The sequence below is a fragment of the Cryptomeria japonica genome, chromosome 2 (assembly GCF_030272615.1).
Source record: "Cryptomeria japonica chromosome 2, Sugi_1.0, whole genome shotgun sequence".
In the NCBI taxonomy this organism is placed as follows: Eukaryota; Viridiplantae; Streptophyta; class Pinopsida; order Cupressales; family Cupressaceae; genus Cryptomeria; species Cryptomeria japonica.
This window is the reverse complement of record NC_081406.1, coordinates 447,438,039-447,582,217: the sequence shown is the minus strand read 5'-3', so window position 1 is coordinate 447,582,217 and position 144,179 is coordinate 447,438,039. Positions and strand designations below refer to the sequence as shown.

The 144,179-nt window shown below is 36.7% G+C and overlaps 1 protein-coding gene across 1 annotated transcript; it reads left to right on the top strand.

The window, feature by feature from the left end:
• The first annotated feature begins 75,224 nt into the window (after positions 1-75,224).
• LOC131031607 (DNA topoisomerase 1 alpha-like) lies at positions 75,225-137,014 on the top strand. The gene is made up of 16 exons (XM_057962765.2): positions 75,225-75,304; positions 75,838-75,970; positions 76,179-76,373; positions 132,682-132,762; positions 132,875-132,934; positions 133,088-133,182; positions 133,313-133,469; positions 133,594-133,719; positions 134,551-134,631; positions 134,762-134,866; positions 134,965-135,090; positions 135,742-135,807; positions 135,950-136,039; positions 136,459-136,562; positions 136,662-136,830; positions 136,946-137,014. The coding sequence occupies exons 1-16, from the start codon at positions 75,225-75,227 to the stop codon at positions 137,012-137,014; spliced, it is 1,737 nt and encodes a 578-aa protein (XP_057818748.2).
• Positions 137,015-144,179: the final 7,165 nt, after the last annotated feature.

The window sequence follows — 144,179 nt, the reverse complement described above, 5'->3', positions numbered from 1 at the left end:
ATCAAGGTGCCTGTTTACCAGGTTTTCACCAAGGCATTTTTCTTTTATATTTTGAATTTTTTTTCTTCCTTTCTTTTTCTCTTTTTGTTTTTAGAATTTCTTCAAGTATTTTTCTGATTTTTAGAATTTCTTTAGGACTTTTTCTGATTTTTAGAATTTCTTGAGGACTTTTTTGTTGTACAGAATGATAAGTGTAGAATTTATTCAATTGGATGGTGTTGATCAGTTCACGGAGCTTCTCTCCTTCCGATGTTGAGAGTTGATAAGCACGAAAGCTAAAGGCTAGTAACGATGTAGGGACCCAGCCAGTTGGGTCCAAACTTCCCCTTTTGTTCTCGAAACTGTTGATTTTTTAGGATTCTCTCTTAAAACAAGGTCACCAACCTGAAATTCTCTGTATCAAACTTTCTTGTTATAACCTCTAGAAATTCTATCCTGATAAGATCTCAGATGATCAAATGCAACTTGCCAATGTTCATCTAGCAATTCGAGTTCTTGCAATCTAGATATTCTATGATATTTATAAGTGACAAGACCTTGCAGAGAAACTCTCAGAGAAGGGATTTACACCTCTATAGGCAAGACTACTTCAACCCCATATACCAAAGCAAAAGGTGTAGCTCCTATAGGTGTTATGATGCTTGTTCGATAAGCCCATGTGCCAGATTAAGCTGCAGATGCCAATCCTTTCTATATTTGTTGACCATTCTATGTAAGATAGTCACCAAATTTTAATTAGATACTTCAACCCGACCATTATCTTAAGGGTAATATAGAAAAGACCAATGCTATTTGATTTTGAACTTTTCATAGAGCTGATCTAGATCCTTGTTTTTGAACAATCCTCCATTGTCAGTCACAATCAAAGAAGTTATTCCATACCTGCAAATGATATGGTTAAGAATAAACATAGGTATATTTTTATTGGTTGCTTTAATTAGAGGGACTTCTTCAACCCACTTGGTCAAGTATTCAATTGTAGTTATGATAAACTTGTGTCCATTATAGGATGCATGATATATTTGGCCAATGAGATCAAACGCCCATAGCTTAAAAGGAAAATGTGTGATAAAAGGTATTATCTCTCTTGCTGGAGCATGTATGAGATGCCCATGTAGCTGACATTTCTCACAAGTTTTAGCAAATTTTATGGCATCTTTTTCCATATCTGGCTAATAGTAGCCATCCTTTAGTAGTTTTCGAGCTAAAGTTAGACCGTTTGAGTGAGATCCACAAATGCCTTCATGGAATTCAGATAATGCATGTTGGGACTCTTTAGGTTCTAGACACCTAAGCAAAGTACTATCCAAACCTCACCTATACAAATCATTAGTAATGATGAAATACTGTGAAGCATTTCAGATCAGGTTTCTTTTCTCATTATGGGTAAGGTTATCAGGGATAATTTGGTCACATAAGAGTAGATATGACTATAGCGAGATGAGTTATGTCCAATGATAGAACAGACCATCTTGGATTCAGGAGAAACATAAGCAGGATAATGAAGCTTTTCCACTAGGAATTGGTAGCGATACTCAAATTCTTGTAGCCGTGGTATAGCTACCAATGTAGCCATAGCATCGACTGCTCTATTTGTTGATTTAGGAATCTGTTGAAATGATACAAAGGTAAAGTATTTCTTAAAGTCATCAACCATTCTTTTGTAGGGAATCAATTTTTCATGCTGAGTTTAATATATATCATTGATCTAGTTGATTATTAGCTGAAAGTCACCATAGATGTATAAATCAACCACTTTCCATTCAATAGCTAGCTTGATTCCATTTACCAAGGCTTCATATTCTACAATATTGTTTGTACAAGGAAAGAGGATCTTGTATACCTTTGGGATTGATTATCTTTGAGGAGTGATAAAAAGAATTCCAACATCAAAACCTTGTTGAGTAAAAGACCCATCAAAGAACAATTGTCAGGATCAGTGAGTAAGGTGCATTATGGATTCATCAGGAAATTCTATGTGCAAAGGTTGATTGTCTTGAAGCGGAGCATCAACAAGTTGATTTGCAATGACTTGTCCTTTGATAGATTTATGTTCTATATATTCAATGTCAAATTTTGTAAGAATTATAACCCACTTAGCCAATCTCCCTGTAAGCATTGCCTTGCTGAGAATATATTTGAGCTGATCTATGTTAACCATCAGTTTGATAGAATGCGCTAGAATGTAATGTCTTATTTTCTGTGATGTGAAGACCAATGTGAGACAAGCTTTCTCAATAATAGTATAGTTCATCTCATAGGGCACCAACATCCAGTTGATATAACATATAGCTCTTTCCTTTTTATTCTCATCCTGTTGAGCCAAAAGTGCCCCCAGTGATGTATCAGTAGCTGATATGTAGAGTATCAAGGGTTTATTTTGAATCGATGGCATTAAAATAAGTGCATTAGAAAGATATTCCTTGATTTACTTTAGATTTTGTTCATAGTCTTCATCCCAGTTGTAAGTAACTCCTTTTCATAAAGCTTTTGTCAATGGCTGAGCTTTATCTATGAGCTAAGAGAAGAAACGTCTTATGGGTTGGAGCTGCCCTTGTAAAGTCCCGATTTGACTGACATTCTTTGGAGGTGGCATGTCCATGATAGCTTTAACTTTCTCTGGGTCCACTTCAATTCCTTGTGCTAAAACAATATATCCTAGGAGCTTGCCAGATGTGACTCCAAATTCACATTTCTTGGGATTTAATTTGAGTTTAAATTTTTCCTTCTTGTCTAAGATTGGACCCAGTTCTAAGAGATGTGTTGATCTTTTCATATATTTGAGGAGAGTCTCATCGACATAGTCCTCCATATTTTTGTGCATTATATCATGAAAAATTGTTGTTACAACTCTTTGATAAGTGGTGCCTACATTCTTTAAGCCGAAAGATATTACATTCCTATAGAAAGTTCCCCATGCATAGGTGAAAGTTGTTTTCTCTTGATCCTCAGGTGCAATTTTGATCTGATTGTATCCCAAAAAAACCATCCATTAGAGAGTACATTTCATAACCAATAGTCATGTCCACTATCATGCCTATGTTGGGCAGTGGAAAATAATCTTTTAGACAGACTTTGTTTAAATCTCTTAAATCTGTGCAAACACGTATTGATTTGTCAGGTTTGGAAATAGGTACAATATTAGATATCCACTCGACATGATCAATTGCTTTGATGAATCCAACCTTTAGTAATTTTTCTAGCTCAGCCTTAACAAATAATGCCACATGAGGATGCATTTCTTAGAGTTTTTGCTTAACAGGTTTAACTCCGAGAGTGATAGAAAGATGATGCACGACGAGGTCAGGATCAAGACCCAACATATTAGCATATGTCCATGCAAGATTGATCTTTTTTTATATGAAGAAATCAACAAATTCTTTCAGTTCTTTTGCGGATACGGATTGAGCTAAATGTATGGTATGTTGAGATTCTTCTATACCAATGTTTACTGGTTGTGTAGGTTCAATCAACACTGATGATCATTCTTGAAAGTGATCAGGTAAAATATCAGGTATCTCACCTTCAGGTACCTCTGAGAGGTTTTCACCGTTAGGTACGTCTTTTTTTTTTTACTATTTTTTATTCTAACACTGCCACAGTGTATTTTTTGCCATTAGAACGCTTATTTTTTTATTTTTTTATTTTTGAGACTAAGATACTTGACATCTGTTGTTGTCATGTTCTCACTTTGTTCACTAGTGGAAGAGCCCATTTGTTTGATTACATTAAGATAATAGGCTAAAATATAGTCGATGGCAGAGGTAGGGATATTCAAGGGTTGATCTTTGAGAGTACAGTCAATAAGCTCAAGATGTACTAGGGATAAAGATTTAACAGGTTCAAGGGAATTCATGGTATTGTCATCACAACCTCAGGCTGACAAGTTGAGGTCTAGTAGACTACCTTGCGTAAGCATTTCGAGACTAGGAAGAGTTAGAACATGATTATCAAAGTTTACGTTAGCATTTAGAGAACCTAACCCAATAGACCTACCACTCTCACTATCCTCTACTTCGGACTGGACTACATATTATGGTTCAATAGTAACAGGATTTTCAGACAGAGTTTTGACATTCATGATGAAGTAGTCATAGTTTGGTGTTGAATAGGTAATTCCAAATAGATCTTATTTTAGAGTGATCAGAGTTAGAAGATGAAGCCTCTGAATCCTCTTCAAGTGGATTAGTGAAAGCATGTATAGTATCAATATCAACATCTTTGATGATGCATGTTTCTTCATGATTTGGTTCAATAATCACTTGTAGTTGACATACCTATTGACATAACCTTGATGACTCTGTTAGTCTCTATCATCTTTCCCACTCAACTTCCTTTGGGTTGATGATCGGTCCTACTTCTCTAACCTCTAGTTCTTCATTTGTAGTCCCATATCTAATTTTCTCTATCTCATTAGAGGGAGATATAGTAGGTGAATAAATTTCCTGTGGTTTTCCTTCTTTCAGCTATTGTTCATAATCTTCTTGTCTTTGCAGTCTGATTTCCTCTATTTCCTTGTGTAGCTTCAAGCGTATTGTTTCTTGCTTTGCATCGACAATATCTATTGGAGTTGAGGAAAAATCAACTCTACTGCTCCCAAAGATCACCTGCATGCAAACCTATCACAAAAGGAGAGAAGCAAAAAAGATATGGAGGCCAGAATTCAGAGATCTATAAAAGAGGAGTCATATTTATTGTGCAACAAGAATGCAATTTAATAATTACAATTGTTTTGAAAAATACAAAGAGAGAATCCCTATAAAAAGATACTCGAAATCCTAAAGGTGAAAACTCTAAAGAATTATAAGATTCCTAAGTTTAGCTTAAGCATAGAGTATAATAGACTAATAATTAAATAAATAATTATTAACTAATAAAAGATAACTCTAACACCCCCACTTAAGATGAACTTAGGGAGTAGCTAAAAAATAACTAAAGACTAAAAAAGCATGTAAAAAATGCATGAAAGCAACAATGGGTCCCAACAATTAGGCTTGATGAGGTACCCTGTTGGCATTTGCATGAAGATTGCATTAATGATATGTTATATTGTCATTGATGTCAATAAACTGGTAATGATATTGTTGTAATGTTGTTTTGTAACTGGTAGGAAGAGCTAGTGAAGGAAACTGTAACCAGTAGGTAAGTTTGTGGAGTGAACCGGTATTGCTAAGTATTGGAGAGTTTAACTGGTAAAAACTATGTTAGGATTCCCAAAGATACTGAGGGGGGGGGGGGGGGTGAATAAGTATCTAACCGGTTTATAAATTTACTTGACTTAAAACATGAAAAGCATATTAAAATTGTGTATCGGTAAACAAGAAACAATGCAGTAAATAAGAATAACAACAACCACATGAGAAGCACACCATAACACAGTATTTTAATGAGGAAACCCGGTGTCGAAAAAACCTTGGTGGGATTTGTGACCCACAATATTCTCTTACTGGCCACTAAGGGAATATTATTCTTACAATAGGGGCCTACACATGCAGGAAGGCGAAGTGCCTAGAGCTCACTACTCAATCACAAAAGAAGTCACACTGACTTACAAAAATGGATTATATTAATCCAATGTCTTGTACTACTTCAGATTAGCATCTGCTATGCCAGATCCAGTACCGGTTTAAGCTCTACTACATACATAAACCCTTAACCTATAATTCGCATAGTAGGTCTGCTTACCTCACATCCTATCACACTTATTTCCTATTACAAAATGATCTCATACATATATGAGTTATATTACAACTCGCCATGTCGGCTTTCATTGCCGGTGTTCTATGTGCCGGTGTAGAGTTTGTCATTGCCGGTGCCAGTATCCTGTCTTGCCTGTAATTTGATTTGGGTTAAGTTTTGATTGTGGTCGTATTTGCTTTATTTTGGTTTTGGGTCTTGTATTGTGGATAGACCAGTTGTTTGTTTCACACCTCCAATGGTTTAACCTTGGTAGAAGGTTTGTATAACCAAGTTGTTCTTCAATTTTGTATTTTGAACTCCACGTGTTAGTTGGATTTTGTATTTTTCCTTGAGGCTTTTTGGAGGTTATGTAGTGTCATAAGGAAGAGTGGCTTCTAAGTGGGGATCAGGGCCCAAAGTGGCTGCCAGGATAACCCCTTGGAAGTTGTGTAATAAGTGATAACTTAATTAATAAACTGGGGTTGGATTTCAAACATTAATCAAGATTAATTGTGCCCCGCTCATGGTTGAGTGCTAGTACAGACTTAGGATGCAATGGGAAGGCCTAGAATGGAAAACCAACTACCATGTCCTCATGAAAGGTTTGTTGGGTCCGCATGAGTCATGGATGGGAGCTGGGGGTTCGGGAGAAGCTACTAGGATAACCCAAGATGGGGGTCAGGGCCTATGGAGGCCTACCAGGATAACTCATACCAGCTATGCAATGAAACTCTTCCCTTATATTTATTAGTGTGTATTCATGTGTTGGCTTTACTTGGAGAAATATTGTGGAATCTTATTTGTATGCTTATGCCTTGTGTGAGTACCTAGTGTACATATTAGACCATGTGATGCTTTGTTGTGGCTTGCTTGAGGGCCTTATTACTATCTCCTAGCATAGAGGGGTGGTTCCTTTTTGGGCCACATGGTTAGGTGGTAGTGCCACTTTCTATTGGGAATTTTGTTCATTCTTTCTTGTGAGGGATTAGCTTCATAGGTGCTCCATATGTTTCTCTTGGATTCAATTCATTCCGTTGTACCAGTTAGATCCTTCTTATTCTTCTTGGATCATATTGTTATCTCTTGAACCCTTATGTGGTCGGATTGTATCATATGTTATATGTATGCCTTCGTGGAAGTTATAATTTGATGTAATCATTATGTATGTTTATGAGACTTGATGTATTAAGTGCAATTGTAATACTAAGTTTACTTGCAATGTAAAAGAAATGTACCATGATGTGAGTTATATGTTAGGAATTCTATCTTTAATTAAATCATTATTGTAATGTAATTGAATGTGTTATCATGAACAAAGTATAGTAATGTTATTGTTATCTCGATCAAAGTATAAACAATAATTGATTAGTGTAATTAAGATTCTAATGGATAAATATAATTCTGATGCAGGGACTTCACGAGGTCATAACTTTTGACTCGGTTGTCCGATTGGGCTGAAGTTTTATATGGATGTGCATCTTGAGGAGTTGATTGGATTGTTGATTGAACCTACATAGGGCCTCCAAAAATTCAAATTTGCAAAGTCGGATTCCTTCATCTAAGGCCTCAAAATTGTCTTTTACTTTCTTTTTTGGGTTTTTAGAAAGTTGGTTTTTTAGTTAATTTTGAACTCATAATCTTTATGGGGTTATAAAGTTGGCAATTTGTGTTGTAGGAATTTTTAAGATTTCCAGAAGATTTCGTGTGGGGCAGGAGAACCTCATGACTAAGATAATAAGATAAATAAAGGCTAAAGGACACATATGATAATGTGACCTGTCAATCTATGTAATAGGGTAGTCTTGTTTGTTTGATGTTTGATTTGTTTGTAATAAACCCCACCTTGTTACTCAATGACATGGATTTGGCAAATTCACAAGCCACCATGGGCATATGGGCCTAGGGGTATTTGGTTGAGTATTTTTCTAGGTTTTTATGTGTTGGATATGTCTTAGGAATGTTTAGGACATGTTGAAACACCTCTCAGTAGGCAAATTTAACAAATGTCAAAAGTTGCTCAAACTTGACAACTTTTAATCACAACTTTTGGTTGCAAATAGAAACTTCCTTCCAAAGACCACCTCAGTTCAAAAGGTGGTTGATAAACATTGAGGAAGGTATAAAATTTCATCCCCAATCATCATTGGGAGGAGAGAATGACTTTATAAACTTTTGGCATCATTGGAGTAATATATTTCTGAGAATTTCCTGCAATTTTGTTATTCTACACGGTGTACCATACTATATGATCATTTTGGAGTTAGGAAACCAATGGGATGTGTTAGAGTGACCAATCACCTTTCAGATGCATCAAGTTTGAGGTCCTAATTATCCAAGACAAGGAAGAAATCGACAAATTTCTGGAAGTGTTCTAGATTTGACAGCTTTGTCTAGGGTTTTGCAAAGAAATGGCCTTACCTTGCTGATCCTTCATTGGTGGTTCACGGATTTGGAGGGGATGAAAGTATGGACAATTTATTTTATGATTTTAAAGGCCTTTTGTAGGTTAGGACCAGTTGGAGTTGAGGGTTTGATGCATTAAGGTGGGCAACTCCATGTGGCCACCATGCAAGTCTAAGCAAATACGTCTCACATCAGGGGTTAAAGTTCTGATCATGTCATAAGACTTAGGAATTGGTGTAATTTAAATGGAATAAGAGTATTCCTTGATTTTTTTTAGTGATTTAAGGTCTATGTCTACACACTCCTTTGTAAAATAGGCCTAATTGGGCTATACCGATCTCCTAACCAAAGTAGGGTTTGGATTCTTATGTTCCCTACCAGTAAGAACCCTTAGGATATATTTTTTAACTCCAAAAAGGGTATCCAAATCCAATATTTTTTGTCTGGTCTTTTGGAGAAATAAAGAGTTAAGTGTGGAAAATCGGTTTGGCAGGGCTACTAGGTTTTGTAGGCCTTGTTGTAGCAATTACCCAAACCGGTAGAGGGAACTTGAATTCAAAAATTGAAGGAGGTATCCCTAACCTATGGGACTTCAAAAAAAACCTTAAATATCCATTTTTGTATTGGAGAAGGGACCAAACCATTGTTGACCATAGGGTCCTTGTACCGATCAATGAAAGAGACCTTGTACCAGTAGTCTTTTGTTTGAAAGAAAGGGATGTGGGACTTGTCAAACTAATATTCCTTAACCCCTAGGAGTGTTATGTGATTGATAGGGTCCTTGGTGTATTCTTTTATTAGGGGAACCTATCCTATACCTATACCGGAACTCTGCATCATCATGATTTTTGGGATAGATTTGAAAATTTCCATAAATGGCAAATTTTGGATTTTGTAAAAATCTACCCAAAAAGGAAATTTTTGGTTGTTTAAAAAAGGGAATTTTTCATTGTAATGGTAGAATGATTGGAGTTTGCAAGAAGAATAATGAATAACATTTGATTCAAACTTATGTTAATTTCTAATTATCCTTTGTTATATTGGTTAGGTTTTAACTGGCTACATCATCTGGTATCAGAGCAGGAAGATGGTTGGGAGAGGAAGAGGAAGAGGTTTTGCTCAGATGCATATAGACATGCAAAACATCCAAAGGAAGGTTGCAGAGCTCATGAATATAATGGAAAATCAGAGACCGAGGCAAAGGGGAGATAATTATGATGAAGGTTCAGATCAAGGAGATAGAAATCAATCTAAAGAGCTTGAAGTAGAACCAGTAAATTGTGGGAATTTTTAAGAGAGGATGCTTAGGGAATTAGAAGGTAAGAATGATGGAATTAAAGTTTAAGTTTCAGAATATGTAGGTAGTCTTTAACCATTGGAGTTGATTGATTGGCTAAGCAAGATGGAGAATTTTTTTGAATGGAAGTCTATGACAGAGGGAAAAAAGTTATGTTTGCATGCACTAAGTTAAAGGGTCATGCAATGATCTGGTGGGATCATCTACAAAAGGAGAGAATGAGGAAATGAAAAGAGAAGATCAAAACCTGGAGCAATATGGAGAATAAATTAAGATAAAAAAATTGCCCTTAGACTATGCACAAATTTTGTTTCACAGATTTCAAAATCTAAAGCAAAATTTATCTACTGTACAAGATTATACAGATGAATTTTACCATTTGTCCATTCAGGTTGAGCATCAAGAGTCTGGTGAACAAATGGCTGCTAGGTATGTAAATGGACTGAATTTTTCCATTCAGGATGAATTAATCATGCATCAGATCGACAGTATGGAAGAGGCCTATCAACTGGCTCTAAAAGCAGAAGAAAAGAAAACAAGACAGTATTTTCAAAGGAATAGAGGAGGAAGGAGGGGTACATCATCTCCTTCACATGGCAGTTCAAATTATGTTAGGGGAGATTCATCCCAAGGAGTAGAGAAGCAAGATGATACCTGTCCAGAGTCCTCCAATATACAACGAGGGCGAGGGTTTCAAAGAGGAAGAGGTTATGGTGGTGGTAGAGGATGGGAAAGTTAAAGAAGACCATTCACTTGTTTTAGGAATGGGGAAGAAGGCCACAGAGCTTTTGAGTGCTCAAATTTTAACATGCAAGATAGAAATCAAGGACGGCCATCTAGGGTGATTTCAGCTAAAGCTGAAAAATGATGGAGCAGAATTAGAAGTTCTCCTAGATGTAGGAGAAAACCTCATGATAAGGAGAACCATGATAATCCCAGAGAAGGAGAAAACACTTATTCAGAGCTTTGATGACTCATGGCTTCAAACCTATATTTTTCAAACCAGATGCACCTCAAAAGGAAAGGTATGTCAAGTTATTATTGACAATGGTAGTTGTGAGAATATGGTTTCCAGGGAGATGGTAGATAAGTTGAATTTATAGTGTGAGAAACATCCTCACCCTTACTATATTGCATGGTTTAAGAAGGGGAATGAAGTTACTATTGATAAGAGGTGCCTGATCAAGTTTTCTATAGGTAAAACTTACAAAGATGAGGTCTGGTGTGATGTCATCCCAATGGATGCATGTCATGTATTATTGGGGAGGCCTTGGCAATATGACAGAAATGTCATGAATGATTGGGAAAGGAATACATATACATTTTGGAAGGAGGGATCGAAAGTCATCTTATTACCCCTTAAGGATGCAGGGGAAGCTAAGAATATGTTGTCTAAAAGAGAGCTTGTTAAGAAGATGAAGGTGATAGGGTTTTGTTATGCATTAATAGTATAGAAGGAGGAAGGAGGAGGGATACCAATACTTGCTCAAGTAGAAAAGGGTACTAGCAGAGTATAGTGATGTTATACCAGATGAGCTACTTGATGGTCTTCCATTGAAGTGAGATATTCAACATCATATTGATTTATTTTTGGGAGAATCTTTACCTAATCAGGAAACATATAGGATGAGCCCTACACAACATGCAGAACTCAACAAGCAGGTGATGGAACTTATGAAGAAAGGTGTTGTGCGAAAGCATGAGTTCATGTGTTGTACCAGCATTATTAACACCAAAGAAAGATGGTACATGGAGGATGTGCATAGATAGCTGAGCAATCAATAGAATTACCATCAAATACTGACTCCCTATACCTTGCTTGGATGACATGATGGATGTTCTTGCATGGGCAAAGTATTTCAGTAAAATTGATTTGAGAAGTGGGTATCACCAAATTTGGATCTAAGAAGGGGATGAATGGAAGGCTGATTTCAAGACTAGAGATGGATTATATGAGTGGATGGTGATGCCATTCAGGTTGTCTAATGCACCCAGTACCTTCATGCAACTGATGAATGCAGTGCTTCGACCTTACATTGGTAAGTTGGTTGTAGTTTTTTTTAATGACATTTTAATTTTTAGTAAGAGAAAAGAGGAGCACTTGCAACATTTGAGGATCATATTGGATGTGTTGAGAAAAGAGAAAATTTATGCAAACCTGAAAAAATGTATTTTTATGCAAGAGAGTTTGGTATTTATGGGGTTTGTTATTTTTGCAGAAGGTATCAAGATGGATTCAGAGAAGGTTAGGGAAATTCTGGAATGGCCTAGTCCTAAGAGCATAACAGAGGTAAGAAGTTTTCATGGTCTGGCCACATTTTATCAAAAGTTTATTCAAAATTTTAGCACTATTGTTGCACCCATAATAGATTGTACCAAAGGACAGGAATTCATGTGGACCAATGAGGCTGAAGAAAGTTTCAAGTTTCTAAAGAAGAAGGTAACTGAAGCTCCCATTTTAGCATCACCAGACTTTGAAAAGGTGTTTGAAGTTGATTGTGATGCCTCACATGTAGGTATTGGAGTTGTTCTTAGCCAAGCAGGTAAGCCAATAGCCTTTTTAGTGAAAAGTTGAATGAGGTAAGGAAGAATTATTCCACATATGATCTAGATTTTTATGCACTTGTGCAAGCCTTGCGACATTGGAGGCATTATTTAGTGCCAAAAGAATCTGTCTTGTTCACATATCACATCGCATTAAAATATTTGAACACACAAAAGAAGTTGAGTAGTAGACATGCAAAATGGGTTTCCTTCTTACAAGGCTATACATTTGTTTTGAAACACAAATCAAGAAAGCAAAACCAAGTTGTAGATGCATTGAGAAGACGCGTTGTACTTCTAACAACAATGGAGAATGAGGTAGTTGTTTTTGACGCAATCAAAGATTTGTATGTCTAACAATGACTTCTGGCAGATTGTGGAATAGTTGAAGAACCCAATAGTTGGAAATATGTCTCATATTCAAGGTGAATACTTTATGCAAGATGGCTATCTTCTCAAAGGGAAACAATTATGCATTCTAGTCGGTTCTATGAGGGAGAATATCATCAAGGAATTTCATAGCAGTGGTTTGGCTGGACATTTTGGTAAGGATAAGACAATAGTGTTAGTCAAAGATAAATACTACTGGCCAAAGATGAAATGAGATGTAATCAAATATGTGGCAAGGTGTAGGATCTGTCAGGTTGCTAAAGGACACTCACATAATACAGGGTTGTACATGTCACTTCCCGTGCCTCTAGATGGACATATTTGAGCATGGACTTTGTTTTTGGATTGCCAAATACACAATGAGGTAATGATTCTATTTTTGTGGTTGTTGATGGATTCAGTAAAATGGTTTATTTTAATGCTTGTAAGAAAACTAGTGATGCAATACGGGTGACTAATTTTTTTTTTCAGAAGTTGTTAGGTTGCATGGTGTGCCAAAAACCATTGTCTCTGATAGAGATACAAAGTTCTTAAGTCATTTTTGGAGAACTTTATAGAAGAATATGGGGAATAAGTTGTAGTTTAGTAGTTCCTATCACCCTCAAACTGATGGGCAAATAGAGGTAGTCAACTGTAGTCTGGGAAGCCTGTTAAGGTGCATTGTTGGAGAGAAGACCAAGCAGTGGGATTTGGCATTGCCCCAAGCAGAATTTGCTTATAATAGCTCAGTGAATAGATCTACAAGTAAATCCCCATTTCAAATTGTTTATGGTAGGAATCCTAAGGGTGTTCTAGATTTGGTGTAGTTGCCCCTTGGAGAAAGAATCGGTGATGATGTAGTAGCATTTGTAGAACACCTTGACCAATTGCAGGAAGAGGTGAGACAAAAGTTGTAGGAAAGTAATGCGAAGTACAAATCTATAATAGATGTTGGTCGGTGACATCATCTTTAAGGAAGGTGATTTAGTGATTCTTTATCTATGGAAAGAGAGGTTTCCTATAGGCATATACCACAAGTTAAAATATAAGAAAGTTGGTCCTTGCAGGGTTCTCAAGAAGATCATTGACAATGCTTATCAGGTTGATTTACCATTTGATCTTGATATCTCTCTTGTATTTAATATTTATGATCTATATGCATTTCATGGTGACATTCATTATGATGGCGGTGAGGAGGAAGTAGATTGGTAGTGGACACTTCCCAGTAAGAAAAGCGAGAAGATTGCACACATTCTCGATAAGAAGATTGTTCGCACTCGGCAAGGAAAATACCATAGATACTTGGTATAGTGGGATGGATTAGCAAAAATGGAGAGAACATGGATTAGAGAGTGGGAATTGCAGTAGTTGGATTGAGGTCAGTGGCAACAATTTGAGGACAACCACTTGCAGGAGTTGTGTTCTTTTCAACCAAAGGAGAATGATGCAAGGACTTTGCGGGGTCATAAATTTTGACTCGGTTGTCCGATTGGGCTGAAATTTTACATGGATGTGTATCTTGATGAGTTGACTGGATTTTCATCCAAACCTAGTTCAATAGGGCCTCCAAAAATTCAACTTTTCAAGGCCGGATTCCTTCATCTAAGGCCTCAAAATTGGCCTTTACTTTCTTTTTCGGGATTTTAGAAAGTTGATTTTTTAGTTAATTTTGAACTCGTAATCTTAATGAGGTTAGAATGTTGGCAATTTGTGTCATAGGAATTCTTTTTAGATTTCCAGAATATTTCATGATTTTTGGGATAGATTTGAAAATTTCCATAAATGGCAAATTTTAGATTTTGTAAAAATCTGTCCAAAAAGGAAATTTCGGGTTGTTGTTTAAAATAGAGACTTTTTCATTGTAATGGCAGAATGGTTGGAGTTTTTAGGAAGAATAATGAAGAACATTTGATCCAGACTTGTGTTAATTTCCGATTATCCTTTGTTATATTGGTTAGGTTTTAACTGGCTACATCAAATTCTTAAGTGGTTAATTGATTTTAAGTAAAGATTAGTTTAATTAAGTAATTCACATTGGGAAACCCTTTAGGAGTTGAGTTAAGTCTTCTACATGTGCAACTTTTATTGCAATGTTTATCTTTTATGTTTAAGCGTTCTGTATTATTTTTAAAAAAAAATTGCAGTCTTTTCGAGTGTTTGTATTTTTATCCTTTAGGGTTTCCTGGTGGGGCATTACAATCCCTGTAATGGTGGAAACCCTAATTTTTCACATTAAAAATAGAGTATTATCTTTGTGTAATGGTTTGGCCGAAAAAGTAGGAGTAACTTGATTAATTCCTTTGTGTTGTCTTTTGTGCTCCCATTCCATGAATATGCCCACACATCAATTGCAATTTTAAGTATACTTTCTGGCAAGCTTTGTTCATCGATTATGATTGTCCAACAATAATATGAGTCATTAGACACAGATAAAGCTATCAACTCTTGACATGATATATTTCAATTCAAAAAGACTTGTACATCTCTTATTTTGGGCAACTATCTAGGACAATATTCTGCATGCACCAATAGTTGATTTAGGGTATGATTATTCCAAGTAATAATTTGGAAAAATATTGAAAAAGATAGTGAAATAAAAATGAGAACTTGGTTACCTTCAACAACAAGGTCTTGTGATATATGTCGTCTGTCTTAGAGACCCATAGAACAAAATTAGAAAAATGATTGGATGGGCAGATTAGGTAAGAAATTCTAGAAGGAAATTTATATCTTGTTAAATAGGTAAAATGAAAAATCATGTAAGAGACATTAGAGAGATTTCAAGCACTAATTTTTATTTTCAAAGTTTGAGTTGTATAATGATTACAAAATGGGTTAAGGATAAGATTTAGAAGGTCGTGAAAGTCATAAATATATATTGAAATCAATATTTTTATCAAATCATATAATTTGCAATCAATGCAAAATAATGTTAGACAATATAATTTATAAGTATTTAAGCTATAATATTCTCTCCTTGTAGTTGATTTCATCTTGGCCTAGAGAAAAATTTTGAAAAAAAAAGAATTTGTAAAACTAGAATTGATGCTCGTGAATACTTGGGAGGATTTAATAAATGTAGGGTAGAATTAGAAGAAAATGTAACTAATAATTTTAAAGGAAATTTAAAGATTTTATGACTTGTAAGTTTTTTCATGATTTATAATATTATAATTGGTTTTCATATTTTAAAACATTATAATATTATAATAGAATTTGAGTGAATTGAAATTATTTATTTACTACAAAACAATTTACTAATCTTTAATTATCCTTTGACATTTAGAGTGACATTCTATTATTGTTTTAAGACATTTTAATGCTATAAATCATATCAATTTTTTTGATCAAATTTATATATCCAACTTCAATTAAATTCATAAATATTTCTATAAAACCTTAATTGATGGATAAAACTAATAGAACTCATAAAGTACTGACATAAATCTATGAAATTTATTGAAACTAAATTATTGAAGTTGTACATATACTATTATTTAATTTCTTAAAGCTAAATTAAATATAAGCTATGTAATCCACCAAAATCGTTACAAATAAGCATTATATACAATGACAACAATACACAATTTATTTCCACTAAAAATTCCATAACAACTGCCCTCCAAAAATGTAAAATTTTAGGAAAAAAACTATTTAACTCAAATAAGTAGGTAGAATGCAAAATATAGTCTACTAAATTATTTCAAAATCTAATTACTCTTTTCTCTATAAATTTATCAAAAATAAATTAGCTATAAATTAAATGGATTGAAAAGAGGAGGATACTTATTAATGTTGTATCACATTGAGTTGGTTGCATTAAAATTTTAGCATAAAACTATATACAAATAGAAAGGGCTGCAATTTTATTAGGATAAATGTTTTTGATATTAGAAGCAACCAAAAAACAAGGGGGGTGACCCATAGGAACAACAAGGAGAATAGTGGCAGAACCACTGTCTGCATATAATCAATAGAGTTACATCCTTTTACCTCTATCAAAAACTATTATCATTCTACGTAAGTTTAATAGGAATAAAGCAGTAATAAACAGAGTTTTAGACATATTCCATGCAGGGCAATAGACATATAAATTCAAATAAAAACATAGGCTAACGCTATCTGCCTATAGGCTACTAAACATAAACAAAAAACTAGTTTTTCACCACATTCAGAGAAATTACTTCTTTTTCCCATGGCTCCTCTCGAGGAGGAGCTTTCTTGCCCATTCCTTGGTCAAGAATTTAAACAGAGCCTTGTAGTCCTCATCGTCCTTGCCTTTACCCTTGGACACAGTTTCTTGCATGAGGCACAGAGTGGTAGCTGAGCAGCGCATCACATTCAACGCAAATTTAGAAACATCATGCATTTTGGATTTCGTCGCCTCCAGTCTGCTAGTGATATCCTGCACATTATCAGATAGGGCCACCACTTTTTTCTCCAGCTCCGCCAAGTTTTTATTCTCCTCCTCTTTTATGCTACTCACCTCCTCCACAACCATCATTTTTTCCAGTCTGAAAATCAGGGTGGGGGAATTTGTAGGCTCAGACTCTTTGAAGAAGTGGGGCTTTCAGAATCCTAGCTGGAACTGATAGAGTGAGGGGTCGGGTTATGGTGGAGCAAAACCATATTATCAGTTGGGTTAGAATTTCCAGTGTCATGTGAAGAGGAGGGGTCTCTTTGACATTTTTTCGAGGGTTTAGAGGCAAGTCTGCTAGAGCGGCGAGGGGTATTAGCTTCATCGGTGATATCCATGTCAAAATCAATCTCTTGGATTCTGACTTTCTTGGGAGTTCTGACCTCTTCAGGGGAGTGTTTTTTATTTTTCTTGCTGCAAGAGCCAATTTTCGGGAGCCAAGGGGGGCTAGCATCATTATTAGTAGTAGGGTAGGTCAAAGGACTAGTATTAGCCACATTCTAGATGAAGATAGAATGGGGTGGACAGAGAGTGAGGTGGAAGTTGTACAGGTGAAGGATGAGGCCCTGGTGGAGCATAGGAAAATATTTACCCTTTTTCTTAGCCTTGGCAATATCTTTAACATTAGCATCCAGAGAATGCAGCAATAAAAATGGAATGGAAATATAGTCCTTGTTTCTCAAATGGTTAAGGAAAGGGAGATGGTAGTAATAGAAGATACCATACCTTCCCTCTAGCATGAAATAATTCATCGAAATGTAATAGAACTCATCCCACGGGGAAGGGAGCTCCTCCCAGTAATCTGCTTGCCCTCTTAATTGGGTTTTCGCCCTCGCAGAAGAACTGGTTCAGGCTGGTGGTATCCACAATACAGCTCTACTTTTTCCATTTCCTCCCCTCCATAGAAATACCCATCACCTAATCTATGACCTCTTCATTAATTTCAAATGAGATACCCCCATGGTAACTCTTTTGTCTTCCCAGGAATTCACAAATTGCTTGGAAAGTCTTTCATCATTCCCCTTCATACTTTCCATGAATTTATCAATGTCACCCTCCAAGCAGATGAACCACACCATTGGTTTATCTCTAAACTCATCAACTTTATCGGGTTCCAATCTGAGCCTGCCCCCCCTCATTTTCAAATCCTCCAGCTTAACAGAGTAAATGTGAGATCTTCTAGCAAAAACGTAGAGCTGAGGCAGGGCTAACGAAAAGTTTATATAAAATCTGCGTCGAACTTTAGATAAGAGAATGTAATAATCGGGGTAATTATTATCTCTTATGTTCGAGTAGATATCAAAATTAGGAAATCTACTAGGAATGTGCAGACCTTCAATCGAGCCAGTGTGATTTGACCTTTCCCTTCTATCACCTTTATCGCCACCAGTTGGCTCCATTTGAATAATAAATAGGGAATAATCATTCCTGATATATGTACTATCATCATAAATACATCCCTTGTGAGGGTGGTGACAAGGCCTGTTGTGGCTATGTGGTAGCCTAGGTTCATAATGGGCGGGATTCCCATCCCAACTTAAAATTTGAAAGTTGGTTTTCTTCATCTGAGGACGGATAAACAGATTCCACCTTCGACATAGGTTTTTCCCCTCTCCAAGATCACCTTGGTGGTTATCGGCAGTAGACTGAGGTCCCTCCAATATTGTAAGCCGTTCTACAGCCTTCCCACTGCTGCCATGGAGTCGACAACCTCATTCCCTTCTCTAAAGACATGTCGGATGGTTAATCCATCCAAATTGGCCAGGAGGATCCTAGCATCCTTGAAAATATACTCCACCTTCCAACCAGTTGTAGATCTTCCTTTCACTGTTTCCACAATAATCTGTGAGTCGACAGTATTGTTCTTTAGATTGTCTGCGTAGGCTTCCATAGTGTTCCCCAAGTGGTCACAGATGATTCCACCCCCCGCTTGGCAAGCATTTTGGGTGGAACCATCAAAGTTCAGTTTATACCAGTGTAATTTTGGGGTTGACCATTTAGTCAATCTCCTTTTTTTTTTGGCACTGTTGTTGAAGATTTCAAACTCTGGGGGGAGTTTCCAACTTTCAGCAATTCTTTTCTCTATCCAATTAGGAGGATTGGGGCAGGGGGGTTCCACTTTGTCATGGTTATGTTTTCAGATATCATCTTAAAGAAAATGTGAGAGACACAATCAAGAGGGGTTTCAGTATCTCTAAAGATTCTATTGTTTCTCTCTCTCCATAAAGTCCAACAGATGTGCGACAGTATTTGTCTCCATAATTGGATGATATTTAAAATTAAGATTATAATTGTAAACTTTGATTTTCTTTATATTACTTATTTTTAATTTAATTTTAATTTTTTATTATAATCTTATATACTACTAATTAATTAAACATCATAAATTTCTTCATTTTAATCTTAAAGGCTACTAAATATTTCTTATTGGACCCAAACTCATATAATAATAATGTGTAACCAATTCAATCTTAGAATTAGAACTATAGCCTTGATATTGTACTATATTTTACATGTAATATAAAGTCCCTTAAATATATTAGACCTAGAACAAATAGTGTGTAGTATGTGCATATAGCATGCAATGCTTTGGTGCGCCTTAAACATGAATCTTTGTGGCAAAAATTTCTACTTGGAATGCAGATGCAAATAAATTTGAAAGTGACAGATGAAATACCCATAATATGATTTCAAAGCAATACCAATAAGGAATAAACGTCAAATTCTTGTACTTGAAGAATCATACCCACAAGTTGTGCTCAAAATGCCTAAACTAGAATTTGAATGGGATATGAGGTAATGAAGACTCATATCTAACCACTAAAGCACAAAAACATATTTAAAATATAAATTAATTTCCATATACAATAGAGAGAAATGACCTTAATAAAGCACAACAGCTTTGATGATAATAGAGCAATGTAAAAATATGCAATTGTTCCTTGTACGAAAAAATGATTTGCCAACCTAAAAAATTTCCAAGCGTCAATTTTTTTTTTGAAATATGATAAAATGGTGAGCAGATGTTGAGTATTGAGATGTGTGCGAGAATGACAGGCTAGGCAAGCTCTCAACAAAAGATGAATATTGAGTTTTCAATGTTTCTAGTTAATTTTCATTGTTTTCTAATAATTTTTCCTCTCGTCAGTTTTAGGCAATGATTTTATAGATGACTTTTGGTTACAGATGCCTTCCATGATTAGAATTTAATGGTTTCATCTCAAAGGAGATATCAAGCCCTGGACATTAGATTGCCAAGCTACTCTTGAACTTTCACCCAATTTTTTTTGGTGATTTCTCGAACTAAATTTCCTGCATCAACATTTATGGCAAATTAAGGTAGTGGACAATAAGCAGGAAAACTGCTTGAGTTGTGTTAACAACTTTGCCTGAATGAAGGATAGGGGAATGATTTTCTAAGAGTTGTGTTGTTCTCAAATTTTGATTCCCCTCTATCCTCTCTGTAAGAAAATTTCATATCTTTGTTTGCATGTGAAGAGGACACCAAGAAAATAGAATTCCAGAATAACATATAACAAGGTTTCAACAAAACCTTCTACACTTTAAACTTATCCAAAGCTCAGGTGGGTATACCTTTTTGTGAATACTTTCACATTTTTAAATTGAGATCCATAGTAAACCAATGCTAAAAACCTATGGACTTCATTACCTTCAATAAAACTGAAACATTAAAGAAACTTATGCTAATTTTCAGTATTGATCCCAAGAAAATAGAAAGAATTCCATAACTTATATCTGTGCCTTCTCTAGGCTACGGAGTCACCTAAATCAAACAAGAGTTCCAAATCTGAACATCCTCATACATTTCATCACTTCGGCTTTCATTAACCCTATATATGCCTTACATATATATATATATAAGTTCTTTCCCTTTACACTAAAACCGTTTATCAAATTCAAAGAAGCAAACAAATTGATTTACTGACAGAAATATTTCACGCATATTTAATTCCTCTCCTGAAGAGAAAAGGTAGAAACATATCTATAAGATTGCCTTACAATCCATGTTCTATCGAATAACCCAAAATTATTCAAATGAAACCAGTAGACTAGTGAATGTACACCAGAAGACAACAAAGATTTAGGCCTGAAATGCTTTGATTTGTATATTGATATTCATTTTTGAAAAAATCTTACATAGCTCAAGGTAATTTCTGAAAGAACCAGAAAACCCTAGATAAATTTCAGCAGAGTATCTTTACAAAATTCTTGTGATCCCCTATCCTTAAGTCCTGGTATCCATTTAAAATAATATGGATGCAAAACACGCTTCGAACATTCCTAAGAATAGTTTCTTACAAATGCAATTTTCTTAAAAAAGAAGCTACAAGTCATTTTCACTCCTAGCGGCTTTTAAGTTTGTTATTCCGCTGCAACATCTTCTTGAACCTCTGCTTCTTGCACTATGTATTTACTTGTCCACTCTTGAAAAACATCATCGATAGGCTAGGAGAAGCTAACAATTTTCTCTTTCAACTTAGCTAACCTTTTCCAAGAGTTTCTAATTTTCTTAACCTCTGATTCCAAAAAACCATAATGTGACTTTATCTTCTCTATTTCTTCAATTGTCTTGATTGTTGGCATATGGACACTCCAATGAGACATTGTGTGTGATTGAATGTTTTGTCATTGATGGCAACCTTGCAATCCTATGGCACCGGCAAGACATTATACCGGTAAAACATTACACAGGCAACCTTGCAATCCTATGGCACCGGCAAGACATTATACTGGCAAAACATTATTCAAGCAAGATAGTGCACCGACATCAGCAAGATCACTCTACACCGGCACCGGCACAGAAGAGAACATGTATACCGGCACAGAGGCCGACGGGATTTTTGATATGTAATATTTTGTTTATTATTGTAAGCTGACTTGGCAAATTGAAAAATGACTCTTGTATATAAAAGAGATCATTGTAGACATTTAAAATGTATGGATAGGAAGTATAAAGATAATTATAAGGTAGACCTAATGTGTGAATTGTAGGTCAAGGGTATATGTAAAGAATAGAGCAAGAACCGGTACTGAATCTGGCATTGAAGATGCTATTGTAAAGCAGTACAGAATATTGGATTTGTGTAAATCCTCATTGTAAGTCAGTGTGACCTCTTATTGAGCAGTGTGCTCTAGGCAGTTGGCCTTCCTGCATGTGCAGGCCCCTATTGTAAGTAATATTCTCTCATTGGCTAGTAAGTGAATATTGTGGGTCACAAATCCCACCTAGGTTTTTCCCACACCGGGTTTCCTCGTTAAACATCTTGTGTTATGGTGTTCTTTTCATGTGGATGTTTTTGATTCTGTTATTTACATTAATTCTTGCATACCGGTATACTGTTACTTTATGTTCTGCATGTTCTATTTCAAGAAAATCTCATTACTGGTCAGATACTGATTCACCCCCCCCCCCCCTCTTAGTATCTGTGGGAACCCTAACAATTGGTATCAGAGCCTGGTCCTCTATTTTCAGAAGCCTAACAGCTTGAGGAAGATCTTGACACTAGTAAAGATGGAAAATCTGATGAAGCAACTTGAAGGAGCTCTTACTGACTATGATGTAGAGAAGTTGAAAAATATAAAATTAGAAGATGATTTAAAAGCAACTCAGGACATTATTCAGGCACTTCAAGAAAATCTTACTGTTACAAGAAATAATAGAAGAGAACTTTGTGAAAAATTGCAAAATGAGAATGATGAAAAGGAATCACTAAATGATATGATAAGCAAATTGAAACAAGAGATCATGACAACAAAAAATGAAATGTAGGATATGACTATGAGATTTTGCAAAGAGATTGAGGATAGAAAGAAGAATGAAGAAGAATTGACCAGAAGACTAAGTGATGCAGCAAATGAGAACACAAGACTTAGCTATGAAAATGACATGTTGAAGATAGATCTAATGCATACTCAGAATGACTCAAATGAACCAATGAGACAAAAAGAAATCTTGGAAAGGGAATTGGAAACTGCAAATCAACACAAAGAAAAATTCAAGAAAAGCTCAGAAGAACTTGGTACCTTATTGAAGAATCAAAAACCCAAAGGTGACACTTCTGGAATTGGATTTGAAGTTGGAGAAAGCTCTGGTACTGCAAATACCTAGGATCACAGCAAACCGGTAAGACCTTCTAATACTTACAAAAATGGAAAATGCTTTAACTGTAATAAATATGGTCATAGGGCAAATGAATGTAGATCTAGGAATTATCAGAACATCAATCCTCCCACCGGTCAATGCTCCAAATGCAACAAAATTGGTCATAACTCTGAAAATTGCAGAATGAATGTAAGATGTTATGTTTGTGGAAGATTTGGTCATTTATCAAATAAATGCAGAACACAAACCAATATAGGTTATGGGAAAGCTATTCAGAAAAATAATGTAACTTGTTATGCATGTAACAAGATTGCTCATATTGCTAAATTTTGTAGAAGTAAAAGTACACCGGTAGATAACAAAAGTACTAGTTTGAAAGGTAAAGAAAAGGTTGAAGAGGTTAAGAAAGAATTCTCAAAGCAATGGATTAGAAAAGGTGATCTAAATATTAGGGATACTCCTCCACCGGTAGAACCAACAAATGCTCCACTGATAGGACAATATGATACTCCACCGACAGGACAGAGCAATGCTCCACTAACAGGATGTTCTTCATCAAATTGAAGAAAATTATCTTGAGGGTTTGGCAATCTAATGACACATGTGCTATTATTCCCTCAGTTAGAGAAAAGAAGTTGAAAATCATTCATTACCGGAAAATAAAGTTAAGCTAATACATTACCGACAAGAAATTAATGTGGTAGGTAGCAGAAAAGACTATAAAATAAGGTTTTTGGCTCCATTTCATTTCACCATGAATTCAAACTTTCAAAGAGCGTGAAGATTTCCGAGCTAAGGCATTCCGAGCAAAGAGGCAAAGCACTTCAGCAATCAATCCATCCAAAGGCAGAAAAAGGTATTTATCATCATGGCATCCTCCTCAGCACCTGAATTCATAGCAAACCCTACAGTAGTCGAAGTTATAAAATGACCTAGGCCTGTGTTTCAGTGAGTTCCCGAGGTAGTTAAGAAAGATGACAACACAGGTGCTTTTTCAAAAATTCCAAAAGGTGTTGTTTATGCAGAAGACCCTAGAATGTATATTCACTGCAACATAGAGGAATTAGGTGATGAAGAAATTAAAAACATGTATAAGTCTATCATATGTGACAATTCTGGAAATGTGAAACCTGAGCATAAAATTGTTGAAACCCTAGGATTCATTGAAATCCTCTACATTCCTGAATTTCCCAAGGAAGTGGTTAGGATAGTTCTGAGCAAGGTACATGGTTCATTCTTTTGGCTTGACTCAATGCATAAAATTACAAAGGAAGCTGTGAAAGCAGTAACAGGGTTACCTTCCACCGGTAACAGACCTGATAAAACCAAGAAGGTCTCCAATGACTTAGTAACAAACTTAACTGGTGCAACATCCGACAAGAGATCATTGAGGGTCAAATTCAATCTAAGAAGAGAGTGAAAAAGGTTGAGGCATTTGTGAGAAAAGGAACTAGACAAGCAAAATCCATAAAGGAAGATGTATTAAAGAAAACCGGCATAACTGAAGATGAGTTGGCAGCCCAACAACCTGAAACTCATGTATCACCGGTATGTACTTCCTCAGAAGGAGATATGCCAGCAACTTTCAAAAGAGTTGTCAGGAAAAGAGACCCCTCACCGGTAACCACTCCTTCACCTAGAAGGACAAGACAAAAGCAACAAGCTGTAAGATCTCCAATCAGGAAAGTCACACCTAAGAAGAAGCTGACCCCCAAAAAGAAGAAGAAGACAAACACTGACTTGGCCCCTCTTGACATATTACTGAATGAGATCACAGAGGAAGGTAAATTGAAAAACATAGGGAAAATCTATGACACCCTATCAGATGATGAGAAAGGACAAGTTGAGGAGAGTGTTATATTACACATGGACATGTATAAAAAGTTTTTGTTGCAAGTCTTAAATGAAATTCCTAATGAACTATATAAAAGACTTGAGGCCAGAAGGCAAGGAATAATTGAATTGGATAAGAAAATTAAAATAGAAAAACTACTTGTAGTATACCCAGCTAACTCACCTAAGGAAATTGATGACCTGATAGCTCAGGCCAACCGGATAGTTTTTTCCACTGCACACCGGCAAATTTCACTAATGGCAGGTAGAGTTATAGAAGTTTCAGAGGAAATAGAAAATGGTTGGGATATATTCTTGGTTGAAAAAGAAAAACAAGAAGAATATAGGAATCCCAAGCCCATTCTGGTATATCAGAAGGACAAAGGGAAAGGTAAAGTTGGTGGACCACCAAGTATCAAGATTAGAGGCAACTTACCCCCACCTCCTTTAAATACTCCACTGGTAAAAACAACAACTACAGAAGATCAACCAGCAGCTGAGAGTATGGATACAGAGGATAATAATCCTAATCCTGAAGTCCTATATACTGTGAATGTTGATACTCAGAAGATCAACATAGTGGTAGATAAGGATACACCAGATAAATCAGGAAAGACAGAGCAATCGACAATAGATACAGAGAAAAAGATGGAATCTGGAACACAAACAGAGAAACCATCAGAGCTAAAGGCTTCAGAACAGATGCCACCGATAAGAAATGAAGTAGGAAAACCAATGCTTAAAGAGATGGAGACACAAATAGACCTACCAGAGGTCAATACTAGCATGGTCACTTCCACCGGCACTCAGTTTGTTGGGACACCATCAAATGTGACTGAGGTATTACTTGAATCTATCAAGAAAATAACTGATTATAGCTCACAAGCTTATAAAGCAATAGATGATTCAATTCCATTTTTGAAATCAATAGCTCCAAATTGTAATATAGACAGTAAAGATTCTTTAGGCTAGTTGGATACACTTTGTAAATATATTTCTGGAAATTTTGAGCAAACAAAGGTAGAATCTGTAAAGGAAATTGTAGAAAAAGAGAAACAAAAATTCTTTAAGGAATAAAGAAGTGTAACAGGGAATTTGACACACTTCTACCAGAACTATGCAATTTATTGAAAGAGTACAAAACTCTGTACAAAGACACCTATAAGATAAACCTTTTGACCATAGATGTAGACAAAAAGATGAGCAAGGTACAGGAAGAGATCAATAAACTTGCAGATAATTTTGTTAACTCACCCGATACATTATCAGTTTTTGAGGAAAAGATAACAAATTTTGAGGAAGAATTGCTCAAATTAGAAAGAGAGAAAGAGAAAATAATAAACAAGGCAAAATTCTTGAGATCCAAACCAAGTCCAAGATTGGACTATTTAGCATCTCTGTGGAAGGAACTCTCAGAGGCACTAACACAGGGAAGCAAAATACCGGCAGAGCACTTGTAGCATCTCATCGGTACAGTATACAGAACTGAGACAACAATAAAAGATAGTAAGAAGTTTATGGATGGTATAAACTTAATTTTGGGAGATATTCTTCAGATAATAACTACCCAACTACAAGGTTGAGGCTATGGATTGGTACAAAATCTACTAACCTTTGTCATTGATACCAAAGGGGGAGTAGTAGGATGAGAAAATTCAAAACACAGGGGTCACATGCTTAGGGGGAGCTCTCACATTTTTGGTAAACTTTTTGGTCTACACATTTTTTGGATATCTTTTGAAATTTCTCATGAGTGTTGCCATCAATGCCAAAGGGGGAGATTGTTGGCATATGGACACTCCAATGAGACATTGTGTGTGATTGAAGGTTTTGTCATTGATGGCAACCTTGCAATCCTATGGCACCGGCAAGACATTATACCGGTAAAACATTACACAGGCAACCTTGCAATCCTATGGCACCGACAAGACATTATACTGGCAAAACATTATTCAAGCAAGACAGTGCACCGGCATAAGCAAGATCACTCTACACCTGCACCGGCACAGAAGAGAACATGTATACCGGCACAGAGGCCGACAGGATTTTTGATATATAATATTTTGTTTATTATTGTAAGCCGACTTGGCAAATTGAATAATGACTCTTGTATATAAAAGAGATCATTGTAGACATTTAAAATGTATGGATAGGAAGTATAAAGATAATTATAAGACAGACCTAATGTGCGAACTGTAGGTCAAGGGTATATGTAAAGAACAGAGCAAGAACTGGTATTGAATTTGGCATTGAAGATGCTATTGTAAAGCAGTATAGAATATTGGATTTGTGTAAATCCTCATTGTAAGTCAGTGTGACTTCTTATTGAGCAGTGTGCTCTAGGCAGTTGGCCTTCCTGCATGTGCAGGCCCCTATTGTAAGTAATATTCTCTTATTGGCCAGTAAGTGAATATTGTGGGTCACAAATCCCACCGAGGTTTTTCCCACACCGGGTTTCCTCGTTAAACATCTTGTGTTATGGTGTTCTTTTCATGTGGATGTTTTTGATTCTGTTATTTACATTAATTATTGCATACCGGTATACTGTTACTTTATGTTCTGCATGTTCTATTTCAAGAAAATCTCATTATCGGTCAGATACTGATTCACCCCCCCCTCTCAGTATTTGTGGGAACCTTAACATTGATAAACAAAGATGGGTGATCTGTATTGATGACCTCATTTACCCTTTGGGACAAATTAGCTCCTAGCTCATCAAGCCGCACTTGTTTGTCCTTCAACTGATTTGGACTAACAAAACCCCCAGGAAATAGTCCAAACTTATGTTCAATATATTCCTTCCTGTATAGGTTGGCCTTCCTCTCTATACCATGTCTTCCTTCTGCTAGCCTAGTCATGCCTTTGACTAACCCACAAGTGGATTTGATATTGGCATCAAACCCTACCTCATCATAGGATGTACACATAAGTTCCAAATCCACCTCTCTAGGCATCCACTTATTCAAAATTGGCTCCAGAGTAGCCTTGTCTCCATTCAGCTCAATCAAAATATCCAAAATTCTTTTCATGTTAATATGCACAATGGAGGCTCCTAATGTGTTAGCAAAACTCAAAATTGTGGCCCTGACCTTCTCCTCATATTTGCTTGCAAACAGGGCTTGAGCCTGCTTCAGCTTTTCCAATTCATCTTGAATGGTCTTAGCTAGTTGAAAACCAGAGGTCATAGGAGAAGGGTCATTAGAGTAGAGGACCCACCCTGATGGTACTGCCCTACCAATTGACTCTTTAATTTGGCAATGATGGCATCCTTGTTGGATATCTCCCCTTTGGTCTCATTATAAGCCTTTAAAATTATCTCTAGTTTTACCTGAAGATTAGCCTTCTCCTTAGCTTCTTTCTTAGCTACTGCCACATTGAATTTTACAGTTTCTAGAACTATGTTGGCAGCTTCTACAACCCTCGTGTCTTGCACTCTCTTGACAATCATACCTCCAAGGTAGCTGGATTCTGAGGTGTCCTTTCTTCTTCTGCTCTCATACCTCTTTAAGGAACACATGACCAAAGAAGCATTCTCCTTGCTGAATGTCACTCCTTCCATGGGCTTAGTTTATTTCCTATCTTCTTCAAGCACTAAGGCATCTTCTATGTCCCATTCAGGAAGAATTAGCACACTAGCCTTTGATACCATTTCTCTCCACTTTTTAGGAGTAATGTTGTTGACCTCTGTCATCATTTCTTGATTCACCTCTTCCTCCACTATAGTTGCATCTTTGTGGGGTTGCTTACTCTTTTTCTTCTCACATCTTGCTTTAAATTGTTCAATGTTTTGTTTCCAAACAAATTGCATAAAGGACCCTATTGTAGAAAAATTATTATCAGCCAGGAACTCCTCACTGGCTTGTTTGATAGCAGGGTCTAGCTCCTTTGCTTTAAACTCATCTATAGTTAAGTTCATCTGAGCACTCGGTGGCTCTTCAGGCATCACTTCTTGTGTTTCTTGATATGTGTAGGCAATCTCCCCGAGACTCTAAACACAGTAGAGATAGGGTATAAATATATGTCACCCCAATTGTGAACAATCGTGATACCTTCAACAAATTCTTTAGGCCTAAGGAATTATAAGAGAGCCTTAGGGATTCTAGGGTTTTGTGGGCACAAGAGGATCCTAAGCCTAGATGCAAAACATCTATCAAATTTCAAGTAATTGGCATCCTCTCTGTCCCAAGACAAAACTGTGCTCCACAATTGCACAGGCATCTCTTCACCATCCTACTCCTTAACCAGGTCCATTTCCTTGGCAAAATAATCAGCACCTTTGAATAAAAACATGTGCATAAGAAGAGGGTACCACCCAAAAGGTCTGTCTACCTTACCATTTTTTATCCGTATCAGCCCTGCATGAATTGTATTAGTGAGATAAGGTTCAAAATAAAAAGTTACTACTAGAGAGGGGTTCAAAATTTGTGTTATCATTAGCATATAGTGAGTTGGCATGGTTGTTTCAGCATCTTCCCCAAAAATCTGACAAAGTGACCAATAAATCCCTTTAGCCCTCAAAGTAAACAAATTCAGAGAGAAGGGCTCCATAGTACTAGGGCCTACAACAATGAGTCCTCCTATTTTGACAAAAAATTCTTTCAAAGGGCCACTCCTGAGGTGATCACTCTTCACATTATAGACCTGTGCAAGTGTATCAAAATTTATAGGCTCTAAATAATTAGACACCTCACTGAGTTTAAACACCTTCCTAAACTCATCATCGTTGATCTAAATCAAGGCTCCCCCATTCACATTTCTCACACATTTAGCAACAAGGTCATAGTTATTTACAATTTGGGTTAACAAGTCCACATCCATGAACACCCCAGGGACTATGAGCTTTCCCACATCTAACTCCCAAATACTATTCATTAGAGCAGGGGAATGCCTCTGGCTAAATCCTACTTTGAAGAGTCCTAGACCTGATATCCCTATTTGTGCATCCCTCAACTAGTTCCCTTTGTCATACAAATCATCTCCAATTCTTAAACGAGGGGCCTTGGGCACTAATTCTTTTATTTTGGCAGTGACATTAGTAGACATGGTTAACTATTCTATAAAATCATCACATATAGCTCTCTCTTGGTAATTAACTTTCCCTGTGAAATCTCTTCGTGGTGCCATTTTAAAATTATAGCTATCTCAATTAAGATTTAAGCAAACCTCTGAGAATTTAAGCACCCAATGATATCAATTGGAACTGTAACTATTAAACAAAGTGCAGAACTTACTTGTCGCCTAAAGAAATTTTCTTTGAGCAATGGTTCCTCTACAAAACTCTTTGAAATGACACTAAAGTGTAGTTGATGTGAAGCTTAATATGGCAAGAAGAGCATTGAATTGAAACATTAATCCACATGCTTCGAGAATCAATTCGCAATTGAATTTGAAAAAAGGCTCCAACGGACCACAAAGAAATTCCCAGTATCCTAGCTTTTCGCTGTTTCGGGAAGGTTAAAAACCTCGCATATTTGCCATGTAAAACAACACCGTCCATCGGATCCCGAAGAACATGCACACTCTTTACCTTACCCGAGTCATCCTTCTTAAAAAATGGGCCCCACCTTCCTTTTGTTGTTTCACGAAACATAAACCTCAGCATCTTTACCATGAGAAACAACGTTGGCCATTAGATCTTCTACCATCCACTCAATCTTTACTATCCATGGTGACTGCTAGTCTTTTTAACTAACCACATGAAGTTGTCACCACTAATGGTTTTCGTTGTTTCGCAAAGGTTAAGAATCTTGCAACTTTGGGCTGCAAAACAATGCTCATCGTTGGATCACTTTCGAGATGAGTGACCTTTAATAGTCTTTACCCTTCCGAGTGGGCCCTCTATACGGAATCCAATTGCCCTATTGATTTTGGCAAATAAATCTTACATTGGAGTCATTCATCCATTCAAGAACTCCATCGGACCTCACATCTGAACTGCCACGTGTTTGACTTAACCATGAATTTCATCACCATCGTTGCTCAATTAGAGTGGGCCCTTCACAATCCTTTGGTGCCATGTGTCTGTCTGACAGGTTACCTTTCTCCCTAGCCTGGCACCCAGCTATTTTGCCACATCATCCACCACGTAGTCGCCAACTCATTTTTGCCACTTCTCGAAGAGTAAACTTTGTTTTACTTCAGGCTGCAAATCAACGCGGGCTGTCCGATCAACTCCAAGTTGATCGGTCTTTAAAACCGGGAACTATCTACCTATCGGGTCCACCATCCTTTCGCTACTTCACAAAGGATAAAACACATGCCAATTGGCCAAGTGAAATAACGCAGGCCGTTGGATCTACCTCAAGATGCACTCCCTTTACCTTATAAGAAATCCTTTCATTGGGCCCACTACCTTTTCGCCACTTTGTGAAAGTTAAACTTCAGACATCTTCGTCAAGCGAAACAACGCAGACCACCCGATCAACTTTGAGATGATCGGTCCTTAACCACAGGATCTACTTACCTTTGGGGCCTGCCACCTTTTCGCCACTTTGCGGAAGATAAATCTCTAGCAACTTTTCTTTGTGAATCAACACGGACCGTTGGATCTTGAGACACCTATTCAATTTTTAAACGAAGGGCTCACTTACCTTTTGGGGCCCGCCATCTTTTTGTTGTTTCGTGAACCATAAACCTCCGGTAGCTTTTCTTCGTGAATCAATGCAAACCGTTAGATCTCAAGGAAGATGCTCATCCTTTATCTTTCCTTGCGACCTCTTTACCCGGGCCCACCACCTTTTCGCCATTTTGTGAAAGGTAAGTCTCGCACATCTTTCCTTTGCGAGATCATGTGCACCATTAGATGTGTTGGAACTTGCACGATCTTTACAGATCCCGACAAGGAAATGAAAACTTAGGGGAAGGTGTAAAAAATAAAACATATTTAAGGACCCGCCTAAGGCAAATGTAAAAGGGGGGACCTCTTTTCACGATGGAGTGACCCTTCCACATAAGTGGAAAAAGTAACATGGAAAAAGAATGCATTGACTTCAAGATAAAAAGGGGTAAATTGTAGAACCTTAAACCCTTAGGCCAAAAACCCTCAGAGGCAGAAATGAAGAACTAAGCACAAATTTTTTTTTGCAGATCATAATGGAGTAAAGAACAAAATCACCTGATAGCCAAAATAGTGACAACAGTAGGCCTGATTGGGGATGGTTGATTGCAAGATCAACCCAAGAACACTGAAAACTCTGGAAAACAGACCAAAAACAAGCCCAAAAGCAACCAAAAAGAATAAACCTAATTATACACAGATTAAAAACCTACTGTGCATGGACTTAAGAGAGGTAATGCATCAGGAATTGTCTATGCACTAGGAATTCTTGTACCTCGCCATCCATTGTCTGAAAATATAAATCTTTTCCATTAAGATCACAAACAATAGAAGGGCCCACCCATAATGATTCAAATTTTTTGTGCTTTCCTTTTTCATGTCCTTTTGTGTTCCATTGAAGAACCAGGTCACCAATTTAAAACTTCCTCAATGTGGTTCTTTTGTCAAAGAGATACTTAGACTACAACTGAATTTTCAAATTTATTTTGTGAGCCAAAGTCCTAATTTCTTCCACTTCCACCAGTTGAATCATTTTGTCTTCCATGGGTTCTGACAACTCCATCTCCTCAGCTTGTAGGAACTTGTATACAGAAAGAAGATTATTGACTAGCACCCTAGATTGTGTACCATAAACCAACTCAAATGATGAAACACCAGTTGCTTTCTTAACAGTAATCCTATCTGCCCATAGGGCCAATTTTAATTATTGATCCCAAGACCTTTTATTCTCCTCAAGGATCTTCTTGATAATGTTCAAAAGGATTTTGTTGTTGGATTCTGCTTGTCCATTACCTTGTGGATGGTATGGTGAAGAATAAGACATGATTATTCCATGTCTAGTATAGAATTCAGTGAGCTCTTCTGATCTAAAACACATAGCATTATCCATTATCATTTCACAGGAACACCAAATCTTGTTATAATGTTATGTATCAAAAATTCAATGACAACTTTACTAGTGGATCTTTTAGTAGGTATAGCTTCAATCCACTTAGTGAAGTAATCAGTGGCCACTATGATCCATCTGTGACCTCTTACTAAATTTTCAATAATTTCCCCAATAAAATCAATCCCCCATTGGACAAAAGGGGCTTCCACTATAACTGGATTAAGAGGCAAAGCACCTTCATACTTTAACTTTGAAGAAAATTTTTGGCATGGGTCACACCTCCAAACATGCTCATGAGAATCTTTGAACAAATTAGGCCAATAGTACCCAACCCTGACTATCTTGCCAGTAGTGGTCTTAGCAGAGTAGTGGCCTCCACATACTCCATTATGCATTTCATTTAGCATCCTTTTAGCTTGGGATTTATGTAAGCACATCAACAATTCCCCATCTCTATTTCACCAATATAGATCACCCTAAATAAGGAAATACTTTTGAGACTTCAGTTTTAATGTCCTTCTCTGGTTTGGAGTCATTCCCTCAGAGTATGTTGCATCCCTTAAGAAATGTACTTCAACATCAAGGAGATTTGATTCAGCCATTAGCTTAGCAAGACCTAAACCTCTTACCAATTTGGTGATCTTAATCTCCAAATCAAACTCTTGAATTCTGGTTATCCATCTGCACCTTTTACAAGTGACCTCGGACTGAGATAAGATGTCCTTGACAACCACATGAGGGACATAAGCAATTATTTGTGCATTCACAAGATACAGCCTAAATGCTTTTGTAGCTTTAACCAAGGCATATGCTTGCTTCTCCATGATTTCATACTTCAGCTCTGCAGATTGTAGAGATTTATTATAAAAAGCAATAGGGTGTTCATACCCTTCATTATCCTTTTGAAGAAGGACTGCAACCAATATATGATAAGAAGCAAAAGAAAACAAAGAAAAGGGTTTACTGTAATCAGGGGACCTCAACACTTGTGCCTCCTGAATAGCCTTTTTAATTTCACCAAAAGCCTTTGCAACTTCCCCATCCCAATAAAACTTTGCATCTTTCTTAAGAAACTTAACAATAGGTTTGACTACCTCAGCAAAGTTAGCAATGAACCTTCTAACAAAATTTACTTTACCCAAGAAAGATTGGATACCTTTGACACTCTTTGGTTCAGGTACATTGTTTATGGCTTCAATCCTTTCAGGGTCTATTTTAACCCCTTCCTTGGAGACAATATGCCCCAGCAACTTTCCTTCAGTGATAGCAAAATGACACTTTTTTGGAATTAAAGAAACACCAAACTCTAGAGCTTTGTTGAAAACCTTTTCCAGGTGCCCACAATGATCATCTGCCCTTTTGGAGAAACATGTTAAATCATCCTGGTATACAACCATGATAATGTTGATAAATTCCTTGAAAGCTACATCCATTGCTCTCTGAAAAGTAGCTCCAACATTTTTTAAACCAAATGGCATCCTTACATACACATATGTCCCCCAAGGGGTAGTAAAAGCAGTCTTGAACTGTTCAGATTCTTTCACTAATACCTGATTGTATCCTGAGAACCCAGCCATCATGGACAATAAGTTACACCCAGTTACTCTTTGCAGCATAGCCTCCATATTGGGGGAAGAATAGTTGTCTTTTTAAGAAGCAACATTCAAATTCCTAAAATCAACATAGAGCCTTATATCCCCATTCTTCTTTCTAACTGGAACTAAATTAGACACCTAAGATGAATGCCTTATGGGTTTAATGATCCCCCCTTCCCTTAACTTGGTTAACTCTTGTTGCATTTTGGTTTCCAAAAGGGGGTTGATAGGTCTTTGCTTCTGTCAAAAAGGCTTAGCATCTGGATGCAAAGGGACTTCATGTTGAAATAGATCTTGTCTATATGCCTTCAAGTCTTCATAAGACCAAGCAAAAACATGTTTATACTTACTCAATAATTTAATGAGGTTGGCCTTAATGTGGGGAGGCAAGCTCTTCCCAATATACACCAATTTAGGGGATGATTTTGTCCCTAAATTCACTTCCTCTAATTATTCTAATTTGGTGGTTATCTGCTGATGCAAATGACTGTCACTGTGACTGAACATACCTTCCAATTCTACTAATCCTTTGGGGATGTCATTGGTTTCCAACTGGACCATGTCATTCCCAAACATTGTTTCTCTATCTTCCACCACTTCTACTAATGCATTGCAATCAATTTTCTGTCCATCATAGTAATCAATGCAATGTATGAATTTGAGAATATCTTCATCATCTGCAAATACTTGCTAGTTTTATATGTTATTAGGAATAGTAGGCCTAGCTTTTATCTCAACTGTAGATACACCGGTTAGTGTTACATTATCATTTTTTAAAGCAACATTAGCTAAGAAGTCAGCCATTATGTTCTTTGATCTTTCTATCCAGTTAATTGAAAATACACAAAAATGCTCAATCACATCCCAAACTGCATATTTATATCTTTTCAAGCGATCATTTTTGGATGCATACTTAGATCTAACCTGAGAAACAACCAACTCTGAATCCCCTAATACTCTTAACAACTGAATCCCATGCTTCTTTGCAACTTCAAGCCCCAATAACAAGGATTCATATTCAGCAGTGTTATTTATACACTGGAAAGCTAACAGAAAAGAATATTTGAAAGTCATACCCAATGGTGACACAAAAAGAACTCCTGATGTAGACCCTTCCTTAGAAAAATCTCCATCAAAGTACATGTGCCATAAACCTTGTTGCTGAGATTCCAATTCACCATTAATAGGATCAGTATTTTTCAACTGAGGTAAAATTGGTTGTATTCTGAAGTTATCAAAATCCACATCAATCATGCAATTCAGCATATTAGGGTCTATCTCCTCAATTACCCTAGGGGCATGTGGTTCTCTATACAACTTAACCTAACTTCCATTTATTGGGATTGTAGCATATGAAAGATCTAACTAAACATTTCCCCCCACTGTTGCAACCCATTGTCTAGATAATAGCATGCCATAATGAGGTTTTGTATCAGTTACTATGACATCCATCTTATATGTTGCTTCATGAAATGCTGCTATTTTTACCTCCACATCCTTCATCATACTTATTACTGGCACTTCTCTGTTATCCATGGCATAACACTTCCCATAAATAGTACTTACTAATAATCCCAACTCCTTCATGACACCTTATGGCATCACATTTGCAGCAACACTGGAGTCTATCATACAGTTCTCGATTAATCTGTTATTGACTAACAAAGTTACATAGAAAGGATCAACCTGTGAGGGTTCTTGGGTAATAGTTGTTCCCACATATATCTTTGGAGTTTGAAACTCATGATCCTTTTCATCCTTCATGGTATTAGTAGGCAAAATTGCACTATTATCATATATTTTAGAAAATAAAGAGAGAGCAACTTCTCTATGTTCTTTTATTTTCAGTAGTTCTACCAATGGGACTGTAACCTTCATTTGGGTCAGAGCCTGAGTCATATCAAAAGTGGAACTGTCAATTAACTCAGTATTAATTTTGGCCTTATCTGCTTTAGGCTGACTTGCCTTCTTAGCTGTAGCAGTCCCTTGTAAACCACCAGTAGTATTATTATCCACACTCTTGGCTACATCGTTGGATTGGTCACCCTTTGCCTGACCATCTTGAGGTAGGGTGCTACTACTTGTTGTCCCTTTTTGAGATACTTCTTTCATAAACAAGGAGCCAGGTTCACCCCGATCTCCATCCTTTCTACTACTTCTCAAATTGTAGTTATCTTTGGCTTTGGCTATGGCAGCCTTGGTAGAGTTTTTACCTCTTCATCCCTGGGTCTTCTGAGATGAACTTCTTCATCTTTAATGGTTACCACATTTAAAGTGGGATGCCAGTCAAGTGTCAGCTGCCCTTGGTAACATTTATTATAATTTAACACATCACACTCACTAGATTCACTTTGTGAAGACCCATTATCACTTTCAATAACAATGTCAAACATGTTAATATCAGGCTCACCCTCTTTTCTCATGGATTCTTCAAGGGCTTGAGCTATAGCACACTGATGAGGAGAATATGGTCCATCACAGGCTATGCACCAAGGAGTATTTTCCATATTTTGTACATTTCCTCCTTTCAAAGGATCTGGGGTGTCTTGGCTTTGAGTGTTTTTTAACTTATCATTCTGAGGCTTGCCATCCTTCCAAGTAGTGTTGTAAGGCATATCATGTAACCTAGGAGGTCTATCTTGCGGGTTATAATGAGGTTTGTCATTCTTACTTACCTTGGCAGTAAGATCTTTCATAGCAGTCATTAACTTTTCTATTTTGTCCTCTTCTTTGACAACTTTATTAGGCTGCTACTTTGGTTCTTGCCACAACCTACCATCGGTCCTCCTTCCCACTTTTCTAGATGCTTTCCTATTACTTTCCACATTGATGGCAATTCTAAAGGCATCTCTCAAACTATGCGGGTTCTTATCCCTCAGAATGTAGGCCATTTTAGAATCCAAAGCATTATAATAGGTGTTCAGACACATGTTATCATCTAGTCTCATCACTTGGTAAAGCCTATGCAATTCTTTCTGAAATCTAGCATTGAAATCTATAACAATTTCATTATCAAAATTCCTAATGTTATTGAACTCATTAAGCATGAAACTCACATTTGTTTTATCACCATATTGTTCTTGAAAGCAATTCTTAAAATCCTCCCAAGAGCCAATGCTATTCATAGGCATACTTCTATACCAATCCCTTGCATCATCCACCAAGGACTGTACAAATAATTTCATGATGACATCTTCATCTACAATCTCATAATCATTTATTATGTCACCAAAATATTTTAAATGTTCTTCTGTGCTTATAGCATTATTGCCAACAAACTTGTGAAGCTTGTCCCTTAATTCAGTAGGAACATGATTAGGGTACCCTGGGATTCCCTCAAAGAAGAGTTGTCTATATAACTCTAGATTAATGGGTCTTCTCTGGACCTAGTTCCATATTAGGACCATGAGTCAAAGGGATTTGGCTACCTTGATTAGCAATAGGGACTTGATTAGCAGGAACAGTGCTCATAGGCAGGGTTGATTGAATTTTGACTGGAGGGAGTGAAGCATGTTGAGGTAAAGATTTATTTGTGTCATTTGAAGGGAAAATTATGGGAGGGGATTTTAAATAATTTATTTTTAATTTAACCTCTTGATTGGCTACTTCTAATTCAGCCTTTTCCAATTCCCTTTGTAGGTATTCTTTCTCTTTCCTCATCCTATCTCTCTCTCTCATGTGTAGACAACATATGAGAAATTTTTGTTGTAGTCTTAGACCCAGACCCATCTTCCATGCACTTCTGTTTTCCCTTGTCAGGATTATTTCTAGCAGGTTGTGGGTCACTAAGAACCTCCCTATTTGGCTGCACAATAAAATTGTATGTGGGGTTGATCTTGGTGGTCAGATTTTCTTTGATGACTGGACCTTCATCCTCACTCTTAGCTTTCTCTTGGGTGAATAATCCAAGATCAACAATCTTCCTTAAAAGCCTATCTCTCTCAATCAATTTAGCCTTAACTTCCTTTTCCTTATTAGCTTCCTTTTGTGTCCTTAAAGAGATCAACAGATGAACTCTTCTATTAAGAGTCTCAATTTCTTGGGACACTTTATCCTCATCAGGGAACATTTCTTCACAATCTGATACATTAACTTGATCAATATCTATCAAACTAATATTCCCATCTACTGTTCTAGGTACAAAATCCATCTTAGCATTTGAACTATTCCTATCCCTCCCAGATAAACTAGCATGAGAGATCCTTTGATTTAAAACTTGGACATCTTCATTATTACCAAACAAACCAGAATGGAAACCCAAAATGTCTTGCTCAGATTCATGGGAGGAAGAATTTGAATTTGCATATATGGGTCTATCAGATGACTTACTGGTATGAATGCCCTTTTGTACCTAGGCAGCACTAGATGGCTCATGTGCAATTGATCTTTTCTGGCCTCTTCGTGCCTGCTCAGGTAATCCTTCCTCCAACATCTCTTGAGGATTTTTCCTCATGAATGATCTGGTATTCCTTCCTCTCTGCATTACACTTGTTTTCCTTAAAATGAATTATGCTTATTCAAGAGCATTGGTTATATTATTGTAGATAGGAATGTGGAAATCATCAAAGCAAATATGAATTTAAACTAGCTCAATTACAAAACCTACAAACATTCAATAGAGATATGGAAATAAAACATTCAATTCAAACACAATCCATCACAAATGCGGATGTCTCCTCCATGATTCTCCATTTTCCTTCTTTCTCCCTCAAATTGCTTTGTTTTGTGGATCTCACCTTCAAGTGCATAAGCATAGTGTGAAAGCAAGATTGACAAGACGGTAGCGCAAGAATACTAGAAGCGTGATTGATTCGGGGGATTCAAAAATGTGATCAATTGGGATCTTTGATTGAAGAAATTCATCCAATTTATAGACAAATTGGAGAGATGACAAGATTAGCATGAAGATATTTGAAAGGAAATTTCAAATCAAGAATGACAAATATGACAAATTATGACAAATTGACACTTTCTATGCGAGATTGATTGATTGACAAATTATGACAAATTGACAAGGTTGCTATGCAAAATTGATTGATTAACAAATTATGACAAAATATGACAAATTATGACAAATTTGCTATGTCATTCCCATGAAATTAGGAGAAATATTAGAGAAAATAGAAAATTAGATGAATTAGAAATTGGGAAATTAGAAAATTGATGAAAATTAGAAAATTAGGAATTAGGAGAAATTAGTAAATTGGAAAATTAGGTAAATTAATTAATAATTTTTCATTCATGAATTAATTCACAAAGAGAGGAGGAATTAGTTAGCCAATTAAATAAATATTTAATTGTGACAAGATTGAAAAGAGGACAAAACCCTAATTAGGATTGACGATGTCCAAAATGATGACAAATGAACACGCACATTGATGCGACAGGATAAGATCGACCAAAATCATGACTGAAGATTGTTATCGACAAGACCAAATTCGAAAGCGAGACAAATGAAGAATGTAGAAGAAGGAGTCGATGCTCACAAATGATAAAGACCAAGTGCGTAACATAGGAGAAATGTTAATGCGATGCAAAAACCCTAAAATAAGGCAATGCGCCAATGTTAAAGTATGACTCCGCAAGCGTTGACCAGTTTTAGACGTCTACATTTTGCCCCTCTTTGAGACAATGCGATTTTAAGCATTGTTTCAAAGAACAATAATGAAAATTCCCCAGACGCTGACAATGACATATGCATGCCCCCTCGAGGAATTGGCCGGAAACATCTAGAAAAGAGGCCAATTGATCGATAAGAATGATAGAAAATCATAGGAGCAAACAGACTAACAATTAGGGATCAAATACACAAAGGACAAGCAATTGAAGGTACAAAAGACCACGACCATCATAAGATGGAGAGAGTGCACGTCCATCTATGCACTGACAAAGATCTATAAATGAGACAAAGAGAGTGAAAAGAGCTCATTTGCACTAGCCAAAGAGGAGGATTTGTTGCTATGGAAAAGGACACTTGTAGAGAGATGGTGAACATTCCAATGGCAGATCACCTCAGGGAACATGTACGCACCTACAGATGACCGGATGACATGGGAGCAGCGGTATGTATCTCAAAAACCCATATTGTCAATTTCAAGAATTTTGCTTGCTTGCGGGACATTGCGGGGCCCACAGGGAATGAAAGAAATGACTTTTGCGCCTGTGTGGGCGCATCCTATGCTTGTGTGGGATGTCCTGCGTTTGTGTAGGGTACACAGGCACAAGTTGATGCTACACAGGTGCAGTTGTGCACTAAGAACCCCAATTTGATAAAAAACAACATGCAAATGATCTCGAAAAGGGGGATAAGAGTAGGATAGGTCAAAATAGATTAGAAACACCTTGATTTGTGGATGAAACAAGAAAATGCAACCCATAGGAGCAAACCCTAAAACTAATAAAGTGTGCCCTAATTGTGATGCAGAGTTGACAGTATCCACTGATTACATGAGAGAACCGACCTGACTACTTCATGTTACGACATAGACTCAGGAGCACAGATAGAGATACATTAGCAAGACTTGGATTATACTATATCGCATTCATGCCCGAGATTAGGGCAAACATAGGACTGCTTACCACATTGGCAGAGCGATGGCATTCAGAGACTTCCTCTTTCCATCTGGCGACTGGAGAGGCGACGGTGACACTAGAGGATGTATGGCATATCCTCCACATTCTGATTCATGGGGAGATGATAGAGTATGACCCGATGACAGGGAGAGATGCTTTGTGCAGATTATTTGAGTGCGACGCAGATGATCTGGATATCGTAGAGAGGGAGATTGGCTGGGAGACCATGGCGAGTTAGCATGATCACATTACGACATTAGAGAGATAGAATGCTATCTTGAGGATAGAGCATGATCAGTTCAGAGCAGAGATAGCTAGACTTATAGCAGCTTGAGATATAGCAAAAGCCCAGGCACAGCAAGAAGAGCAAAGAGTGACTAAGTATATTGGGTCGATTAGGGATGCCAGTGCACGTGAGATGGCATAGATGTTGGTAGAGACACGAGAGGAGATACACCATTGGAGGACACTATATGAGAGTGCAGTTCCACCAGAGTAGAGAGCAGTGTCATATCAGGCATGATCGAGGACAGAGAGCAGGCCACGTTCTCGGAGGTCAGTGAGCAGCATGGGGGTGAGTGGACCTATGAGACCACCACAGCCAGGACCAGGGATAGGAGGGACATCATCCTTGAGACATGGTAGGGATGAGGAGGATAGAGGGAGCACCCAGTGATAGAGGCACGTACTCCTTATGACAAAGACATATGTAATTTGACATTATGTAGTCAACCTACAGGCCATACTTAGGACAGACAGTCCAATTTTGTACTCCGATATTATTTTGATAGATGATATGATATGCAGCTAGTGGGATGCAATGTGTTATGGCTTATTGTTATTTTCCATGTATGGATGTCTTATGCACTGTTTATGTACTAATGATGGAACATGGATGAATATATTTTGATGTGAAATGGATAAAAATGCTTGATGTGATGCTTGATATAATGCAAATGTACTAACCAATGAATGCAAGATGTAGCTTATGTTTTTGGAGATCGGAGAACTAGACCAAACTGACTATCCGAACTGACAGAAGAAATGTTAGCAAGAAGAAATGAGACAGAGGATAGTTAGAGACAAAGAAAAACTTGCTTTCACTAATGCACTTTGTAGGTGAGAACCTTTATTTAATGTAGCAAAACGGATGCATAACATCATGGCATTGAAGGTCAGAGCTGAAATGCAACCCTTTTTGCAAAAGATAGACACATCGAACACAAGGAATGAGTGAAGCATCCTAGGGTGCATACATCAAGGGTCGAGGTATTTGCGGCGTTCACAAAGCGAACGTACTTATCATAGACACCCAATGATATAGTTGCCCCAATTTGTGACAAACATTCCACAAATAGCAAACACAAAAAAAAAAGGACCATGAACCATCCCGGTCACTCTAAATCACTCAGTGACATCATCGAGCAACATAGGAACATGATCGAAGATAAATCAATAAATGATAAGACTCGCTAATTCTAACAAGTCAAACAAACATCTTGATCTTCATTGTCAAAAGTTGAAAGTGTTGATAGGACAATCATGATGTCTGGTTTCAGGGAATGCGGTACCCCGTCTAAGACAGGACACAGTCTGGTTTCGAGTATACCACACCCTGTATAAGACTCATGATAATGGTGACAAGGTCAAATGATATTGATGTTGATGTTCGATTAAGAAGACAATTGTGATCAGTTTGAATGTCTGGTTTGATTGAAAAAGTTCATCTGTTAATGCATGATTTCATTAAAGCGCACTGTGTGATTGCAAGTTGTTGGATGTATGCTTAGTGATCTGTCTATGCACAAAGGGATCATTTATTGCAAAATGCTTGTTTTTGGATTTTAATGTTTTTGAAAAATTTTCATTCATTTTTTTTTTTCAGGACTTTATTTGACTTTTTAGGGATTTATTTCAAGACATTTTTCAATTTTTATGATTTTTTCAGGACATTTTTTTTTAATTTTTTATGATTTTTTTCATGACATTATTTGATTTTTTTATGATTTTTTCAAGACATTTTTTTAATTTTTTGGATTTTTTTCAAGACATTATTTGATTTTTTAATGATTTTTTCAGGACATTTTTCAATTTTTTGGATTTTTTTCAGGACATTATTTGATTTGAAAGTTCCAGTAATTGATCATGACAAGGGGCACGCACCCAATGCACATCTGAAAGACATATATAGAGACTAGGGATGAAACATATGCACAAGGACTGGAAACTGGAGTACGCAAGACAATGATGTTGACCAATCATAGGCCTGGAACAAAACATTGGGTCAGGACAAGGATAGGTGTGATAAACATGCAGAGAGAAAGCATAGCTAGAGGTCGTGATAGATGATGGAGCAATGATCTTTTCACACATGGTACTTGTTTGCTAGGTTTTCACCATGGTACTTGCCCAAAGCGCCTGTTTGCCAGGTTTTCACTAGAGGGCGAATCATTTTTCTTTACTTTTTGTTCTTTTTCTTTTTTTTTTCTTTTTTCACTTTTTTTGTATTTTTTGAGATTTTTTATTTTTTTTGTATTTTTTTTAGGATCATATTTGAAGAACTGCTAATAGAAAATCATGCCCAGTACTTGCGAAGGTGCATACTATTGACTAGATCTAACAAAGGTTCACCTTCTAGGGTGGCAAGTTGATATGCCCCCGAGCCATAGGCTGCAGTAACTATGAAAGGTCCAACCCAATTAGGTTCAAACTTGCCTTTGATGATGTCAGTAGATTGTGCATTCTTGAGGTTTGCCTTTAAAACCAGATCTCCCACTTCAAAGTGTCGCCCTTTGACCTTCTTATTATAAGAGCGATGGAGACGGTTTTGATATGCTTGCAAATGTGTCAGGGCTGTCTGACGTTTCTCATCTAACATCTCAAGCTGATGCAACCGAGAGACTCTATGCATCTCATCATCAATCAGATGTTGCAAGGAAACACGCAAAGAAGGAATCTCCACTTCCAAGGGTAAAATGGCTTCCGCACCATACACCAAGGAATAAGGTGTTGCACCAGTAGGTGTGTGGATAGAAGTACGATAAGCCCATAGTGCTGGATTCAACTGTACATGCCAATCTCAACCAGCGTCATTGACAACCTTTTTCAGGATCTTGATAATGGTTTTATTTGATGCTTTGGCTTGACCATTACCCTATGGATAGTATGGACTAGAGAAATGATGTTGGATGTGAAATTTTTCATAGAGTTCCTTGACATCTTTATTCTTGAATGGACGGCCATTATCTGTGACTATGGCAAGGGGAACCCCATATCTGCATATGATATAATTCAATAGGAATTTTGAAATTTGCACACCAGTGATATAGGTCATGGGGATAACCTCGATCCATTTTGTAAAATACTCTGTGGCTGTAATGATAAACTTGTGTCCATTTGCAGATGTCGGGTGAATCTTGCCAATAAGATCCAATCCCCATTGAGAAAAGGACCACAGAGATATGACAGAATGAAGCTCTTGGGCTGGCGCATGAATATAATTTCCATGGATTTGGCATTTGTAGCACTTCTTGACAAAATCATGAACATCCTTTTCTAGAGTGGGCCAATAATACCCAGCACGAATCAGCTTTTTGGCTAAGCTCAAACCATTGAAATGGCCCCCACATATACCATCGTGAACCTCACGTAAAGCCATTTGTGCTTCATCAGAATCCAAACACCTGAGGAGGGTATGGTCAAAGGAATGATGGTAAAGGGTGTCGGCAATGATGACATATTTGGTTGTCTGTCGGATGAAGGCTTGGTGTTGGTTAGCAGAAAGGTTAGGTGGTAAGGTTTGGGATTTCAAATATTGATAGACATCATTGTACCATGGGGAGTTAGGACCAACAAGAACACACATCACATCTGCTATAGGAATTTCAAAAGAAGGGACAGGCAACTGTTCAACCAAAAATTCACATTTGTCCATATTTGGGGCATATTTAACATGGAAGCAATCATAGACATCGCATCTGCCAACTTGTTTTGAATTCTTGGAACTTGACTGAAATGGATAGCCATGAATTTTGTCTTGAAGAAATATACCATATGCTTGTAGGGAATAAGCTTTTCATCTTTTGTTTTGTAGTCATCATTCACTTGATGGATGACTAACTAAGAATCTCCATAGACTTGTAAATGTGTGATGTTCCAGTGGACTGCTACTCGAAGTCCTGTGACTAGAGCTTCATATTCTGCAATATTATTGGTACAATGGAAAGTTATTCTGTAGGATTTGGGAATAGCATCACCTTGAGGGGTGACAAACAATATACCTGCTCCGGACCCGAACTTGGTATGGGATCCATCAAAATATAAGTTCCATTCATTAGAAGATGTGAGAGCAAAGACTGATTCATCTGGAAAATCTATCAACATGGGATGATCATCATAAATAGGAGCCTCTGCAAGTTGATCCGCTATGATTTGTCCTTTTATTGCCTTTCGCTCCATGTACTCAATATCAAACTCATTGAGGATCATAACCCACTTTGCTAGGCGACCCGTCAAAGCTGCCCTACTAAGCAAGTATTTCAAGGGATCAATTTTTGCAACTAGCAATGTCTGATGACTTAACATATAGTGTCGAAGCTTCTGTGTTGCAAAGACCACTGCTAAACATGCCCGTTCAATAGTTGAATAATTCAGCTCATAGCCCACTAGTGTCTAACTGATATAATAAATAGCCCGCTCTTTGCCTTTCTCATCCTGTTGGGCCAAGAGAACTCCTAGTGCCGTTTTAGTTGCAAAAATATACAATATAAATGGCTTTCCTTCTATAGGAGGCATTAGAATAGGTGGTGACAGCAAATAGTCCTTAAGAGTTTGAAATGCTGATTGACATTGCTCAGTCCATTTAAAAGTGACTCCTTTATGCAATAAATGCTGGAATGGATGACATTTGTCTGCCAATTGAGCTATAAACCGGTGGATTGACTGTAGCTTTCCTTGCAGACTTCTTAGTTGACGGAGATTGGAAGGAGGAGGCATATCCATTATTGCTTTAACCTTGGCAAGGTCGACTTCGATGCCTCTATGAGAAACAATGTACCCTAGTAATTTGCCGGCTATGACACCAAAGACACACTTCTTTGGATTGAGTCTAAGCTTGTAAGTTTCCATTCGGTCAAAGATTGGGCCAAGGATGGTTAGATGACTATCTCTTGTGATAGATTTGCATAATAAGTCATCAACATAGTCCTCCATCAAAGTATGCATGAAATCATGGAAAATTGTTGTCATAGCTCTTTGATATGTTGCTCCAGCATTTTTAAGACCAAAGGGCATCACATTCTAGTAGCAAGTACCCCAAGCACATGTGAATGCAGTCTTATGTTGATCTTCAGGAGCAATGCGAATTTGGTTATAGCCGGAGAAACCATCCATCAATGAGAGCATCTCATATCCAATAGTCATGTCAACTATGATGTCTATATTTGGTAGTGGAAAATCATCTTTAGGGCATGCTTTATTGAGATCCCTAAAATCCGTACAGATTCTGATGCCCCCACTTACTTTGCTAACTGGTACCAAATTTGAAATCCAGTCTGCATAATCAATGGGTCTGATAAAGCCCACGTCTAGTAATTTTTTTAGTTCTACCTTGACCAAGAGAGCCACCCGGGGATGCATCTTTCTGAGTTTCTATTTGACAGGCTTGGCATCTGCTTTTAATGGCAAGTGATGAAGGACTAATTCTGGATCAAGACCAGGCATATCTGCATAGGACCACGCAAAACTGATCTTCTTCTCAAGAAAGAAATTGACAAAATCTATCTTTTCCTGTTTTGATAGAGAAGCAGCAAAATGAATGACCTTAGGGTTGTCAAGTGTACCCAAATTTATTTCTTCAGTCATTTCCACAAGCAATGTTGATTTATCCTGACTTGATGAGGGTACATCCAATCTTCCACCTTTGGACACCTCAGAGAGGTTTTCACCCACAGGTACATCTTTTATTTTTACTTTTTTATGATCAGAGAGTGCCTTACGATTTTCACTCAAAGACTTGTCTTTTTTATTTTGTACTTTTTCTTTTCTTTTTTCATTTTTATGACTAGAAGATGGAGTTGACTCCCCAAAATATGCTGTGGAATCCAGATCAATAGCAAATCCTGCCTTATGATCACCTTGTGGTATGCCTTCTCGTAGTCCAAGGAATTCTGCAATTGCTTCATCATTTTGAAAACAATCCAATGTGAGTGGTTCTTGTTGGTCATGTTGGATAAGTTGTGGATAGACAAGGGGCATGTCATCATCAGTTTTAAGGAGGGAGAGGGTCGAGATGGTAAAGATGTAAATGTCTGTGGTATCACTATCCAAACTGCTCGCATCTGATTCAGAGCTTGGATCCCAGAATGACTCTATCCAAGCATTAGGACATGTTTTAGGAGGGGTAGTTATTTCATGTTTGTCTTCCATGGGCAAATCATCAGGGTCAAGGAAAACATTGTCAAGGGCATAGGAGCTAGAAAAAGAACTCCACTCCCATTCATTGGAATCAGTTTTGGGTTGGGTATCCTCAGGTGTTGTTTCATCATCAGAGTCACGCCCCTTTCTACATGTGGTCATTTTGGTAGATGAGGGTCCAATTCGCAATGGTACGAAACCTAGCCCTAAAGTTGGAGGTCACCTCTTGGGTATAATAGGTTCTAGCCTTCCTTTCTTGTCAGAGCCTAGGCCACTGCAGCCGTCATATCCTTTCTTCTGCAGCATAGTAAATCCTTTGCCATATCGCTCCACTAGCAACCTGACAGGCGGGGTCTTAGTTGGATCCTTATAAAGCCAATCTATGACATCATCATCCAAAGTTTCTTTATCAAGTTCACCCCATCTTGTAAATGTAGTGGGGGGCTAATATTGAATGACTATCTTAGGTTCCTTTTGCAACAAATGTGGTTTGCCATGTGATTTTGGAGATATTGGTAAATTCCCAATGAGGAATGTTTGAGCCATTGAATACTCTCCGCATCCTTGGTCCTATATCTTCAATTTACCTTTGATAGCTTCTAACAGTTCATTAGGATCCACATAACTATGTGAGTGGGCCTCTCTATTGACTGGGACTTGCTGTTGCAGGGAATCCTTTAGAGTAGCACAAAATTGAAATGGATTAGGATCTCCTAGAATTGTTATCTCAGTTCCATTGTAAGGATATTTTAAACATTGATGATAAGTGGATGAAAGTGCTTTCATTGCATGGATCCACGAATGGCCAAGAATCATATTGTAAGGGAGATCGAGGTCTAGGACCTGCAAGAAAGTGTTTTCTGTCACTAGACCAACTCTGATAGGCAATGTAATTATCCCTTTAGATGGGCACTCAGCATCATCATATGCTTTGATTGTTATTCTTCTAGAAGAATCAATATCATTTTTTGTATAACCAAGACCAATGACCACTCTCAAGGTATAGATGTTAAGACCAGCTCTACCATCTATCAAGACTCATCGGATTTTGCAATTATGGACAAAGACTTCAAGATGCAAAGGATCATTATGAGGGAGCTTATCGGGTGAAATATCGTTATCAGAAAACGCAACGTGTTGGGAAATAGCTAGATGTCCTATTCAGGCTTGAAACTGGTCAACATCAATGTCTGTCGGGACAGTGGATTCAATTAAAGCTTTATCTAGGACTGCATGATGCATAGGGGACATTTTCAACAATTCAAGAATTGATATTTGTGCAGGTGTCTTCCCTAGATGATCTAGGAGATTATATTGACTTGTAGAAGTTGATTTGGGAGGAACTGCAGGAGCTCCTTTCAGGACTATTTTGGATCGATGAGTGGTGACTGCACAAGAAGGATCTTGTCCCTTTATTCTTAGGGTGGAAACATACTCATTTGACGCTCGAAAACAATTGATGACATTGTTATAACCAGTATTGGCATAATTTGTTGTTTGGGTAGAGTTTGAAGAAGATGCTTTACCCTTGTCATGATCGAGCAAAGGAGTTTTGAAAATTGTATGATCAGTGTTAGAGGTCGCGTTGGGTGGATCTACCTCAATTACTCCTTTCTCTAACAAGTCTTGAATCATATGTTTCAATTGAAAACATGATGCAGTTTTATGTCCTTTTGACCGATGGTATTCACAATATGCATTATCATTCCACCAATGTGGCTTTACCAATGGTTCTTCCTTGATATCTGGTAACTTGATAAATTTTGCTTGTATTAATTGTTTCATTACTGACTCAATAGGCTCTCCCAATGGCGTAAATTGTCAAGGAGGTCCATCCCTTGATCAGAAAGGTTTTCATTGCTGATTTTGTTGCTGACCTTGTTGTTGATTATATTGTTGAGTATATTGTTAAGTAACATTGCTTGCTGGTGTTTGATTTTGTTCCATAGTTGACATATTAGGAGCACTCAATTTCTTGATTGTGAACGGGGGTTGATTTGCATTCACCACTCTTGTGTCAACAACTCCATCATTAGTGACATTCTTATTTTTGTACCAAAATCTATTTCTGTCCCCTGAATTGTTTGTGTTGTCACTGTCTTTGTTGAGCTTAATGATTCCCTTAGCTACAAGAGCAGTTTCAATGTTCATCCCTTTCTTAATGAGTTTATCAATGGTACTAGGACTTTTCAATTTAAGTTCATACATCATTTCTGGTACCAAATTTTGAATAAATAAGTCTAGTTGTTGTTCTTCAGGTATATCTAGGGAAGAACGACTATACAAGCTTCGCCATTATTGCAAGAAAGTCACTAATGGTTCACCTTGCTTTTGCTTGGTGTTGAATAAATCTAACATGGTCACGTCACTATCAATGTTGAATGCGAAGTGAGATATAAACTTTTGAGCCAATTCCGACCAAGTCTTTATATTCCCTGGCAGATGCAAATACCAATCCATGGCTTGTCTGGTGAGACTTCGTGTGAACAAGCGCATTAAATATGTTTCCTCATAACTCACTTCAGTACACACCATAAAAAATGCTCGAATGTGATCTTTTGGATTGCCATTCCCTTTATATTTCTCAAAATTAGGTGCCTCAAAATGCTTAGGGAAGGGAGGCATGTACAAGCTCTTGTCAAATGGATTAGGACATAAATCTTGATTTGTATACAACTTCTTTGCTCCTTTGGTTTCCAATGCATTGAATTGTCATTGCAACTTCTCAATTTGTTGTGCAAATGAGTTAGGTAGTGAAGATTTTGGAAGTTCATCATTTACTCTTGGGTGTATGCTTTGTTGATACATCCTGTTTTCCATCAGTTGTTGATGTTCTGAAATTGCCGTCTTTGGTGTCTCTGATATATAATGTTCTTGGTACACCTCTTGTTGCTGTGGTTGTGCCATGCCTTGATATTGACCTTGTTGCTATGCTTCTTGTGGTGGAACCATCATTTGTAACCTAGGTTGATATTGCAATTGAGGGTGTTGTTGATATTGCACAGACGTCAATTGCGGTTGTGAAGTATGATAACTTGTTTGTCTTGGCACATATTGAGGCACATGTTGTTGTTGATGCTGACGAATCGGAATTTGCTGACTTTGTGCCAATTGTTGTTGTCTCAGTGTAAATCCCATCACTTGCAAAAAACTTTGTTTGGGAGGTTTTTGTTGTTTCTCCTTAAGATGGGGTATGGCACTTGCATTGACTTGCTATGTTGTTTTTCCAATCCATTGTGGTGGTTACAAGTTTGCAATAACTTGTAATGGTGCAGAGGGCATTGCAACTTCTTGTCGAATGCGGTATTGTTGTTGTTGTACATTGTTTGTTTGCACATTCAATTGTACCTTTTGTGTATTACTCAATTGTTGCAACATTTGCTATTGATGCAAACCACTATCTGTAGCTCTTTGTGTCGCCATTATCAAAGGATCTGTCACAATAGTTTGCATAACAGGTACTTGAGTGTTTGGCAAATATATTGAACTTAATGGGACATAGGAACTTTGTTGCATTGTGGAATTATTTTGGACATTGGTGAGATCAGGCATTCCAGTCATAAAGCTTTCTTGCATCTTAGATTTTGATCCAATTTTATGCATGCGAGGAACCACTTCTTGTTGAGGGATAGCTGTCAATATTTGTGTGGTCCTCATTTGATCTTGTGTTACAGGTGTTGTGTTAAATAATGGATTATTTATTGTTTCAAATGGTGACTTTTGAGGAATAGTCACTGTCAATGCCTTTGAAGCACGTTTACTCATCAAGGTAGGTTGAGTTTCTTGTTGCACATTTTCTGCATTTGGATGCAGAGAGAAACTTAACAGCTCACCGCCTTGTTGTTTTTGCACATTGATTTGCTCACTTGAGGAGCTCACATTACTCATCATGTCAAGATATTTTTGTGGGAACATCTTAAAGACCTTGTTCAAGAATTTATCCATCTTTTTTGTCATCTTAGGATCTTTAAGGAACATATCAACATCATCGGAACCATCAGAATCTGATGAAGAATATGGTAAAACATTTGGATTTATTTCTTGTTGAATGCCTTGATCTGAACCAAATCCTTGTGAAAGAGTTTGTTCCTCATATAATGTTTGAATTTCATGTTGCAGGTTCGGTTGATTCCAATCAAAAGGTGCATTTCCCCTTGGTGTTGGTGGAACACTCCCATGTCCTGGTTTCATGGGTACAAACATTGGTTCATATAATGGAGGTGGTCCAAGTTGAACCATTCCATATGGTGGTAATGATGTGCTTGATGAACCTTCAATTTTTACTATTTGACTAGTTTGAAACTGTGAGTTTGATATGTTGTCAATGGGCTGATATGTTGGTTTGCCCATCTTCTTAGATTTTGACCTTGTTTCAATAGGCATGTCACTATGCAGATGCAATATTTTTGGAATTTTTCAAGGATAATATATGATATGCAACTAAATAGATGAGAATGCAATCTATGGTAAGAATGCAACCTATGTTTTTGTTGTTTTTTCAAGATTTTGACAAAGCTTTTGGAATGCAAATCTAAAAAGAGACCCTTAGGAAATCAAAATGATGTCTAGACCTCAAAGGACAAAAGGACCAAATGACAATAGGACAAACTAACAATGTCTCCCCTAATATGCTTGGATACTAAGCTAGGTTTGACCAAATGACAATGATGACAAAAAGACAAAAGTTTGATAAGGTCTAGACTTCCTAACAATAACTTAGGGTTTATCAAAGATTTGGATTACTTAAGTATGACAAAACCTAGTTTTGAGACTATATGCAAAGGGACAATTACTATGCAAATGACCCTAATATGATATGATAATGACCTAACCTTAATGAAGAGACCTAGGGTATGCAAATGTGAACTAATTTTATGAGGACAAGGATGCAAATGCAAATGTATGACAATGTCAACCTAAGACAAAACCTAAGGTTGGATTATGAAATGGTACTACTCTAATGCAAGAGGACACATGCAAATGGATGACCCTTATTGATATGCAAAGGAGTATGACCTAGGTGAAACCTAACCTTGGTAATTGACAATGAATTTGCAAAATGCAAACCTAGGATGAACCTAAATCTAAGTGAAATGAATGTTGAGACAAGATTTTGAAAAATGTTTGACAACCATGTTTGAAGGTGTTTTGAACTTTGTTGAATGAAATACTCTTGTGTTTAACCTTGTTTTGAATCAATTTGTCTTGTTTTTGAAATGAGGCACAACTCAACTTTTGACAAGCAAAGAAGACAAGATATTTTAACTTAGACTCAAGACAATCATGCTCATTCACACATTTATTATGCTAGGTAAGGACAGTAGGTACTTGAGAGGTAGACTCGTTATGAGATTCAAGGAGAATACATAGATGCTTGACCCCACGGGCTCCCCTCCATGGCACTCACTTCTTAGGGCAGCCAAGCATCAGTCCCCATGGAAATCTCCCCATGGAGAACTTAGTATCTCTTCCAAGTATCCGAACTCCTCCTTCTCAAGCAACTAGAAGGATTTTTGGCCTCTAAATACAAGGTGTTTAATAAGGATTTCTATTAAGTGTTACTTCTTGGTGTCACGCAAGCATGATTGAGACATAAGTCCACCAAGATACCAAACAAATGTAGTCGTGCAAGCATGATTTAGACCATGAGGCCCTACTTAGATGCTGATATGAGAAAGAGTCCAAGGGTCATCACTTCCCAAGTAACTACAATTCCCACGTAACAGTTCCTTCAAAGCTTTCGCCCATCAGGTATTTATTTATAGTGAGTTAGAATGCCAAGGTACTCTAGCTGTGCTCACTTTGGGTCATTCCCTTCTCACGATTGTCACTTTCTTGCAAAAGAAAGCAAATGGTCGGGAAGGCAAGCCCTCTAAAGGTAACAAACAATCCAAAACATGAGAATGGTATCGAAGATCTGGATTTCTGATCACCCTAAGAAGGATGAGAGCATACTCTCCTACTCCAATGTCAAACTCGACAAATAAAGTAAACACATGTTCATTCCATCCTACTTAGCAAACATACTAGGTGCCTAATTATGAATCACAAACACAAATTTTGGTTGGAATACAAGGCAACCTGCAAAATCACTAAGTTAGAAGTTTGATTTGTTTGGTCTTTGACTAGCGAACCTGCATAAGATTTGTTAGTAGTTTCATTTTTGTCTTCGCCATGCATAATGCCAAGGTGCTGCATAGAGAATTAGTACCAAAGAAAACCAAAATACCAGAACAGAATGCAAAACAAAGTAATTTGCAAGTAAAAACACTGATTTTCACCTCTGTTTCTGGCCTTACACAAGCGCAGAATGTCTTGACACAGGCGCATAATGCATTGACACAGGTGCAGAATGCATTGACACAGGCGCAGATCCCTTTGACACAGGCACAAAATGTATTGACACAGGCACAGATCCCTTGACACAGGCGCAGATCCCTCCTACGCAGGCGTAGAAGTGCCCAGAAAGCCCTGAATTACAATATTTCTTGGGTTTTTCACCTTCAAATCAGCTCAAAAGGCACTCAAAACATGATTAAATGGTTAGTTTCACGTCGGGTTCACCAATTAATGTAGATAGGAATGTGGAAATCATCAAAGCAAATAGGAATTTAAACTAGCTCAATCACAAAACCAGATTGCAATGATAACAAAACCTACAAACATTCAATAGAGATATGGAAATAAAACATTCAATTCAAACACAATCCATCACAAATGTGGATGTCTCCTCCATGATTATCCATTGTCCTTCTTTCTCCCTCAAATTGCTTTGTTTTTTGGATCTCACCTTCAAGTGCATAAGCATAGTGTGAAAGCAAGATTGACAAGACGGTAGCGCAAGAATACTAGAAGCGTGATTGATTCAGGGGATTTGAAAATGTGATCAATTGGGATCTTTGATTGAAGAAATTCATCCAATTTATAGACAAATTGGAGAGATGACAAGATTAGCATGAAGAGATTTGAAAGGAAATTTCAAATCAAGAATGACAAATATGACAAATTATGACAAATTGACACTTTCTATGCGAGATTGATTGATTGACAAATTATGACAAATTGACAAGGTTGCTATGCAAAATTGATTGATTGACAAATTATGACAAATTTTCTATGTCATTCCCATGAAATTAGGAGAAATATTAGAGAAAATAGAAAATTAGATGAATTAGAAACTAGGAAATTAGAAAATTAGAAAATTGATGAAAATTAGAAAATTAGGAATTAGGAGAAATTAGTAAATTGGAAAATTAGGTAAATTAATTAATAATTTTTCATTCATTAATTAATTCACAAAGAGAGGAGGAATTAGTTAGCCAATTAAATAAATATTTAATTGTGACAAGAAGACTTAGGATAAATAAATAAATTATTTAACCTAGAGAGAAAATGACCAACAAGGTTAAATCATAAAAACCCTAGAAGATGAATTAGAAATGCAAGGACGACAATTAGGTCTTGATGTAGGATCGATTTGATCATGATTCTGACTTGATAAAAGACCAATGTTGATAAATGATTTGATTGATAAATGCGCCAATTGATGAGGAACAATGACTAATTGATCCAAATTGACATGATTGAGAAGGACGACAATCAATGACAAGATTGAAAATGACAATGATCGATGACAAATCGATCACAAAATGACGAGATTGAAAATGACAACGATTGATGATAAATTGATCACCAGATGACAAGATTGAAAATGACAACGATTGATGATAAATCAATCACAAGATGAAAAGTTTGAAAAGAGGACAAAACCCTAATTAGGATTGACGATGTCCAAAATGATGATAAATGAACACGCACATTGATGCGACGGGATAAGATCGACCAAAATCATGACTGAAGATTGTTATTGACAAGACCAAATTCGAAAGCAAGACAAATGAAGAATGTAGAAGAAGGACTCGATGCTCGCAAATGATAAAGACCAAGTGTGTAACATAGGAGAAATGTTAATGCGATGCAAAAACCCTAAAATAAGGCAATGCGCCAATGTTAAAGTATGACTCCGCAAGCATTGACCAGTTTTAGATGTCTACAATTATGTCAGAGTCGTTACCCAAGAATTATGGGAAAATAAGAAAACAAGCTTGACAAATCATTTGCAGAATATAGAATCAAAAATATTTTCAGTAATAGAATGACCTACTATAGGGAACAAACAGACACCAATTCAAACTAACTTTCAGGCAATACAAACATTAGATCTGCAATACAGATTTTATACTATGACTCTCCCCAGCATAGTCACCACTTTTGTTGTTCTCAAATTTTGATTCCCCTCTATCCTCTATGTAAGAAAATTTGATAACTCTGTTTGCATGTGAAGAGGACACCAAGAAAATAGAATTCCAAAATAACATATAACAAGGTTTCAACAAAACCTTCTACACTTTGAACTTATCCAAAGCTCGGGTGGGTATACCTGTTTGTGAATACTTTCACACTTTTAAATTGAGATCCATAGTAAACCAATGCTAAAAACCTATGGACTTTATCACCTTCAATAAAACTGAAACATTGAAGAGAACTTATGCTCATTTTCAGTATTGATCCCAAGAAAATAGAAAGAATTCCACAACTTATATCAGTGCCTTATCTAGGCTACAGATTCACCTAAATCAAATAAGAGTTCCAAATTTGAACATCCTCATACATTTCATCACTTCGGCTTTCATTAACCCTATATATGACTGACATATATATATATATATATATATATATAAGTTCTTTCCCTTTACACTAAAACCGTTTATCAAATTCAAAGCAGCAAACAAATTGATTTATTGATAGAAATATTTCATGCATATTTAATTCCTCTCCTGAAGAGAAAAGCTAGAAACATATCTATAAGATTGCCTTACAATCCATGTTCAATAGAATAACCCAAAATTATTCAAATGAAACTAGCAAACTAATGAATGCACACCAGAAGACAACAAAGATTTAGGCCTGAAAAGCTTTGATTTGTATATTGATATTCATTTTTGAAAAAATCTTACATAACTCAAGGTAATTTCTGAAAGAACCAAAAAACCCTAGATAAATTTTAGCAGAGTATCTTTACAATATTCTTGTGATCCCCTATCCTTCAGTCTTGGTATCCATTTATAATAAAATGGATGCAAAACAAGATTCAGACTTTCCTAAGAATAGTTTGTTACAACTGCAATTTTCTTCAATAAGAAGTTACGAGTCATTTTCACTCCTAGCGGCTTTTAAGTTTGTTATTCCGCTGCAACATCTTCTTGAACCTCTGCTTCTTGCACCGTGTATTTACTTGTCCACTCTTGGAAAACATCATTGGTAGGCCAGGAGAAGCTAACAATTTTCTCTTTCAACTTAGCTAACCTTTTGCAAGAGTTTCTCATTTTCTTAACCTCTGATTCCAAAAAACCATAATGTGACTTTATCTTCTCTATTTCTTCAATTGTCTGGATAAACAAAGATGTATCATCTGTATTGATGACCTCATTTACCCTTTGGGAAAAATTAGCTCCTAGCTCTTCAAGCCACACCTGTTTGTCCTTCAACTAATTTGGACTGACAAAACCCCCAAGAAACAGTTCAAACTTATGTTCAGTATATTCCTTCCTGTATAGGTTGGCCTTCCTCTCTATACCACCTCTTCCTTCTGCTAGTCTAGTCATGCCTTTGACTAACTCACAAGTGGATTTGATATTGGCATCAGACCCTACCTCATCATAGGATGTACACATAAGCTCCAAATCCACCTCTCTAGGCATCCACTTATTCAAAATTGGCTCCAAAGTAGCCTTGTCTCCATTCAGCTCAATCAAAATATCCAAAATTCTTTTCATGTTAATATGCACAATGGAGGCTCCTACTGTGTTAGCAAAACTCAAAATTGTGGCCCTGACCTTCTCCTCATATTTGCTTGCAAACAGGGCTTGAGCTTTCTTTAGCTTTTCCAATTCATCTTGAATGGTCTCAGCTGGTTGAAAACCAGAGGTCATAGGAGAAGGGGGAAATTCAATGATGGCACAAGTGGGTTGAGGTCTTTTTGGAGAGGAGGCAATCATTAGAGTAGAGGACTCACCTTGATGGTACAACCCTACCAATTGACTCTTTAATTTGGCAATGATGGTATCCCTGTTGGCTATCTCCCCTTTGGCCTCATAATAATCCTTTAAAATTATCTCTAGTTTTACGTAGAGATTAGCCTTCTCCTTAGCTTCTTTCTCAGCTACTGCCACACTGAATTTTGCAGTTTCTAGAGCTATGCTGGCAGCTTCTACCACCCCTATGTCCTGCACTCTCTTGACAATCATACCTCCAAGGTAGTTGGATTTTGAGGTGTCCTTTCTTCTTTTTCTCTCATCCCTCTTTAAGGACCACATGACCAAAGAAACATTGTCCTTGCTGAATGTCACTCCTTCCATGGGCTTAGTTTCTTTCCTGACCACTTCAATCACTAAGGCATTTGCTATGTCCCATTCAAGAAGAATTATCACACCAGCCTTTGATACCATTTCTCTCCCCTTTTCAGGAGTAATGGTCTTGAACTCTACCATCATTTCTTGCTTCACCTCTTCCTCCACTGCATTTGCATCTTTGTGGGGTTGCTCACTCTTTTTCTTGTCACATCTTGCTTTAAATTGTTCAATGTTTTGTTTCCAAACAAATTGCATAAAGGACCATGTTATGAAAAAATTATTATCAGCCAGGAACTCCTCATTGGATTTTTTGATAGCAGGGTCTAGCTCCTTTCCTTTGAACTCATCTACAATCAAGTTCATCTCAGCACTCGGTGGCTCTTCAGCCATCCCTTCTTGTGTTTCCTGATATCTGTAGGTAATCTCCCTAAGACTCCCTAACTGCAACAATTGTTTGGCTACTGCCTATTCGTCTCCCACATTGATTGGGGATTGAGATGGAGAGTATAGAGGTTCACTTGTTTGCACCTCTTTTCACACCCTTTGCCTTTTAGGGGAGTCTTGGATGTCAATGAGATCTTATATTGCTCTCTTCCCTTTTGAAGTAGAGGGGTGACCAGTTACCGGTACTAGCACACTGTACCTTGGCTTCTTGTGCATCACATAATCACCCGAAGGGATGGCCTTAGTAAAGGTAGGCTTGGCTAGAACTAGCTTAGCCTTTTCAAGATCATTTCTTATTATAGCTTCCCTCTTCTCCTTCAGGGTTTGCATTAGGTCATCAAAATAAAGAATTAAGAATTTAATTTTCTCCTCAAAGGGGGTAAAACTAGACAAAGGATCATAACCACTATCAAATTGGTAGATAAAATCAAAAGCCTTCTTGTATGCTATCCATATTTCTTTTCTCAACTCCTGCTCATCTAAATTAAATTCATTTCTAATCAAATCCTCCAGAAAATGGAACTAGTGAGCTCTGCCTTTATATACTGCTCTCTTTCTGAACATGCTATTGATGAAATCTTTCAGGTCAGCAAACCTTGATACTGCAGTGGACAACCTATAGGGCTGAAAGAAATTATCAGAGTGTTTCCAACCACCCTTGGTGATTACAAATTGATGAGCCATAATGATAGTTGGGAAAATGGTCTCTTTTCCCCTGTTTATTAACTCTGCCTCTTGCACACCCCCGATTTGCCTCAAGACCTCTACAATTCCTATCTTCAAATGGACTTGATAGGGGAGAAAGTATGGGGTGCCTCTGAAACCATAAACTCTAAACACAGTAGAGATAGGGTACAAATATATGTCACCCCCATTGTGAACAATCTTGATACGTTCAACAAATTCTTTAGGCCTAAGGAATTTTAGGAGAGCCTTAGGGATCCTAGGGTTCTATGGGCACAAGAGGACCCTAAGCCTAGATGCAAAACATCTATCAAATTTCAAGTAACAAGCATCCTCTCTGTCCCAAGAAAAAATTATGCTCCACAATTGCACAAGCATCTCTTCACCATCCTTCTCCTTAACTAGATCCATTTCCTTGGCAAAATAATTAGCACCTTTGAATAAAAACATGTGCTTAAGAAGAGGGTACCACCCAAAAGGTCTGTCTACCTTACCATTTTTATCCCTATCAGCCCTGCATGAATTGCATCAGTGAGATAAGGTGCAAAACCAAAAGTTACTACCAGAGTGGGGTTCAAAATTTGTGCTATCATTAGCATATAGTGAGTTGGCATGGTTGTTTTAGCATCTTCCCCAAAAATCTGACAAAGTGACCAATACATCCCTTTAGCCCTCAAAGTAAAAAAATTTAGAGAGAAGGTCTCCATAGTACTAAGGCCTACAATAGTCAGTCCTCCTATTTTCACAAAAAAATCTTTCAAAGGGCCACTCCTGAGGTGATCTCTCTGCACATTATAGACCTATGCAAGTGTATCGAGATTTATGGGCTCTAAATAATTAGACACCTCACTGAGTTTAAACACCTTCCTAAACTCATCATTGTTGATCTGAACCAAGGCTCCCCCATTCACATTTCTCACACATTTAGCAATAGGGTCATAGTTATTTGCAACCTGGGTTAACAAGTCCACATCTTACTCCCAAATACTGTTCATTGGAGCAGGGGAATGTCTCTGGCTAAATCCTACTTTGAAGAGTCCCAGACCTGATATCCCTATCTGTGCATCCCTTAACCAGTTCCCTTTGTCATACAAACCGTCTCCAATTCTTAAACGGGGGGCCTTGGGCACTAATTCTTTCATTTTGGTAGCTGCATTAGTAGACATGGTTAACTATTCTTGAAAATCATCACATATAGCTCTCTCTTGGTAATTAACTTTCCCTGTGAAATCTCTTCGTGGTGCCATTTTGAAATACAGCTATCTCAATTAAGATTTAAGCAAACCTCTGAGAATTTAAGCACACAATGATATCAATTGGAACTATAACTGTTAAACAAAGTGCAGAACTTACTTGTCGCCTGAAGAAATTCGCTCTGCGCAATGGTTCCTCTGCAAAACTCTTTGAAATGACACTAAAGTTTAGTTGATGTGAAGCTTAATACGGAAACAGAGTATTGAATTGAAACATTAATCCACGTGCTTCGGCAATCAATTCACAATTGAATTTGAAAAAAGGCTCCAACAGACCATAAAGAAATTCCCAGTGTCCTAGATTTTCGTTGTTTTGTGAAGGTTAAAAACTTCGTATCTTTTCCATGCGAAACAACACCGTCCATCAGATCCCAAAGAACATGCATGCTCTTTACCTTACTTGAGTCATCCTGCTTAAAAAATGAGCCCCACCTTCCTTTCGCTATTTCGCGAAACATAAACCTCATGCATCTTTTCCATGTGAAACAAAGTTGGTCGTTAGATCTTCTACCATCCACTCGATCTTTACTATCCATGGTGACCCCTAGTCTTTTTATTTAACCGCATGAAGCCGTCACCACTATTTTTGTTGTTTTGCAAAGGTTAAAAATCTTGCACCTTTGGGCTGCAAAACAACGCTCATTGTTGGATCACTTTTGAGATGAGTAGCCTTTAACAGTCTTTACCCTTCCGAGTGGGCCCTCTACATGAAATCCACTTGCCCTATTGATTTCGGCAAATAACTCTTACGTGGTAGTCATTCATTCGTTCAAGAACTCCATCGGACCCCACGTCTGAACTACCACGTGTTTGACTTAACCATGAATTTCATCAGCATCGCCGCTCAATCAGAGTGGGCCTTTCACAATCCTTTGGTGCCACATGTCTATTTGACAGGTTACCTTTTTCCCTAGCCAAGCACCCAACTGTTCTACCACATCATCCACCACGTAGTCGCCAGCTGATTTTCGCCACTTCATGAAGAGTAAACTTTGTTTTGCTTTAGGATGCAAATCAACGTGAGCTATCCGATCAACTCCAAGTTCATCGGTCTTTAAAACCGGGAATTGTCTGCCTGTCGGTTCCACCATCCTTTCGCTACTTTGTGAAGGATAAACACATGCTAATTGGCCAAGCAAAATAACACGAGCTATTGGATCTACCTCAAGATGCACTCCCTTTACCTTATAAGAAATCCTTCCACTGGGCCCACTACCTTTTCGCCACTTCGCGAAAGGTAAACTTTGGACATCTTCACCAAGTGAAACAATGCAGACCACCCGATCAACTTCAAGATGATCGGTCTTTAACCACAGGATCTTCTTACCTTTGGGGTCCACCACCTTTTTGCCACTTTGTGAAAGATAAATCTCTAGCAACTTTGCCTCGTGAAATAACACAGACCGTTGGATCTTGAGACACCTATTCAATTTTTAAATGAAGGGCTCACTTACCTTTTGGGGTCCGCCATATTTTCGTTGTTTCGTGAACCATAAACCTCCGGCAGCTTTTCTTTGTGAATCAACGTGAACCGTTAGATCTCAAGGAAGATGCTCATCCTTTATCTTTCCTTGTGACCTCTTTACCCAGGTCCGCCACCTTTTCACCACTTCGCGAAAGGTAAGTCTCGCACATCTTTCCTTCGTGAGATCGTGCACACCTTTAGATCTATTGGAACTTGCACAATCTTTACAAAGCCCGACAAGGAAATGAAAACTTAGGGGAAGGTGTAAAAAATAAAACATATTTAAGGACCCGCCTATGGAAAATGTAAAAGGGGGGACCTCTTTTCACGATGGAGCAACCCTTCCACATAAGTGGAAAAAGTAACATGCAAAAATAATGCATTGACTTCAAGATAAAAGGGGGTAAATTGCAAAACCTTAAACCATTAGACCAAAAACCCTCAGAGGCAGAAATGAAGAACTAAGAAGAAATTTTTTTTTGCAGATCATAATGGATTAAAGAACAAAATCACCTGATAGTCAAAATAGTGACAACAAGTTGCAAGTGGTTTTTTTTTTCTAAAGTGACTATGTAGTGATATAAATTGGCAGCCATACATTAAATTTGTGCCTATATATAATTGGTGGATTATAAACTTACATAGTCAGTTTCATATGAGAGAGCAACTAGATAAATTTAAACATGGTTGAGGTAAAATTTATTTTAGTATTCCTGTGTTTTGAGCCAAATGAATCCCTGGATGAAGACAATATTTTATTTCTCAACATAAAATAATTTTATCATTGAAACAATTTCTACAAGTATCAAATATATGCTACAAAATTATAATATTTTATTGTTTATTACAAAAACATCCTTAAACTCAGACTCCTTAATAATAAAAAATTTAATGCAATTTGTTCATCAGTATTACTCCATAAAGTAATTATGTGGAAGCAATCCATGCATGGGTCATAGTTGAGTCGATGTGGATAGATGACTTTGAATATAAACCACCTCTAAAATTCTTATTTATCAATTTGTGTTTCTCATGAGCATCCTACTAAAAAGAAAATGATGTAAATTGGCTTGTCTCCATTCATGTACACATTACAAACAGTATATATACTATAGAGTAATAATGCCTACTGTACTCTTTCTTAAGAACTTAAATTTTGTTTTTCCTTATTGGGTAATAACTCAAAATTTCAATGTTTATTACCATGACATACAAAAATTGAATTATTTTTACTTGTAACCACCATTAGATAATGTCTTTGTATCTTAACATTGTGTTATTTTGACTATAATGAGCCATTACATAATGTTAATGCACCATAATATATGTTGAATTTCATTAATAAATATTGCTTTGTATGTGCTCAATGATCATAGGATGGTGATTTCCTTTCTTTATTTTGTTCACTTTGTGAAAGATGTATATTTTTTGCACTGTATATTGATCTGTAAGATCCCAAGGATGCAATTTAGACAATTTGAACTTAACCATAGCCTAGTAATGAATTCATTATATTCGAGCATCTCATCTGCTAGGCAACATGACACATCCAGTGCCTAGCATGCTGATATTTTTGTAGCTTTCCTTCTCCTTGGTTGTCTGAGTTAGATATTAACTTATGTACTTGCTTATGACCCACAGATAACAGGTGTTCCTAAGCTCAAAGTTCATGTAACAAAGTTATTTCTAAGGTTATATTGCACAGTAAATTTTAGTTTATTTTGTAGTGAAATATTTCATGCTAAGAAATATGTTTTTACGTATTTTAGATGGATATTACTCTCACCCTAAGAAAAATTGTAATATTGAACACATTTTTTCTGTTTGCAACTATTTGTTTTCTTTTTCACATGCATTTACTTTTGAAAAGTGAACAATACATAATAAGTGTTTCTAGACATCTGCCCACTTATTTGCAGTAATCATACAATTCAAACAAAAATTTTGTAAGAAAGAATCCATAATCCAATTCATTAGTAATATGACATCATTTAATGATTAACTATACATATTACATGGGTATACCATGTTATGGTGAGAGAATGGTATTTGTTTATATGAAACAAACATCTAAATTGTGAAATCTTAAAGTAGAAATCATAGAAATATTATAGAACTATGTTGACAAAATTTACATTTAGGGAACTCTTCATTAAACTAGATAAAACCTACACTCCCTTGCACAGCCTTGGGTCAAAAACAAGTTTGGTTTCTAATACAGTACCATCTCTAGGAAAAGATAAACCACTTCCCAATGCACTTCCACTGCCATAATCATGCTTGTCAAAACAATTAAACAACTAAAACTAGAACCCTATCACAAGTTATGAAAAAATAGATGATATTAATTATGAACACAACATATTAGATAATGTCTGAATATTAGCATGTAGAAGCATTGGCCATAAGCACTAATAAAAAATAGAATACACCCAAAAAAATACCTAAAAGAAAATTCATGACAATTAAACATCATGTATATGAATTAAATGAAAACATCAGACACACTCAAACTCAAGGCATAGTGATCCCACAAATCACAACCACAAAAGCTCACACACAAAATTTAGCACTGAATCAAAAGAAAACTAAATCCTGAATTTATCAAAAGTTCTCATCACGTCAACATGCTCATTATTCCAATTCATTTTGTTCAATATCATCGAGGTAAAGATGATGTATGCATCAATGATAACTTTCTCCATATTTGAGTTTTCAATAAGATCACATTTTTTGATATATGCCATGTATCTTGGGGACCTGTAGAACAAAAGAAACGGGATGATTAGATGTGTAGGTCAAGGTGTTGTATACAAGAATAAAAATATGTAGTTTTAGTAAATAAGTAAGATGCATAATTTAAGGCTTGAATTGTGTAATTATTTGTGAGTGCATGGAAGAGAATTCTAGAGAAGAGGAATGTGTAATAGTGGGATCAAGCATCCATGGAAAATAAAAAGAGTGTCAAGGTAGAAAGGATGAAGAGTTGCGTACCTTAATTTTTTAGAGACAGAGTTGCTACAATCGAGCCTCCTTTTACCCTTATAATTTTGTATGGATTCTTTTGCATTTTGGAGTATCTCTCGAAGGAGAACGATAGATGAATGCAATGGTCATTTCATGACTTAACTTTGGATATGGTTGTAAATGTAAGCCCTTTCATTTCTACTTTTCCAATAACAACTGTTGCTTTATCTAATGTTAGACCTTGCGATTTGTGTATGGTAATATCCCACGCCATTGTGAGCAGTATCAACCTTTGGTGGCCTAGTGATACAGGTATAATTGGTACACATTTGGGGTCATGTTCATTCCATGGAGGCCCATTATAATTATTGATCCTTACTACAACATATATTGCTACATTTGGTGGTTTTGAACCAGAGCTATAAACAATTTCAACAACTTCACTAAGGGCTCCATTTACTAGTCCTTCTTGTGTCCATAAGTTGCTTGTGAGCGTGATGTGTTGTCCTCTATAAAGAAGGACATGTTTTTCTAGTTCATCGTTAGTTGCATTGTCTACTCTAGACCTAGTGCTTGTTATGATACTTATTGCAATTTAATGATTCGATAATTTTAACATTCTTCTGTTGTGATGTCTAACTAAATCATGTTGGATATTGGATGATATATTGTCATTGATGTCAACATATGTGAAGTCAATATGCGTTTCTCTATTGCAGTTAGATTGGTTGAGCTTGTGTATTGTATATGAGCTAAAATGGTGTAATGGATTATGAGATACTTATCTCTAGTTGATTTAGTTGCAGTTTCAAAGGTTTGCATGATGATTTGATCGAGTTGTGTGATCCGGTATCACAATTGTTTAGTATTGATAGTTTTGGTAAATCTGTATGCTATGCCCTGGAATTGTAATTTCTTTGGTTGTGGATGTGTGGAATGAGTTTGGGACATTGATATGTGTCCTTAATTTGAGTGGTTCAAGATTTGGAGGTCAACAAGTGAATCTTTTAGCTTGTCAGTCAGTTTGTTGATGTTCTTAAGCTTCAGTAGAGAGATGATGATGATTCTAGTAATTTGAGTTGGTATGGTTGTTGCAGAGTGATTCACATTGTCTATGGATGTTTCTAGATCACATCCTATGCGTATTGGTGGTATGCATTGATTGTTGTGTGCATTATTGAAGACTTTATTGATCTGGTGATGTTCTTCATGTTATACGATATTTTCAGTGTTGTAGCATGTTTTAGATGATCAAGGAATAATTATTGGAGGTGTTTCATATGTGTGGTGGTTGTTTAGGTCCAGACCATGTCTTAACTGACATTGTTTTGGTCTGCATGTATTATTGTAGCATGTGTGGTTAATTTTTGTAATATGTAGCATGTGGTAAGTCGACCTATGTTTCATGGGTTGATGATGTGTAGAAATAAGAATTATAATCATTGTGAGAGGTATCTGATCGTAGAAAAGGGTATTGATATGTGCGAATAATGATCTAATCACTCGATAGTTGTGTGAGTTTGTAAAGAAGTGTGTTACAGAGAAGATGAAACAATGTGCTTAACCGAAACTTTACTCAGGCATGTTGAGATACTATTTTATCAGTTTATGATTTTTTGGATGTAATCTGAATGTTTTTGTAAATTAGTGTGACTTCTTGTAAGGTAGTGAGCCTTTCCTAAAGGTTGTAGCCTTTATGGGTTTCATGTTTTGAGTAGTGAGCTCTAGGTAGTGTGCTTGAATGCATGTGCATTCCCCATTGTAATATTTCACTTACTCCTAACAGGGTATTATCTCATTGTGGGTAGGTTCCCACCGTGGGTTTTCCCTTAACTAGGTTTTCCACGTCGAAAATCAAAGTTGCCTGATACAATATCTTATTGGTTACATGCCTTCATCTTTATAAATTGTGAGACAACTTCATGAAGTTCCTGGGGCACAACAATTTGATCCCATATGTGGTTGCCATCAAACTCATGCCTGCCAAGCATCTCAAGTTCATTTAGAATAATATATTTTAAGGGGCCCATTTGTGAAAACAATTCCCATTGATTTAGGTGTATTGTTTCTCTTTTGTCCATCCCAATATCACTCTCTTATTCTTCTTCAATGCTTACCTCCATCTTCGTGGTGCGATTAACATGCCATACATCATATTTGGCTGAACTCATTTGCTTCTAATTTGCAATTATTGTATCCTTGGTAAGTCCTATGTCGATTTCTATGCTTTAGAAATGTTTGTACAATAGTAGCTTGCTCCAATTAAATGTATCAAAGTTGCCAGAGTCCTCTTTTGAGATGTAAATCTTTAGAAAAACATTGGCAATTGATTTTACCCCTCTTTCCATTTGCATCCTTTACAATGTGTAGAATAGGAGAAGGATCTTGCCAACTTGAGTAGTGTTATTGTTTCTAATTCTGGAGGTCGATTAATGTATGAATGTATATAGCTAGATTAGAGTTGGCTTTCACCCATTCTTCTTGTTATTTGAATGAACACTTTTCATCCAACATTCAAAGATGTGAAGGTTGATTACGAACAAAGAGAGGAAAATTTTGAAGCATATGACATGTTTCTTGTGCTCCTATATCACACTCTACTACAATATTTTCCATGAATTTTTGATATGCTATGAGAATTGGGTCATCTATTTTTTGGGTTACAAATATTCTTGTTAACATATCAGTACAAGATTAAAATGCTCTCTTTACTTTTGATGCATAGTTGACAATGTATTTTGGTACAAGTGCTTGTGAGATAACTAGCTAACAATCTATGTTGGCTCTCCATATCAAAAGCATTTTTGGATTGTGTATGTTTAGCCTATCATCATTCCTTGTAGGTTCATATTGTTTCTTCCCATTACTATCACATGATAAGGTAGATACAATATATTCTTTCCATGGAGCTTTGTATCGACACTCTAGTTTTCTCCCCTTCTTGCATAAGCATATTCCTCTTTGCATTTTGTGTGCCTTTGGATACAATTGATTATCTCTTTATAGTCTTAGAGGGGTCTATAGAAAAGATCTAAGTTGTGTCTAGCAAGCATGTATCTTTTATTGGAGCTTGATATATTGTGTTGTCCCTACGAGATGCAGTGTGGGGGTTCCAAGCACTGACATACTTGTCAAAGAATGTTCTTGCATGTTCAACTTCTATGTTGTTATCCCAATCAAGTTTATCCATGTGACCAGTGCATTTTGGAGCTAGAGGAATTCATGTACATGTGTAGTTCCTCGATGTTTTCATTCATATCTATACTGGTAATCTTTTACATCGAGAAGTTTCTCAATGACTTCTTCACAAAATATTGTGAATCGGTGATGTAGGTATAATGATGTGGTGTTGAGGTTATTGATCACATTATCTAAGCATTGTTTATTAGTTTGTGTTACCACTGATGTGTCATTTGAGAGCAATCGTTATAGATCTAGCCACTTTGAGAGTGGGAGACCCTGTTTCATTGACCATGCTCATTAGTTCAGAATGACACTTATTCCAATATGGTCTTGTCCCTCACATCGTAGACCTAAATTGCATAAGCTCTTGAGATAATTATGTGTCGAGAAGATTTTTCAAGTGTGCATAGAGGTTTTCAATAGTGGCCGGTATGTTTTCTTCTGCATTTTTTTAATGAAGATGGCTACAAGCCCCTAGCTATGATGTTGCATCATAAGATTGAACATAAAGTATTGAAACCTTGGATGTCTTCCAAATCTCTAGTAATGAAATCTCATCAAGTGTAGTGCATACTCGTGCATTTGAACTTCCCTAAGTCGTGGCTACATGTGTAATGCGGTTCCATTTGGAGAGAGTGTTAGAAATGCCATATCGAGTAAGCCTTCCATATTGTATTAAATTATTGGTGATGAGTTTAACTCATGATGATCTATAATGTTATCTATGTTGTCATCAAGCTCCAGTGTTCACTTGATGATTTCTAGTTCATGATGTATTTTTGGCAACTTAGCCATTAATGATGATGTGTGTATTGTGCCATTCTCAATATCATCTTCATCTATGTCAGTTTCATTATTTGGCACCACTATATCTTCTCTAGTTACAATATTGTGTATCATGTTCAAAATGTTTGTGCTTACTTCAGGAATTTGGGCTAAGTTGTTTTGATTAAGTAAAAGCAGGTATTTGAAAGGTACCCAAACCTTGTACAAGTCAGAACATGGGATAAGTTGTTAACACTTACAAAAACATCATTATAGTATGGGTCATATTTCAATTTATATTGCAATGAATCTCTAATGTGACTCCTAGTTACATAACAATCATAAAATTGGCCTTCTATGTGTAGCCTTCAAACTATAAGTACATCCAGCTCTTGTATTCTTCATGGAAGAAATTTTACAACATTCTTGATACCCTGTGGGAAACTAATTGTGTGACCACTATATTTAAACTGACCTCCAAGAGTGTGTGTCACTTGTAGGACTGGGTTCACTCTGGCAATGGGCATTTCTTCCACTTGGGTCAATCTTTTCAACACAACAAGTTGTTCTCCTAGGTCCATGTTGTTTCTTGAAGAGAATCGATGTATTCCTCTCTCATTGAAACATCTGTTGCAAGTATAATTAGCTTCTAATGAATGGAGACGCATGCTTGGATGACATTCGTTGCATATGTTTGTTGATTGAATAGTGCATGTAGTTTTTTTTGAAATCTTTTCATTGCTATCATGAAGTTATCATTGTTGTTGAATGAAGTTCCATCTTTTGTGTATTGTTGTGTTCCCATATGTTGATATTTCCATTTTTTTTTTTCTAAATATCAAATGTGTCCTTTTGCATTTATAGCCTCTTCATGATGACCATAGTAATCTTGGCTTCTCTCACGTTATCACGTAGCCTTTGGTCTTCTTTTTGTTGGGGATTAGTTTGTCTATGTTGCAATTTTTTTACTGGCCTTCAAATGACCCAACTCTTCATTATGTTGGGCATAGTAAGCTTGATTTATTTTTTACCTTTGTTGTCTTATGATATCTAGTTGTTGCATGTCAGTATGAGTTTTTCTTGTGGAGGGGTCTACCATTTGTTTTTTATGAAAATGTCAAACCAAATTAATAATAAGCACAATATATAGACATTGTAACAATTGTACATGGCATCTAAAAAACAAAGGCAAAGCTTGAAATAACGAAAGAAGCACATTCTGCATATTCAAATACATAAATAAAAAAACACAAACACACACACATTGTACAATCATTCTAATTGAATCTTCTTGAAAGAATTCAACAAAGTTGTAGAAAGGTATTTTAAGCCAAAAACATATAATATATTATTTGAGGCACCCAATTAGATTAGGGAAAAATAATTAAAGGTCATATATGTCCCAAGGAAAGAAGGGAAAAAGAAAAGCATATAACTGAAATGTACAATATTGAAGGGAGTAGACTTCACATTTCATAATAACAATATATATTACATATGTTTGAAAATGTAAACATAGCATCTTACATATTTTTATTTGAAAACATGCAAAACAAAATAAAATCAAAATTGAAAATCAAACAAATTACAATTCACATAATAACATTTGTAAAGTATTAATAAAAAGCTTTACTTTAAATATACATATTTTAAAAGGTATCGTGAATAGATGATCAAATCACTATTTTGTATTTTTTTTATTAATATTTTAAAATTTTAAAAATTATATAATTTCAATTTGTTTGTAAATGTTTGTATATGTTGTATATAAATATTTATTTATTTTTTTTTTAATTTAAAAAAATTATCTTTTAAAAATGTTTCGTATAAATGATTAAATATACTATAGTTAGTCTATAAATTGTTTAATGTAGATTGAGATTATTTTAAATAACTTTTTATAACTTTAATATAGTTTAATTATTTAATACATATTATATTAAATTGTTTTGACTATTGAAGTTTAGGTGAACTTCAAGATTATTATTTTGAATATATATGGTTTGAATATGGAAAGTGAGAGGCTAAAAGTGTTGCCAAAATTTCAAAGATCTTAGAATCGAGAATACCAAATGAAATTGAGATCATTAAAATATATTTCAATACTATTTTAGACTTAAGGGATAAAATAGGTGGTAATACTCCTTTTACAGTAGGCTCTAAGGTATCTAGGGTACTAAACTATCACCTATTATTAATATGTAAGAAACTTAAAGATGGGTGGTTTTTGTAAAGCAACATGAGGATATGCAAAGCTTACATCCATTTGGATAGGTTGTTTTTGGATTTAGAGTAGAATTTTGAGTGAATCTATTTCTTTTCTAGGGTGATTCACTATGCTAGTTCAAATCACTAGTTAATCTGGTTAGAAATTATTAAAAATGTTACTATCAAATTCAATTTCTTTGTTTTAAACATTTAGAGTTTCCTTCCATGCTAAAAGATTCATGGAAGGCCAAGTTTAAAGGGTGTTATAGGCATTGTTTAAAAATGTTAGGAGATATCAAAGACAAGGTGGCACTTTGCAATAAAATTATATTAGTTAACATTTTTCAGAGTAGAAGGTGGAAGGGAAACTTGAAAACTCTGAGAAGATGTTGAGCGACCTCAGAATTGAAAGTAGGCATAAGAAGAGTAGCTTGATGCTAGAACTGAACACTAGATTATCAATATGGAAGACATATACTGGAAACAAAAGTATAGGGTGAAATAGTTGAAGGAGGGTTATCCAAACACCAAATATTTTCATCTCTCCACAAACATCAAAAGTTAAGTCAACGGAATTGAGGGAATGGTTCCCCCCTTTAAAAGTAAGGCGATTAACATAGCAACCATGTGGATGGAAGGAGTGCAGTGCATTAAGGAGTTGTTGGGAAAAAGAACTAGAGAAAAACCAAGATGCCCAAACCATCTTTCTTTGCAATATACCATAACCGATCAAGTAGAATAAAAATGATGAGCTAATTTAAAAAACTTCACTAAATGGAGAAAATCAATGGGTCCATTAAGGCTTGAGGTCCAAATGATTTTCAAGCTATAGTTTATTAGAATTCATAGAACATTATGGGTTTTCTCCCCATTGGTCTCAAGTTTGGATCTTTGAACTTGGTGTTTATATGGTGTGTGTAATGTGCAGGCCCTTACCCACACCCAAGGGATTAGTCTCACCTTAGCTCACCTAAAAAATGGACGCTAGGCTTGGTCATGGGGATACACTTCGACACCAAAAAAAAACAAAAAATACTTGACAAGCATCCTATCGTAGTTTCACCACAATAATTCACCTTGAAATAACATATATTTTTGTGTCTAATACTTAAGTATTCCTATTATTTAGGTAGAATGGGCCACCTCTTTATACTATGAATTATCCTTAAAAGGACAAGGGGAAATATCTAGATTATTACTTACCTCATGCACTTCTATTGCGTCTAGGTTTGCTTCTATCATAAGTTTTTTAAACCTTGTGTTAAATTTCTTTTGTTGATTATACCTTCATATCACACTTTCAAATCTTATTTATCCACCTAAACAATTTTATATGGGTCTATTACTGAGTAAATTCAACACAAAAGAATGAAGGCTATACACAAATCTACTATAAGATTATTTTTCCCCTTCTTTTCTTTTCTTTTTTTACCCCTATTTTCTCTCTCCTCTTATAAATAGTAGATATCTATTTTATAAAATATAATATTATGCTAGATTATTATGATAGGTTTATGTTGTTGTGATTTTCTTATCTTTGAGAAAAAACTTACAAAAAAATTATTGGAGTTCTTGTCATTTTGTGTAGCTTTGATGCATAGGGCAGTTATATGCCCTTTTATCCAACACAACATGGGAATACATTAAAAGATCTATTTTTCTTTACCATTTATATCGCTATTAATTATGTTCGCTTTGGTGATCGACATGTTATTATTTTCTTTGTTCATCAAATTGTATAGAAGTATTCCCCTTTCCTTTTCTTCACCCCTCTATTGTTTTGATCTAGGAATCCTTAATCTATATTTTTCTAGTGTTGATCATTCATTATTTATTTATTTTCAAAATGTGTTCCACTACGCAATGTATCAAGCTCTTACCCCGAGTATTCATGACTCCTTGTTACATATGTTTTTGGTCATGAATCTTATACATTCTTGTGTTGTTGAAAGTTATTTTATTATCCAGTGCAATGTGTGTTTTTGAACTTTAGTGAAATGGTGGATGTATGTCTTTTATAGACTTTTTTATTTTTATTCTTTTTGTAGTTTACTTTATATTTTATTTTTTTTTATCATGTTTCACTATATATATCTTCTTCAATCTAATTAGAGTTATCTAAGGATAGGTTAAAAGTTTACCCTTAATCCAATGGTTGAATTGCATGTAAATTCTTGGCCTAAGGAAATTTGCATTATATATGCAATGTATTTCATACTCTAATCTAAGAGCATTTAAAAATTTCTATCAATAAGAATCTTGCCATTAGATTAATTTCTATCATTAAGTTAAATTAAACTTGTATTTTTAATTTAACTTGTAATTTGTCTAAAAAGTTCCTACAAACAACTTAAAAGACAAAAAGGGGAAAGGGGAAATAAAAAGCAAGTTACAAGTTGCAAGTCTTTTAAAAAGTTCACATGTAACTACTATAAAAAACCCTTACAACACTAAAACATAAAGGAAACTCTAAACTTGCAAAGGAAAGAAAAATTTTCACTTATAGTCCAAGAGAATAAAACTCGATTTTGAAGGAAAGACATAGAAAACGAATTCACAATAAAATTTGAAACAAGGATGAACCGAAGATTAGTCCAGTTCAACAAAAAACAAAAAAATTGCTTGGGAATCATGTCTTGGAAACAAAAATGACGTATTTTAAGAAAAAATTTATAAGAATTGTCACCTTTTTTAAAATCCAAAATTTCAAAAATGAGGACAACATATCCAACCCCATTTATGTCTATGGAATAGGTACGAAGGGAAGTCATTTCCTTTTTTTATTAATTTCCATGATCATCTCTTCTAAATTTATCACCGCCCACCTGAGTTTCAAATGAGCTATATTTAGTTTTTGCACTCAACTTTGCATGGTACAAAATTTTCTTCTAACTTAACTTTCTCTTTATTAAATTTTCATGCTTTGCTTTTTAAATTCGATGGGAAAGCTTTTTGTAGGGTATTTTAATATCTACCCTTGCATGATTTTCTTATGTGGACAAGAGGAGTTTATTTGAATTTCTTTTAAAAAAACTAATAGTTTTAAAGTAAACCTCGTTTAAAGATCACGTGGAGTAAGTCTGTTATTTATTTATTTAAGAAGTGTGCTCTCTTTAAAAAAAAACTATTACTTTTATAAGCATGTAAAATCATTGACCATAAGCACTGATAAACAATAGAATACACCCATCAAACTACCTAAAAGAAAATACATGACAATTAAACATCATGTATATGAATTAAATGAAAACATTAGACACACTCAAACTCAAGGCATAATGATCCCACAAATTACAACCACAAAAGATCACACACAAAATTTAGCACTGAATTAGAAGAAAACTAAATCCTAAATTTATCAGAAGTTCTCATCACATCAACATGCTCATTATTCCAAATCATTTTGTTCAATATCATCAAGGTAAAGATGATGTATGCACCAATGATAACTTTCTCCATATTTGATGTGTGCATAAGATCATGTTCTTAATGTAGCAAGTTTGTCTGAACTAATGAAGAGCCCATTCTATCTCAATTATTTTTAGAATGAGTAAATAACCTTGAAGAAGCAATATGATCATCCATGCTATTTATTTTTTTCATTGAAATCAATGAATTCTCATCTCAAAATTTACCAACATTTCTACTTTGCATGTCAAAATGCATCTTTTAAGGACTTGAACAAAAATTTTGTCAAAGATTTGGAATGCTTAAAAATAGTTGTAAATAGAATTTTTTTGTCTAACCTAATGTGTCAATATGACACATAGTTTTCATTGATAGGATTAGATGGTTTCAGATTTGTTTATAGATAATGATTATGATCTATGCCTTCATTATTCTTGAAGTGAGAATGTCTTTTAAGTACACTAATGTGGATTTCAGTTGTTTCTTTTAAGGACAATGAATGAAAAACCTTAGGTGACTACAATAAAACATTTATGCTCCCCATTTTGTCAAAATATGTTGGAATCCCTACAATAGCAATCTTTAAAAGCAACAAGGGGCGTATTATTGCCGAAAATAGCATAGAACTGATATGAAATTGTGTAAGGGCCATGTTTTACTGAATCTGCACCAAAACCTTCTAAATAATGCTTGTTGGTGTCGACCTTGTATAATCTTCTAACTAATTCTGAATCTTTGCAACACTGCCATATTTTATGGAAAAGTATAACAGATTCTTTGTTTGAACGCCAATTTGTGAACCTAGTTTCAACTTTGTCTAGAAGCCCTTGTAAGATGGTGTTGTATAGCTTGTAGTTGCAAAGACTTATTTGGTTTTCTTAGAACCATAGATTAACTAATATTTATTTCATTTGAATTGGGTTATTTAGAGTTATTTGATATGAAAAATTGTTTGCTGCTATTTTTATTTTTGTAAGAGGAGAAAATTGAATTTTCTTTTCGTTATACTTTTCTTTGTATGTTCAAGTTATTGTTTGTCATCTTGCTTTTATTTCAATTCCTTTGTTCATTTTGAATTTAATATATCTATCGAATCGTAGAGTTAACTTGTAGTTTATTTCTTTTGGTGTTTTTCAGCCTTTGAGCAAGAGTTGCTTAGAGGGCGTGTATTGGATTGTGCATGATAAGTACCATAGGCTCCTCACTTTGTAGAGATAAATTAGGCATTTTTCTTTAGATACATGAATCCCAAAGAATTACAAAGCTGTTTTTATGATTCTAGAGAGATGAGAACTCACTACAGAGATGTTACACTCCACGAGTATGTTGCTTCACTTGATCTTTGTGTGCATCGACACCATTTGATTTTGTTTGTAATTTTGTAGGTTTTATTGTTGCCTTTTTAAAGAATTCTTTCTATTTCCAGTCAGCTTTCTTACATTTGAAACATGCAGCTTTTAGCTAATTTTTTTTTTTCATTGATCATCACATTCATTAAAAATTATCTTCTTGTTTTTTCACATTTTAAGCTCACAATGTGTCCATAATGTTTAAATACTTTTGGTTTGCTGAATTTTTTCCCAAATGATTTTTGCCTCTTTAGGATTCATTATAATAACTAATATTAGAAGTGGAACTTTAAGCAAGACATTTGTATGCCTTTAGTAAAAAATAGTTTCTTTTTCTTATTTTTATGGGTGAGTGAACTCTCATGTGCTCCATTTTCTCAGTCATGTTGATCGATAACACTTCACCTTGACAATGTTTTAAGTTAACTTTTACATCCTTTATTGACATAAAATAAATAAAACTTATTTTTTTGTCCACAAAATTTACCTTCTATACTTGGTGAAGGTCAAAAGTGGACAATCAGAAGTGGACAACTCTGGAGCACAACGGAGTAATTTTCCCTTCACCTTATAAGCCACATGGAGTTAAAATGCTTTATGATGGGAAGCCAATTGATCTTTCTCCTGATGAAGAGGAGGTAAGATCTTGTTGGTTTTGATTTTGTCCTTTTTGTGTTTTTCTATGTAACATGCTACAATGTTACTACTTTTTTCAAAAATTTTGTAAGTGTGCTTCACTTGTTTATTGAGCTTTTTTGTTTTTTGGTATATTTATTTACATTGTTATCTATAATATTTTTCAATATTCTAAGAATATGCAGATTCTTCTATGTTTTGATTTTGTAGGTTGCCACTTTATTTGCAAAGATGAAAAGTACAGCTTATGCTACAAAAACAATTTTTATAGAAAACTTTTGGAGTGATTGGAAGCAAGTTTTGGGGAAGAAACATGTCATCCAAAAGTTTGAACTTTGTGACTTTACCCCAATTTGTCAATGGCATCTCAAAGAAGAAGAAAAGAAGAAACAAATGAGCACAAAGGTGAGTTAATATGCTACATGAATATTTTTAAGGTAGATAATCATTTTGTCAGAATTAGACAGGTCAATGTATGAATATTTTTTTCTCGAGTATGTTATGAGAAATTTTTAATGATATTGTTGTGTTTTAGGATGTTTTCATTTAGTTTATCACCTGTGCCTATATCGGTTGGAAATTTGCATTCTCTTCCCTTTTTTTCTATCTCTTATTTAGATGTAAGTTTCTACTTTAGTATAGCTTAGTGCATTTTTAGTAATTTCATAGCTAAGGATATAAACAATGTAAAATCACTAAGAAATCTTTACAATTTAAATGCAGTTTTAGTTAATTTTGTTGCAATTCTTTATGTTAGAAATAGGATTTTTTCAAATGAATGTAGAATTCTTTTGCAGCATTGCATTTCACAAATGTATACAAATAGGCAAGGACTATAACTGCTACTTTATGAAACCTCTTTCCATGTAGTGTCCCCTTCTAAATTTTGTCCTATGAATCTAAAAATTATAAAGTTAGGGTTAGAGATTATACCTTGTCAGCTTAGAAACAAAAGATTAAATAAATATTCCTACACATAATAATAAAACCATATACAAATAGATACATTCCTTTGATGAATAAGCATAAAGTTTTTACATTATGATATGAATTCTAATTTATGTAAATATGAAGTGGGGAAGGAGGATACTATGAGGCCTATTGTGTAGTCTCTCTACCCAAGCCCAAGAGAGGTTGTTTCCTTCAACCTTCTTGCTCCACTTGGTGACTGTACGATTCTCCTCATATATCAACCTTCTTCATGATTGGCTTACCTTGTGGGTTAGGGATGAGGTTGGAGCCAAGTTGCTAGACTCCTCAAGGTAAGTACTCTCAAGGTACTAGATGCCTTTGGGTCATCCTAGAACAACCAACTTACAAGTCTCTCCTAACCTCTCCATTACACCTTCATTCCCTTTCTCACAAGTAAGCATTGTAATTCTGATTTAAATACTTTATATTTTTATCAGTATGTTCTTAATGATTTGAGAATCCATGATTCATTACATAGCCTTTCATATTACTGTACATAGCTTGAATTCATTGTGTGAAATTACTATTAATTGTTGAGATAGTATTAATTTGATTGTGTAAGTTACTGGTAGTTGGAAATCAGTATTCAATATATTACCCTGCTTATGTGATTTGTGCCCATTGTCTTATGATTGATGAAGCTATTTAATATTGTTATTTTATGACTATAAGTCTGTGACTGTGGATCATAACAACATACAAATAAGATTCTAGTAAGTAATCAAAATGATGTTACCTTGAGTATTGCTTTGTCTAAAACTTGAACTTGTTGGCTTGTGCAAATTATTTCTTCCTATCTAGACCGATGGTGTTGTCCTTGGGTGATTTTGATTCCTTTCATTTTTATCTCTCCATGTTAGGGAGAGGTGACACATCTTTCTCATGTATGGCCTTTGGCAAGAGACACACCCTTAGCACCCTTTGAAAGAGTGTAACTCTTCATTATTTCTGCCATTTGAAAGGGACATGTGACGTTTTCATATATCGCCCCATTGCAAATGGGGACCCCCTACTTTTTATGCCCTCTTGGTCTCTTGGCTTTTGTTTGTTGCGTCTTTTCATGGCAGTCTTGTCAATCTCCTCAGTTTTAGGGGGTCAATTTGATCAAGTTTGCAAGTTGTTTGAGTAAACTTGGGCAAGTTTAGAACTCATTTGGTCCATTTTAGGGTTTTGCCCTTTAGACTATATTTGAGGCCTTTTCCTTAGGGTTTTGAAAAAACTGAACATTGCATTGGAATCAGGACCCTTCAAGGAACCTACTAGTGAAATTTGAGCGAATTTTGAGGAACTTTCTAATTTTAGAAAGTTTCTATTTTTAGGGATTTCATTGCCTCCCAGATTGTCTTTATTTCACCGAAAATCAAACTTACTATTTTAGCAGTTTCTATTTATAGTAAGTTTCTATTTTTAGAAAGTGTCGTCTCGCCTTGTGTTGCCCTAATTTTAATATTTTATAGTAAGTCTGTTCTTGGTAGGTTCATCATTAGGTAGGGGTTCTAGCACTGAAGACTGAGCATTCTTGAATATTTCTAAATTTGGAAAGTTTGAAAAAGCAGGCTTCTGAGTGAACAATGGCTAAGTGTGGAAATCATTCCAAAAATGGAAAGACAATAAAAAATCCTTCTTAGGCATGAAAATTTTCCCAAATGTTGAAGAATTTTTGAGGCAATGGCAAAATTGGATAGGGAAGAGAATTTTCTCCCTTGTAGACCTCAAAACTCAAATTTGAAAAAATTCCTAAAAAATAGGAAAAGTGACAAATTGACCAAAAATCTCCTTCAAGACTAGATGAACACAAATAGCATGAAAAAAATCTTCCAGTACAAATTTTTTCTCTGTCCAAGAATTTTCTCTCTCCAAAAACCTAGCATACAAGAATCCTTCAAAAGTGGAAAATATTGTTAAAATTCTTCCAATGTAGGAAAATCTTCCAAAATGTCTTTTGTGAGGCTGAAATGGAAAGATTCTTGTAAAGGATGAGTTGGCAACATGCAAAGAAGATATTCTACATTAATGAAGCACAACCAGGAAAATTATAAATGATGGCAGGGTCCATTTCCTTGGCAAGAATCTATTGAATGCATGTCAGCATGGTGATGCATTAATTGTCGGAATATTTGACCAAATGGCAGTCGAGTCAACGCATGTTGAGGTAGTGGAGCATCTTTTTGTATGTAGTTGTCACATTTATGGCACCATGGTTGATTATTGCATGTTGTTGTCATATGTGGGGATGATGGTGCATTTATGACAAAATGGGGCGATTTTTGCATGGAGGAATATTCAATGCATGTTGAGCAAATTTAGTGAAGAGTGGTGCATTTAATGCATTTTGGATACCAATTGTAATGGGCATAATGGGTCATTAATGTTTATTCCCATCTTGTTGCATCATGTTTGTGGAATCTTTTAGGGTAAACCCTACTTAGGGTTTTGCATGTGTTCAAGGCTTGAAGCCTATATAAGGGGGTGACCCCTTCATTTGTAAAGGAGGGAGATTTCTATGAAATTGTTGCGATAATTTTTTTGAGATAATAACAATGAAACATTGTTCTCTGATGGTCTTCACTTAAGTTATTTTCCAAAACTTGCATGGTTTCACCTTCCTCACTTAGAGTAGAAGTAGAGTAGTGCTTTGATTTCAATGGAGAATGTAATGGTGTTTGATGACTTTCCATGGCTCATACTTTTTGCATCTTGTTGATTATAAGTTGCAGTGTAAAGTTAGCCTGAGCCACTAAATTAGTGCTTAGTTCAATTGTGGATAGTCATTTGGATTGTGTTGTTTATGGTATTCAAATGCACTTTCTCGATTTGAAAATCCTTCAACATCCTTGGAAGATTGCATTGTAGTTAATCTTGGCGAAGCCAAATTTGGTTCATTTGGAATTCGTCCATTAGAGCACTATCTATTGATATCATTGCCCTTAGGAGTAGATTTAGATTCTTTAACCATTTTCCCCTTTAATTTCACTTTATTTGAAGAAAAAGCATTGCAGAATTGCCACATCCGATGATGAGGTTTCAGCCACAACAAAGAAGTGAAAGAATGATTCAAATGTAACTCCCCTTGGATTATCGACATATTGTTGTCGTCATTTTTGAATTTTCAAAAAAGTGACAACCCCTACAATTTTTTGCTCAAAATGTGTCATTTTTGTCTCAAGGCATGTTTTACGAGATGCAAAACTCACATTTGTTAGTGTCAAATCATCAGGGGGTGTCTTTTCCATTGTTGTTTAAGTTTTGGCCTTCATTTTCCTAGCTTTTTTTTCAATTTCGGGTTTCAAAGCAGTCATTGCAAGTAGAATATTTTTGCTTGAAATTTGAGATTTTAAGGCTCTAGACACATTGTCCAAGGCATTTTTCCATCACCTAGGAATCCAACGATGAATCCAAGTCCTTTACCTCTATTTTTGTCAATTTTCATTGTCTTAAAGTTGGGTTTCTCTTCAATTTTGGGTTTGAGAGCAATCACTGCAAGTTGGAGATTTTAATACAAAATTTGCAGTTTTAAGGCTCTAAGGCACACTTTTCAAGGTGAAAAGTCTATATTTCTTGATGGTAAATCAACCACGAGCTTATCTTCCATCTTTGTGCAAATTTTGGTTACTTTTGGCCTTCATTTTGGACATCTTTTGTGCAATTTCGGGTTTCATAGCAGTCATTGCAAGTTAACTCATTCCAAGTTGGGGAAATTTTAGATCTCATTACAAGTTAAGTCACTGCAGGTAGGAACTTTTTGAGGTGATTGCAAGTAAATGAAATTAAAAGTCAAAAAATTAACTTGCAATGTGTCCCTAGAAACTCGAAATTGACTTTAAGTCATATTTGAACTTGTCAAGTTATTTCAAAACTTTCATTACAAGTTGTTTTCAAAAAGCAACTTGTAATGAACCAAAAATAACCCGATTATAAGTAAAAAGGCCTTGTTTTGATTCCTAAAGCTCTAGTCGGGTCTTGAGCACCTATTTGCAAGTTGGGGGACTTTTATGTTACATTGCAAGTGAAACCATCACTTGTAGTTGGGCCTTTAAGACCCGACTACAAGTGCATGGGGTCGTTTTAATGCAAGTTTATTGTTTTAAATAGAAATTTGCATTTCACTTGCAATCGGGTTTTTTTTACTCGATTGCAAGATCTTTCAAAGCAAAATCGTGTAATGTAATTGCGGGTTTTAGCAATGTCAATACAAATCATGTTATAGCTTGCTTTTCAAGCGGATTTTTCTCCCTCATACTGCACAACCTACAATCGGGTTTTTCCTTCCTATGTGCAAGTGCTCTTTGAACACCTTTAGTCAAGTCTTCAAGACCTGACTTCAAGTGGGTTATCCACATGTTATTTCCCAAACATGCAAGAAAGGTTTACTTGAAATCGGGTTACATGCAATCGGGTCTTCAAGCCCCGATAACAAGTAAAAGTGCAAAAGTCTTTCCCTACATTGCACTTGTAATGAGCCTCCTAAAACTTGAAATTCACTTGTGAGCCCATTTTTGTAGCAATTTATCCCTTCTCCTGTTAGTCTTGTTTGCACACATGATCTATCAACCCAACAAATCAAGGCATGGGCATTGTTTTATAACAATTTCATCTTGAATAAGGTGTTATGGGTTCTTCATCAGTGAACAAAAGAAGAAGAGATACAATAGCAATTCATGGAGGCAAATTATAGAATGCCTTCAAGACAAAGATAGGCTTCTTACTTCAGACTTGCAAAAAACTTCCCTCCTTAAAAGCTAGTACTACCTGAAGCAAGAAGATAAATTGAAGTTCATTGGCTGAGGACACAAAGATCATTAAGGATACAAATTCTCGTTCCTGTTCAAGATGTCTTCACTAATCTTGAATACTTCAAGTTCTAGCATCATGAAGCAGCATGAAGATCATCACAACCAAAGGATGTAGTTAGAGTCATGTCTTCGGACACAGAATAGTTTCAATTATGCATTTGTAATTTTGTTTTGACAAGTTACATGTAAAGACAAATTTTGTAATTGCAAGTGTCTCTTTCACTTGCAAGCTTGGAAAATGTAATTACATGTAAAGCAACTACAAGTTGAGTTAGATTAGGACTGTAGTTGGAATAAGTCATGGTGGTTGAAAGAATTTCTCAAGTTAGTTGGGATCCTCCCATCTTTTTCTCGAGGCTCCTCTCCTATAAATACTTGAGGAGGTCTAGTGTAATCTTTATCTTTTGGCAATGCAACAAAATTCTGTCAGTTTGTATGTGAACTCTAAGACTTTGAGCTTAGTTGTAAATCAGATTGCAATCAATTAAAGAGGCAAATTGCTTTCAAACTTTTTGTTAATTCAAGGTGTTATGTGATGACATTTTCTGGAGATTGATTGTGAGTTTTGAGGTGTTATACAAGAGGGATTCAAGCTCAATCTTGCAGACTTTAAGCTGCTTATTGCATTTGGAGTTTTAGATTGGTTTTAAAAATTTGACATTGTAGACTTTGAGCTACTTGTCATGTTTGAAGCCAATGTAAAGAACCCAAGTAAGAAGGTAACTTGCAGACTTTGTGTTGCTTTTATTTTCTATGTTTGTTCATAAGAGGTGCATCATGCAGTTAGACTTTGAGCTGCTACATACTCTGCTTGGTTACCAGAAAATCATCTAAAAAGGTTGATAGGAGAGTAGATAGTTGAAGACTTTGAGCTTTCTTTCTGTTTTTCTGTCTCGAAGAAGCAACAAAGGACTTTGTGCCTTTATGGAAACTTTGCTTCTTTATCTAGTTTACTTCATTAATCATTTGTGCTTTCAGCTGTAATTCTTTTCTGAAAGAAGAGAAAAGAGTAAGTGGTTTTTTCTGAAAAAGAGAACAAGACAAAATTTCACCCAAATTTAGAATAGATTTAGAGTTAGAGTTTATTTTTGAATTGTTGAAGTAGAAAGAAAAGGGGAAGCCTTCCCTTAGAACTAGGAGAGTTTTTACTCACACACTGTGACTAAAACCACAAATTTGTACATTTCCCAGGTGTACAAAATTTTTAACCAACACATATCACATCAAGCCAATTGAGTCACGTCCACTGCATAACTAGAACCTTGGAGTCAATCCTTTGAACCTACTGCAATCCTAGAATACGATTAATCTTTGATCAAGAGAGAGTAAAGTAACCCTTGAGAAACTTTATTTTGTGTTAGAAATAGTCATAAACGCCACATCAACAGGACACAAACTTTCACAATCAAATCTATGCTTCTTATTCAAATCGGATCTGCATTTTTGATTCCCCAATGATCCCCTCTTCAAATGAGTTCTCTTCTCCTTTATATACCTCATATTTGGGGGAGTCACAACTTATCATTTCATGCCTTTTACAATTCATTAACTCTAATCAAATTTTAATTATATTTAACTTATATTTTAATCAAATTTTTATTTTTATTCTTTTGTGTTTTAATTTTATTATCATTATTATTTATTATTATATTATAGTTCAAAGTGGGGACATTACAGTCTATGCCACCTAATACTGTTTGTCCTCAAGCAATAATCATGGAACTTGTTATAGTTACCTTCTCAACTAATCGCAAGTATGCCATAATAATCTTCACAAATTGCTATGATGTCTTCCAAAATCTAATCATGAATCAATCACTAGAGGACCATTATCTTCTCTTTCAACAATCTACAATAAAATCCTTTTCTACTTCTCCTCAAGTCTGCAATTAACTTCATATAACTTTCTCGCTTTTAAACTAGTGTATGTTCTTGGTTTGTCTTGTTTTCACTCACATACTTCACACACTCCTGAAGATGTTCTTTCTACATCATACTCTCGCATCTCTCAAATGCAATTATATATAATCTTCAAATGAGATATTCATATCAAACAACACATCCTTTCAGCTATGCACTCAATAACCTTAACAAACTGCATACTTCATTTATATTCATGACTTCTCATTTATCTAGCATTTATTCTTCTTTTACAAATCTGCCTGTAGATATGTCTTAGTATTTCACACACACCATACACACTGCTTTTTCCAAGTGAGTTTATTTTATTGGAACCCATGTCATTTTATTATCAAGTCACACCTTTTGACTTAAGACTAATTGCACTCCCTGGTAAATGAATCTCTTGAAGAATTTTAATCACATCTCTTCAATAATAAATTGTTTGCCCAATGCACAGTCATTGCGGATTGCTGCATTATAAATGCCAATGTTTGAAACACTGCTGAATGTTAATCTTTTTCCTTTAGCACAAACATATCCCTTAATGAATTAGTTTTGTCTTTAACAAATTGTATCAACCAAATCGATATCTTTAATTATCATTATCATTTGTATCACTGACATATAATTACTATCCTTCATAATATGTGAAGTCAGCTGCTTAATATAATTAGTGAATCACTTTGTCTTATTGCACTCCTTTGTCTGATTGCTCCTAAGCAATTGCTCCTTTGTCTGATTGCCTATTATCTAGCCTAGATTGTAAATCGCATGTTGTTTATGGATTGTTGTTCCTTCTTATCTTAACCACTCCATAATTAAATGACTTCTTTTAATCACTGCACATTGTGACAAAAATAATATATAAAGGGCTGTGAGCATTCAAGCTTAGGAGCCAAACTATAGAGACTGCAACTTTGTTTCCCAATTAGCCGAGAATGCAAATCAACAAAGTCCAACAATAAAACTAGGAGACATGAAATTTCTTTTGCTTTCTATTAAAAGACTGAAAATGAAACTGTTACAAAATACAAAACTACAACTACAAACTCAAAAATAACTACTGATTTTTAATCTACAGGTAGTGATTAGGAGCTGCATTCAACCACACAAAATAGAGCTTCTTAGAGATCACTACAAACAAATGCTCACTTGGAGCTGCATACTGTCAGTAGCAATCAAGAACGATCTCTGCTCAACTGATCAACCACACGCACATCTACAGGCTGTTGCTGTTTACAAAATTCTTCTTTTCTACTTAGACTATTGTCTAGCTTCTACACATTCTCTTTGTGCTACTCCTTAACTTGTTTGGGGAACTTTCTCTCTTTTGTCTTGGGGTTGTCAACACAAAAATTCCCCCTCAAATTCAAATTCAAAAAACTCAACTACCTTCATTAACTCCTTTGCAATCTTGTTGTTAATGTTAGGAGCAAATGGGATGAAGATCCCAATGCAATCTTCTTCCAGGTTGTTGCTGCTATTGCACTCCTCATAGGTAGGTGGAATTTATGTGGGAGCTGACATATGGGCTCAGGGCAAGTTATAAATTCCAACACTCCCCCTTTGTCCCGAGCCAACAAAAAAAATCAATATGATCCAAATTAACTATGCCCAAATTTCTCTTTAGGTGCTCGAAGTCGTCTCTACTCAATGACTTGGTGAAAATGTCTGTTAGCTGCTGCTCAGAAGTGCAAAACTTCATTCTTATTTTACCATTATCAACTAAACTTCTAATGAAGTAATACCTGATTTCAATGTGCTTGCTTCTTCTATGAAACACATGGTTTTTGCTCAATGTGATTGTTGAAATATTGTCACAAAAGATTGTTGTTCCATCCTCTTGTTCTTCCTTCAAATTTGCCAAGATTCTTCTCAACCAAATAGCTTGACAAGTTGCTGCATTCGCTACTATATGCTCAGCCTCAATTGTTGATAAGACAATAATGGGTTTTAGTTAGAAGCCCATGAGATTACACTCGAACCTAAATGAAACACACAACTCGATGTGCTCTTCCTATCATGTACACATCCTCCCAATCACTATCTTTGTAACCAACAAGCCTAAAATCATTTACAACATTATACAAAATTCCATATCCCTTGGTGCTATTGACATACCTTAGGATTCCACTTGCCAATGGTTGTCCTTTGGAATCTCCATAAATCTAGAAATCAAACTCATTGCATGCATTATATCAGGCCTAGTTGTTGTCAAATACATCAAATTTCTAGCCAAACTCTTAAACTTGGTGAGATCAACACTATTGCTGCAATCTTCCTTGCTCAACTTAAAACCTATGATTGTTGGTGTTGGTGCAGGCTTGCTACCATGCATTCTAAATCTCTTCAAGATCTCATTAGCATACTTTTCTTGGGAGATAAATATACCATCATGCATTTGTTTTACTTCTATGCCTAGAAAATACCTCAAGAGACCTGTTGTGACCTTTTTCACACATTGCCCCATTGAAGATGGGGACCCTCTCCTTTCTTGCTTTCTAGGGTTTTTGTTAGTGCTCATGGCCTTCTGCTTCAGTCCTACTCGATTTTGTCAAGTTTTGAATGGTTTGAGTCCTAGAGATTGAAAACCAGTGTGTGCAAGCCAAGTGATAATAGAGTTTGGATACCGTCAAAGTGCCTAGAAAGGCCAAAGGACGAAGAACACAATTGATTTGAACGAATTTGAACAACTTTCTATTTTTAGAAAGTTTTTTTTTTTTGCTTTTTCCTATTTTTTAGGAAGTTTCATTTTGGCATTTTTAGCCCAATCCTCGGTATGGCTATTTTTATAAAGTTTTCCCTATTTTTTAGGGATGCCTTCTTTTTGCTTTTTCGGAATGGGAACCTAGGGTTTGCACTGGTATCATTGACCTGCTTTGATCGTGATCGAAAATTTCCAAGTTTTGACCTAAAAGCTAAGTTCCTACATTTTAGGGGTCATGACTCTTCAGATGGTCTGTTTGAGTATGGATTTCAAATTTCAATTCAATCTGGTTAAAATTAAAGAAATTGTGAAATTTTGAAGCTTTCTAAATATTTTCTAAGTCTGGCTAATCATGGATTGATGGTGAGTGTTATGGCAGGAAGCTGAAAGTCCGTCCTATGGAGAGAATTAAAAAGTCTGCCATGAAGAATTGAGGTGATACCTATGTCAAAGAAGTTCTAAAAAGTCCGCCCTATGGGATGAAGGTGAATAGTTATGGCCAGCTCAAAACTCCGCCCTATCCGTGGTGACATCAGAGAAAGTCTAAGGCAAGCAAAAGTCTACCTTCTTGAACCAGCTTAAACTCAGCCCTCCAAGCTTCCTAAGAGGTGAAAAGTTCACCCTCTTCATGGTTGAGTTCCAAGTCTTCAAAAAATTCTGCCCAAGCATGATGATGGAGATGCCCACAAAGTCCACCTTAGTGATGGTCATGAGAAATTTTGCCCTATGGAGAGAGATGAAAAATCTACCCTATGTAGATGCCTAAAAAGTCTGCCCAAGTTGTGGTCTTCAAAAGTCAACCCTATGGATGAAGTGAAAGGTGCTCAAGATCAGAAAAGCATGGCATGAAGAGAGATCAAATAAGTCCACCCAAGGTGATAAACTCTTGAAACTCTACCCTCCAAAGGGTCATGCAACTCTAATGTCCGCCATGAAGAAGGAAGCTCAAAACTCCGCCCTCCAAGCAAAGTAGTGGAGCCTAAGACTTAAACTCTGCCCTATGAAGTGAAAGGTGTTCAAAAGTCTCAAAGTCCACCCTAGGGGATTGGTAAGTGGTAAGTGGTCATCAAAGAAGTTCATCCTTCATCTCTCCAAAGTTCGCTTGATTGATGGTCTTGAGCTTCCAAAAATCTACCTTCTTGGTTTCTCCAAAGTCCTCCTAACCAAGGTAGCATGGCTAGCTAAAAGTCCACCCTAACATTGGAGTACAAGTCACTCAGAAGTCCATCCTTAGATGGTCTTCTAAAAGTCCGCCCAAGGTTACAAATATCTCCAAGTCCGCCCTTGTATTGATTGTAGCAAGTCCGCCTCTTTGGTTGTTCCAAGTGTTTGAAAGGTCATGGTGCAAGGAAGCCAACAAAGTCTACCTTGAAAGACATGCAAGATGGTTCCTAAAGTCTACAAAGTCTGCCTTGAAGTTAAGTGCATAAAGTTTTCCCTATGAAGGAGTTTTGAAGTGCATAATCTAAATGAAGTCCGGCCAAGCATGATGATGGAGATGCCTAAAAAGTCTTCCCTAAGACGAAGGCATATGAAGTGTAAGAAGAACTCCACCCAGGAATGTGTTATAAGTCTCAAAGTCTGCTTTGAAAGACATGCAAGATGGTTCCTAAAGTCTACAAAGTTTTCCCTACTTGGACATACAAGATGATTTCAAAGTGAAGAAAAGTCCGCCCATGATGCCAAGCCTACAAAGTCAACCTTGGTAGTGCTTGCAAACAAGAAAAGGTCTGCCCAATGAGATGATGGTGAGTGGTGTGCAAGCCTCCTAAAAGTCCACCTAAGGTGATAAAGGAAGATGCCTATCTCTCCAAACTCCGCCTAGAAGATGGTTCCAAAGCATCACTTAAAATTTGCCCTTGGTGATACTTCGAAAGTCTGCCTCGTAAAGTATGATGCATAAGTCCATCGTATGCTACATGGCTCTTATCCTTCATATTGATGGAAGTTTGCCCAACATTGTTGTTGGTGTAAATAAATATTCTTTTTGGATATTATTACACTTACTTAAGTTAACTTAGGATAATGCATCTCTTCGTAGTTTGGATTTGAGACACTTAGGGAAGTGTGCACATAGGGATAGAGCTTGTAGGAGAAATTCCACCTTTTGTGGTCTTATTTTGCTGTTACACTCCACATTCGGTGGGTCATCCACCTCTTGTGGAATATTATATTATTTCTCCTACCTACCCTTAGTATTTCTTACCTACCCTTGTTTCTCATTGAGCCACATGTCATAATTGTGTGCTCGTACATCCATATGGCCTTGCCTATATAAGCAGGCCTATATTCATTGTATTGGTTAATCTAGTTGATCATTTGCATATTGATGAGAATATAGTTTGTTCTTGTCATTCTATTGTCTCTTTTTATGCTTTTCATTGTGCCCTTGATCTTGGCAAAATCCTACATGGTATCAGAGCTATTGGGGCTTCATTGATTGGTTTTTGGAGACATCGTGGAAGGCTTCTATTTTCAGATTTGGGGATCTTCATTTTTTGCAGGTGTCATACGGCGATTTGGACATCACCGTTGAATCCGAGAAGCCGTTTCCATAAATTTCGACTATAAAGTCGACCTATTTTGGTGAGAAATTTTTTTTTCCCCCATTTTGGCTATTATCGTACAGATTTCGAAATTTTTTTAATTAATTTTAGGAAAAAAAATAAATAAATCAAAATCAAAATCAAAAATCAAAAAAAAATTTTGTTTCTTGGGGGTCCGTAGACCCCCCCGTACTCGCCCGTACCCTGCGTGTGTTGCAGGTGTTGCAGGTAGTACCTGCATTGACGGACCCGCTGTGTACCATGCCGTCGGGACCTATGCCGACCAGTCTCACCCGCCACCGCCGCAGAACTCCCGCCGGTCACTCCGCATGCCATCGACTGCTTAGCACCTCCCGCCGGCCGCCTCGCTCTCCTGCCGGCCACCTCGGCTCCCGGCTGTCGCCGACCCCCTCGGCTCCCGACCCGCTGGGATATTCTTCTCCGGCAGTGCCTCCTTCCGCTGACAGTTTTTAAACTGCCGACCCACATCTACCACATGGCAGGAGGCCACTGGCCCGTGGCCACCTTTGTCTTGCACATCAGAATCCGTACGCAGTCCAGTCCGTACGCCACGTCACCCGCACCACGCAGTCCGTACAATATGGACGCCCAGTCAACAGGGAGGCAAATTTTTCATGATGATCATACGGCCATCAAATTTAAGATAGTGAATTGCTGACGTCAATGCCACATCAGTAGCTTTTTGAAATTTTTTAACCCCTCTCCATTGAGCTTTTCAGTTTTGCAGTCCAACTTTGAAAGGCCATATCTTGCTCATTTTTGCTCCTTTTTTGGTGCAATTTTTTTGAAATGGGCTAAAATTTCATGATCTTCACAGTGGTGTGGTTATTTTCTGATTTTGGTGCACAGGTTTTTCAAAATTTTTGGATTCTCTCAGCTGTACCTGTCCAATCCTCAATTCTGCAACTTCAAAGGCCTCGTTTGAGCTCATACGACCTCCTTTTCAGGTGCCGTTTTTTTTGAAAGTGCATATTTTTTTGCCTACTTTCATAATCTATGATCAGATTTTAGAGATTTTGAGTGGAAATTGTACTTTCAGATATTGGTCTTATTTGGCCTATTAGGTACTTGTAAATTGCTTGGATCTTAGTTAGATCTCTTGCATTATCAGTTTGAGTCTCTTTTGGCATTATTGAGGCAGTTGTAAAATTGTAAATCAGAAGTCCACTTTGCTATTTTTTGCAAGTGGCCCATTGTATACACACTACTTATAAAGTGCCAAATCATCACTTTTGGGGGGGGTTCTTTGATTGAGTGAATTTGGGGGGGTGTCTTGTGTGCTTGTGCCTCCCTTTGTGCTCTTTCCATTTTTGTTGCAATGAGTCCTAATAAATTTCCACCTTTAACTCCACATAATTATGCATCATGGAAAATTAAAGTATGGAGTAAATTAATGGAAAAGGGTCTCACACATTACATAGATGGAACAATAACAACACCACCTGATCCTAAGGCTGATCCAAATGCTCAATTAGAATGGCTCACAAATAATTGCATGGCTCTTGGAACTTTACACAAGTATGTATCAGATGACCTCATTTTTCACATTGAGAAGTGTAAAACAATCAAAGAGGCTTGGGATATGTTTCAGAAATTGTATGGTCAAGTTGATGAAATCAGAGGTTATCAGATTGACAATGAGCTCACCAAATTGGATCCCAAGAGTTTTGATACAATCCAAGATTATGTCACCAAAGCAAATGAGCTAAGAGAAAAGCTTAAGGATTGTGGAATTGACAAAAAGGATGCTCAGTTGATATTCAACTTGTTGGACAAGCTTGCACCAGAATATGCAGCATTTGTGTCTAGCTTCCAAACTCATCATTTGACAGTGGGGAGTTCTTATGTTATGCCTTCATTTGATGCTTTCATAGAAATGTTAATATTGGAACAATCTAAGTTGTTGAACATGGGGTTTCTCAAGTCTTCAAATTCCAAGGCTTTGGTGGCTAATCAAGGGAATCAAGGAAGTCAAGGAAAAGAGTCCAACAAGAAGAAGAAGCACTCTAAGTCTAAGCCACACCAGGAAAAAGGACAATCATCCCCTCCATCACAAGGCGATTTTTCGTCCTCATCCAAGAAGGGGACACCACCTAAGAAGGATAAACCAACTTGTGCATATTGCAAGAAGTATGGTCATGATGAGCATCGATGCCATGCAAAGCAAGTTGATGAGTTAACCAATCTTTTTAAGAAAAACAACATCAACTTGCCATCCACCTACACAAAGAAGGATTCATCTCCTTCCTCTTCCTCATAGTCTAAGGGAAAAGGGCAAGCATTTGTGGCTACAACAGGTTCTTCACAGCAGTGGATACTTGACTCGGGTGCCTCATATCACATGGGTTCTACAAAGGAGCAGTTTTCTTCATTGGAGCCATCTAAGGTACCTCACATTTACATAGGTGATGATACACAAGTAGAGGTTGAAGGGAAAGGTTCAGTTGACATGGATGATGGAACATTTGAGAATGTTCTCTATGTTCCTAACTTGTCTACCAACCTTCTCTCCATCTACCAAATCACTCACTATGGGAATGGGAAAAAGGTTGAGTTTACACCAGATTTAGTTGTGGTAAAGGAACTTGATGATGATGCCTTGGTAGCAGTGGGACAAGTCAATGACAACTCAAGGATTTATTCTTTCTCTCACTTTGTGCCAAGTTCACCTTCTAGGGCCTTGCTTACTCATTCAAATTCAGAAAGTAAGTTATGGCATGAGCAGTTTGGTCACCTCAACTACTGCTATCTTTAGTAGCTAAGCACTAAAGACATGGTCACAGGTCTACCTTGAATCAGTTTTTCAGAGGGTGTATGTTCAGGTTGTTCCATGGGCAAGCATCCCAAAGAGAAGTTTGATAAGGGGAAAGCTTGGAGAGCTTTGGAAGTTCTTCAACTTGTTCACAACGATGTAGCAGGTCCATTTCAAGCACCTTCATTTAGTAAGGCCTGCTATGTTCTCACCTTCATTGATGACTACTCCCGCTTCACTTGGGTCTACTTTCTCATTCATAAGAGTGAAGTATTTGACAGATTTCAGGACTTCAAGACTCGTGTGGAGAAGCAATCAGGGAAAGTGGTCAAGATTCTTCGCATAGATAATGGAAGGGAATATGTGAACAAAAGACTTGAGGATTTTTGTACATTTGAGGGGATTGATCTTCAACATTCTGTAGCATACACTCCATAGCAGAACGGGGTTGCAGAATGCAAGAATAGAACTCTCAAAGAAATGGCTAGTTGTATGATACATGCACGTTCTCTTGATCCCACCTTTTGGGCAAAGGCTATCAATTGTGCCACACACATCCAAAATCAGGTTCCTCACAAAGCTTTGCAAGGTATTACTCATTTTGAGGCTTGGGCTGGTAGGAAACCGATTGTGAGACATTTCAGAGTCTTTGGGTGTCCAGCATGGGCTTGCATACCTCCACAAAAATGCAAGGCATTGGAACCACAGAGTCGGCCTTGCATATTTGTTGGATATCCTGAGGGTGTTAAGGCATACAGATTGATGGATCCTGAGACACATGAGGTGTTCATTGAGAGGAGTGTTCACTTTGAAGAAAGCTCTCCTAGCTTAGCCTCTTGACCTCCTCCACCTTCCTCCATTGTGGATAGTGATGTTAGTGATTCAAATGATGAGACTCCTTCAACTTTGACTCGTAGGGTAACACCTCTGTAGGGTCCACTTGTAGTTGAGGAGCCTCATTCTCCACCTCCACCTAGACCTTGTTGGGCTCGACAGACACTTGAGTCCACGGGTTCTCTTGTTGGGGATCCTTTAGATACATGGAGGACTCGATCACAACATCAGGATCTTCCACATTCATTCATTGCTACCACTTCCGATCCACAGACATTTAGGGAAGCATCAGGGGTTCCTGAGTGGGACCAAGCTATGGAGGAAGAGTATAGTTCCTTGATGAGGAACAACACATGGGATCTAGTCCATCTCCCTAAGGGGAGAAAGATGGTTCAATGTAAGTGGATCTATCAGACCAAGTTTGCAACGGATGGTAGTGTGGATAAGTATAAGGCTTGGCTTGTTGCGAAAGGTTTCTTCCAGGTTGCAGGTGTTGACTATATTGAGACCTTTGCACCCGTAGCCAAGATGAACTCCATTCGTTTGACACTTTCTATTGCTACAGCTCATGGTTGGGTTGTACATCAGATGGATGTGAAGAGTGCTTTTCTTCATGGTGATCTTGATGAGGAGATTTATATGGAGCAGCCACAGGGTTTCATCCAGGATACTTCCTTGGTTTGCAGACTAAGGAAATCTCTCTATGGCCTTAAGTAGGCCCCTAGGGCTTGGTACGCCAAGATGGATTCCTTTCTTCTCTCCGCAGGGTTCACCAGGTGTCATTCCGATCCGAATGTCTACATTTTGCGACAGGATGACTCTCACTTGATACTTGTGCTCTATGTTGATGACTTGATCATTACAGGGATTACTTCATCCATCATTAGCAGGGTCAAATCTGCTTTGCATGATAGATTTGCTATGACTGACTTGGGTCTTTTGCACTACTTTCTCGGGATAGAGATTTCACAGTCACCTTCCAGGATTACACTATCACAGCCCAAGTATGCTCTTGATCTACTTGCATGCTTTCATATGGCTGATTGTAAGCCTGCCCCGACTCCCTTTCTTTCAGGAGTCAAGCTTGAGGCTCAGTTTTCTTCTCCACCAATTGATGCCACTTTGTATCGTCAGCTTGTGGGTAGTCTCATCTACTTGACTCATACACGTCCTGATATTTCATTTGCAGTTGGCATGGTTTCCCGCTTCATGCGGGAAACACATGAGCTTCATTAGAAAGCCGCCAAATGCATCCTTCATTAAATCCAAGGTACACATCACTATGGGATTCACTATGCAGCAGGCATAGGACTTTGCTTGGTTGGTTAAACAGACTCCGATTGGGCTGGCGATCTTGATGATCATAAGTCTACTTCTGGTTATAGTTTTCACCTTGGTTCAGGCCCCATTTGTTGGTAGAGCAAGAAGCAACATGCTATTGCTCTCTCTTTGACTGAGGCTGAGTATCGAGGTGTTGTTAACGCAATGACTGAGACCATTTGGCTCCAGCAGATTCTCACAGAGTTTGGATTCACCACTCCACGACCGACAGTTCTACATTGCGACAATCAGAGTGCTATTGCAATCTTGAAGAACCCGGTCCAGCACCAGCAGACCAAACACATCAAGATTCATATGCACTATATCCGAGAGCTCATCCAGGATCAGGTCATTGATTTGCAGTATTGTCCTACAGCAGAGCAGGTTGCTGACATATTCACCAAACCTTTCACTGAGAGTAAGTTCTAGTAGTTGTGAGCTCTCATGGGGGTGCAGGATGTGTCATTAGTGGGGGTCAACTAACTTCTCCTTCCTCTCTTATGGGGGGGACTCTTTCCTCTTTGAGGTTTTGTTCTTCTTCTTTGAGAGTCTTTTGTACATTCATCTCTCTTTTGGGGGGGAGTTTTTTCCCACTGGGTTTTCTCCCTTTCTTTGTTTGTGAGAGATTGCATTGCATAGTTTTGCTTGCATTTGCATATTATACATGGGTACCTATCATGGCCTAGTAGTCGGGACTCATCTTTCATTGTTGACTTGAGTCTTCATTCCCCTAAGTTGCACTTAAGGGGGGGTGTTGGTGTAAATAAATATTCTTTTTGGATATTATTACACTTACTTAAGTTAACTTAGGATAATGCATCTCTTCGTAGTTTGGATTTGAGACACTTAGGGAAGTGTGCACATAGGGATAGAGCTTGTAGGAGAAATTCCACCTTTTGTGGTCTTATTTTGCTATTACACTCCACATTCGGTGGGTCATCCACCTCTTGTGGAATATTATATTATTTCTCCTACCTACCCTTAGTATTTCTTACCCTCCCTTGTTTCTCGTTGAGCCACATGTCATAATTGTGTGCTCATACATCCATATGGCCTTGCCTATATAAGCAAGCCTATATTCATTGTATTGGTTAATCTAGTTGATCATTTGCATATTGATGAGAATACAGTTTGTTCTTGTCATTCTATTGTCTCTTTTTATGCTTTTCATTGTGCCCTTGATCTTGGCAAAATCCTACAATTGTGTTGTGACCATTTCACACATCGCCCCATTAGAATGGGGACCCCCTCTTTTTCTTGGGTTTTGCTTTCCCTTAGTTAGGTTTTCTCTTCTTGCTTGGTGTTTTGAGTGAGTGAGTGGTCACCTGGGCTAGGTAGATTAGGGTTTCTTTCAAAGCTGAGTCTAGCTTGGTTTTGGGAGGTCATTTGTTGGCTGCCTTGAATCCTAGGGTCATCTTAGGGAGTTTTACCTTTTAGGAGATTGAATATGGATAGATTATGCTAAAGAGATGAAAGGTCTCAGGTCAGGGTAGGTTAGGAGTGTTGGTCTTCATGTCAGAGTCCTATTTTCCTCCAGATCAGAGTTGATTAAGTAGAGTCAGTGGCCAAGGGGAGATTCAGAAGGCAATTTCAGGAATTGATGAGCAAATGCACATGATGATGATTGAAGGAGTTTTGAAAAGTTATATCCAAGGTAAGGAAAGGAGTTTTGAGATATAAAATGAGTCAAAACCATGAATTTCTCTCCTGACCCTTCCAAAGGGTCCAGGGTGAAATTCATATTCCTCTGCCCTGCTCCTTGTCTTGACCAAGTTTGAAACCTCTGGTGCATCATATGGAGGACTTGGATAGATATTTTCCTTAGGAAGAAGATTTGAAATGACATAATGATGGAAATTAGCCTGGAGGAGGAAATTCGCTCCTGACCCTTCCAAAGGGTCCAGAGCGAAATCCTCATTTGACCCTCAATTTTGGTCTAAGGCATTGAAGATGAAGATTTTTTTTTGAGCTAAGTGGATGGCAAGTAAACATGATGGTACTAAGGAGAGGTGAATTTGACCAATTTTGAAGTAAGTTGAGAAAGAAAGAGGTGTGAAATCAACTTGATTGGATGAATTTCGCTGCTGACCCTTCCAAAGGGTCCAGAGCGAAATTCTTTGAGGACACCTTTCTCTCCTTGTTTGCACTAGAAACCTTGATTCCTTGGACATGGTAAGGGAGAATTGACATATTATAGCCCTAGGAAGTGATTGAAGAGGTTTGAAAGTATGGATTTTGCCTAAGGCATGGATTTCGCTCCTGACCCTTCCAAAAATTCCAGAGAGAAATCCACTTTTCCTCCACTTTGCTCTTTGATCTAACCAAAATTGTTGACTTTTGAGGCATAATTGAGAAGTTTGGATGCATGTTTGCCTTAGAGAGGAGGTTTAAGACCTTGAGATGATGAAAATCAAGCTAGGAGGAGAATTTCGCTCTTGACCCTTCCAAAGGGTCCAAAGCGAAATCCTCCATTTAGCCTTCTTTTTGGCCTTAAAGACCTAGTTTGACCTTGCTTGGAGCTAGTTGGATGGTGGATTGTCTTGATTGCAATAGGAAGATGTTTAATTGATCAAGTTTAAAGGAGAATGAAATGAACCTAGGTGAGAAACTAGCCAAGAATAGGGATTTCGCTCCTGACCCTTCCAAAGGGTCCAGAGCGAAAATCCCCTTAAACCTCAATTTCTCACTTGTCAAGGCCAAATTCCTAGTTTCTAAGGCATGTATGTAAGTGTTAGATATGTTTTTTTTCCTTAAGGAAATGACTAAAGGTGGAGGAGATGAAATATTCTTGCCTAAAAATTGAATTTCGCTCCTAACCCTTTCAAAGGGTCCAGAGCGAAATTCTTGAAAACACTCATTTTCCCCTTAGCCAAAGTCAGGACCTTGGTGGAGATGCAAGAAGAATGGTCTATGTTTTCCTCCTAGAAGAGAGTTAGAATAAAAAAAAAGAGAAATAAGTTTAATATTGTTAACAGTAGAGAAATAAGTAGTGAAGAGAGAAATTTGAACAATTATTGTTTTATTTGGCTATGAGATCAATGAAATATTGAAGTTATGGTGTTTTATTGCAATCCTTGTGGCTATTTTCATGGTTTTTTATCTTCTTGAATCACTCTTAGTAGAGATAACATTTAAGATTTAAGATTTGAAAGATGAATTTTGTGCTTAATCTTTGATAAGACTCATATTCCAAACCACTAGCTCCTTACTGATTGTAAGTACGCCCTGTATGATCAACTAGAGACATTAAGATTGTTTAAAAGTTCAATCATTTTTGGAGGCATTGATATGTATCTTACTGATAGTATCTATCCCATGGATGATTTTAAAATCATTGAATCCCCTTAGAAGATCACACCAATTCCAGTGGAGATGTAATCTTTTGGCAATACTAAATTTGGTAGAGTTTTATCAAGACCAGTCCTCATTAAGTCATTCTTAGGATTAGTTTAAGTATCACCTCCTTAAAACCTTTATCTTTTGATATTTTTTTGAAACATCCATTAGTATTAGGAGAATCCATTTTCCTCATCGAAAATTAGTTGCACGAACAAGCTTTCCCTGAAAGTACGTAAGGCCCCTTGTAAAACAACAAACACAACGACCATTGGTGTTTATCCATGATTAGAGATCCTACATAATAGAACCTTGAAGCTTCTCGATTGATCCTTCTGCGATATCTTCAGCATTCAGGAGTTTTATTCAAGAGAGGATAAGATACCTCTAGGTATTTTATTCTATGTTTGGTCATGTACAAAAGACACATCAACACATTGCAACAAGTTAGAAACATGACCAATAAAGTCCGTCTTAAGGGAAATGTAATAAAGTTAATTCATGAAGTGCACATAAACATAAGGAAAGTTCCCACTCTATAAAAGTCTGACTTTGCCTTGCAACACAATGAGAAACAAACTTCATGAAGTTTTCCTAAGTCTAAGGTGAAGCCAAAAATACTTGCTAAGTATTGAGGAAAGGAAAATATTCCTTGGTGATGTCATCTAAATCTTCATGAAATTAGAACTAAGTTCCAAATTAAAAAGTTTTAAAAAGAGATATTTGAAGATCAAGTTCGAATATGAGCTGGAAAATCAAAATAGAAACTTGATTTTGTGAGAGATTCAAACCATGAATCTAAATTAGAAAGATGATATTTGCAGATTGAGGCAATTTTGGACTGAGTTCCAAAGTAGAAACTTTTTGGAAGATGCCAATCTACAAATCTAGTTTCAATATGAAGTGAAAAATCAAATTAGAAAGTTGTAAAATGAAGAATTCGAACTTAAGGAAGATGACATTGCAACTCAAAATCAAATTGGAAACTTTCTCAAGGTGGAAATCGAATTAGAAACATGAATGGGAAAAGATCCGCATGTTTCTAATTGCAAATTCAAATTTTATTACAAATACCTTCTTCACTTCTTCATTCTCACACATAAGGTTCGAACTTTCTGAGCAAGTTAAGAGTAATAATTTTAAATGATGTTTAATTCTCAATTCAATATGCAAGATGTATTCTAATTTATATTCTCTCTATCTATGTATTATCTATTTATATTATAAATCTGATTATCTTCTTTTGTATGGTAGGTGAGAGGAGCATTTATGGATTTTGATGTCCTTCTCACAAATATCAATTGATATATATATGCAAGAGGGGAGGATCAAGCAATGCCTTGACCGGTCATGTCTTAGGGACATGACCGATCAAGACATTACTTGATCGCACCCTTTGATTACCAATCGGTGTTTATTCTAATCAACAACTTGATACTAATCGGGGTCTACGTAACCTAGTATCCAATGCCAATTGGTATTTATGTGACATGTTAACCGATGCCAATCGGTGTCTAAGTGACTTGCTAACCGATACCAATCACTTAACTAATAGTTAGATACCAAGCGGTGTATGCTTTGCCACCCGATAACAATCCGATAATCATCATTTGTTTATTGTTGAGAAATCAACCGATATAAATCGGGATACATGGTTAACCCAATAATAATCGGTCATCACAGTTGTAATGCAAACCGATATTAATCGGTATACTATGCTATGATATGATTATCGATAGTTTGAACATTGATCGACTAAGTAGATTGGACATATAAAAGTGAAGAATTATCATCAAATGCATTAGCTTGAAGTTTTCCTGATAGTTTATCGATAGGATAAATGATTGAATGAGAGACTTCATTTATCTCTCATTCAATCATTTATCTTAACCAAGCTATCATGCATTAACAATATTGAGAGTTATTTTGAAGAAGATTTTGCAGATTGGAGGTGTTGTAGGGTGATCTCTTGTAGATTGAGCGAAGTTTTGAAGAAGTTTCAATTTTTCAACCTCATTCTTATCAAGTATCTACAGATTTTGGAGTCCAATCAACTAGTAGAAGGCAGAACTTTTAGGTTTTTTGAGTTTTGTTCCTTCTATATTCTCATTTTTGTCGAAGCTGACATTGGTTGGTGGGCAGACTTATCAATTTTCTCAATTTTTCTAAGTGTATTGGGGGTGATTTTTGTGGATTTATCCAAAATTTTCAGTGAGAAAGATCATGTTGGACTGAATGGGATGAGGCTTTTCAAGATTATAAGATCTGGTTTTTGGATTGAAATCGTAAAAGTGTGGAGTTTACACATGGAAATTCCATCTTTTTGTGACTAAGTGTCGAGAATAGAGTGAAATACCAACCACTTAGTCATCAAGATCCTAAAATTTAAGTTAAATTTTTGGTTTCTAACTTTATTCCTAGATTTCAAGCATGATGAAGTTCCAAGTAGACAAGGATGCTCCTCCTGAATCAAGAATGAACTCAAAATGGAAGAGTATCAGTGATACCAACCTCGGGCATATCAATCTGAGGGAGTTTAAGAAGCAGATGTTCGGCTTAGATAACCTTGTGCCTACTATGACTGCGCAAAAAAGATGAAGAGTGGTATCGTGCATGTTGTTGGGTTTTTCCCTACCATGCAGTGCACTGAGTTGGTAGTTGAGTGCGCTAGGCACAATAACCCTATCAGTAGGGACATTGTGGCACTAGATGGAAGAGTGTTGGCCAATGTTAGTGGTGAGGCCATAAGGGAAGCTTTCAAAATTCTAGAATATCATAATGATGTATATGTGACCAAGGATGAGGCTGATCGAATGTATCACAACCATATGGAAGAGTACGAGGCAATCATCAATCATTCCTAGCTAGACAAGCCAAGAAAGGGTGCCTCCAAGTTGTCAATAAAGAGCTTGGTGAGGGTGTATTTTAAAGAAGACATTGGAGATATGATTGTCTTGTTGAACAAAATAATGGGTAATCCTCAAGGTGCTCCATTCAAGCCTTGGATATATTATTTCATAAATGAGATAATAAATGGAGTCAAGATGATTGACTAGGCTCAGATGATAAGCAATAACTTGGAGAGCCAACTGAAAAATATGGAGGCAAATAGGACCTTTTACATGAGCTCATACTTGTTCTATTCCCTTGCTAGAACCTATAGATATAGTGGCCTCACCTATAGATGGGAAGTGGGAAATAAAGAGAATCAATTCCCTATCTACAATTGTTATCCCCAACTGCACAAGGAAGAAAAGATACATTTCAAGAGGGTAAATGATACATTTTCTATGCATATCACACAAACATTGCAAGGGGGATTACATCAAAAACTCTCTCAAGAGTCTATGGACTTCATAAGCAGATTTGGGTATTGGTATATTCACCCAAAATTCACCTATATCAAAATTCAGGGATTTTCCGGATCTCCCTATAAGCTCCCAGTCTACCCTACCAACCGAGTTGTGCTACTAGAAGTTGTGAGGCAACTAGAGGACTATATGATAGTTCAGAGAGATAAGAAAAAGAAGGCAGGAACATTCTCTCTCATGATTGGAAATGGACTAGAGACATTCCCATCATCGCAAGCCATTGCCACTGCAGAGAAAGAGCTGACTTGGTACCCTTTCTACCAATACAAGGCAAGATGGAACTTTGATCCATTTCATAAGATTAAAAATGTAGAAGGAATGGTGTTCGAGCATAGAGCTGATTTGGAAGATTATTGGGCTAATGCAGCTGATAGTTTTGAAATTAGAAGAAGATTTTGGTCAAGGATTCCCTTTGTTAGGAATCCCATAGATACTGAGAGGTGGGGGGGGTGAATCAGTATCTGACTGGTATATAGAATTTCTTAACTTAAAACATGCAAAACATCATTTAACAGTGTACCAGTATGCAAGAAATAATGTAATAAACAAAATCAAGATCATCCACATGAAAAGCACACCATAACACAAGATTTTAATGAGGAAACCCGGTGTGGGAAAAACCTCAGTGGGATTTGTGACCCACAATATTCACTCACTAGCCAATAAGAGAATATTACTTACAATAGGGGTCTGCACATGCAGTAAGTCCAATTGCCTAAAGCTCACTGCTTAATGGGAAGTCTCACTGACTTGCAATGATGATTATACAAATCCAATATCTTGTACTGCTTTACAATAGAATCTTCAATGCCAGATTCAGTACCGGTTCCTACTCTGTTCTTTACATATACCCCTTAACCTATATTTCGCATAATAGGTCTACCTAATATTTTTCCTTTATTTTTATATTTTCTCTATCAAATGTCTATAATGATCTCTTTTATATATAAGAGTCATTTTATAATTTGCCAAGTCGGCTTACACATTTTTACAATAATAAACAAAGTATAATATAACAAAATCATGTCGGCCTCTGTGCTGGTATACTTCCTTTCTTATGTGTCGGTGTCGGTGTCCTGAGTGCCAGTGTAGAGTGTGATTTGCTGATGCCGGTATAATGCCTTTGCCGGTGCCATAAGATTGCAAGGTTGCCATCAATGACAAAACCTTCAATCACATACAATGTCTCATTGGAGTGTGCATATACCAACAATCTCCCCCTTTGGCATTGATGGCAACACTCATGAGAAATTTCAAAAATGATCCATAAATGTGAAGTCCAAAAAAAAGTTACCAAAAATGTGTGAGCTCCCCCTGAGCATATGATTCCTATGATTTGAATTTTCTCATCCTACTACTCCCCCTTTGGCATCAATGACAAAGGTTGTCAAGATGTCAGTAGAGTTTGTAGTTTCAACCTTGTAACTGGGTGGTTACAATTTGAAAAAGATCTCCCAAAATCAAGTTTATACTGTCCATAAACTTTTTGCTATCCTTTATTGTTGTCTCTGATCTCTTCACTGTACCGGTGAGATGCTGCAAATGCTCTGTCGGTGTTTTCTTTCCCTGTATTAGTGCCTTAGATACTTCCTTCCATAGAGATGCTAGATAGTCCAATCTTGGACTTAGTTTTGATCTCAAATGCTTTGCCTTATTTACTATTCTTTCTTTCTCTTTTTCCAATTTAAGTAGTTCTTCCTCAAAATTTGTTATCTTCTCCTCAAAGACTGATAGTGTATCAGGTGAGTTGACAAAACTATCTGCAAGTTTATTGATCTCATCCTGTACCTTGCTCATTTTCTTGTCTATATCTACAGTCAAAAAGTTTGTTTTACAGGTATCTTTGTACAGATTTTTGTACTCTTTCAATAAATTACATAATTCTGGTAGAAGTGTGTCAAAATCTTTGTTACACTTCTTTATTTGCTCATCAAAGAATTTCTGTTTTTCAACTTCTACTTTATCCTTCAATGACTCTTCTTTTATTTTCTCAATTTTTTCTGAGATGTATTTACACAATGTATCAAGTTGTCCTAAAGAATCTTTATTATCTATATTACAGTTGGGATTTATTACCTTCAAAATTGGTATGGTATCATCAATTGCTTTGTAAGCTTGTGAGCTGCAGTCGGTTATTTTTTTGATTGAGTCTAATAGTACCTCAGTCACATTAGTTGATTTGTAGCCTGATGATGAATCAACAATCTGAGTACCGGTGGAAGTAACCAAGCTTGTATTGACCTCTGGTAGGTCTGTTTGTGTATACATTTCTTTAACCAATGGTTTTTCTACTTCACTAGTTTCCGGTGGTACTGTTTCGTTATGTACCTATTCCTATTGTTGTTGTTCCTATTCTGGAGCCTTTTGCTCTATTTGTTCCTTTGTTTGTTGCATTGCCTCAGTCTAAGTCTGAGTCTCTACCTTTTTCTCTTTGTCTTGTGCCGGTTTCTCCTGTATGTTATCAGTTTCCTCAGCTACCGGAGGCTCACTAGCCATATCAGTCTTATCAGTTGTATCTTTGTCTACCACTATGTTGATCTTTTGAGTATCAACATCCACAGTATATAAAACTTCAGGATTAGGATTATCATCCTCTGCCTCCATACTCTCAGCTACCGGTTGATCTTTTGTAGTTGTTGTTTTTACTGATGGAGTAATTAAAGGAGGTGGGGGTAAGTTGTCTCTAACCTTGATACTAGGTGGTCCACCAAATTTTCCTTTCCCCTTGTCTCTATCTTTCTGATAAACTTTTATGGGTTTGGGGTTCCTGTACTCTTCTTGTTTTTCTTTCTCAACTAGGAATATATCGCATCCATTTTTTGTCTCCTCTTTTACCTCATTAACTCTTCCTACCATTAAAGCAATGTGTCAATGTGTAGTAGAAAATACTGTCCGGTTGGCTTGAGCAATTAGGTCATCAATTTCTTGGGGAGAGTTTACCAGATATACAACAAGTATCTTTTCAATCTTTATTTTATTATCTAGTTCTATTACTGCTTGTCTTCTTGCTTCTAGTCTTTTAAATAGCTCATCTGGAATTTCATTGACTACTTCCATCAAAAATTTCTTATACATATCCATATGTAATATAACACTATTTTCAGCTTTCTCTTTTTCATCAGCTATTAGAGTGTCATATATTTTCTCTATATTTTTCAATTTACCTTCCTCAGTGATTTCATTCAGTAGTATATCAAGAGGGGCCAAGTCTTTTTTTGTCTTCTTCTTCTTCTTGGGTGTTAGTTTCTTCTTTGGTGTAGCCTTTCTTACCGGAGATCTCACTGCTTGTTGCTTTTGTCTTGTCCTCCTGGGTGAGGGTGTGGTTGCCGATGAGGGATCTCTTTTCCTTACTACTCTTTTGAAAGTTGCAGGCATGTCACTCCCTGAAGAAGTACCTACTGGTGATGGGTGAGTTTCAGGTTGTGGAGCTACTAACTCATCCTCTGTTATACTGGTTTTCTTCAGTATATCTTCTTTGATGGCTTTTGCTTGTCTGGAACCTTTCCTTACAACTGCCTCAACCTTTTTCACTCTTTTCTTTGATTGTATTTGGCTTTCAATGGTTTTTGCACTACCAAATACTTCTTCCTTAGGTTCTCTGGGGGCTTCCAGAAGTGCTTTAGCATATGTTTCAACTATGTGATCATCTGTTTCATAGCCCATCTCAGTTACCCAAACTATCCTAGGGATGACTGCTTCCATCTAGATTTCATCTTTCTTGATGACAAAGCATATTTCATCTTTGTATTTGTCGACAATCTTTTGTGATAACCTTATTCTTTTCTTCATTTTGGCCTTTAATGCTTGAAAGAAGTCATGAATATTGTTTTCCTTGTTTTCACCCATGTTATTGAATAGTTTTCTTAATTGTTTTCCTACCGATATATCATATCCAAGTTCTTTGTAACCTATACTGGGAACCTATTTTGTTATATGTAGCATCAGACATACTAACAGATTTCCAAACCTGAAAGTTCCTTTCTTGTCCTTCTTGACCTTTCCAAGGTTGTCAATTAATTCATCTTTTAACCACTCACATACATCAATTTTTGCATTATCTGTGACCATATCATAAGCACTCTTAATGCATAAACTTGAAACTGAATTGAGTCTATTTGCATGAGTAACTTTATATCCTAATATCATGCTGATAAATCTCACATTAATGTATGTTACATCATTAACTCTTAGGGACCTCTTGTCGAATGTTGCACCAGTTAGGTTTGTAACTAGGTCATTGGAAACCTTCTTGGTTTTATCTGGTCTTTTACCGGTGGTTGGTAACCCTGTGACAATTTTCACAGCTTCCTTGGTGATTTTGTGGACTGCATCCAACCAGAAAAATTCACCATGTACCTTGCTTAAGACTATCCTAATCACATCCTTGGGAAATTCAAGAATGCTAAGGATCTTTGTAAATCCTAGGGTCTTAATGATCTTGTGTTCATCTTTTACATTGCCGGTTTTATCACATATCACAGTTTTAAACATGGTTTTAATTTCTTCATCTCCTAGTTTCTCAATGTTGCAGTGGATGTACATTCTGGGGTCTTCAGCATAAACAACTCCCTTAGGAATTTGAGAAAAAGCACCTAAGGTATCATCTTTCTTTGCTACCTCAGGAACTAACTGAAATACAGGCCTAGGTCTTTTTATCACTTCAACAATAGTAGGGTTTTCTATATATTCAATTGCAGAGGTGGATGCCATGATTAAATACCTTTTACTGCCTTAGGATGAATGATTGCTTGGAGTGTTCTTGCTTCTTGCTCGAAATGCCTTAGCTCAGAATCTTCGTGCTCTTCGTAAGTTTGAAATCTCGGTGAAATGAAATGGAACCAAAACCTTAATTTTATAGTGTCTATTTGCCATCTACCATATTAATTGCATGCCGGTTAAGTATTCACTTAACATTGTTTGCCGGTAATAAGTAATTTCCAACTTCTTATCTAATTGATTGAATAATAGCACATGTGTAAATAGATTGCCAAACCCTCAAGGAAATTTTCTTCAATTTGATGAAGAACTTCCTGTCAGTGGAGCACTGCTCTATCCTTCTGATGGAGCATCACTCTATTCTGTCGGTGAAGCATTGGTTGGTTCTACCAGTGGAGGAGTATTCCCAATATTTAGATCAACTTTTCCAATCCATTGTTTTGAGAATTCTTGCTTAACCTCTTCAACTTTTTCTTTACCTTTCAAGCTAGAACTTTTGTTGTCTACTGGTGTTCCTTTATTTCTACAGAATTTAGCAATATGCCCAATCTTGTTACATGCATAGCAAGTTACATTATTCTTCTGAATAGCTTTTCCATAACCTATGTCGGTTTGTGTTCTGCATTGATTAGATAAGTGTCCAAATCTTCCACAAACATAACATCTCAAATTCATTCTATAGTTTTAAGAATTGTGACCTACTTTGTTGCATTTAGAACATTGACCGATGGGTGTGTTGATATTTTGATAATTTCTAGATCTACATTCATTTTCTCTATGACCATATGTATTACAGTTAAAGCATTTTCCATTGAATTTATAAGCATTAGGTTGTCTTATCGGTTTGCTGTGATCCTGAGTATTTGCAGTATCGGAGATTTCACCAACTTCAAAGCCAATTCCAGAAGTGTCACCTTTAGGTTTTTGATTCTTTAGCAAGGTGCCAAGTTCCTTTGAGCTTTTCTTGAATTTTTCTTTATGTTGATTTGCAGTTTCTAGTTCTCTTTCTAAGACTTCTTTTTGTCTCATCAGTTCATTTGAGTCATTTTGAGTATGCATCAGATCTGTCTTCAACATGTCATTTTCATAGCTAAGTCTTGTGTTCTCATTTGATGCATCACTTAGTCTTCTGGTCAATTCTTCTTCATTCTTCTTCCTATTCTCAATCTCTTTGCAAAATCTCATAGTCATATCCTGCATCTCATTCTTTGTTGTCATGATCTCTTGTTTCAACTTGCTTATCATATCATTAAGTGATCCCTTTTCATCATTCTCATTTTGCAATTTTTCACAGAATTCTCCTCTTATTTCTTGCAACAGTAAAATTTTCTTGAAGTTCCTGAATGATATCTTGAGCTGCCCTTAAATCATCTTCTAGTTTGATATTTTTCAATTTTTCTGCATCATAGTCTGTAAGAGCTCCTTCTAATTGCTTCATCAGATTTTCCATCTTTACTGGTGTCAAGACCTTCCTCAAGCTATTAGGCTTCTGAATATAGAGGACCAAGCTCTGATACCAATTTTTAGGAATCCCACAGATACTGAGAGGGGGGGGTGAATCAATATATGACTGGTATATAGAATTTCTTAACTTAAAACATGCAGAACATAATATAACAGTGTACCAATATGCAAGAAATAATGTAATAAACAAAATCAAGATCATCCACATGAAAATCACACAATAACACAAGATTTTAATGAGGAAACCTGTTGTGGGAAAAATCTCGATGGGATTTGTGACCCACAATATTCACTCACTGGCCAATAAGAGAATATTACTTACAATAGGGGCCTGCACATGCAGGAAGGCCAACTGCCTAGAGCTTATTGCTCAATGGGAAGTCTCACTGACTTGCAATGAGGATTATACAAATCCAATATCTTGTACTGCTTTACAATAGCATCTTCAATGCCAGATTCAATACCGGTTCCTGCTTTGTTCTTTACATATACCCCTTAACCTATATTTCGCAGAATAGGTCTACCAAATATTTTTCTTTTCTTCTTATATTTTCTCTATCAAATTTTTACAATGATCTCTTTTATCTATAAGAGTCATTTTACAATTTTCCAAGTCGGCTTACACATTTTTACAACAATAAACAAAATATAATATAACAAAATCCTGTCGGCCTCTGTGCCGGTATACTTCCTTTCTTCTGTGTCGGTGCCTGTGTCCTGAGTGCTGGTGTAGAGTGTGATCTGCTGATGCCAGTATAATACCTTTTTCGGTGCCATAAGATTGCAAGGTTTCCATCAATGAATCAAAACCTTCAATCACATACAATGTCTCATTGGAGTGTGCATATGCCAACACCCTTGAGTATGGTGAGAGCAACGAAAGTATTCAAAGTTGCTAATCAAATAGAAGACAGTCCTGATCTTCAGCAGTTGGGCTTTGAGAAGATAAGAAATGAGCCACTGGCCTTGGTTGATTGGTCAGAAGGAGAAAAGTCAGATTTGGCAGACCTTATGAGATCAATGGTTGAATACTCCAATTGGTCGGTATCTGAGAAAACAAAGCAACTGAAGTCCAAAGGTGTTGCCCTGACTTATGATTTAATGGGAATGGATGACTCTATGTCTTCCAACCCTTGTATCTCTATAGGCAATGCTCAGAATCCAGAGAGTGTTGGGTCCTGGAAAGGAAAGGAACTGGTTGGAAAGATTTGGAAAGGCCAAGGGAAAGAAAGTTGTTGGGGAGAGACGTGAATCCAACGAAGATCATTCCATTTCGACTGTTGCATTTGTCGTGCCTAACTAGAATGCAGTTGAAGAGAAAGAGATGGACATAGATGTGGGGAATAATAAAGTGAGAGTGACTTCTCATTTGATTAAAGAAATAATAAGAGAGGTTGTCCAAAACCCGCACGAGGAACAAGTTCTTAATAAAGCCACAAAAGTTGAAGAGCCTGAGCCTCAAGTAGTTTTCCTTGATGGCATATGTTGGCAGTGGGTCAGCATCCCTTGTGAGGATTCATTACATGTTTTAATAGCCTCCTGTGGAATCTATAACTCTAGTTGTTGTATCGGGCATTGACAGGTTGATATTTTGGTGCAATGATAACCCTAGCTTGTAACAAGTGGTATTAGAGCTTGGTCACAGGTTCAAATCACGCAGGCCACAATGAGTGATGCTAGGAGGGGGATTATTGGCAGTGGGTCAACATCCCTCATGGGGATTCATGACATGGTTTAACATCTTCCTGTAGATTCTATAAGTCTAGTGGTTGTATCGGGCATTGACAGATCGATCATTTGGTGCAACGACAACCCTAGCTTGTAATAGCATAGTTACTGGACCATGAGGGACAGATGGTGGATTTGATCAAAATACTGTGGAGAATTCAACCATTCTTGATTGGTTGAGAGAAAGGATAAAGGCTAAGGTTCCTAATGAAACCCATTCTAAAGAGAATACAACAACATTTTTGGCAAAGGTGAACGAACTAGTCGTAATTAAGCCAGCTAGAAAATTTTCTTTGATTCAGAGTGACAGTGCAGGGTTTAGAACAGTTCAGATAGTTGTACCAAAAGAAGGTAAAACTCAGAACAATACTGTAGAGTAGGGTAAGCCTACTCAAGACCAAGAAGGATTATAATATTACTAGATTACTACTGTAGAGTAGGGTAAGCCTACTCAAGACCAAGAAGTCCAATACTTTGATGACTCTTGCAACGCCCTCAAGGCAAGGCTAGCGAAGGAGAAGGAAAAAAAGAAAGAAGGTTGAGAAAGAGAATCAACAATGGAGGAAATATGTTCTCCATCTAACCAAGCCACTTAACCATGAGATACCAGTCACCCCTCCACAACCTCTTCAACAAGAGTCAATGAAAGATTACGAGGACATGAATGGCACATTCACGCAAGCTAAGGAATGGATCTCAGATGCTTCAACACGTGCTGACATACTTGTAGAAAATTTGGTATCAGCACATGAGTCGGCTTCTTCATTGGTCAGTAGAATTCAAGACTTAGCTGCAAACTGGGAAGATGTTGAAGAAATCCAAGATGAAATACTTTCACAATTGAGGGTTATCTAAGGTCTATCAAAGTGAAGCTTGGTAGATGCAAGTGTCATCTAGACTGGGGATAGGTATGATTTTAGCACTTGGTATTATGCTTGGTCACTAGGATTGAAGTCCTGAAGAAATCTGAAACTATGTGTTTTGAGACGAAGGAAAGTGTCAGAGATATTTTAAGTAAGGTGTTTCATGTGGCATCAGAGATTTGGAAGAAAGAGGCTATATGAGAAAAACACCTGTAGGTAGAGAACCTGAGAGCCAGAATTTAGTCGAGCTTTTTCAAAGACTCGAGGATGATTGATAAAGGCGATCTCTCAAGGATTGCAAGTTTTCTCCTCATTGATGAGAAATTTCTTGTCTAGGCATTTGAGTGGGAAGGCATCCTCGCCACGTGTACTGATGATGTGGACATCATCAACTTCCAGATTAGTAACTTGCTAAGTGTCACTATGGAAGAGGTTTGGCTCATCGTGTCTAGATACATTGAATCTACAAAAGGGGAAACTAGACACTCACCTCAGTGACAATAGAAGCTATGCCACATGTCACTCTTTTGTCTATTTAGACTGATAGAGTTTTGAGAAACCCTAATTAGGGTTTATAATTTTCAATTTGGGCCCTTGATCATTGTCTGATCTTGGTCGTTCATTATTTTTTGAAAACTATATAAGGCTACTTCCTCTCATTTGGAGAGTGAGATTTTTGATATATTGTTGAGGGAAGGTCATTTTTTTCAAATAATATATTGCATGTGCGCTTTCTCTTAAGGCTTTGTAATCCTTGTTGTTTGAGTGATTAGCATGGTTTCAATTTCCTCAACACATTAGTTAAAGTTAATTTAGATTTTCTTTCATGTTGCTAGAATTGAATGAAGGATTTGATAAGTATTAATTAATGGTGTGTCTTTGCTCATACTTTTGGTGAATGGATGATTTCCATTTCATTGTGCAAAGTTAGTCTGAGCCTATCCCCCTGTGTATGCCAACATTTTGATCATAAGCACAACCCGTTGAAGATTGCACCCACTTTGTTTAGTTGTCCTCAATGTGGCGAAGCAAAGTGTGGTTTCTCGAGAATAGGTAGTTAATATTGTCTTCAAAATTAGTAGGTTTAGATAAGCTTTCTTAAACCCCATCCCTTTTTCCCTTTTTGAAAGTCTAAATCTCGAAAATCCAAAAAATGAGAGAGCCTAAAATCGATAAATCTATCTAAGTCCAGAAGCTTAAAAGACATTCATAAATGTAAGTCCCCCTTGAGATTTTGCAGAAAACACTACCCAAGTAGCTATCCCACTAAAGTCGCTTGTTCTCACATATAGACCTTGGAATCAACAGTGATTTTTAGGAGAGGGTAGAATACCTTTGGGTATCTTATTCTAATGTTTGGTAGAAGATAAAACATACACTAACAAGACCTAAATCTTTTGTCTCAAACTCTCTTTTCATGACCCCTTTAAAATTAGCAATGAGGAAATCATCATCCCCAGTGAAATCTAAATCATCAACATACAAGACAACAATAAGAATCTTACCATCAACTATCTTGATGTAAAGAGTGGGCTCACCATTGCTTTTGCCAAAGCCATTTCTCATCATATATGAGTCAATCTTGTTGTACCATGCCCATGGAGCTTTCTTAAGTCCATAAAGACCCTTCTTCAGTCTAAATACCTTGCCTTCATGACCAGGTGGCTGCTCCGCATAAACTCCTTCTTTTAACACTTCATTAAGGAAGGCAGACTTCACATCCATTTGAAATACCTTCCATTTGTGTTGGGTTGCCTATAGCTATGACTTCCTACACAGTCTCCATCCTTTCCACATGGGAATACGTCTCATTACAGTCTCTCCCAAACTGTTGCTTGTACTCCTTGACAACCAATCTTGCCTTATGGTGCTCTATTCTTCCTTCGGCATTACTTTTGGTTTGATAGACCCATTTAACTCCAATAACTTGCTTTTTGGGAGGCAAATTTGTTAGCTCTCACGTATCATTCCTCTCTATTGCTTCTATTTCTTCATCCAAGGCCTCACACCATTTCTCCTCTTTAATAGCATCCTCAAAATAAACTGGATCACTATGAGAAAATAATGCAAAGTTCACATTTTCATCAAAAAATTCTTCATATCTTCCACCTTGGTAGATTTCCCTTAGACTCTTGGTCTTCTTTGGCATTAGGGAGGCAAGAGTGGGGTTTGAACCTTCACTACTATTGTTGCTTTGTTGAGCAAACTCTGATATATACCGTCAGGAGCTTTTAGGAGTTGATTCTCTGGCTATTTCTGGTTGCTTGCCTTTCTTCCTATTTTTGTCAGGAGCTATCCGAAGTTGTCGAGAGCTCACTATAACTGAATTCTAAGAATACCATGACAAAATATATATATATATATATAAGGGGCCATGAGAATTCAAGCACAAGAGCCAAGATACAAAGACTACAACTTTGTTTCCCACTCAGCTGGGAATGCAAATCAACAAAGTCCAACAATAAAACCAGGAGATGCAATTTCTTTTGCTTTTTATTAAAAGACTGGAAATGAAACTATTACAAAATACCAAACTACAAACTCAAAAATAACTACTGATTTCTAATATACAAGTAGTGATCAGGAGCTACATTCAACCACACAAAATACTTTGTCTCAATGTTCACTACAAACAAATGCCATTCACGCATTTGGATTATATTAGTTGGCTTGAAGGATACCAACTCTTTCTATATCATCAACACTCCCTCTTAGCTAGGGAGGAATCCTTCTTGATCTCTAAAAGTCACATCACCTCATTGTGATGACTAACACAATGACTACACTCATATGTATGAGGGAAGCTTATCACCTCATCGTGATATTTGACCACAATGGCTACTCCCATATGTGGAAAGGAAAGATATCACCTCATCGTGATATCAACCATCATGGCTTCTCCCATGGATGGTGTAAGAATAAATATTACCTCATCATGATATCGACCTTTATTGTGAGATCATCGCCTCACAATGATGGTAAAATGCACAAGTGTTCATCATTGTGAGATCACCACCTCACAATGATATTCACCATGGCTCATCTCGAAGGGTTAACACACAAGTACAAGAAAATCATCACAAACTGTCTCACATGATTTTTTCATGGTGTCACACACATGAAATCAACCATAACTCATTTTAGAGGGTGGATTCACCATGGCTGATCCCAGAGGGTGGAAATAAGGGCTTTCACCTCAAGTCTCTTCTCAAAGAGAAATGCATTAACAAGAGCTTACACTTTAAACTTCTCTCTCAAAGAGAAGAATGCATTAGTATAAAATATAAATAGATCAATAATGTTGAGACTCAATCTTAGCTAGGGCTTCATTCTCTATCATACCAAGCTTATTTTGAAAGTACACAAACTTTATCCTGGAGAGAGGCTTGGTGAGAATGTCTGTCGTCTGCTCATTAGTACTAATGTATCTCAACCTAATAGCATTTCTTTCCACCATGTCTCTAACATAGTGATACTTGATATCCACATGCTTTCTTGTATCATGAAGCACGAGATTGACATAAAGCTTTACACAACTTTGATTATCACAATGGATAATTGTGTGCTGTAAGGATTGCCCAAACAATCTTGCAAGAAGCTTCCAAAGCCACACTACTTCTCATGCTCCTAAACATGCTACAATATACTCAGCCTCTGTAGAGCTTAGTGTCACTAAAGACTATTTCCTATTGCACCAAGAAACCATGGCAGAACCCAAACTAAAACAATAACCAGAGGTGCTCTTCCAATCAGTGATACACCCTACCCAATCAGAATTAGTATATCCATGCAGCTTCAAGTCCACATCAGAAGAATATCTCAGGCCATATCCAATTGTGTCATGCAAGTATCTCATAATATGTTTTGTTGCAACTAGATTTATTTGCTTTGATTCACACATGAATTGGCTAAGTGCACTCACTGCGTAGCAAATATCTGGTCTAGTATTGACTAGGTACATCAAGCACCCAATCATCTATCTATATAGTGTAGAATCCACCATATCCAAAATAGTTGCAACCTCTCTTAACTTATGCAAGTTGGTCTCCATAGGTGTGGACATGGATTTACAATCCATCATACCAAATCTCTTTATAATGTCAATGGTGTATTTCCCTTGACTCATAATTATCCCATCAGATTTTTGCCAAACTTTTAACCCAAGGAAGTAGTGCAATAAACCAAGATTCTTCATCTCAAATTCAGAAGCTAACTCCTTGCATTTGATAATAAGATGATCTTCTTCAGTGATAAGTAAGTCATCAACATAAAGAATTAGGATAAATTCTTCCCCATTTACCTTGAAGTACAAGTTTGAATCTGCATCATTCTTGGAGAAACCCAAGCCCATCAGGTAATGATCAATCCTTTTGTACCAAGCACATGGAGCTTGCTTAAGGCCATACAATGCCTTCTTCAGCTTGCAAACATGAGACTCCTTCCCATGTACCGCAAATCCTTTAGGTTGTTCAATATATGCTTGTTCCTCAATTACACCATTTAGAAAAGTCATCTTTACATCCATTTGGTGAATCTTCCATCCTTTAGATGTTGTAGTAGCAATGATGGTCTTGATTGAAGTATATTGAGCAACTGGAGCAAAGGTTTCCTCATAGTCAATTTTCTCCTTCTGAGATAATCATCTAGCCACAAACCTAGCCTTGTATTTCTCACTCCTACCATTAGCAACATGTTTGATCTTAAAGAGTCATTTAGAAGAAACAACAAACTTACCTTTCGGTCTAGGTACAATGTCCGAAACATCATTCTTTAGAATTGTTTGATAATCTTATGCCATGGTATCTTTCCAAACTTGTTGACTAGTAGATTCCTCAACACTGGTAGGTTCCGATTCAATGATTTGACTCATCAATGCAACATAGCTAGAGAACTTATGAGGTCTCTTACTTTCTATAAATGTTCCTCTTGGGGTTGCAAAACTTTCAACCTCTTTCATCATTTTCCTCACCCAAAGAGGTTTTTTCTTACCAATCACAATGTCAGTAGGCCCATCAGTAGGTTTCAAGGGCTCATTTGGATCATCATCTTCTTTAGGTTCATGAGTCTCCCTCTAAATCTTAGGATTATGGTCATCTTCCATATTTTGAGGAGGCTCTTGATCTTCACTATCCATGAGATGCCCTTGGATTTTTCTAAATGCAACATTCTCTTCAAATGTCACATCCCTACTTAAATCAATCAATTTTTGCCCTGGAATATAGATAATGTAGGCTTTTGATGTTTCACTATAGCCTACGAATATTCCCTTCTTGCCAGAAGGTTCCAACTTTGTCCTTTTATCTTTGGGTATATGTATATACACTAGACAACTAAAGATTCTTAAATGACTTATATTCTAGCTTCACCCCTGTCAATGCTTCTTTAGGTGTCTTATTCTCCAAAATATGGGGAGGACATCTATTTTGAACATAGATAGCAGTTCTAGAAGCCTCAGCCCAAAAAGAAGTTTGAAGATTTTGATCATGGATCATGGCTTTGGCTGCTTCCACAATAGTTCTATTTTCCCTTTTTGCTACACCATTCTATTGAGGGTTATAGGGAACACAAAACTCCCTTTTGATCCCAGTTGTTGACGTGTTTTTTATGACAATGTTGAACACAGAATAAAGTTAGCAATGGTCACCTTACTCTCTCTTGATCAAAATTAGTCTGTATGCTAAGATTGCACAAAAAGTTCAAACAGTTACCTCCAAGGTTCCTCTAGTGCGTGGACGTGACTCGATTGATTGATGGGTTTGCTGTTAACCCAAGGGGCTTTATGTTTGCATCATTCTTTCACTTCTTTGTTGTGGTGTGGAACTTCATCATCAGATATAGCAATCTACAGTTAATGCTTTGGTGGACAAATTCCAAATAAACCAAGCTTTGCTTCGTCAATATCAACTACAACTTTGCAAGAACCGGTGCAATCTTCTGAGGATGTTGAAGGATTTTCACATTGAGAAAGTGCATTTGAATACCCAACATGGTGCAATCCAAACAACTATTGACAATCAAACTTAGCATAAATTTGGGGGTTCAGGCTAACTTTACACTGCAACTTACAATTAGCAAGATGCAAAAAGTATGAACCATGGAAATTCATCAGACACCATTACATTCTCCATTGAAATTAAAGCACTTTATCTAACAACTAAAAAAATAACTTAGTGGACACCATCAGAGATAATGTTTCACTGTTATCATCTCAAAACTTATCGCAACAATTTCATACAAGTCTCTCTCCCTTCTCCTAGGGCACAATCTCACCTAAGGTAAGATTTTAACATTTTTCATGAATTCCATGGCAGGGTGGTTTTGGTGCCTTGGTACCTTCTAGGGCAGAATTCTTGCTTGTGGGGGAATTTCATTGAATGTGGAATCCTCCATGACCTCTTCATTTTTGCGCCTGTCCTTGGCCTGGGGAGGAATTTTTCCTTAGAGGAGGAATTTCAACATTTCATGCCTCTTCTAAACTTGGATGGAGTTTTTTAAGTTTCTTCCAAATCAGGCCAATTTATAAGGATTTGGGATGATTTTCCAGACTTAGACAAATTTCCCAAGCTTTCCATTTCAAGAATGGGCTTCCAGCACTCAACTATTTTCTGGCTCTCTTTGTCTACTTTCTGACTTTCCAGAATTAGAAGTAGTCACAAATGCTTGACCTTTGTCACCTTGCTCCAATGGTCCTATCATAACAAACCTTCCAAAAATAGAAACCTTTAAAGTCGTAGCGTTGGATTCCTAAATAGGACACAGGAACGACTTACTAAAAATAAAAACGACTTGGATTCCATAGCCCTGGTGGAGTTATTTGCTTATTCCCAAAGCTAATACTTTGATAATTCTTTCATTTTTTTATCTTTCTTTTCTTTTTTCTTTTGATATTTCATTTTATTTTTGTCAATTCCTTTGGCTCGTAAGCAATGAATCCTACTATGGGTTTGGAGATTCAAGTGGTGTTGAAGCAAGATGTATAGTTTTCACCAACCATAACTTCTCCTAAAAGATCTGAATGGCTCAGAGAAAAGGTCAGAGTATCATGGAAAAGATAGGCAAAACAACATCACCACCCCACCAACAAACAGAGACTCTGAACACTTTAAGGCCACCTAAAAACCCTAGACCTAAGAAAAACCACACGAGCGGACAAGCTCGAGGGAAACCAGCACCGAAAGTTGCAAACGAAAACCAAAGCAAAACACAAAGCAAATGAATCACAACAAACCAAAATGAAGAAACCCAAAACCCACAGGGGGGAAACAAAACTTAATCTAATATAGTACAAAGTAGGCCTCAAAGGGAGACCTATGATTGGAAATAATGCTTAAGGAATTGCACATTGACGGGCAATGGAACATCCTCCCCCATCAATGCCTTTAATCTAAAATGCATTATCTCTTAGGATTTTGGAAATTTGATAAGGACCCATCCATAACTTATCGAACTTGTCATGATCACCTCTTCTTTCGTGGGGCTTATCCCAATAAAAAACTAAGTCAGAAATCCTGAAACACTTGACTTTGGCCTATTTGTCGAACCACCGTTTGACCACTCCTTGATGCTTTCGAAAGTTATCCAATGCTTGATCCCTTTTCTCTTCAAGGTGTAGCAGTTGTGAAAGACGTGTCTAGACCGCATCTTCACCATCCAAATATTCTTGCAGGAACTATGGAGTTGGGATTCTCAGCTGGATGGGGAACATTGGATACTGTCTGTAGACTAGATGATAGGGAGATGTTCCCAAAGAGTTCTTCATTCGTGTCCTATCTGCCCAAAGAGAAAAATGTAGCTGTGTATGCCAATCCTTGGGATTCTCATCCAACAACTTCTTGATAGCACTCAACAAATTCTTATTTGTTGACTATGCCAACCCATTTCCCTGGGGATAGTAATTAGAAGAGAATTTCAATATGATTCCATACTCGAAGGCCCAATTAGAAAACTTCAATGATGAGAATGCAGGGCCATTTTCGCACACCAAGGCGTGCAGACATCCAAATCTTGTAATAATGATCTCCTCAAGAAATTTGATTACTATATCACTGGTGCATAGTTTTTGGGCTTGGGCTTCAGACCACCTTGTGCAATAGTCTATAGCAATAAGGATGTATTTATGTAATAAGGATGTATTTATGCTAAGCTGAAGAAGGGTGATTCATTGCTCCAATAAAATCCAATCCCCATTGAGCAAATGGCCTCACTTCAACAACCGGCTAAAGTGGCATAGCAGGGTTCTTTTCTCGAACAACGGTCACCTGACACATGTGACATGCTTTCACATGTTCGTATGCATCTTTAAACAATGTGGGCCAATAATATCCTGCTCTGGCAATCTGATGTGTTGTAGCCAAACCACCTCCGTGATTGGTCTCAAATCTACCATGAAAATACTCCATAATTTGTTTAGCTTCTTCTTTTCCTACACATCTTAAGTATATCCCCTCATGATTTTTCTTGTATAGCACAACACAACTCCTTGTAACATGTATCTCTGGCTCTTCATCCTTAACACCCTCTTCTAGACAGGATTCAAATGCGAAGGGAATCTATGGTTCAGTAAATAGTAAACAACTTCATCGTACCATTCTCCAGGAGATACCTCCTCAAGAACATATGTCTGTTGCACTAGTCTAGGTCCTGTTGTGGCAATTGTCTTTGCTAATGCTTGAACTTGGACTATCTTCATTGGCTGTATTTCAATGTCATATTCTTGGATCGTGGTGACCCACTTGCCTCTTCTTTCACCCAATTCATTTTGCATGAATAAAGTCTTCATTGCCACGTCAGGAACAATGGCAAACACCTTGCTTCTTAATAAATAATGCTTGAATTTATTAACACCCTTGACCAATGCATAGGCTTGTTTCTCCATGTTTGGGTACCTTAGCTCTACATCCTTTAACAAAGCACTCATGAAAGTAATTGGATGTTCATCTTTCTCTTCAATTCTCTGAGTGAGAACTGTTGTGCAAGTATGCTCTGAAGCAAAGGAATACAAATAGAAAGACTTGGTATAATCAGGGATGACAAGGATTGGAGCATTAATAATTGCTTGCTTTATTTCTTCAAATGCTTGCTTTGTTGGAGCTGTCCATTCTATCTTTCCTCCTTTCCTCAACATGTCATTTAGTGGCTTCATGATCTCATTGAATCTAGTAATAAACTTCTTGACGAAGTTAATCTTACCAAAAATTGATTTCAATTCTCTCTGACTGGCAGGCAGGCCAATCCTTGAAATAACCTTGATGCGCTTTGGATCAATAGAAATTCCTTTCTATGAAATAACGTGTCCTAGAAGCTTCCTCTCAATTATACCAAACATGCATTTCTTGGGATTCAAAGATATCTCGTACCTTCTACATCATTGGAATATTTTCCTCAGATCATCAACATGATCTTCCCTTCTTTTGGAAAACACTGTGAGATCATCCATATAAATTATTATGCATTTTCCCACTAAATCACGAAATGCAATGTCCATTGCCCTTTGGAAGGTGGCTCCTGCATTGATCAAGCCGAATGACATTCTCTTGTAGGAGAAGGTACCCCACTTGGTTGTAAAAGTTATCTTCAAACTGTCTTCTTCCTCCACCAAAACTTGGTTATATCCAGAGTATCCGTCCAGGAAGGACATCATTAGAGAGCCATTAACAATTTGCAACACCTCGTCCAAAGATGGAAGAGAGTATTATCCTTCTCAGAAGCCCAATTCAAATTCTGGAAGTCTATGCATAACCTTATTTCTTTGTTTTTCTTCCTTATCGGAAACAAATTGGCAACCCATGTTGAGTGCCTGACTGGAAATATTATCCGTGCTGAGAGTAGTTTCTTAACTTCTTGATAACTGAGTGGTTCTAGCAATGGATTCATATGCCTCTGTCTCTGTCGGAAAGGCTTTCTTCCTAGCTTCAGTGGAATTGTGTGGGTGAAAAGAGAAGTATCCAAGGTTTTCAAATCCTCGTATCCCCATGTGATAACATCAGAAAATTCTTTCAGGTTTTTCAAAATTCCTTCCTTTTCTTATCGGGTACAAACTTTCCCATTGAACATGTTCTTTGTTTGTCCATCTTTTCTCGGGTTCACAGCTTCATACTCACTACCTTCCGTAGTTTGATTCTTGATCAACCTATCAGGATCAAAGAGTCTTTCCAACCCAATCATTCCACGAGGGATAGTATTTGTTTTCAAGTTCATTATCCCGTCAGCATCAAACTCTCTTTCTTCAAGTTACTCTTCATCAATTATTTGTTTCGTAAACACATCTGAGTTTGCAAGAAAGTCTAAAATGTGTTTATCATCTTTGAACACTTGGAAATTTGTAACATTGTCTGGCACGAAGGGAACTGAAGTTAATTCAACTGTAAATTTCTTCAAGCCTTCCATGGCGAGGGGCTCCAAGGAACTGGTTGCTTGAGCTAATGCATTCAGGGCCTCATTATCACCTCTGTGTATCATCTTGATGTTGAATGCATCAAAACTCTCAATCAAGTCCCATACTCTATTACGGTAGTAGCACAACCTTTTGTCATTACAAGCATATAATTTCCTTATTTACCGCACCACAATTTGTGAGTCTCCTAGCACATGCAAGGTCTTTGCACCCTTCTTGATTGCAAGGAGCAATCCATGGATCAATGATTCATATTCGGCCACATTGTTAGGGTAGGGAAATTGTAGTCTATATGTAGCCAGATAAACCTCTCCAGTTGGGATAATCAGTTCAATTCCAGTGCTACTCCCATTCTTGGATTTGGATCCATCGAACCTTAAGGTCCATATTTGATCAGCATTTTGAACTTGGGGTGACTAAATGACCTCTTTCTTCTTTTCTTCTTCTTGAGAATTTGTTTTTTTTTCATCCTCGAGTCCAAGAACTACCTAGGGACAGGATCCAACATTATTGGTTTTTGCAATACTTTCCATTGGTGGGTTTTGCAGGACCACCTTCATTACTTGCTCAATAGAAAGTTTGCACATTTCACAGGTAAGCTCTGAGTGAAAAGCATTATGAATTTTGCACCAATTGGGTAGCAACAGATCACGAGTGCCAATGCCTCTACCTAACTGAGTCTCTTTCTCTACACTCCTTAGGATGAAATCTCTAAAGCTATCAAACATATCCTTGCCTCCACTTAGGTGTTCTTTAGGATCATCTTCAATAAGAATCTCTATGGAGTTAGGCATCTCTTCCCTCTGCTCAATCTTTGTTGAGCCATGCAACATCGAAACTTCCTCAACCTTGGGCCTATAGGTACCCAAATCAATCTCTAGAAATAGGATCTCATTGTCTTCTCCATATTCAGTGATTTTCAGGTGCAATTTGGGTGTGCTATCAATTTTGATATGATTGGGAACACCTTTCCATGGAAGCCACATGTGGGAAAAGTTAGTAGAGATATATCCATTCAACTTCCTTGACCAATATCTACTTATAAACATGCCATAATCATCTGTAATATCCACAACCAAAATATCAATACAACTCTATACCCTTGGGTTGGCAACCAATTACATGTGAATGTTATTGAGTTCTTTGACAATGGGTACTTCATTCTTGTCAAGTTGGGTGACCTTGTTTGTATGTAGAGGCATTAATCCTAGTTTCTGACACACCACCAATGGCATTATGTTTCTTGAAGCACTAGAGTCTATCAAGCAATTGTGTAAGAGCTTGCCAAAAATCTTGACAGAGACAAAGAAAGGAGCGAGTCCGTCCCTTCCTGAATAACAAATTGTGGGCCTCCTCTTCTCACCATTATTGTTAAAATCCTGACTCATCATTTCTTGGTGTAAACCTTGACCCGTAGCCAGTGCTTGAATGGTTTTAGTAAAAGTTGGCTTCATAGGTTCACTAACCTCTTGAATTGTTTCTTCTTTCTTTACTACAGGGGTACTTTGTAGAGCCTGTTGAATTGTTGCAAGATTCTGTTGTTGTGGAGCATAGGGATAATTCTGCACCATTCTGATAAAGCTTGGGGGCTGCTGTGGAGCATCAAATGCATCGGAAAAGACTTGTGGCACATCTTGAACAACGTTTGTGTTTGATGCCAGGTTTAGATTGTTCGGAGCATTCCTTTGAACATTTGCCATGGCTTGCGAGGCATTTCTTGATACAGGAGCATTACTTAGGCTTCCCAACAGAGAATCTCTTACTTCAGGAATTTTTGTTAGTTCAAACAGAGGCAAGGTTATCTTGATTTTCTTGAATTCTTCTAGAACATAAGAGCTCAATCATTTCAACTCCTCCCTGGGAGGATTATCTTGTTGTCTCCTTTCTTCAAGTTGTGTGGATGGTTGGAATCATTCACTTTGAGGAGTAGTTGCTTGCCTGTACTCTGGTGAATCCCTCAAAGGACTAGGAACATTACTGGCGTTGGGATTTGGAGGAGTTGATAAATCATTCAGAGGGATAGATGATGTTAGTGGCTTATGGTTCTGATAATTTCTCTGATACGCCCTTGGAGCGGCATTTCCATTTGATTTTTGAAATTCTTGGACCTCGCCAATCGCTTCCACTAGAACACTATTATTCAGCGGAGGGAAAATGTATCCATCTTTGACCAAAGGTTTGTCGGGTGAAACTTTTGATGATTCTTGATATATTGTTGCCTCCACAATGCCATCCACTGATCCGGGTGGGATTTTGTAAGATCCTCATGGCGGCATATAATCCTCAAATTCAGGCGGGAATTTAAAATCCTCCAGAATCAAGGCCTTGTCATATCTTTGTGTCAGAGCTATCTCATATCCCATCAGAGGAGGATTTTCAAGACCCTCAGAATTCTTCATTTCCTGCTTGAAAATATCAATAGCTACTCAAAATTCATGACATTGTAGCTCAGAATGTTGACTTGTATTGTGAAGCCTGCACCAAGTTGACAGGGTAGCCTCTGCAAGGAATACTCTATTTGTTGGCCTGTTGTCAAAGGGTGGTGGATTGTCTAGTGGTGAAGGCACACCCCCATTATTTGGTGTTGTGTTCCATGCTTTCTTATGGACCCCTTGGTTATTATTGTTATTTTGAAAACTATGATTTTTATTTTGATGCCTGGTGCCATGTCCTTGATAGTTTTCATGTCGATTTGGAGGGTTATTCTGATACCCTCTATTGCCTGCTTGGTATAATTGATATTTTCTTTGCATGCTTTGCATCTAGTCATTCTGATTTCTAAGGTAAGTCACCTCAGTAGACAACCTTTTCACTTGTTCTATTAGCTCCATCTCATCCCTTTCTTCTTGAGTTCAGGATGGAGTGGTTGTGTTTTGTAGATAGATTGGTTGCTATGGCAGAGCTTGTGACATTGGGGCCCCTGGATGAGGCACTAATTGATTCACCGGAGTAGGAGCTGGATTCATAGTAGGGAGATAATTTGTTATGCCAACTTGTGGATTATAAGGCATTGTTCTTATAGCAGTCACAGGTGATTGTAGGCTAATCTTGAAAGCTTCATCATAGGCCGTCTTCAAATCATTTGGGTTGGTTTGTTGGACAACATAGAGGTGAAATACTCCAAGGCTGCATAGTATATATTTATAGCTGCTTCATCATTCACATTGTATGGCGAGCATAGCCTGGAATAAGCTCTCAAGAATCTATTGTTAAATGCGCCAATCAGCTCCCGTTGTTTTCTTCTTACTTCAATGAATTGGTGATACACTTCTATTAGGGAAACAAGCAACTTGAATTTTGCCAAGAATGCGTCTTTCATCTATTGCCAAGTTCCAATGGAGTCCACAGGTAGATAAATGTACCAATAGAACGCCTCTTCACCCAATTAATATGGAAATAGCCGACAGGCGACATTCTCATGCTGGATATCTCTATTTTGGTGAAAAAATGCTCTGGATTATTTGGCATGTCATGATACGCGATAAAAGATGCGAGCACTAAAGCATTTATGGGATGCCAAGCTACTCCCAGGGCTTCTTGCTATTGTTGTTGTTGTTGTTGCTGGTGTGCCATTATAGGTGCCAATTGTTGCTGAACTGCTGGTGGTGTTGGTGCTTGAATGGGTCCTTGCTGAATACTTGCACCAGCTACTCTTGGTATCGGCCGTTGCGGTGGTGGAGTCTGAAACAAATGAGTAAGATCTTCGACACTTGGTGAACCTTGACTTGTTGAGGCGGTTTCCTTCTTCCCATGTTCTAGCTTGAATATAAGCTCTTGGAATTCCTTTGCTCCTAGAGTAGATCGCAGAATCCTTTGATGTCTTTCTGGTGAGAATGTATTAATACGCTCTAGCTTCTTGGTTCACCGAAGGCGTGGAGCACATGGAAACCTTGGTTTGAGCAAATCTCTTTCAATTTCAACAGCAATCTCAATGGCCTTCTCTCGTTCTTCTCATAACACCAGCCAAATTTTGTTGTATTGTTTTTCGCTTGTGCTTATTCTTTGAGCAAAATCAGCTATGTCAGCAATGATATCTTCCTGATGATCACAGAATCCCAAACCAGGCTGCAAAAAAGGAGGTGAACTTCTAGTGCCAGGCAACACCATCTTGAGTCATAGCTTCTTCCTTGAGTAATAAAGTTTCTCCTTTAATGAAATTGTTCCCTCCTTCTAGTGCCAATTCTATTGACGTATATGTTATGACAATGTCGAACACAAAATAAAGTTACCAATGGTCACCTTACTTTCTCTTGATCAAAATTAGTCCATATGCTAAGATTGCACAAAAAGTTCAAACGACTAACTCTAAGGTTCCTCCAGTGTGTGGACATGACTGGGTTGATTGATGGGTTTGTTGTTTACCCAAGGGGCCTTACGTTTGCATCATTCTTTCACTTCTTTGTTGTGGTGTGGAACTTCATCATAAGATATAGCAATTTGGTGATGCTTTTGATTTGAACAAACTCAACTGGAATGAACAAGAATTTAAAGGGGAAATGGTTTAGAAGGATCTAAATCTACTCCTAAGGGCAGTGATATAAATAGTTAATGCTTTGGTGGACAAATTCCAAATAAACCAAGCTATCCTTTGCCAAGATCAACTACAACTCCGCAAGAACTGGTACAATCTTCTGATGATGTTGAAGGATTTTCACATTGAGAAAGTGCATTTGAATACTCAACACGACGCAATCCAAATGACTATTCACAATCAAATTTAGCATAAATTTGGGGGTCCAAGCTAACTTTACACTGCAACTTACAATCAGCAAGATGCAAAAACTATGAACCATGGAAATTCATCATACACCATTTCATTATCCATTGAAATCAAAGCACTTTATCTAACAACTGAGAAAATAAAATTCTACTCTAAGTGAGGAAGGTGAAACCATGCAAGTTTTGAAAAAATAACTTAAGTGGACACCATCAGAGAACAATTTTTCACTATTATTATCTCAAAACTTATCACAACAATTTCATACAAGTCTCCCTCCCTTCTCCTAGGGCGCAATCTCACAAGGCAAGGATTTCAACATTTTTCATGATTTCCATGGTAGGGTGGTTTTGGGGCCTTGGTGCCTTCTAGGGCGAAATTTCTACTTGTGGGGGAATTTCACTGAATGTGGAATCCTCCATGACCTCTTCATTTTGGCGCTTGTCCTTGGCCTGGAGCAAAATTTTGTTTTAGGGGAGGAATTTCAACATTTCATGCCTCTTCTGAACTTGGATGAAGTTTTTTAAGTTTCTTCCGAATCAGACCACCATATAAGGATTTGGGATGATTTTCCAAACAGAGACAAATTTCCTAAGCTTTCCATTTCAGGAATGGGCTTCCAGCACTCAAATATTTTCTGGCTCTCACTGTCTTCTTTTTAACTTTCCAGAATTAGAAGTAGTCGCAAATGCTTGACCTTTGTCACCTTGCTCGAATGCTCCTGTTAGAACAAACCTTCCAAAAATAGAAACTTTTAAAGTGTCAGCGTTAGATCCCTAGATAGGAAACAGGAATGACTTATTATAAATAGAAACTTTCTAAAAATAGAAATTACTAAAAACAGTAAGTTTGATTTTTGGCAAAATGATGAAATTCTGGGACTCAATAAAATCCCTAAAAAATAGGAACTTTCTAAAAAATAGAAAGTTGCTCCGTTTTGGCTCAAATTTTACTGGGAGGTTCCTTGAAGGGTTTTGATTCCAGTCATATGTTTAGTTTTTCCAAAACCCTAACAAAAACCCCTAAAATCTAGGACAAAAGGCAGAAGCGCTAAAAAAAAGACAAAACAGGCCCTAGACTTCACCAAACTCATTCAAATGAAAAGCAGATTAAATCAAAATGACCCTCGAACACCTGCAAAGCGGAGAGACTGATGAGACTGCCATCGAAACCCACAAAAAACCAAGACTAAATGACCAAAAGGGCCTAAAAGTTAGGGGGTCCCTATCTAGGATGAGGTGATGTGTGATTAGGTCACAACACCAGCTTCAATGCAAAAATTACAAAAGTTACCAGAGGTGTACTCTCCTCCATTATCAGATCTCAAGACTTTGATCCTCTTCCCGCATATGTTTTCTACTTGAGCTTTGAATTCCTTAAATCTCATAAGTACCTCTTCAGATTCTTTACTCTTCAAGAAATAGATCCAAGTCTTTCTCGAGTAGTCATCAATAAAAATAACATAATACAAGAATCCACTCAAGGATGCAACAGATGCATGACCACATAAATCTGAATGAATGAGTTCCAAAATATATTTGGATATACTTTCACTACTATGAAATGTGCTTTTAGTATTTTTACCCAATGCGCAACCTTTTGCAAGTGCCTTCATGCTCTTGGTTGAGTTTTGGAAGGCCTATAACCATCTTCTCCATTATAGGTAGTGCATGAAAGTGAAGGAGACCCAATCTTCTATGCCAAATCTCACAACTACTTGATGAGTCATGAAGCAAGGCTTGAGGAGGATGAGTGCAAAGTCTATAAAGATATCCATGACAAACTCCAATGACTTGAGTCATCTTGATGTTTGATTTCTTTGGCCATGCAAGGACTTTGCCATCTATGAATGCAAATCAATATCCTTTGTCTTCCAAGGCTGATATGGAGACAAGATTTCACTTAATCCCCAGAAAGAATAGTACATCATTCAATTGCAAGGAAATGCCTAAATTTAAGAGAAGAGAGGAGGTCCCAACTCCTTTCATGGAGTAACTAGTATCATCTCCAATGATCACTTTTTCATTTGAATTTCTATCCACCAAATCATTTAGATGTCCTCTAAATCCGATAATGTGGTGAGATGCACCACTGTCAATTAACCAAGTATTGTAGTTGGTAGGCACATTACTTGAAAGGACTGAATAGAATATGAATCCATCTGAATCCTTTTGTGGAAGAGTCTCACCAACACCCGCAATGGAAGCTTGAGGCATAGGCCTAGTTGGACATTCTTTTGCGTTGTGACCATATTTGTCACATCTAAAGCATTGAACTTTTGAAATATTCTTCCTTCTTTTGAATGTAGGAGCACCATTGGATTCCTTATCTTTCTTCCTTTTGAAATGTCCTTTCTTACCCTTCTTCTTTAAGGAGTGAGAGACAAGAATAGGAATATCTTCATTTGTAGAGCTTTGGCCAATGCCTCTCGTAGCCAATCTTGACTCTTCTTGAATGCAATCTCTCTTTTGCGATCAAACTTAGGGAGTTTTTATCTTGCACTTTTCCCTTGTATAAATGACTCCCATGATGAAGGGAGACCATTAAGTGCCAACATGGTTAATTCTTTGTTATCTATAGTGTGTCCAATGGTAGAGAGTTGATCTCTCAATTCAGTTAACCCTCACGAAGTATGAGATGATGGATTCTCCTTTCGTCATCTTGATATAGTGAAGTTGTTGCTTCAATGCAAGGGATCGACTCATGTTGTTGATCTTATACATCTCCTCTAATGTCTTGAACATGTCATATGATGTTTTCAACTTGGAGATAATTGGCACAATGTGATCTTTTACAGAGTCAACCAACATTTTCTTTGCTTTGGTGTTCTTTCTCTTCCATTGAAGTTTCTCATCCTCTTTGGTTGGTTCCAATACCGCTTTCTTCACGAATTCATCTAATTCATTTTCCTCCAGGGAAAGCATAACTCTAAATTTCCAAGAGATGAAGTTTGATGCACCCGCAAGTCTATCTTCAACTTTAAGTCCGTTCACCATCTTAATGTTGATAGATGTAATCAAACTTGAAGGAAATAATGGAGGATAACCCTGCTTCTATGAATCTGATCTGATCTTTTCTGAAGCTCGCTCTGATATCATGTTAAATTTCAATTATATTTGAATAAGCAAGTAATTTTAAAATTTTATTTGTACTTTGATCACAATCTGATATCAATGGATGATATCAATAAATCACCATATACAACAATACATGAAATCTGAACTACATTGATGTAATAACTCGATCTGATGTGGATATTCAATCTACCTAAAGATGACTTCACTTTGTCACATAATGAATATGATCTACCATGAATGAATACGGACTGCCACTAGAAATTTACTCTGCCACAAATGAATGTTGACTGCAATGAATGGATATCAAATGACTATGATATCGAATTGTTGTAGCTATCAAACTTTTTGTATGTGTTCATTGATTGTTTACTGTAGAATATCGATCTGCTTATTGTATTATCTGATACCAAGGAGGAGAAATATATTCTCCTTTATATCCATCAAGGGTGACCCTTCCCCAAGGGTCTACACCCTACAAAGAATCATGACCCAATGAAGGGTGGTGACTTTCAATATAAGTCAACTACTTAACAAATATTAACAAATATCAAGAACTTCCCTAAAAGTGATGAAGAGAGGGTTCAGCTCGCCAAGAAGGATAATGTATCTTATTATCTCCCTCATCAGGTAAAATCCTTCTAGCAAAAGATGTTAAGGGTTTTAATGGAATACTTAACAGTTGATGGAAGGTTTTCAAAGGTTTATAATTATCATTTTGTTATCCTAAACCATTTCTGCCATGGTGTTAAGATCTCTCTGCCTTTCTATTTAGCTTCTTCCCTGAATGATAACTTGGCCGACCATGCCAAAAAACCCAAATCCTATCCTATAGCTCACCAAGGTCTCATATTGCTTATTTATGAGCATTTGAAGAGTAAAGCTAGGGTTCATAGGGAAGATCCTTTGGTGGCAAATGCCCACATTTAAGAAGGTCATGATGGTTCTGAGTCTGACGAAGATTCGCCTAACATTCCACTTCATAAGAAAGGAAGGGTTGGTGATGGAACTAAATATGACACGGATGTGAATGCTGGTTTAGAGGAGGAATAGGGGAAGGTAGTTGATGATGAGGTGGAGAGTGAGAAGAAAGAGGTTGCGGGAGATGAGGAGAAGGTGCAGAGTAAAGAGTATTCTGAAGAGCCTGAATCAAACCCTCTTGTCTTGGATAGCAGAAATGAAGCTCAACACACTATGGGGGAAGTTAACCCTAGGTCTATGAGCTCTGCTCAGGGTATGGAAACGACGGATTCCATTTTGAATGCTGCCAAAAATGGGTGATTGAAAATATCTCCAGTATTCAGAATAAACAGAGAGATTTGGATTGTAAGATTCAGAATTTGATTGAGGATACCAATATAGGTAAAGAGGATGTAGAGGTGGACACCAGTGAGGCAGATGACGAAAAAGAAATGTAGGATTGGCCAGAAAAAGAAATGATTAAGGGATATTTGAAGCATCTTGAAGATGTGATCAGAACCATCAAAGATAAGGGAGAGGTTGATAATGAAATTATTATCAACTGGATTACTAAAACTGAGAAGGCCCCAAAGAAGTTTATGGAGCATAGCCTGGAGGTTTTGAAGGTGTCGTCTCAAAATATGAATGCCCTAGTTGATTGTCTTGAGAAGAACAAGTAGAACAAAGAGATGGTCATCATTGACGATGTGTCGGCCACCAGTTTTGCTCCTCAATCCACCAGATGAAGAACAAGGCAGACTACCAATGATCTGGAGATGAAGACTAAAGACACCCATCAGAAGAAGGATAACAAAGACCTAAGAGAAGTTGCTAAGGATATGATGATGCTGGTTAAGGATGTGGAAGAGTCTATAAAGTTTTTTATTTGATACGTAATCTGGTCTTTGGTTGCCAGTCTCTCGCTGGCTTTTTGTTGTCCTTTTCCTTAGTTGTTGTTTTCTCTGCTGGTCTTTTGCAGCTTTTCTTTCTATGTCCTATTCTCTCTAGTTTATTTCATGCTTATCTTCTTGTTATGTACGTAGGTTTTGGGTCCCTTAAAACCTGATTTTCCTTAATCAAAAACAAATGACCAATCGGTTTATACACATATCAAATATTATTAGCAAGCTTATTAATCATGTATATCGAATAAGGTATAAGGCATAATTAAATAGATAAGTGTAACACATAATGTGTAAGGCTGATAGGCCATTCACACATTTGGATTTTCTTAGTTGGCTTGAAGGAGACCGACTGATGCTATATCATCAACATTTGGATCTTGATATCTTGTGTGCAATCAAGTCTCTTATTTGCCATCAATGACAACTTCTAGATATGACAACAATTCAAAAACACCATACAATACTTCTTACACCCTTCAAATATATATATATATATATATATATATATATATCCCTTTTAAATCTTTCATATAAAACTAAAGGGCAAAACCTTTTCATAATGGATGCATTCTTTTTAAGAGAGACATCTTTCTACTCATTGATCGCAGCCCTTTGTGAACAATTGTCTTCTTTACTTATTAATTTCTATACTTGATGTTAATCATTGCCATTTTTGTAATAACTCCTTAAACAAATCGCCACCTTTTGTCTTTGTCTTAACCGATGCTTGCTTTGAACAAAGTGTTGTCATTTTATAAGTCGCTTTTCTATTATTTATAGTGAATAACTAATAAACAAATTTTTATGCTTTGAGGACCACCTTAATGTGAATCAATGTATATTTATCTTATTTAACAAGCAAATTTTTAATTAACAATGCTGCCTTCAATCGATTTAGTATGATCAGATCTCATTCCAACAATCATCATTATTTACACCTTCAATGCATGTCAAGGCTTCCTCACGAGAAGGGGAATGAACAAACCCATAATATTTTCTTTTTGATTTGGAAAGGTTGCATGACAATCGAACTTTCTCAGTTGTGTATTTCTTGAGTTCCTCGTTTGCTCAAAGACTGTCTTTAATCATTTAATTTATGTTGCTATGTGTTTGCTTTGGCAACCAAGTTTGTAGTTGACTATACATGAATTCTATTTGTGTATTTAAGCATATCTTTCAGAATCGTTGAGTGCACTTCTATGATGTCGATCACCATTTTCTTATAATATATCATTACCAAAACTTTACATGGAAGAAGCAACTTAACCATTTGATGAAATAATTCTTTGCTAGTTGTGACTTGATTTTCCTTGCATGACTTCTATAATCATACATTTTTGTAAGCATCAAGGGGTCTTATACTGACCATTTTTAGAATTTTTAAGCACAAGTAATCATAGGCATACACGGAGTAGATATGTTGTGAACACATCAGGTATGAACCATACTCAAAGCATACATATAGATTTACACAAACACAGAGCATACACATAAAAAAAAAACATACACATGAATATATGTAAATACGGAGCATAAATGTATTGTTAGATTCCTTCTCATTGACTAGAATGATTCACTGATTTATCTTTAACCTATAGGATGGTAGGATCAAACTTCTGATACCACTTGTAATGTCCCTTTCTAAATTTTGTCCTATGAATCAGAAAATTATAAAGTTAGGGTTAGAGATTATACCTTGTCAACTTAGAAACAGAAGATTAAATATAGATTCCCACACATGATAATAAAACCATATACAAATAGATACATTCCTTTGATGAATAAGCATGAAGTTTTAACATCATGACATGAATTCTAATTTATGTAAACATGAAGTAGGGAAGGAGGATACTATGAGGCCTGCTGTAGAGTCTCTCTACCCAAGCCCGAGAGAGGTTATTTCTTTCAACTTTCTTGCTCCACTTGGTGACTCTACGATTCTCCTCGTATATCAACCTTCTTCATGGCTAGATTACCTTGTGGGTTAGGGATGAGGCTATAACCAGATTGCTAGAATCCTCAAGGTCCTAGATGCCTCTAGAGTCTTTCTAGGATAGCCAACTTACAAGTCTCTCCTAACATCTCTCCATCACACCTTCATTCCCTTTTTCACAAGTGAGCATTGTAATTCTGATTTAAATACTGTATATTTTTATCAGTATGTTATTAATGATTTGAGAATCCATGATTCATTACATAGCCTCTCATATTACTATACACAACTTGTATTCATTGTGTGAAATTATTATTAATTGCTGAGATAGTATTAATTTGATTGTGTAAATTTGATTGTGTAAGTTACCATTAATTGTAAATCAATTTTCATCATATTACCCTACTTCTGCTATTTGTGCCAATTGTCTTATGATTTATGAAGCTATTTAATATTGTTCCTTTATGACTGCAATTCTATGATTGTGGATCATAAAAGCATATAGATACGATTCTAGTAAGTAATCAAAATGATGTTGCCATGACAAGAGTCGCTAGAGTATTGCTTTGTCTAAAACCCGAACTTGCTGGCCTATGCAAATTATTTCCTCCTATCTAGATCGATGGTGTTGTCCTTCGGTGCTTTTGATTTTTTTCCTTTATATCTCTCCATGTTAGGGAGAGTTCATACCTCTTCATCATGTATGCCCTTTGGCAAGAGACACACCCTTAACACTCTTTGAATGAGTGCAACTCTTCATTATTTCTGCCCTTTGAAAGGGACACAACCTTTCACAATCATATCTACTCCTCTTATTTAAATCAGATCTGCACTTTTGATTCCCCAATTATCCCCTCTTCAAATGAGTTCTCTTCTCCCTTTTATACCTCATATTTGGGGGAGTCACAACTTATCACTTCATGCCTTTTGACCCTTCATTAACTCTAATCAAATTTTAATTATATTCTTTTACATTTTAATTAAATTTTTATTTTTATTCTTTTGTATTTTAATTTAATTATTATTATTTATTATCATATTATAGTTCAAAGTGGGGACATTACATTCCATTTTATACAATATTTTTTATTTGTTCGAACATCATGTTCAATATATATTGTCTTCAACCATCCTTTATCATTACTCTTTATATTTAATATTCTTTTTGTCCAATCCATTGGTTTGGATTGCAAGTTTGTGTAAATATATTGTTTAGTTGCAATCTATTCTCTACTTATTGTTGGTATTACTAGACGATTATTTATGGATTTAGATGTAACTGCTATTAGCATTGTGTATCATGTGGGATAATTTATATGCAGCTTAGATAAACCTTATCCATCAGAAACAGACACATTTTATTGTTACATTTTTATGTTTTGAATATTTAGCATATATTAATACAGGAAAAGAAGCAATTGAAAGAAGAAAAGCTAAAAGAAGAGGAAAAATACATGTGGGCTATTGTGGATGGAGTGAAACAGAAGGTCTACAATTCATTCTTATTAGTGATAAGTAGAATTACTATAGAATCTTGTTTTTACATTTCTTTTCATTTACCTTTCTAGTGAAGAAGATTTTTCATTTGCATTGTCGTAGGTTGGCAATTTCAGAGTTGAACCCCCTAGGTTTTTCTATGGTCAAGGAGAGCATCCAAAGGTTTGATTTTTATATACTTCAAAAAATTGATATGCTAAATGTTGAAAAGCTTTTGGATTTTTAGGGCTGGAATTTTTTTGCTGGTGGTTATCATTTCTTTCTGAATCTTTTGTTAGTACCACAACAATAAAAGTTTTTTGTACCTATTCTTAGATGGGTAAATTGAAGAAGTATATTAACCCAGAGGATATTACTGTTAACATTGGGAAGGATGCCCCCATTCTAGAATGTCCAATTCCAGGCCACAAGTTATACAATATGTGTTATCTATTGCTAATTGTCATTATCAATGATATCTAGTTTTGGTGTTCACTGCTAAACATGTGAATTTTTTTTCTTGGTTCTAAGTATGTTTTTGGGGCTATTTCCTCCTTACAGGTGGAAGGAGGTCAGGCATGATAGAACTATCACATGGTTGGCTTTTTGGTATGATTCAATCAATCTCAAGGAATTCAAGTATGTAATTTTGGATGCTAGTAGTTCTCGAAAAGGTCAGAGTGACTTGGAGAAGTATGAGAAGGCAAGAATGCTCAAGGTAATTTTCTTCTCTCATGCTTGTTGAATTTTGGTCATCGTTTTTGAAATAATTAAATTGACATTTGTTGGTTTGTATCCAATAAATGCTATGATGTAAAGAATCTTTTTATGTGTTTGTGCAGGATTACATAGGTAATATTCGAGATTCATACACACAAAACTTCAAATCACAAAATATGATTGAAAGAAAAATTGTTGTTGCCACTTATCTTATTGATAGGCTTTCTCTAAGGACTGGCAATCAGAAGGTGATCTAATACAGGATGCTTATTTTGCATAATAGATTTGTATATACATGAACATTTTTGAATTGATATTGTTGTGTGTGCTTTCATTAACATTTAAGAAATGTTGTTGCTGCATCATTGGAATTTAACAGGGTAGTTAGCTACAATTTTTTTTCTCTATTTGTAAATTGGTCCAAATATGAACTAAATTCTATTCTAAACAAGTATTATGTGTCTTATTAGAGTGATGTTAATTTTTAGCAATTATGTATGTGTGCTAATTTGTAGACACCAGGTTAGTAATTCATTTGACTTATGATGTATAGATGACAATTGGGGTTGTCTCTCTCTTTCTATTAATACACTTTTTATTTCACTGCCCCATGTGACATAGCTTCAGACTATTCCCTATTCTTTCTTCCACTTGTTATTTTGATTGATTTGATCTGATTTTTGTATTTCATTTAAAGAGTTGGCTAATTGTTGGACAAAGTTTCAATTAGTAAACATAGTAAAAATTAGTCAATTGAAGAAATTTTTGCATGCAAGAATTCCTAGATAAGACTGCAAAAACTCTTCATTGATTTATTTTCAGGCTTTTTCTTTCTTTCTTGTGGAAAAGTTTTGGCATGTAGATACTAGAAAAATTCACCAATTCAGCAAATTGAGAAAGTAAACTTGTATGCCTGTATGCAATTTGTTGTCAGATTTAGTGAATGAACATAATCAGACGTATAGATTAATTATTAATCTAGCATTATGCAACTTTTCATAAAAAGTGAAAGGTAGATGTTCTCTCTAATTGATTTAACTATTTTGGAATAACATTTCTATTATTTTCTTGAATTATAGGATGATGATGAGGCTGATATAGTTGGTTGTTGTACATTGAAAGTGATAAATGTGAAATTACTTCCTCCAAATATCCTACAGGTGACATGATAACTGTAATTTTTATATCTAATGCTTTAAGATTGGTTATGAACAATCTCACAAACAACAAATGAAATGCATGAGTTTTTGCTTTTCTAAAGCTTCTGATGGATGAGGCCTTCTCTTTCAGCTTGACTTTCTAGGGAAAGATTCTATCCGATACTTAAATAAGGTTGAGGTTGATGAACAGGTCTATATTGCTATCGATCATTTTATAAAAGGTATTCATGCTTTAGTTGAATGCTAAATTGCATTGTACAATGCCTTTTATATGAGCTAAACCAATTTTTTTATGTTTCTTATAAATTGTACTTGTATGCTTAACGTAAACAGGATGGCAATTTTTTGTTTGACGAGCTGGATCCAAATATACTCAATGCTCATCTCAAGAAAATAATGCCCGACCTCACAACAAAAGTCTTCAGAACATATAATGCCACCATCACATTCAAGAAATTGGTATGTGTTGCATTCCTTAAAAGATGGTTCTCCCCAATACACACATAGATCAGATTTAATTATGTACATGAATATCAGATTTAATTACATTAAGATTCCCAAAGCTCCTAGAGTCAAAAAAGAGCCCTATGGCCTCTAATGTTTGAACCCCAGTATTTTGCATGGCTGCTTCCCCATGTTTCAATCACTAGGTCACATGTCATAGCCTGATGAATGGTTTGGCATATGCTAAAGGTTTTTTTTGGTCTACAAATGCTTCACCATTTGTTGATTAAATGCACTAACGAAGTGCATTGTTTCGTATATTATGGATATGGACTATATATTTTCACAAAATAGAATCACTCTTGCACTACATGCTATTTAAATTTTTGAGATCATAGCATCAAGCCTTTATAGAATTGTTTGCAAATTCTTGCAAAATCACAAAACTTGAATCTATTCCCTTTTTAAGTGCATTGATTCTCAGTGTTCATCTTTTCTATATTTATACTCATCATATGGCTTAGGATTGCTTTGATTTCTTTCTTATGGGCTTCATTTGCAAAATATCCTTCAATTTAATGTACACCTTGTGGAGTGATTTAATTCTAAGCACAATGTAATGATTCTCGTGATTGTTTTGTCTTTTGTTTTCTTGTCCCTAAACAGCTTCAAGAGACAACTAGTAGTGGTGCACTAGAAAAGATTGTTGGCTACCAACAAGCAAACAAACAAGCAAGTGCACATTCACAATTCACAATTTCTAGATTCGTGTTGTTGACTATTTCTTTGAATATTCATAGTTGACTACTTATATGTTTTGTTTTATGAGAAGCCTTAGGTCTGATGGTTCTTAAATGTTCGAGTTCTTGTTTAGGTTGCAATTCTCTGTAACCATCAGTGCTCTGAGTCAAAGTCACACAATGCTCAAATGGACAAGATATTGGAAAAAGTGACAACATTTGTGGTATGTCTTTGTTTTTATTGCATCATATTAAAGGCATGCACAACGTATTTTTCAATTTTTTGAAATGTACCTTGTAGATTTTGAGTTTTAAAACATGACCTCTTAAACAAGCAGATGTGCTTGTATTAAAAATGTATGGATTTATTGACACATTGTATTTTTCAAGTTTTAGAAACACACATTGTATACTTCAAGTTTTAGAACAATACCTTTCAAACAAACAGTTGTGCTTATAACTATCACAATGATGTTGCATTGAGTTTGAATTTTTTCATTCTTTTATTAAAAATGTATGGATTTATGAAGATCAGTTAGGTTTACTTCCATATAAAGACTTGAGATAGTGAGTCTTAGATCTTATTGTCAGAGTTTGTTCATTCTTAGTTTAGATCTTTAACATTTTGGTTTATTGAAAATAGGATCTTGTAAAGGAGCTTGAAATAGATTTGATCAGTGCAAAAAAAGGGAAACTACCACTAAATTATGTAGAAGGGAAGCCAAAGAGAAACTTAAATTTTATCAGGTATGGCCCTTTATATGGAATCATGTTTTTACTTATGAATTCCTTTTTGTCTATGCTTGAATATTTGGTATGAGAATGTTGATCCTTCTCATGTTGCAGAATTAAAAAAAAAACTGCACAAACCAAGGCTAAAATTGTTAAAATGAAGCTAAGAATGAGAAGAAAGGATGATTTTAGGATTCTAGCATTGGAAACATCTAAGAAAAATTACTTGGACCCAAGAATCACAGTTACCTGGTGCAAGCGTCATGACGTTCACATAAAAAAGGTAGTTGTTTTATTCATATTTTTGCTCTTTATCTTTAGAAGCTATTGCCAAATGTTTGGTTGGTTTCCATCTAGGTGGATTGGTATTAATTCCTCTTCTTTTTTCTTGCTGCCAGATATTTAGTAAATCATTGTTGGCCAAATTTGAATGGGCAATAGGCGTAGAGAAAGAGTACAAATTTTGATGTTTCTTTTGATTTGCAGTCATGTTAAGTGCCTAAAGGTGTAGTTTGTAAGACATCTTTAATGAGATTAAGCAAACTATACCCATCTAGTTTATTCCCTCTTTTTGGGGGGATGGCGTAAAATGCTTTTCTCGAGTCTTGTAGATTTTATTTCATGGCTTTAGCCCACGTGAAGTGTTGGAACTCAACAACGCCATCTTTTACGAAAGCCATGTGATTATTTTCCTCCCAAATGGAAGTACATGATCTATATATTTACTGCTTTAGATCCCACTGTTCTATTCTGGGCTCATGTGCCTTTCTATGCATTTTCAGCATTGTTAAAGAGTAAGCAAACATGTTTTTATTTTATGGTTTGAGAGGGTTGGCCTTTTCTATTGTGAGAATGAAACCAATGTTTGGTCTGGAGTTTGGCAATAAGTTAGTTCTCAGGTGGAAATGTTCACTCAAATTTGACTAGATTTATTGGTTGTTTATGTTAATAATTCTATTGTTCTATATAACTATTTTTTAGGGTGTGGGCATTTGGTATTATTTCTTTATTAGCTGATAGGCTATTATTTGGGAGAAACCTCCCACATACAAAAAATGTCTCACACCGTAAAAAAAAAATTCCAATCTCATGCCAGAGGAAAACAACTTTCAAAGAACTATAACGTTCATCTTACATTCAATATTTCACCTACCACGCATTCATTGGTTGAAATAGAAAAATCAATACTTGCCAAGCTTGTAATTCTGGAGAAGTTTGTGGGATATAGATGGTAAGGCATGGAGTTTATTTGCAATAATCTATGCGTGATAAGGGCTTTTTTCTAGGAGGGACTTTGTGCCTTGCAGAGATGCCCTATTATTGTGTATTTACTCCTGTGTGGAGGGGTTAATTAGACTCCAAGTCAAAACGTGGAGGTTGTAGAACATGTGAGAATAAACTAAATAGTGGCATGGAACCTTGCAGAGGTTTGACATAAGAAAAAGGATGTATTAAGCTTCAGTGTATGGTAGTAGTATTTTCTATGAATGCTCTGCCCAATATTGTAAGCTACAATCTTTTAGTCTATGAATGAAAGAGGAAATAAGAAAATGAGGATACCTATTTGTTTTTCTTTTTGGAAGGAAGACTGCATTATACAATACACTAAGTTTGTTACAAATCTCTAAAATCTAATGTTAATTGCTATTAAAAGAGATGAGGTAAAAAACTCATTGACCATCTTAGTGATTTCCTAGTGCTATTCTTGCATGAATCTCACCCTTTTAATGCCAGTTATTAGTATTATTGCAATGATTTGAATGTTATGTGCAAGTTTTGTGTAATCTTAAAGCCATTGCAATACAAACATCATCAGTTCATGCACACAAAACAACCAAATATATTTTCACTACAAGGGAAAAATAGTGAAAAAACATTAGAAACTTGCTGAGGGATTGTAAAGCGGAAAAATCGAACCCTAGTTGTTCTCCCCTCCCCAACTCCGAGGAGAGAGAAGGGAGAGTCAATAGGGTTGATGGTTTTCACTTAGGAGGGACTTTACATTCAAAAGAGGGGTTGAAACCCACAAGATCCAATCCCACGCAATGCAAGATTGGATTCTATATGAGTTTCAAGGGTTGTGATAGCAAGGATACCCTCTTTTGTAAAGAATGTAGATAGAAAGATTGAACTAGGAATGCATGTAGAAGCAAGAAAGATTCACTTATAAATAGAGATAGGGATATGATATGAAGCTGCGGACCTGGAATTAGCAGTAAAATGTTGGGACGGCACTGTCCTGCAAATTTGAGCGAAAGTTGACGGGATGATGGCGCCCGGCGTGCACACGGTCCTCCGAAAAATCCACGAAACGAAGGGGGATCTGTTCGTCTCTGCACAAGGATTCCAGATCTTCAATTTCAGCCATGTACCTGCAACCTACACACAGAAAAATGAAGACGATTGGGGGGTTAGGGATTAGGGGTTTGCCCTTAGGTCAAACCCCAATTTTGGAATTAACCAAGAAATGAGAAATGCTGTAAATGTAAATGACTGTAATGTAAAACAAGTACTAGTACCTTGTTGTAAGGATGTTTGTATCCTTATATGCGAAGGTATAGATGTTGTTGTTTTTTGTATGTTGTATGTTGTAGCATGTGATCTCCTCTTCAATGGTTGAATCCTTGTCTTGAATGCAACACTTAGCCTTGAATGGAGACTTAGAATGATCAATTGTTTGAAGGAATGCTTGAATGCTTGAATGCTTGAATGCTTGAATATCGTTTCCACGCCTTTTTCCTCCTTCCGAAATGAGAGAGGAAAAGTAGTTTATATACTTGCCAATTAGGGTTAAAAGACTGATTTTCCCAACCTTAGGCCGACCAGGAAATGTTATTTTCCAAATTGCAAACAAAAAGGCCCGAAGTCCCATAGGAGACCGGGCCCAAAATAGGGCCAGGGACCAGGGCGCTAGGCGCCATGGTCTTGGGGGACCAAGGTGCTGGGCACCCTAGTCCTGAAGGACCAGGGCGCTGGGCGCCATGGTCCCACCTCCAGGGACAGCGGGGTGCAAGGAGGATCAGGCCAGGGTGCTGAGAAATGCAGTTTTTGGTGTCATGAACAAGTTTCGGGGTCTCCATTCAGGTTTAGTGTTGCATTGCCATCGTGAAGACCCAAATGCAGTCGAAATTGCAAGTGTCACAATTTTAGGACGCTACATTTAGCCCCCACTTTAGCGGGAGTATAAGCGTACGCCAATACTTCTGGTAAAGTACAAGGAAACAACATTGAAAAACTTTCACCACGTCAAGGAGGCAAGATACACCAAGCCCCGAGTGGACTAAGGATCTTACAACTTCGATTGACAAAGTAAAAGGGAAGATCACGAGGGAGAACCATGACTATTAGTAGTAAGGTTCCCTCACTATGAGTCATGCAAGAAAGATATCAAAAATTTTCAAGGCAAAGCTAAATTTGTCAAGAAATTTTCAAGTATCTTGAAAAGATATGAACGGGATGTATGCCCCCCTACGTTAAAGCAATCGCACATGCCTCACCGGGGGTGATTGCTTTAAGGTAGTGATACATATAAGAAATGAGAAAGGAAAAGGAGCACGTTATCACAAGGATTTATCCCCCAAGTGTGAGATAATCCCAAGGATAATAGACACAAAACACAAAGCACAAGGTGACTTCGCTTTCCTTGGGGTCAGTATGCTGTATGATAATTCATGTATATCATATGTATGTATGCATAATTGTTCTTCATTCCCCAATCAAGGAAGGTCACCTAGAAGAAGGGAACACATGTGTCTTTTGAGTCAACATGAGAGAGACCAAAAGAGATCTCAATGTTTTGCATCGTCCTCAAGTAGACAACACCAAGGACAACAAAATAGAAGAATGAGAATAACACATAGAAGAAGTAACAAAAGAGAGGGGAAGAGAATTTGCTATGCTAATGAAACTAGTCTAGCACGTCATCTACCCCCCGATCTTGCTGATCAATGTTTCGGGAAGGTAGGAAACACGCTAGAGGAGGAACATCCAACACAGCAGATGGAGCTATCACAAGATCCAAACAAGGGCTATGTTCATATCCCAAGCCGCGGTGTTCTTGTCTAGGAGCTAAGATAAGTGCTTTAGAAAATGCGTTAGATAAATGGTTATCAACATCAACATATTCATATTCACTATCAGAATGAACAGGAGTAACATTTTCATCATGAATAACATTTTCATCTATATCATCATCAAGATTTATGAAAATAGGATCTTTAACTCGCACAGGATCAAGACCATCATACATCTTATGTTTAGGAGATTTTGGCTCAATCGTCGGCTGAGGAGGAAATGAAAGAATACTGGCTGAAGGTGTTTTTGGGGATTGGAAAGTTTGAGAAGCAGCTGCCTGAGCTCTAAGACGACGCTTTTGTCGATGTTCACGTGCAGAACGATTTCGTCTAGTCTTAGTAGGAAGTTGAGGAGAGTGAGGAGGAGGAATGTTCTCATCCTTATCACTTGGGTGTTTAGGTTGTGGTCTCTTAAGTTGAATAATAGGAGAAGAGGAAGGTCTCTTCTCTCCATAAGAGGAAGGAGGAGGAACTACTCCATATAAGGGAGGAATATTTGGTTTAGGAAGGAGACCAAGCCCATCATGACGAGGAGGTATAGGTCTACTTTTAGGAAGTTTATTAGATATAAGCATAGTCACATCCATAGGGATGGGTTGGGAATCTTCTTGGGGAAAGACATTGGTTTTATCTTTCAAAGGAAGAACCTCCTTCTCAAGAATGATAGGAATGTCAAGTTTGGGTGTTCTAGGTTCACTTAGAGATAGGATCATATCTTTTTTCCACTTTTGATAAGATTTAAAAAGATGATCACTTCGCGGAGGAAGAGATTGGAATTGTTTAGGCCAAAAATAATCAATAGGAACACTAGGAATTCTTTCAGCTAGTTTAAAGAGACTATGATTGACAGTAACAACTTCACCATTATGGGGAAATTTCAGACACTTGTGAATAGGAGAAGCAATAGCTTTCATGGAAGATAGCCAAGGATAGCCTAGCTTCACACGAAATTGTTCGGATGATGGAATAATAGCAAAGTCCACATCAAGGGTTTTGTTATGGACCTCAATAGGTAATGTAATAGAACCAATTGCAGGAGAAGAAAATGCATCAAATAATTTCACAACCACATCTGTTTTGTCATAGATCACTTGATTCAATTGCAAAGTAAAAAGAAATTCTTCAGTAATAACATTAACCATGCATGAAGGATCAATAAGCACTCCACGGCAAGGTGTGTTCTTGACTTTTGCAACTATATATAAAGGACCATCAGGTGCCCTGATAGTTTCACTAGAATCAAAGGTGATGGAAAGTTCTTTAGGGATTTTCTGCTGCTCCACAAAGTTAATCACATTCGGAGTCATAGACACAAGATCATCAGGTGAGACAGAGGAATCAGTAGTATCAATCGCATTAGAGGTATGAGAAGGCAATGGATCAGTAAAAATCTGAAGATTTTGGTTAGGAGGAGCTACAGATGTATTGCCTTTATCATTCACTCCAGAAACAGAGATAGTATTATTATCAATCAAATCTTGAATTTTACCCTTTAAAGCAAAACATTTTTCAGTATCATGCCCAGGTTGACGATGAAATTGACAAAAAGATTTGTTATCAAAATAAGGTGAAGTAATCTTTGCAGGATCAATTTGCCTTATAGGATGAAGAGTAAGCACATTTTGTTCCAATAACTTATTCATAATACTATGCAATGATTCATTCAAAGGAGTAAACTTTCTTTCTTTCTTGAAAAACTTAGAAATAGGAGGCGCACCTGATGCTGCATTCACATTGTTGTTGATGATGTTTTCATTGAATTTAATGGACTCTCTGTTCGGTTTAAACTTCCCAAATGGTTGTTGACTACTATCACCCTTATCACTCGGAGCCATAGGATGTGATTGTTCCATTTGACTCACAGTCAGTTGATAATTGTGAAGAGTTGCGCACAACTGTTGGAAAGAAGTAAACTCAGAAAATAGGAGTTTTTCTCTAATGTCTTTTTGTAAATTAGAAATAAAAATTCTTTGAATATCATTGTCAGGCACTGGAAAGGAAATTTGAGCATACAAATGCTTATATCTACCAATGAAATCAGTCACTTTTTCTTTAACACCTTGTTTACAATGCATTAAATCAATCAAAGTAACTTTAGGACTTATATTGTTTTGAAATTGTTGAATGAAAGCATTTGCAAGTTGTTCGAAAGAAGTAATAGAATAGGAAGGCAACGAGCAATACCATTGTAGGGCTTTATCTCTTAATGTTCCAGTAAACAGTTTTGCAAGCAACCTTTGGTCATAAGCAAAATTAGTACATATTGTTTGAAAGGTCTTAACATGTGTTAGAGGATCACCTTTACCATTATAAAGCTCCAAATGCGGGATTTCAACATGTTTAGGAGGGATAGCTCAAACAATGTCAAGAGAAAGTGGGCTCGCAACATCAAATGTGGGAACACTAAACTTAGATTGATTCATAGAGGCAATTTGTTGCTGTAAAGAAGAGACAGTTTGTGCAAGATTTTTAATGGTCGCTTCAGTCGAAGAGTTCATATTAGACGTGTTAGATTGTGATGGAGGTGTTATGTTATTGAAAGAAGGTAGAGAGTAAGGTGGTGGGACACTATGATAGTTAGTCATAGGAGATGATTGGAAAGGAGGAACACTACAAGGAGGAATGGAATGGTTAAATGAATTGCCCCCTTGTGTCGTGTTTATTTGTGGTGATATAATAGGAACACTCATTGAAGGAATGAATGAAGAAGTTGGATTGAATGAAGGAAGAGGGTGGATTGAAGAAGAAGGATTGCCCCCATGACTGGTGATCATAGGGGGAATATCTTGTGTTGAAGTAGTCATTATGTTTGATGTAAAAGTAGGTATACTAGCAATAGGAGTCGTCAAAGGAATAGAATGATTGTCTTGAGTAGGAGGTTGTGTATAACCTAAGGTTTCGGCACAACTTTTCATAGGCATCACATTTGAATCCACAATGTGTGCAATACCACGCAAAATATCAATTCCATTCTTATCACTTTGAAGCATACATTTTAGACCCTCAATTAAAGGAAGAGCTTGACTATCAGGGTATTCTTGAGACATCCACTATCAAAAATCATCAAATTGGTTATCCAATTTTGAAAGTTGTTCTACAGAACCCTCATGGAGAGCTTCTTCATCATTAAGAGGATCAGAGGAATTACCCATGTCCTCGTTAAAAAGACCATTCAAATTAGGTTCCATCTCCTCAGTAATTAAACCTTGGAAGGACTTAATTCTAAGGCTTCGTCTAACGGGAATAGTGTAAGTAGGGCTTATTGTTGTAAAACTCATGCACTAAAGAAAGAGAGAAGATTTTGAATTTTAGAGGTAGCAAATTTTAGTAAAACCAGCCAATCTTCTAGATTTAAGCTGTTAAATACAATCAGGACAATCTCCCGAAATTTCGGAAAAAATGTCCGGGACCGTGGCGCTCGGGGTGCACACGGTCCTCGCAACTTTTTTCAAAATTTGCAAGGATGAAAGTTATGATGATTTTACAGCTAACCTGAAAAAATTGAGTGATTTTACGATTTGTAGATAGGCCAAATTAAAGTTGCAATCTCAAAATTGAA

What these genes read in the sequence shown, in the direction of transcription:
- LOC131031607 (XM_057962765.2), top strand. Translation starts at nt 75,225, where the DNA reads ATGAATCCCAAAGAATTACAAAGCTGTTTTTATGATTCTAGAGAGATG. An exon ending in TAAGGACTGGCAATCAGAAG is followed by an intron (nt 133,720 to 134,550) that starts GTGATCTAATAC and finishes CTTGAATTATAG; the next exon opens with GATGATGATGAGGCTGATAT. An exon ending in ACCAACAAGCAAACAAACAA is followed by an intron (nt 135,808 to 135,949) that starts GCAAGTGCACAT and finishes GTTCTTGTTTAG; the next exon opens with GTTGCAATTCTCTGTAACCA.